This window comes from Taurulus bubalis (genome assembly GCF_910589615.1).
Source record: "Taurulus bubalis genome assembly, chromosome: 14".
Lineage (NCBI taxonomy): Eukaryota > Metazoa > Chordata > Actinopteri > Perciformes > Cottidae > Taurulus > Taurulus bubalis.
This window is the reverse complement of record NC_136602.1, coordinates 25790453-25909940: the sequence shown is the minus strand read 5'-3', so window position 1 is coordinate 25909940 and position 119488 is coordinate 25790453. Positions and strand designations below refer to the sequence as shown.

General features: G+C 42.7%; 8 protein-coding genes across 9 annotated transcripts; 7 read left to right on the top strand and 1 right to left on the bottom strand.

Moving 5' to 3' along the window:
* The first annotated feature begins 9032 nt into the window (after positions 1–9032).
* Positions 9033–15526, top strand: cep68 (centrosomal protein 68). 2 transcript variants are annotated; one of them, XM_079229575.1, is made up of 7 exons: positions 9033–9215; positions 10040–10978; positions 11216–11441; positions 13027–13220; positions 13307–13429; positions 14367–14463; positions 14551–15526. In XM_079229575.1, the coding sequence occupies exons 1-7, from the start codon at positions 9108–9110 to the stop codon at positions 14706–14708; spliced, it is 1845 nt and encodes a 614-aa protein (XP_079085701.1). In that variant the 5' UTR covers positions 9033–9107; the 3' UTR covers positions 14709–15526. The 2 variants fall into 2 exon arrangements, with proteins under 2 accessions (XP_079085701.1, XP_079085700.1); XM_079229574.1 differs by having other exon boundaries at positions 13024–13220.
* Positions 15527–18024: 2498 nt separating this feature from the next.
* Positions 18025–26279, top strand: LOC306747153 (ras-related protein ORAB-1-like). The gene is made up of 6 exons (XM_079230171.1): positions 18025–18341; positions 21931–22003; positions 22333–22428; positions 22945–23040; positions 23851–23982; positions 25098–26279. Exons 1-6 carry the CDS (start codon positions 18328–18330, stop codon positions 25296–25298), a joined length of 612 nt encoding a protein of 203 aa, XP_079086297.1. The 5' UTR covers positions 18025–18327; the 3' UTR covers positions 25299–26279.
* A 1147-nt stretch (positions 26280–27426) lies between these two features.
* On the bottom strand, positions 27427–38211 carry iqub (IQ motif and ubiquitin domain containing; the record flags this gene model as incomplete). Its single annotated transcript, XM_079229835.1, has 14 exons — positions 27427–27567; positions 28960–29145; positions 29254–29502; positions 29604–29780; positions 30226–30399; positions 31979–32154; positions 32249–32459; positions 32992–33150; positions 34108–34283; positions 34755–34922; positions 35941–36075; positions 36586–36696; positions 36781–36891; positions 38151–38211. The coding sequence occupies 14 exons, from the start codon at positions 38209–38211 to the stop codon at positions 27427–27429; spliced, it is 2235 nt and encodes a 744-aa protein (XP_079085961.1).
* Positions 38212–42626: 4415 nt separating this feature from the next.
* On the top strand, positions 42627–49008 carry LOC306746855 (ankyrin repeat and SOCS box protein 15-like; the record flags this gene model as incomplete). The annotated part of the gene is made up of 9 exons (XM_079229834.1): positions 42627–42730; positions 42844–42896; positions 43026–43157; positions 45072–45236; positions 45957–46206; positions 46329–46496; positions 46646–47171; positions 47896–48049; positions 48833–49008. The coding sequence occupies 9 exons, from the start codon at positions 42627–42629 to the stop codon at positions 49006–49008; spliced, it is 1728 nt and encodes a 575-aa protein (XP_079085960.1).
* A 2870-nt stretch (positions 49009–51878) lies between these two features.
* Positions 51879–63815, top strand: hells (helicase, lymphoid specific). Its single transcript, XM_079229292.1, has 22 exons — positions 51879–51944; positions 52570–52688; positions 53540–53662; positions 53860–53898; positions 53995–54022; positions 54135–54193; positions 54286–54327; positions 54716–54943; positions 55724–55906; positions 56032–56169; positions 57053–57249; positions 57450–57543; positions 58355–58516; positions 58777–58919; positions 59845–59989; positions 60084–60167; positions 61294–61413; positions 61498–61614; positions 61703–61862; positions 62380–62476; positions 62587–62663; positions 63211–63815. The coding sequence occupies exons 1-22, from the start codon at positions 51926–51928 to the stop codon at positions 63294–63296; spliced, it is 2460 nt and encodes an 819-aa protein (XP_079085418.1). The 5' UTR covers positions 51879–51925; the 3' UTR covers positions 63297–63815.
* A 1672-nt stretch (positions 63816–65487) lies between these two features.
* Positions 65488–68290, top strand: calhm3 (calcium homeostasis modulator 3; the record flags this gene model as incomplete). Its single annotated transcript, XM_079229317.1, has 4 exons — positions 65488–65774; positions 66211–66338; positions 66451–66578; positions 67829–68290. The coding sequence occupies 4 exons, from the start codon at positions 65488–65490 to the stop codon at positions 68288–68290; spliced, it is 1005 nt and encodes a 334-aa protein (XP_079085443.1).
* A 2330-nt stretch (positions 68291–70620) lies between these two features.
* Positions 70621–72379, top strand: LOC306746854 (calcium homeostasis modulator protein 2-like; the record flags this gene model as incomplete). The annotated part of the gene is made up of 2 exons (XM_079229833.1): positions 70621–71229; positions 71948–72379. Exons 1-2 carry the CDS (start codon positions 70678–70680, stop codon positions 72377–72379), a joined length of 984 nt encoding a protein of 327 aa, XP_079085959.1. The 5' UTR covers positions 70621–70677.
* Positions 72380–74704: 2325 nt separating this feature from the next.
* On the top strand, positions 74705–97993 carry ncapd3 (non-SMC condensin II complex, subunit D3; the record flags this gene model as incomplete). The annotated part of the gene is made up of 35 exons (XM_079230127.1): positions 74705–74756; positions 76435–76592; positions 76680–76842; positions 78123–78280; positions 79033–79203; positions 79309–79370; positions 79466–79553; positions 80174–80307; positions 81271–81343; positions 83190–83315; positions 84246–84498; positions 84833–84877; positions 85098–85190; positions 85300–85373; positions 85478–85612; positions 85692–85912; positions 87476–87667; positions 87751–87848; positions 87936–88045; positions 88588–88695; positions 89360–89474; positions 89785–89880; positions 90812–91050; positions 91441–91520; positions 92517–92654; positions 92783–92916; positions 93023–93231; positions 93520–93630; positions 93710–93877; positions 94870–94985; positions 95345–95409; positions 95905–95952; positions 96771–96833; positions 96927–96975; positions 97924–97993. 35 exons carry the CDS (start codon positions 74705–74707, stop codon positions 97991–97993), a joined length of 4215 nt encoding a protein of 1404 aa, XP_079086253.1.
* Between the last annotated feature and the right edge of the window lie 21495 nt (positions 97994–119488).

Below are 119488 nucleotides of genomic sequence, written 5' to 3'. Positions count from 1 at the left end.
TGCAAAACATTTAACGACAAACATGAAACAGCGTGCAATATAAAGGGAGAATGGATATTTATAAATGGGTGTATTGAATATTTACAGTTGGATCTACAGAGAATACAAATTAATTTTTTTTAATTTAAATCCTTTATTGATAGGTTACAGGTTGATGTGTTTTTGAAAGGTATTTGGTATTTTGTGTATATGTAGGGCCCTAGTTTCAGAAATTGTGTTGCTGTGTGAAATACAGTATATAGATAATAACAACTTTATTTATATAGCACCTTTAAAAACAAAGTGCTCTACAGAGAAGCAAAGAGGACAACTTAAATACCGGTAAACAAAAAGGACCATACCATAAAGGCAGTGAATACTACAATAACCACAAAAAACAAATAAATAAAATAAACAAACAAAACCAGGGGAACAAAAGAGCAGCATAATATATCATAAAATATGTAGATGCACTTGCTATTCTGTCCGCTAGGTGGCAGCAGAGCGCCACTCCGTTCTGCTACTGTTTCAAACTGAACTCGTGTTGCCTTCACGTACCCTCAGCAATATTGCAACTATGTTTATTTTAACCCCTCAAAGTTATACACGTTGCATGAATGGTGAGGAAAAGCACGGGTCTTGTCGTGCGGCCCCTGTCTCGTGTAACAGGGATGTAAATACATCTCAGGAATACAAAAGTAAAGACGTAAACTCCTAACAGTTACGGACACGACGCCGTTAGAGGGAAAGCACGTGAAGGCAGCACGGAGGACGAGGACGGGACGCAACAAGGCGGCTGTGAAGCTTCAACCACTGGACGCTCGTAGCTAAGCTAACGGTGTTAAATGTTGTAAGTAACCCGCCATTTGTATTGTTCTGACACAGAGGAGGGATGTAGCTGCTGCTTCAACGTTCATGTTGCATCTTTCTCATGGAGAGAGAAGGGTTTCACACTCGGAATTGTCAGACCAAGTCTGACAATTCCGAGTGTGAAACCCTTCTCTCCCCATGAGAGGCTTCATGAAAAGGATCAAAGGGCCGCCGAATTTAAGAGAAGCTTCCTAAGAATGTTGAAAGGTTTTACGTTTGATTCCAGCGGGTCTGAGCCTTCGTCAATCAGCAAAAAACGCTTCAATTTACAAGATGATTAAATGCGTTTTTTTTCCTCTTCATCTTTGCAAAATCATAAAGCAAAACAATATCATTGCTGCTGTTTATTTATTTCGTTTTGTTGTTGTTAGTTTTGCAGCAGAGTTGCGTTAGATACTGTTTCCATCCCCTGGGGACGTTTGTTTGTAGCAGCAAGCGAGTTACAGAGTAATCATAAACATATATAAGTATGCACATCCTCAATATAAACAATACAATAACAGAGCAGAACATATTACATTTAAGAACATTAAATAATAAAGAAAATGCAAAGTATATACAGTGTATATAAAATATATGTAAAGTATGCAGTGACTATCTAAACGAGAAAAGCGGTGCTAGGGTTGTTGATGATTGAATTGAAGGAGGGTCTGTCCAGAGGGGATTTATTATAGCGTCTTCTAGCAGTTGGCAGGAATGTCCTCCTCTCCACCAGATAGTCCTGTCAGCCAGTATCCAATGTGGAGAACAGTCCTGCTGTGTTTCAGGGGCATTATGGGTAATGTGGAGCACGTTGGTTGTTCTCTTCTGGTGATGGAGACGTTTGCTGTGGTGAGGATATCAGAGCTCTAATGTGGGGCGACAGCCACCAATGAGGACTAGGAGGACATGTCCTTTCTATCTTTCTCTGGCAACTATATATAACTATATATAACTATATATATAACTATATATAACTATATATAACTTAGTTCAGTTCAAAACACATAGATACGTAAGCAGGTTCCAGTACTTTTAGACCTTTTTAAAGGACACTATTTAGACCTTAATCTTGGGGAAATAAAACACTAGCATGTTTCAGGTCTGTAATAATGTAGTAGTGTTTTCCAACAAGACCGTTTGTAATCAGGTGCTAATTATTAATTGCTACAGTATGTAAGCCCCTGAAAGAAGACGATCTCAGCATCATCACTATTAAAGAGGCTACGCTCTTAAAGCTGCAGTTGGTAACTTTTATGACTTTTTGACTTTCATTTTTTGCGTAGGAAGGTTCTTAACCCAGAAGTATTGCAGTGGCCACTCTGATAAGAGCTGTTTAAGTTCTCTAAATGCTTAGGAAAGGAGCTTCAATGCTTCCTTTCTTAGCCCCGTTAGCATAGGAAACACTGGACCTTCCTTTACCAAAGGAAAGGAGATAATGCTGCCCCATAATTCCTTGCGGCAGCGACGTTTAAAGTGATGCGCCTTTTGGCCTTTTGGCCTTTTTTGGTTGCTTGAATAGTTTTTTTTCTGCTGCTCCCGTCCACAGCTGCTTTACCCCGCTGTCAAACCACCAGCCACCAGAACACATTAACAAAAACTTCAACAAAACACTTCCAAAAACCCAAACTAACCCTTTAAGTCATGTCCAAACTCAGCACCCAGCGTTGGTGTTCACCACCTTATCGATCCATTTCTTTCTCACGCCTGAGGAACCGTTTCCATTTGACTAAAGTGTAAAAGAAGGCTGTTGGAGTTGAATTTTAAATTGTTAGTAATTGTGTGTGTCTATTTATTTATAGATTAAATAATTAGCTAAATCTTCTCTTAAGTCCCGTTTCTGATATCCAGATGGATGTCATCAAAGTAATGTATGGTAAATAGAAACATTAATATTATATCAGCACCAAGTTGGACAGTTGTAGCAAACGACTGAGTTATTGCTGTCTTTTTTAATATTTATCGGCACAAAATGCAGCAGAGTCAGCACCTTTCTCTACAAAGCATCACTAAGCGGGAACATCAGTCTCCTGGTCCCTGGCGGGACGGACGCCAGAGAGCGGGCCGGTCTGAGCATGCAGTCTTAATGAGACGGTCAGGTGAGCGTATCGGTTCCCGGGACCCGGCTGCTTAGTGACCAGCAGCAGGTACACACATTCCACTCTGAGCAGCCGGGTGTGTGTGTGTGTGTGTGTGTGTGTGTGTGTGTGTGTGTGTGTGTTGTGTTCATATGTAACCGATGTTTACAAGGAGTGCGTTATGGATATGATGCACACTAAGCAGCGCCTCTTACAGTGTGAACACCAGTCTGTTCTCTGGTTCCTAAATGACTTGTTCAACGTTTCTACATCGACTTCTTTGGTTTCCTCGACGTTCAGCTCATTGTTTTGGTTTTGCAGCTCATTTACATGTTCATTTACATGCTCATTTACATGTTCATTTACATGCTCATTTACATGCTCATTTACATGTTCATTTACATGCTCATTTACATGTTCATTTACATGTCCTGTCTTAATGTTTTTATACATGTTTTTACTGACTGATGAGTCGCCAACTTCATTTCGTTTATAACGGACTCATACTTATATACTCATACTTATATACTCGTACTTATATACTCGTACTTATATACTCATACTTATATACTCATACTTATATACTCATACTTATATACTCATACTTATATACTCATACTTATAAACTCGTACTTATATACTCGTACTTATATACTCGTACTTATATACTCATACTTATATACTCATACTTATAAACTCGTACTTATATACTCATACTTATATACTCATACTTATAAACTCGTACTTATAAACTCGTACTTATATACTCATACTTATAAACTCGTACTTATATACTCATACTTATATACTCGTACTTATATACTCGTACTTATATACTCGTACTTATGTCCTCGTACTTATATACTCATACTTATAAACTCGTACTTATATACTCATACTTATATACTCGTACTTATAAACTCGTACTTATATACTCATACTTATAAACTCGTACTTATATACTCATACTTATAAACTCGTACTTATATACTCATACTTATAAACTCGTACTTATATACTCATACTTATATACTCATACTTATAAACTCGTACTTATAAACTCGTACTTATATACTCATACTTATAAACTCGTACTTATATACTCATACTTATATACTCGTACTTATATACTCGTACTTATATACTCGTACTTATGTCCTCGTACTTATATACTCATACTTATAAACTCGTACTTATATACTCATACTTATATACTCGTACTTATAAACTCGTACTTATATACTCATACTTATAAACTCGTACTTATATACTCATACTTATAAACTCGTACTTATATACTCATACTTATAAACTCGTACTTATATACTCATACTTATATACTCATACTTATAAACTCGTACTTATAAACTCGTACTTATATACTCATACTTATAAACTCGTACTTATATACTCATACTTATAAACTCGTGCTTATATACTCATACTTATATACTCGTACTTATATACTCATACTTATAAACTCGTACTTATATACTCGTACTTATGTCCTCGTACTTATATACTCATACTTATAAACTCGTACTTATATACTCATACTTATATACTCGTACTTATAAACTCGTACTTATATACTCATACTTATAAACTCGTACTTATATGCTCATACTTATAAACTCGTACTTATATACTCATACTTATAAACTCGTACTTATAAACTCGTACTTATATACTCATACTTATAAACTCGTACTTATATACTCATACTTATAAACTCGTACTTATAAACTCGTACTTATATACTCATACTTATAAACTCGTACTTATATACTCATACTTATAAACTCGTGCTTATATACTCATACTTATATACTCGTACTTATATACTCATACTTATAAACTCGTACTTATATACTCGTACTTATGTCCTCGTACTTATATACTCATACTTATAAACTCGTACTTATATACTCATACTTATATACTCGTACTTATAAACTCGTACTTATATACTCATACTTATAAACTCGTACTTATATACTCATACTTATAAACTCGTACTTATAAACTCGTACTTATATACTCATACTTATATACTCATACTTATATACTCGTACTTATATACTCATACTTATAAACTCGTACTTATATACTCATACTTATAAACTCGTACTTATATACTCATACTTATACTTATAAACTCGTACTTATATACTCATACTTATAAACTCGTACTTATATACTCATACTTATATACTCGTACTTATATACTCATACTTATAAACTCGTACTTATATACTCATACTTATATACTCGTACTTATATACTCATACTTATAAACTCGTACTTATATACTCATACTTATATACTCGTACTTATATACTCATACTTATATACTCGTGCTTATAAACTCGTACTTATATACTCATACTTATAAACTCGTACTTATATACTCATACTTATATACTCGTACTTATATACTCGTACTTATAAACTCGTACTTATATACTCATACTTATAAACTCGTACTTATATACTCATACTTATAAACTCGTACTTATATACTCATACTTATAAACTCGTAGTTATATACTCATACTTATAAACTCGTACTTATATACTCATACTTATATACTCGTACTTATAAACTCGTACTTATATACTCATACTTATAAACTCGTACTTATATACTCATACTTATATACTCGTACTTATATACTCGTACTTATATACTCATACTTATAAACTCGTACTTATATACTCATACTTATATACTCGTACTTATAAACTCGTACTTATATACTCATACTTATAAACTCGTACTTATAAACTCATACTTATAAACTCGTACTTATATACTCATACTTATATACTCGTACTTATAAACTCATACTTATATACTCATACTTATAAACTCGTACTTATATACTCATACTTACATACTCGTACTTATATACTCATACTTATAAACTCGTACTTATATACTCATACTTATAAACTCGTACTTATATACTCATACTTATAAACTCGTACTTATATACTCATACTTATAAACTCGTACTTATATACTCATACTTATATACTCATACTTATATACTCATACTTATAAACTCGTACTTATATACTCATACTTATACTTATAAACTCGTACTTATATACTCATACTTATATACTCGTACTTATATACTCATACTTATATACTCATACTTATATACTCGTACTTATATACTCATACTTATATACTCATACTTATAAACTCGTACTTATATACTCATACTTATATACTCATACTTATATACTCGTACTTATATACTCATACTTATATACTCATACTTATAAACTCGTACTTATATACTCATACTTATATACTCATACTTATAAACTCGTACTTATAAACTCGTACTTATATACTCATACTTATAAACTCGTACTTATATACTCATACTTATAAACTCGTACTTATAAACTCGTACTTATATACTCATACTTATAAACTCGTACTTATATACTCATACTTATAAACTCGTGCTTATATACTCATACTTATATACTCGTACTTATATACTCATACTTATAAACTCGTACTTATATACTCGTACTTATGTCCTCGTACTTATATACTCATACTTATAAACTCGTACTTATATACTCATACTTATATACTCGTACTTATAAACTCGTACTTATATACTCATACTTATAAACTCGTACTTATATACTCATACTTATAAACTCGTACTTATAAACTCGTACTTATATACTCATACTTATATACTCATACTTATATACTCGTACTTATATACTCATACTTATAAACTCGTACTTATATACTCATACTTATAAACTCGTACTTATATACTCATACTTATACTTATAAACTCGTACTTATATACTCATACTTATAAACTCGTACTTATATACTCATACTTATATACTCGTACTTATATACTCATACTTATAAACTCGTACTTATATACTCATACTTATATACTCGTACTTATATACTCATACTTATAAACTCGTACTTATATACTCATACTTATATACTCGTACTTATATACTCATACTTATATACTCGTACTTATAAACTCGTACTTATATACTCATACTTATATACTCGTACTTATATACTCGTACTTATAAACTCGTACTTATATACTCATACTTATAAACTCGTACTTATATACTCATACTTATAAACTCGTACTTATATACTCATACTTATAAACTCGTAGTTATATACTCATACTTATAAACTCGTGCTTATATACTCATACTTATATACTCGTACTTATAAACTCGTACTTATATACTCATACTTATAAACTCGTACTTATATACTCATACTTATATACTCGTACTTATATACTCGTACTTATATACTCATACTTATAAACTCGTACTTATATACTCATACTTATATACTCGTACTTATAAACTCGTACTTATATACTCATACTTATAAACTCGTACTTATAAACTCATACTTATAAACTCGTACTTATATACTCATACTTATATACTCGTACTTATAAACTCATACTTATATACTCATACTTATAAACTCGTACTTATATACTCATACTTACATACTCGTACTTATATACTCATACTTATAAACTCGTACTTATATACTCATACTTATAAACTCGTACTTATATACTCATACTTATAAACTCGTACTTATATACTCATACTTATAAACTCGTACTTATATACTCATACTTATATACTCATACTTATATACTCATACTTATAAACTCGTACTTATATACTCATACTTATACTTATAAACTCGTACTTATATACTCATACTTATATACTCGTACTTATATACTCATACTTATATACTCATACTTATATACTCGTACTTATATACTCATACTTATATACTCATACTTATAAACTCGTACTTATATACTCATACTTATATACTCATACTTATATACTCGTACTTATATACTCATACTTATATACTCATACTTATAAACTCGTACTTATATACTCATACTTATATACTCATACTTATATACTCGTACTTATATACTCGTACTTATAAACTCATACTTATATACTCATACTTATAAACTCGTACTTATATACTCATACTTATATACTCGTACTTATATACTCGTACTTATATACTCGTACTTATATACTCGTACTTATGTCCTCGTACTTATATACTCGTACTTATATACTCGTACTTATGTCCTCGTACTTATATACTCGTACTTATATACTCGTACTTATATACTCGTACTTATATACTCTTACTTATGTCCTCGTACTTATATACTCGTATATAAGTACCTATATAATAAGGGAGTTTATTGTCGTTTCTTCTTCTTATTATTACCTTTTAGCAATAGAGGATCATGGGGCGACTGCGGCTCAGTGGTGAACAGGGTCGTCCTTCAATCAGAGGATCGGAGGCTCGATCCCTGGCTCCACCAGGCGAATGTGTGTGAATGTTAGTTACTCCTGATGGGCAGGTGGCTCCTCCCATCAGTGTGTGAATGGGTGAATGATGTCATGTAGTGTTAAAGCGCTTTACAAGTTCAGGTCCATTTCCTATTCGGCTGCTTTAGAGCCAGGAGCTTGATAGCGTCCAGAAACGAGCTAAAAGAGAGTGAATACATCCGTATCCGTTGTACAGCTCATAACATGGGGTTGATCTTTTTAAAATGAAGTTCATTATGAATGTCCCCTCTTTTGATTATTTTCATTTGAGCAGCTGGAATCAAGAAGTTGTTCCCTAATAGGTGAATGAAACAATGAATTATACGAATCAGCAGGTCTTAAATTGGCAATCCTGAAGATTTCAGTACTTTCTATTTGACAAATAAAAGCTGTCTCGTCTTCATGTGCCACGTTCCTCCCCGTCTGGTCCCACTTCTCCTGTGGGCCTCGACTCCACGACATGACGGTTGTTCTTGAGCAGACGCCGGATGAAAAGCTGGCACTTCCTTCAAGGTGTGCGGGTGAAACCTAAACGTCTCAACGGTTGCACAGCAGCACATTTGTTACTCTTTCTTGTCCTGAAAGTGACTGAATTGTTCTGTTCCCTTCAGTTGACAGAACCGTCCTGCGTTTTGTCCGATGGAAGCCGAGGCGCGCGGCCCGAGGTGGAAGACGCTTCTCCCGGCGTTTAAACCGGGCGCGGGATGGAGTCCGACTCCCAAAGAAAGAGGCGAGGCGGAGAGAAGGCGGGACGGAGGAGAGCCGCACAAAGCTGTCACCATGGCGACCACGTCCAGGTACCTGACCGGCAGACAGTACGTCACCAGGAAGCCTCTGTTCTCTGCAGAACCACACGCCTCCATCTTAAAGAAGACGCCCACAGAGCAGGTGAGGGGGTTATTCACTCTTTTTGTTGAATACGTTTTTTTTATTTACCTCCTTGTTCTTTAAAAGCCACAGCAGTAATCTGACTAACTCTCGTATTTCAACACTGCTTCAGTCTGAACTGAATATTACACACACACACACACACACACACACACACATATTTCAAACTCGTCTTGTTTCGCCAACTTTATTGATCATTTATTTAGCAAAACAGGGGGGAAAAGTTCTTGAAATACCCCACGAACGATCTATGAAGGAACGGTATAAAATAAAGTCCTAATCTTACAATCATAGTCATAATTTTACACAACAAAGTTATTATACTCTGAGAAAACAAAACTTTTCTATTTAAGAGCAAAATGCGGATGTTATGATCACGTTGTATGTGCATGTTTTAGCATTTTCTGACTGACCTTTTGTAATATAAGCTGTACCGTGACTTTCATACCGACCGGACTGCTCTCACCTGTTTAGCACAAGGAGTATCAGAATATACATCCCATAATAATATGGCTTTTTCATATGAGAATAAAACTTTGTCTCATGATTTCAATTTGTTTTACTTTGTGTATCGGGGTCATTTCACACAGCAGGACAAGAAACTTTTCGATATAAAACTTGTATTTATTCTCTGGTACATTTCCCAAAGAGAACTCAGAAATGTAATAGAAACACGTGGATGTTCTGCAAGTTTAGTCATACATTAGATTCAGTGGAACGCTCTTCTTCTTCTTTCATGTCTGAGTAGAACCTTTACAGAACTGAGTCGTTAGCAGACGGCGGTGTTCCATGTCATGTTTTAATTGTCCGTTTCCGCCTCGTAGGAGAAACACTCGGGTGTTAGCAGAGGAGAAGACGACCAGCAACGCCTTGACGACAACATCTTGACCGGACCCAGATGGGATCGGACCCCAGAGAGCTTCAGCCTCTCTCACAGTGACGCCTCTAGAACCGACCCGGGCTCGCCCCTGGGTGTCTCTGATCTCGGGTCCAGGCTGAGCCGTGAGGAGCACGCTTTTGGATACAGATCCGCTCAGCGGAGCCTCTCCAGCTCCGTCCTGGAGGTCCAGAGGCTGAGCTCTCCTCGGAGGCCGCAGCTGAGCTCCACCGTCCTGTATCCCACCTACACCCCCCGCTCGGGCCGGTCCGGGCCAGACCCGACCCAGCTCAGACCCCAGGGCCGGGAGAGAGAGAGCAGCCTGCGCTCTTCTGGGCGAGACATAAAGGGACTCCCGATGTCTCCGCACCAGGCGAACTACTGGGCCTGTGCCATCCCCAAAGCCTCGCCCCCATCTCCAGACCGACAGTCTGCAGGCTGGGACCCAGACAGGGAGTACCAGGACCTGCTGGACTACACCTACCCTCTGAGACCGGGACGGCTGGCCCGGGAGGGAGACTCCCTCCTCCAAACAGGCCCCGACCTGCAGGACTCTGGGATCGAACTGGACCACCTCTGCAGCTCCACCAGCCTGTCGGGGTTGGACTTTTCTCTCAGCGCGGGTCACGGGTCCCCTGACATGCAGGGGTTCAACAAATCCTCAGAAGGTCCGGACCCCATGAGTCTGTCCCAGGACAGTTTGGACTGCTTTAGGGACGGAGGTGGAACGAGTCAGTTGGACGGCGCCGCCTCCTCCACCTCCGCTGCTCGCTGCCGACCCGCCAGCGTTGCTCTCCCGCGGTCCAGGAGTGTCTGCAGGGAAGTGGACGAGGAGTTCTGGGCCCTCCCGGATCAGCTGGAGGAGCTGCAGCTGCTGTCCAGACGGGTCAGTGCTGAAGGACGCTCTTCACTGAAGTGTGTGTGTGTGTGTGTGCCTCAGAAAGACCTTTCAGGTTGCTTAGTCCAATGTGTTTCAGCGATAAACATAAAGGACTCGTTACTTACTTTTAGCAATATATAGAAGATATTTAGATTAAAGAAACAGCATTGGCAGAGTTCTGTATTCTCATGCTTCTTGTTTGGTTTTAATATCTCAGATTAATGTCTTACGTATCTTGTGCAGGTGAAGGAGGTGACTGCCCAGCTGGGCCGGCCTGTCACAACCAGCTGGGAGTCTCTGGAGCCGGGCCACACCTCCATCCTGTCCTCCATCACCCTGCCGGAGAAACGGGAGGAAGAAGAGGAGGAGGAAGAGGAGGAGGAAGAGGAGGAGCTGGCGGCTCAGAATCAAGACTCAGATGAAGGGAAAGATGAGACGAGCAGAGAGGACAGGAGCGCTGCTCAGACCGGTATGACAGAGACTTTATTCCATTTTCAGTAATGAAAGGTGTCATTGGAATCTGGAAATATATAATATGGAACATTATTAGCAGTGAGATTGGGTGAATGGGTGAATGGGTGAATACATGTGCTGTTGGCTTCTGCCAACCTCTATTGGCTAAACACTGGTGCAAGATATTATGGTATGTGTGTGTGTGTGTGTGTGTGTGTGTGTGTGTGTGTGTGTGTGTGTGTGTGTGTGTGTGTGTGTGTGTGTGTATATACATATTTGTTTTGTATATGTACGTGTATGTATTTACACCACTGGCCAAAAGTTTTGAGAATGACAAATACATTTTCACAAAGTGTTCTGCTTCAGTGTTTTTCTGGTATACTGAAGTTTAATTACAAGCATTTCATAAGTGTCAAAGGCCTTTATTGACTATTACATTAAGTTTATGCAAAGAGTCAATATTTGCAGTGTCAATTAACTCCTGGGCCGCATCCTGACTGATGGCAGCTTGTTCTGACATCATCAATGCTTTCTGTTCGCCTCCAGCTGTGTCCTCGTCAACGAGAGAATCACTGACATGAAGTCAGCTGGTCCTTTTGGGGCAGGCGGAAATGCAGTGGAGATGCTTTTTGGGGGATTAATTTCATTTTTATGTCAAAGAGGAACTTAATTAATTGCAATTCATCTGATCGCTCTTCATAACATTCTGGATGCAAATTGCCGTCATAGAAACTGAGGCAGCAGACATATGTGTGTATATGTATTTATATATTTATTTTTTTCACTCAAATTCCCTTTGATTTTTAATTAGTTTTCCATTCCAGAAAGCGTATGTGACCCTCGATCAATATAAATACATTTAAATACTTTTTATACATTTTTTATATATAAAATATTGCTATTGTGTATTATTTTCTTTTTTACTGTTTATTTATATTACTTGATTTTTGTTGACTATGTGTCTCTGTGTGCACTGCTGCTGTAATTTCCCCACTGCAGGACTAATAAAGGATTATCTTATCATTATTGAACTAAATATTTAGTAATTTTGCTCCTTCTGCATCTTTGATTTAAAAGGTTGAAACTGTGATTTGTTCAGCTGTACATCCCAACACTACTAACCCACATCACCCTCTATGTCTATTGTTTCAGGATTATCTTTGTTTAAAGCAACAAACCGGTGATCATTTCAGCTGGTCGGCTTTATTGTGCACGTCAAACTGAAACAGGAACCTGTTGCTATTCATATCGGCTCACATTGTGATGCTGAGCTTCCTTATTCTTTAACCAGTGATTCCTTTTATTCTCATTCAGCTGTCAGATGGATCTTTGTCTCTTCACTCGTCAGTCCGGTTGGACCATGAACCGCTCTTTGTTCTCCGTGTACAAAACAAACCGCCAACCATTTGTAAACAGGACTTTCTACAAGATAAAAGCATGAAAGTAGATTCAAAAACATAGTCGTCCCCTCACATGTCTGACTGTAACGTAGCAAGCTTTTGTGGATACTTTTGATATTGTTTGTTCTGAGAAAATGTGTCTGCGGTTTCTGCCTCCTCCAACAATATAGTGATGTCTCTCTGTCTCTTCTCCATCAGCAGCTGATCTCAGGGACTCTGAGACCGTGAGGAGGACCTCTGCAGCCCACAGGGAGCCTGCAGGAGCAGGACGGAGTCCATCCAGCCTCAGGGAGGCGGAGGTTTCGGCGGAGCAGCTGTGCGGCCTCACGCTGCCCAGCGGCCGGACGAGCAGCCGGGACGACCAGCAGAGTGACTCCCTGGTGCAACGCATCCAGGTGGGGGCTCGGTGTGACCTTCCAGGCCATGGTGTGACTGCAGTCCTCCGTACAAACGACTCTGTGTGTGTGTGTGTGTGTGTCAGGTCTTCAGCTCTCACCTGGAGCAGCTCATCCAGCAGCTGTACGCGGTGTCGGAGAAGATGGAGCTGCTGGCGGCGCCCACGGTGGACATAGACGACGTGAAGTCGTCTCTGTCTGAGTATCAGGTGAGGACCAGAACGGATGCACAAGCGCTTCTGTTTCCACCGTGGTCTTTTTTTGTCTGTGTTGCATCGCGCTGACTCAACCCGCCCTGAGACAAAATAAGGTGCTTTTTACTAAAAGGACCAATAAGAAGTGGACGTGCTCATCCTGACTTCACCCGTTGGCTTGTGGACTGCCGCTTTGAAGCCTTGAGTTCAATGATTTTGCCGTTGCCATTTTGGATTACGCCATTTATATTTTTTGCAACCAATGAACTGAAGTTACCATATTTGGAGTGATGTAGAGACTCTGTATACGGTGCTGGTAGCGGAATTAACCTGTCAATCACAGTAAGCCCGCCCTAAAACATACTCTGCTTTATGGTCTGTTTGACTCTAAAAGAACCATCATTTACTAAATGACTTGAAACTAGAGATTAAGAAACTCATGTTTCCAATGTTTACTGAGGGAATGAATCAAGTATGAAGTAGGGTCATTTTCTCATCGACTTCCATACAATCAGACTTCTTTTTTGCTGGTCAGAAGAGAGAAGGCAGGTTTAAGACACTTCCGCATTGGCTTTACTTGGCAGAACCGGAGGTTTCCTCCAGGTTGAAACCCGGAACAAATGCCTCTGCAGTAGTCGTGGGTCTTGATCGGCTCCAGCTCCGATCGGCAGTGATAGAAAAACGACCCTTCTTTTAGGGGTTAAAAATAAACCCCTGATTCACCAAGTAAGAAACAGCCTTTATATGCACTCTTTAAAGCTACTAGACTCCTTTGACAGAAGCAGTCATTTTACTGATCATTGTAAAAAAGAAAAAAGCACACTTGACCGAAACAAAATACAAACTCAACTGTATAACTGAATAAGTAACGGATATAACAAAATCTGTGACGTTGAACGTGACAAAACCAAAACGGGAGTCTTAAGTGTGACGGGTCGCTTCTCCTCGTCAGGGCGTCCAGAGAGGAGTGAGCGGCCAGCAGCCGCTGACCTCCAGCGTCCTGCACAGCGGACGGCTTCTCCTCGGCTGCATGGACCGCACGTCTCCACGTCAGTCTGCTCGCTGCCTCAAAGTCATGATGAACCAACCCGTCGGCCATCTTTCTTTCCCTCACTGTGCTCTTTCTGCGTTTCCAGTCTTAAGAGAGACCCTGCAGCTGATCGAGAGGCGGCGCGGCGCTCTGGAGACCCACAGCGAACACTTCTTCTCCTCCATCCTGTCCGCCATGGACAGCCTCACGCAGCAGAGCGGGGCCCTGCGGGGCCCTGCGGGGCCCCGGGGGGCCACAGTGTGACCAGACCCGTCTGTGATGGGTCTTATTCCACTTAACTTCATGTCTTACGTTCATCCAAACTATTCTGTTTTCTAATACAAGGCTCTCACGTATGTGTGTTTTACTTTAAACATGCCTGTGTGCCGTCGCTGCGTGGAGCCTAACGCCTGCTCCATTACGACGAGAAGTCTGGAAACTGTTGAGTGTCTAAACTGAACCGATCACAGTGAATAATGATGGCAAAGGTTCTATCATGCTCTTTGTTCCTCATGATTACTGTCACCATTGTATTGATCTGATCACTGGTTCTGTCACTTTAATGTACACAGGAAGAACACTTTTTAACATGTCTTCTCTCCAACTAGTGAAAAGATGGGTGTTTATTTTACTACTTTGTCTCTTTGATATGAAGATTTCTCCTAAATTAACCAAAAGATACCGTTTGTAATTTGCATATTTAAATATAACATTCCAGAAAACTTGTAATACAAAAACCAAATGTCTTAATTGAAGCAATTCTCTGTGGAAGTTTCATGGTGATATTTATTAATACATTTTCACTTCTGGTGTCTTCAACATGTCTGTATTTTACATCCTCAAGTCTCCACACACACACGTTTCATTCCTGTCTATGATCTGAAGGTTTTGGTTCATACATCATGTGTAGCCGGATTTACAGAATATGTTCTTCCTATAAACATGGTGAGAATTGATTTTTATTTAATTTATTTCATGGCTGTTATCAATATGTTCTGATTTACAGGGTGATATAAACAGATATCCCAAATACTGACATGATAGTCAAAGGTTTTTACAAACTAGAACAGTATTTTTTTTAACCGATCTTTATCCAATTTTCAGATATCTGTTTTGGAAATAAACATACGTTTTCAGAAAACTTGTAATTCAGAAGATTAATTTGTCTTAATGTAAGTTATCAACTAAGGAGGTCATGGTGATATCTATTAGTGGTGAAGGAGAGAAGTCGCACCTCAAAGCCACGATGCACAAACTAACGATTTAATGGTTTACACACACATGATTTAATGGTTTACACACACATGATTTAATGGTTTACCATTAAATCATTTGTGCGTTGTGGTACGAGTGTGCGACTACACCTCTCCAACAGAATCACAAACTGAATCTATGTTTCATATTCCGCCTCTCGGTTCGTCTCCCGTGACCGTGACCCTTCAGAGAGGACTCTCCTTCCTCCACAGACGTGCACGCTTGTGCCACCTGGACCTGAAGTACAGAGAGTCCACAGAGCAGCAGCGTGGGACGGCTTGGCATTCGGTCTCAAAGCTCAACAGGAAGAAACCAAAAGTATCAAAGATTCCTTTTGCGATTCAATCATTACTTCATCATTTAAAGTTACTGCAAGGAACGTTTAACTAGTTATTAAACGGTCTGAATGTAATCCTCTGTGTGAGTAAACGAGACCAACAGCGAGAAGATTGGCCTTTCCTTTTCTAATCAAAATCAGCACAATATGAAAGTTCCCCGTAGCTTTAAAGTCAAAATAAGAACATGGAATTAATAATTAACTAATTGGATTCAACGTTCATCGATGTATCATTTATCACAACAGCTTTTTCAGACATGGATAACTATCATGGGGCCCATTTTTGTGAACTCAGACCATCAATATTTGAGGACCTGAAGAGCTCTGTGTCTTATCTCTGGTCTCTCTCAGGTATCGATGACTTTCTAGTGTTCTCTTATCAGCTGGTTTAACAGGACCTGTCCAACACAACACACATTCCTTTGATCCGTTTTCACTCATTCCAACGTAATGTGTTATAATGTTAACAAATATGTTGAAGGCTCAGCTGACCCTCCGGCTAAAACTGTCTCTGACCACAAAACAATGGAGACGGTTGGAAGTTAGTCTGTTGTTCCCACAGCATTGAAGAGGGAATCTTTACGGAAAAAAAATCTAAATAAAAGCCGTTAGAAAACCCCAAGTGTTCTAAGTTTTCACTATACTGTATTTCTATCAAAGTAATTGAATGAAGCAGTGTTTTTAAATCATGGTTTGTGCGTTTGCTGTATTGTGTGCTATCTGGCACAGACATTTAGAGGAAACCAGAAAGGTTGCTGAACTGACAGGCCAATCAGGTCAAACTAGCTTACGATTATTTCGAAGATCCAGTGACTTCTTTAGGCTCATCGTTCCAAAAGTCCGTACTGTGTTTGGTCATAACTCCTTTCATTCTGCCGCTGCAAATGACTGGAAGTCACTACAAAACACGCTCAAACTAACAGCTCTCACTTCTCTCTCTTCCATTTTTACAAAGAACATCCAGTAATCCGCCTTTTTTTGTACATAGTGTTTATTAATTTACCTATGTTGTTTTTAGCCATTTTCCGCATGTGTTTGTCATACTGTATTGTATCTGTGCTGTTTGTGTCAAGTAAGTAACTGTCAAGTAAGTATCAAGTCTGGGCACTCAAGTCCCAAGTCAAGTCCTAAACGTTAGTTTTGTTTTTACTCATGCTAAAAATGTTCTGTCACTGTTTTATGTTGTATGTCTGAAACTCTGTTTTAATGTGCTACTGCTGTCTTGGCCAGGACACTCTTGTAAAGGAGATGTTTAATCTTCATGAAGCTTTTCCTGGTTAAATAATTTTTAAATAAATACAAAAATAAGTCATAAACATTTGAGGTATTGCGCTCATCTGCAGATGTAATGCCCTTTTAACAACAAAGATTATTAAAAGTGGAAATGTACAAACAATCGCACTGAATTTAACTCAGTTATTACAATGACATTTTTGTGTTACTGACTCAGCCTGAGGTGTACAGGTGCTGACATGAGCTTACCTGTCTTCCTGTTCACGCCTCCGTCCTAAAACAACAAAACCTGTGACGTCACAACCATGACTCATGACACGCACGTGAATTTGGAACCGACGTTTCTGGAATGACTGGGAGCTCGTGTGTGTGTGTGATTACATGACATTGTGTTTTTTATTGTCACTAATAAATACTGTTGGCAATTAAAAAAAAGTCAGCCATGAGTGTTATCAACAGGGAACCAAAAGCGTACACGTGAACTGTGGTAAACTACAGAGAGTTGGTGCGTCAAGGTGGGATGTGACCGGAAATAATACGTGGGTTTTGGTTTTCCAGCATAAGAGAATTGTACAAAATGCACCTCATTGAGGTTTACGTTGAAGTATTTCACCGGAAGTTGTGCGTAATATGCAGTTTGACACGGGGCACTGACGCCTCTTTGCCACGTTTCACTAAATGACGTAATCCTTCCCAGGGCTTGACAGTTCGCTGTTGCGGTTACGACACAGTCAGAGAGAGAGAGAGATACGCGGGCCGGTTAGCTAGTAGATATTATAGTCTGTGTGTTTGCTGTCTGACTTGAAAAGACCGGTTAAACCAAGCTACATATTTGTTGTGCGTTATTCCTGACTTGGCTGCCTAAGCTGGCGAATGTTATCTTAGTTGTTTCCTGGTTGGAGTTGCAGCCATTTTGGATTTTTTTTTTACCGACAAACAAGTAGCCGGTCGTGTGAGCTAGCCAGCGCTTCCGTTTCCACATCTGAACACCGCTGCTCACCTGCTCACAGGGAACAGGAGACGTTTGACGAGAGGGGAGAGACTATAAACGAGTCAACCATGAATCCAGAATAGTAAGTATCGTACTCCAGAGCCGCTGCGTTACATTTTGGCTAGCTAAGCTAACGGGAGCTATGCGCTAACGCGTAAGTTAGCTCAAATAACTTGAAATTAGCAGAGGAACTAAGTTAGCGGCTAAGAGCAGCTGACATTTGCCCTCACGTCCACCTGTGCCTGCCTGCCTGAGACACCGTGACAATGTTCCTGTGATATCGGTGTAATTAATGTTGGAGTTAAACACTCGTCAGTCGACATACATTGCAAACAAATTGCTCCTTTGCTACATGCTTATTGTCATTTTCTGGCAGCTATTGGGCAAGCGGCCGTAGTGGTTGTGAAACGTTACAGGACAAAGGCGCCTTACTTTAACCGTAAGGCGAGACTTTATATTTGCCTTTTAATAGTCGTTTTCATTTAATTGTGTCATTGTCACCGTGTGATGTTTACGTTACACATGTATCAGCGACATTAGCTAGCTAGAAGTAGGCTAGCTAGCTAGCTAATTGAATCTTCACGAGAAAAAAATAGGGTTCCCTTGATAAACATTTTGTTTTGTCCTGCCCTCGATGGTTCAACTTTAGTCTGCGTATGTCCCCCCACTTGTTTCTTTGCTGGGAACATACCGCAGCAGTATTAATGTGTTTACGGTGCAGGTACAGCCGCTGTTAGCTACCTGGTGTGGCATGACTCAGTGGGTCATATGGTCTAACAGCCTCTCAGTCATGTGTAGGTCACATGCTGCAGGACAAGCCTCGGTTTCAACACCGCAGCATTGAGCAATTTCACCCGCCTTTGGTTTTGCATTCACAGACGTTGACATGGGAAGAAAAAAAATTTGGAGGACAGTTTGTCCTTGTTTTGACAAGCTGGTACTCTACTACACATCAATCTAAAAAACCCATAGCCCTTATTGTCTTGTACTGTCTCTCTAAATGGTGTTATTCAATCCCCATTCCCCATCTTGCATTAATGATTCACCTGCTTGGTGATGCAGAGATAGTCTTCGGCCAGGTCCATGATCTACTTTTTACTCGCTGTCAAAAGTAAAAGGAGGAGGATGTTTTAGGCAAATGATCAGCACGTCGAACACAACACTTCCAGTTCAAATGACAGACGAACAACCGTCGATCGTTTCTTTCTTTCTTTTGGTTCTTTCCGTTCAAGTGGATGTATTATCGTTCACTATCACAACATTGGATACAGTATAAACTCATAAACTGCCCTTTTTGAAGTGTTACAATAATAATGAGATGAATCAATATGACGAACATGTCTTTGTTTAGCTATTGAATTGTAAAAACATGTAATCCCAGTAGAACATCATAACTTGTATTGTCAAGCCTTTTCAATGTGTAATATAGTCGTTATGACGAATATGTGAATATCACTCAAAAACAAATCCCAACACCTGACGATCGCTCTGCCACTCAACATGTTTTTGTAACTTGAAGTCCACTGTTAACATGTTCATTTCACTCATAAATAAATCAACAACAACCCTCAACCCCTTTACTACTCTGCTACTTTTACTACACTAAGATAAACAATAAGATTTAGAACAATAACTTTATTGATCCCCAGAAGGCACATTTTCTTTTTACAGCAACAAAAAGACAAGATAGTAGTACAGATAATGAGAAAAAGTCAAATTATAAACAATATACAATAATACACAAAAATAAGAATATGATGAATAATGTAATGTCAAATAAATAAAACTACAGGAACACAGAGGCCAAATTGCAAGATTACGTGACAGTGGTATGCTCATTAATACTTTGACTGTTAGAAGTTTGGGGTTATTCTAAATATCACATATGCTGTGTTGTGTGAATGAGACGTAGCATGTGCTGGTCCCGTAATGTATTCGTAACCAGGACAACAGCGTCCTACTTAAACTGGGAGGTAGCACATTCTCGAGAAGAATTTAAGAAGATGTCTCTGCTCAGGGTTTCACACCTAGGGACGAAAAACATGCAGGAGAAGTCAAAGCGGGCACTAAACCTCTGCTTCGGCTTCTTAAAACCAAACTGCACCACGGCAGGGTGCACACAGCCAAAACCGCCCCTCAACAATTCACACCATTCCTATTATCCTATTTCCTGCTTCGCCGCCCTTAAAGAAAAACAAAAAAATCCCTCTCGCTTACTGCTATGACATCCCGGCTCCCGTACCAGCTCTTCTCTGTTCCCGTGCAGCTCGACTTCCTCGCGTCTTGCTGTCGTCGTCGTCTGAGTCAGGAGATGGATGAGGACACACCGAGTGAGGCTAGAGACGCACAAACCCGTCATTATGAAGATAAAGGCAAAAAGAAAACATTCCCTGGCGAACCATAGCTCAAGAGATTAGCTCTTTAGTTGAGAGATCAAGTTTAATCCGTCTGTGTCCACGCTTGATTTAAAGCGAATGCCGAGCTGAAAGAAGTACTCAGACATTTCATTTTGTAAAAGTAGTTTGATAACAATGTAAAAAAAAAAAAAGTAAAAGTCCTGCATTCTTCTGTTATCGTGCTGCAGAGCTTGAGTGCTGCGGTGTTAGCATGTTTTCAGCTTTAGGAGCTGCAGAGGATCAGGAGAAAAAGTAAGAAACAAAGAGGCTGGGAAAAAAAGCAGGTTGTCAACAAAGAGGTGTATAACCGCCTACTCCCAATATTTCTTTGTGTGTATTGGAGAAGTGAAAGATGATCATTATATTGCCTAATGTTATTTGGGTGTAATTAAAAGAGATGCATGATGTGGTTTAGACTTGTATTTTGGCTGCAGGCGGTCTAGACCCGCCTGGCTGCATGGCAGTGGTAAGGTGGGTCACTGGGCTTAAAGAAGTGGTGGAATGCCCTGCCCTTAGTATGCATGTTGCTGTCAGTCACATCCCACAGCCGACAGCATTCTAGGGACTAAAACCCCCTTCGCTCCAATCTTGAAACCAGTGAGGATTGGGGCTATTAGACAGGTAACTCATTACAAAGCAGCCGAGCTCGGCAGAGTCACCTTTGTGCATCTGATGACGATGATCATTGTCGGAAGGTTTTACTTGATAACAACCTTGAAATAATCGGCAAACTAAGGGTGTTTTCACACTTGGTCCCTTTCAGCCCAGCAAACGAGCTCAGAGCGATTGGTACGCTTCTTTTTTATTATTATATGTGAGCACCAAAGAAACTCAGACTTCCTATAAAACTAACAACACTCTTAGAATTCTTAGATTCTTATTTCCTCCACAGGCTGTCTTGGTACAGTTTGCTCCAGGTCCGCATTGCGGTTGGCTCAACCGGTGCATTGTAAACTCGTTTGCTTCGCCCGTTGCTGTTGTTTTATCCTCCTAGGCTTGCTGTTTAAGATGCCCCGTGTACATATATACAGAAGAAAGAAAAAATAGGCTTTGTAGTGAACAGCAAATCCTTGTTGTAAACGGCAGGACCAGCTGGTCGGCAGCACGGTCCTGCTTGGCTAAATACCGGCGCTAGCAGCTAACATTGCTAACGGAGGTTGCATTGAGTCACATTACGCTATCTGGAATAGCCAAAGCATGTACAACATGCACCTCGATAAGCGACAGTACTGTTTCTGGAGATCCCTAACTACATGTATTTTCTTTCCCTGACAGTGACTATTTATTCAAGCTGCTCCTGATTGGCGATTCTGGTGTTGGAAAGTCTTGCCTTCTTCTCCGATTTGCAGTAAGTTTCCCCAAACAATACGAACAGTATGTTTTGAACTGCATTTTCTCTTTTTTTAAGCTTTAACTTCGCCGTGATTTCATTCAGTCTTGTAAAGGCTGGACTAAAGTAAATCATAGCTATCTTCACTGGGTTTCTCATTAACTCAACAAGAAACTAAGTTATACCAAACAGCATGTGCAACTCGAGCAGTTAACCTGCCTGTAACCCATTCATTCACTGAGAGACATGTCCAGTGCCAGTAGTGGCTGATGGTGTCTGTGTGAAGTGAAGCAGGAAGGAAGCGAACAGGGTGTGTGAGCCAACTAACTGACTGTTTCTCTCCGCAGGATGACACGTACACAGAAAGTTACATTAGCACTATTGGCGTGGACTTCAAAATACGAACCATAGAACTAGATGGAAAGACCATTAAACTTCAAATTGTAAGTAACCAACTGCTTCAACTTCACATCGATGTGCTTCAGTAATCAAGGCTCACTCAGTCTGTTTTTCAGGACAGGAGTTTTCAGGAAATTGATATATTCTGCTATTATTCTAGATTTGTCTTGTTTTAAACAAATTCCTTTCAAGGTCAATGGTTCCTACTGAAGAGATACAAGAAAATGACCCTCAAATATATAGTTTCAATGTTATAAAGAGCTAATTTTCTTGAAACAGCTGATCACTGTAGTGTCTAACTAAGGACTGTTTTCAGCGATAGATTATTCCACATTTGGTACGTTAGTATTTGTGGACAAAAAGAAAAATATAGACTATCAACAGCCTTTTCTTGTGTTAAAGAATAAAAGCATTGCGTACTTGACTTTGTGTTTGTCCAATTAGTGGTTAAAAAAGAGTCAGTGCGAACATTTGTGTGACATAAAGGCTCTAGTGTTGTTTTTGTCACTGTCGACTGTCAAAGCCGGTCATCAGCAGCGCTCATCTTCTTCCTTTGACAGTGGGACACGGCGGGGCAGGAGAGGTTTCGTACAATCACATCCAGCTACTACAGAGGTGCTCATGGTATCATCGTAGTGTACGATGTCACAGACCAGGTCAGTGCAACGCCACACCGCTTTCTACCGATAAGAACTACTCGTCAATACCTCACCAGGACATGTAATGTTTGAACTTCCCACCTTCCACAAGTGGCGAGACAGAATCTTCTTCCTATGAACTGAAATTCCCTTGAACCCATTGTTGGATATGTTAACACTTCCCCAAAGGAGGAGTCTGCTTGTTGCTTGTACGTGCAGAGGTTGACTGGTATGAATGAGTTTAAAAGAGCAAGACAGTTTCCATTTGAGAAAGAAACAAGGATTCACTTTACTCGCTTCATTGTTCTGCTCTGGGATGAGGGCAAATAGTTCCTTCTTCCTCTATGGATTTCTCACTGTAAGACTTGTTTTTTGAGTGCTCGTCTAATTGGCTTCACATTGTGCAGGTGGGGAGGAAAAAAAATGACTCACGAACACACAGATTGAGATGGACCTGTTAAATGTCAAGAACACTGCTGCGACCAATGAAAAGGTTCAGTTGCATTTGACTGATTTGTGGTCGGCGCTGCAGGAAGTGTCTAGAACCTGTCTGACTTCCCTCCACTGGTTTCTCCCAGTGTTTGCTAAACATGGGGCACAAAGGCAGCCTTGTTACTCCCAAAGCTCACTCTGTCCACTAGTGCCAACGCTCCACTGATGCTCTGACGCAGCGGGAAGTCGTTGTGTTTTTTGTTTTACAATAAAGAGATGGTTTCATAAGTGGTGGTGGAACTAGAACATGTTGTTTTTAAGCCATTGCATAGAACAGTCTGACCTCTGGCTCTGTGGAAGTACAGCACTGACGGTGAACTCCTCCCCGTGTCGCAGGAGTCCTTCAACAACGTCAAACAGTGGCTACAGGAGATCGACCGCTATGCCAGTGAAAATGTCAACAAGCTTCTGGTTGGGAACAAGTGCGACCTGACGACAAAGAAGGTGGTGGATTACACAACGGCAAAGGTGAGGCCACCTGGGTGTTCACTGCGGTACCAAAAAGCTGCTGTACACAAACCTTTACCTGATCCTGACTGTTTTTGTTGTGCTGGTCAGAGTCGCTGTCATTGAGTTACAGTACGACACGGAGTAGTTGCCTCTAAAACCTCTTATTACTGCCGAAGTATGACTCAGTCACAGCAAGTCCGACTTTCATTGCTCCATAATATAAAAAAAGTTGAATGGAAAATATTTTAATTAGTTTTTTAGCAGTACATTCCCAAAATCAATTGTGGACCACCCAGAATATATGCTATATCATTAGTTTAAAAAAAAGAACCATTTATTCAAAAAGTTGATTTTCATCTGTTTGATATTTATAATTTGCGTTTTGATTTTGATGTTTACGATGCAGCAAAAACATTTTGTGTGGTTTTTTTTTATGACAATATAAATAACACTTTTCTGGTGTCTTTCTGTTACTGGATGTATATAATAAATAAAAGTGGTTAAGACGCACAGGGAGAGGTTTAGCTAACGTGAGCTGCTGCTAAACAAAGAGGAGCTCATATGACACGTTCTCTCTATGGCCAGCCGCCACAGCACACCTGCCTTCCCTGAGAGACAGACACACACACACACACACACACACACACACACACACACACACACACACTCACTATGCTCTTCTCAAAGCCACCAGACAACAGCCATTTTACCTTTTTGATCAACGTAAAAAAAAACAACACTTAATTAAAACTCTACAAACAAAAGATGTTCAACCAGGAAAAACATAAACACTAAAGGCCAGTGCAGCAGCACGGCATTCTGGGAAAATAGTCTATTGCCTGTATCTGGCAGGGTTTCCTGTGTATTAAAAAAGGCGATAACTGCTACTCTGCTGTTATGCGACAGGGTTCACATTTAACGTCCCTTTTTGCCCACAACGTGTTCACCGAAGCCAAAATGGCCGCTGAACGATACGATGTTTAGAATTTTAAAACGAGTCCACCATTTCATAGTATTTTTGCTTTTCACTAAAACAATAAGGCATTTTCCCCAAAAGAAGTAAAGAGCCTCACAACTGTAAAGTATATATTAAACATAGATGCCTGAACTTGCTCTGTCCTCATTGTCTCCAGGAGTTCGCAGACTCTCTGGCCATCCCCTTTTTGGAAACCAGCGCCAAGAACGCCACCAACGTGGAGCAGGCCTTCATGACCATGGCCGCCGAGATCAAGAAGAGGATGGGCCCCGGGGCCACGGCCGGAGGAGGGGAGAAGCCCAACGTGAAGCTGACCCCCGGCACCAGTGTGAAGCCCTCGTCAGGAGGATGCTGCTGAGAGATGAAGCCCCTCCCACTTTACCCCCCCCACCCACCCCAAACTCCACCCGCCACAACGTTGGACAGGACAGGGGGACAACGTGGCTCCCACATCTCCGCGAAGAACAAGATGAAGTTGCCCGCATTTGTACTGTACATAGTATAGCCGCACTACCAAAAACAAATAAAGCATCCTTCTTGTCATACTGTCCCATTTATCGATGGCTAATTCTGCAGATAGGCGATCATTCAACCCCGGCCCCTCCCCCGCCATCTCAGACCTCTCAGAGACTACTCTTTTATCTGGCCCTCTGAATGCAGGTTCGTGAGAACAGTTTGTGTGTGTGTGTGTGTGTGTGTGTGTGTGTGAGAGAGGAAACGTGTCTGTTTCTCTGCATTCCAACAGGTAAATGAATCGGTTTCATTAAGGTTTCTGTCCGCTTGGACCTTTTTTTTTTCTGTCGTTTCTTTTCTTTTCAGTGATTTACGTTGCGGTTCGTGTTGGCATGCGTCTGTCTGTCAGACTGTCCCCATTTGAAGGTGTGTGTTTTTTTGAATTCCTCACCAACCCCTGTGTGTGCATGTGCGTATATATATATTTATATATATATTTACACACACGATTTGCCAGTTCTGTAGTGTTCAATGCTTCATTGGGCTCGTCTTAACTCTTTCTCTCTGCATTACATTCGTGTCTGCAAGACAACTGTACGTTTGTTGCTCAACATGTAACACTTGAACTGAAAAATAAATATTGTACTACCAGACTGTATGAAATGGGCGGGGCCTATCTGAGATTCTTGGGTGTGATGTGTCGAGAGAGGGAGAGTGGGGGAAAAAAACAGTTTGAATTATTTATTCTACATTCATTTTGGCGTTTACTGCCAAGTTATAGGGTCTGTTTGTCATCTCCGTAAAGAATTGCATATATAAAAAAATAAAAATACAATGTGCTCTTGTTTTCACAATAAAGGCGACTGAATTCAGTTTGAAAGGAATTCACGGGGACTAGTGTTTGAATAAGAATGTCAGCACAGTGCACTATTGTACAGCCGTATGTGAAGGTCAGGTCACAACACAATAGCCGTAGATGTGTGTGTGTGTGTGTGTGTGTGTGTGTGTGTGTGTGTGTGTGTGTGTGGGGGGGGGGGGGGGGGGGTGCACTCATTAACCTAAACCCCGGATTCTACCAAAATCAAGTCGTAACCAACTGACTGAGCGGCCCTGGATCCCTGCAGCGTCAGGAAAGAGGAAACTTAGGAGCTGTCGCTTCTCTAAAAACCTCCCGTTGCATGATGGGACACGTCACTAAAGCCAAACACGCTGACACGCATGCGATCACACTTCCCAGTAACATTAGAAACTAGTGTGGGTCACCCAGCTTGCAAGAATTATTTCCTGCATTTGGAGAAGCTTTTAGTCATAAAGGGAAGTACAATTTCTGATGAATAGTGTATTTTCTAGAAGCAGATACTTCTTGCCAAACGGGACTAGGATGATAGTCCTGTTACAAGTACTTTAAGAAAGTATTCCATCCAACTTATTCTTTTTAAACGCATGAAAAACTAATGTTTCAGCATCTATTATATCTTGTAAGGCAAGGTCGGAAGAAGAGATAAAAGACGAGTGACAAAGGTCGAGAGGAGAAGAAATAAGGGTCAAAGGTCAAAGAAATAAGGGTAGGTAATATGACATAACTAAAAGTTTTCCTCTTCATGTATAAAATATTCATTGCACATCATAGAGATCTTTAGTGACCTCTTTTGGCAACTAGTGGAAACTGCAACTGCAGCATCCGGCTGCACTTATAGAAGTCCACTAATTTATAGAAATAAAACTGCACTATGGGAAAGAAAAATCGATGAGTCATATTTTAAAAGAAAAGGGAATAAATTGGAAAACAACTGTCTACTGTGTGTGTGTCTGTTATGTCTCAATGCAACACGAAAACAAGGATTCCCTCAGCTGTATCTTCCTGTCAGGAGCACCCTGCTCTCTCAGTGTCACTACAGCCTACTTTCAAAATAAAAGCATGTGAACATGAATTCATTTGATCAGTCAAAACCAGGAGTAAAACCACCGTGAGCTTTATTTTTTAAAAGGAAAGACAACATGAGCGAGGGAGGAAAAAACCTGCAGTGTGTTTCTTAACGAGCCGCGGCCGGCTGGCCTGTCGCCACGGGCGACCGAGGGTCCAGGTGCTCGGCCATGACGGGGATCTGGCTGAAGTGGCGCCGAGCCAGCGTGTGTTTGTGCTCGATCCTGCGGATGAAGGTGGCCTCGTACACCTGAACACACAGACGGCAGGATTTAGAGAACAGTCTGAACTTTACAGATGCTTTATTTAAGAATAAACAAAGAGATATCAACTATTTTAACAGATTATTTTCTTTTAAAGGACAAAAGTGAATACTTTAAAACAGTATTTCTCCAAATAAGGAAGACAGAAAGTTGATTCTGTTCTGTTCTTTTGTCATCAGGCGTTTCAGGTTAAAATAGTTCAAAACGTGAGAGCAGAATCTTTTCTTATGGCCCCTGAACCCGAGGTCCCGGGACAGAGGATGTCTATGTGTACAGACTGTAAAGCCAAAGAGGCTCATTTGTAATTTGTGTTTTTGGGCTATATAAAATAAACTGAATTGAATTGAACCATTTCAGAAACTTTTCCTGTGTTTCCATCTGAGGAATCGGAGCCTAGCGGCCGTCTTTCCAGCATTTATTCGCTAAACCCAGGAACTATATGAGGAACTAATGATGCTGTTGAGTTCAAGTTCAGCTCTGTGGCCACAAACTCCTTCCACAACAACAATAACCCATGTCAAAAAGTAATGCGTTTTGAAAAAATGAAAAAACATAGTCGTGTGGATGTAGCGTCAGATTCCTCATGTAAAAAAATAAATAAAAATGCAGGTAAAAGTTCATGGGTTCCTCAATGTGTTTTTTAAAATTGCTACCTGGGAATTCAGAGAGTTTGTCTTTGGAGACTAAATAAACTTATCTTAACTGAATTAAACCAAGCTAAGCTAAAATAAGATAAGATAAAATAAGTTTAGCTAAGCTAAGCTAACGTTGTTTGTCAGACATTCGTCTGTGTGTGTGTGTGTGTGTGCGTGTGTGTGTGTGTGTGTGTGCGTGTGTGTGTGTGTGTGTAAATTTGCGTGTGTGTATTTGCGTGTGTGTGTGTGTGTGCGTGCGTGTGTGCGTGTGCGTGTGTGCGTGTGCGTGTGTGCGTGTGTGTGCGTGTGTGTGTGCGTGTGTGTGCGCGTGTGTGTGTGCGTGTGTGTGTGTGCGTGTGTGTGTGCGTGTGTGTGTGTGTGCGTGTGTGCGTGTGTGTGCGTGTGTGCGTGTGTGTGCGTGCGTGTGTGTGTGTTTATGAGTGTGCGTGTGTGCGTGTGCGTGTGTTTGTGTGCGTGTGTGTGCGTGTGTGTGTGTGTGCGTGTGTGTGCGTGTGTGTGTGCGCGTGTGTGTGCGCGTGTGTGTGCGTGTGTGTGTGTGCGTGTGTGTGTGCGTGTGTGTGTGTGCGTGTGTGTGTGTGCGTGTGTGCGTGTGTGTGCGTGTGTGTGCGTGCGTGTTTATGAGTGTGTGTGTGTGTGCGCGCGTGTGCATGTGCGTGCGTGCGTGCGTGTGTGCGTGTGCGTGTGCGTGTGTGTGCGTGTGTGTGTGTGTGTGTGTGTGTTGACCTTGTGGACGTCTTCCACCTGCAGGTGACCTGAAGTCTCTTCTTTGGACAGCAGGATGCAGTTCCAGGGGCTCCAGTCCGTTTGACGCTCCCAGCGGACGAACTCCAGGTTGTAGAGGTCGCTGCTGGCTTGGAGGGCCGAGCGGGACGCCCAGACCACCTCAACCAGGTACCGCAGGTCCTCCACCTGAGAGGACAGACACACACACACACACACACACACACACACGTCAGGAACTAGAAGGAATCCCAGCAGGAACCAAACGGACAAGCACAGGAAGTGAAAGCGGTCCACCTGCAACAGGAAGGGGATCTTGGCCTCCCCGTTGAGCCGCTGCTCTGCGGCCCTCAGCCTCTTCAGGATGCTCTCGTAGAGGGACAAGTCGGCCCGGGATCTCGCGATGTTGTCCAGGCTGGTGCAGTCGCGGCACCGACCGCTCAGACGGGTGCTGGCGGACGGGCTGAAGTTGGAGGAGAGCAGGTAGCGACGACAGCCGCGGCAGAGGAACATGTCGTTCTTCAGCTGAGAGGGATTCTGGGGAACCTGGGGCGGGGTTTGAGATTACATGGAGATATTTAGGAGCATTTTATCGCTAAAAGGGTGTAAACCAAGTGTTTGTGATCCTAGCAGGGCTCTCGGCTCACCTTCAGCAGCTTGGCCACCTCAGGGTTAAACGCTGGTGTCTTGATGTACTGGAGGAACAGAGTGGAGATCCTCTTCCTTAGCCCCTCCAGGCTGGCGGCCTTAACCGCCCGAGTCATCAGGTCCACCTCCCTGTCAATCAAGTCCACGATGTCCCGGGTCAGCTGACACGCGTGCTCCTGTCCAGTGAGGATAAAAACAACTGTGGGTCCAACAGTAACAGATACACTTCACAAAGTGTAGTATTGTGACGTACAAACATGGTATTATACATCCAGTGTGTGCTAGGCAGAGACTTTTATTTTGAAGGGTACAGTCAACACTATCGGTGTCATATTTTCTATTTCTACCACGTTTTGTTTTGTAAAGTTTTGTGTGTGTGTGTGTGTGTGTGTGTTTGTGTGCATTAGTGTGTGTGTGTGTGTGTGTGTTTGTGCGCATTAGTGTGTGTGCGTGTATGAGTTTGTGTGCATTACTGTGTGTGTGTGTGCATTAGTGTGTGTGTGTGCATTAGTGTGTGTGTGTGTGTGTTTGTGCGCATTAGTGTGTGTGCATGTATGAGTTTGTGTGCATTACTGTATGTGTGTGTGTGTGTGTGTGTGTGTGTGTGTGTGTGTGTGGTACCTTGACGGTGTGTTTGACCGTCAGGAGTGTGTGGAGCCTCTCCTCCTGGTTGAGAGCTGTTGTTGTACAGATGTTGCTGTACAGATCTCTCAGATCTTTGGCTCTGATGGTGTGTTCACTGTCCATCTTGAACAGCCGACCGTCCGCCGCTCGCCACTGATGAGGAGCGGCAGACTGAAACACAGCGCACTGTTAGTACTACTGCTGATACTACTGCTAACAATACTGCTGTTGTTACCACTAATGTGTGTTACTGTCAACAATCCTATGACGACGACTACTAGTACTACTCCTACTCGGCTACTACTACTATTACTACCACTACCACTACTACTACTATTACTACCACTACCACTACTACTACTATTACTACCACTACCACTACCACTACTATTACTACCACTACCACTACTACTACTATTACTACCACTACCACTACTATTACTACCACTACCACTACTATTACTACCACTACCACTACTACTACTATTACTACCACTACCACTACCACTACTATTACTACCACTACTACTACTATTACTACCACTACCACTACTACTACTATTACTACCACTACCACTACTATTACTACCACTACCACTACTATTACTACCACTACCACTACTACTACTATTACTACCACTACCACTACCACTACTATTACTACCACTACTACTACACTACTACTATTACTACCACTACCACTACTACTACTATTACTACCACTACCACTACTATTACTACCACTACCACTACTACTACTGTTACTACCACTACCACTACTACTACTATTACTACCACTACCACTACTATTACTACCACTACCACTACTACTACTATTACTACCACTACCACTACTACTACTATTACTACCACTACCACTACTATTACTACCACTACCACTACTATTACTACCACTACCACTACTACTACTATTACTACCACTACCACTACTATTACTACCACTACCACTACTATTACTACCACTACCACTACTACTACTATTACTACCACTACCACTACTACTACTATTACTACCACTACCACTACTATTACTACCACTACCACTACTATTACTACCACTACCACTACTACTACTATTACTACCACTACCACTACTATTACTACCACTACCACTACTACTACTATTACTACCACTACCACTACTACTACTATTACTACCACTACCACTACTATTACTACCACTACCACTACTATTACTACCACTACCACTACTACTACTATTACTACCACTACCACTACCACTACTATTACTACCACTACTACTACTATTACTACCACTACCACTACTACTACTATTACTACCACTACCACTACCACTACTATTACTACCACTACTACTACTATTACTACCACTACCACTACTACTACTATTACTACCACTACCACTACTATTACTACCACTACCACTACTATTACTACCACTACCACTACTACTACTATTACTACCACTACCACTACTACTACTATTACTACCACTACCACTACTATTACTACCACTACCACTACTATTACTACCACTACTACTACTATTACTACCACTACCACTACTACTACTCCTACCCCTAAACTCCTCCTGCTACTACCACCAAAACATCCATTACTGCTACTCTTCGAACTACACCCACAACCCACAATCCACCACAGAGGCTATTTAAAAGTGCGTATCTCATCAACAGTTTTGGTGTGGGTTGAGAGAGCCGGGACCAGAGGTCGAGCGGTGACCTCTGACCTTGTCAAGGAAGCTCTTGACACTTTTGTCGTAGTTGTCTTTCTGGGCGGCGTTGCGATGGCGTCCGATGTCGGCGATGAGCTGCGTCTCCTGGTCCAGCAGCGCGCAGAGAGCGGCCTTCCTCTCAGCTCCTCGCAGGGACGAGTTGATCCGCTCCTCCTCCTCACACCTCCACTCTGAAAACACACTCGCAGTTAGCCGGCTCTACGACAGAGGGAGACCTCCTCACACACACACACACACACACACACACACACCGCCCCGGCCTACTCTCTAGAGCGTGGTACAGCAGGTTGAAGTCCTGCCTCCTCTGCGGGTTCATCCAGCGGCGGCGGCGCTCGCTCAGCTGCTCCTCCTTCTCCTCCGTCCTCCTCCTCTCCTGCAGCTCCAGCCAGGCCAGCCGCCGGTCCCGGTCCCGCCGCAGCCGGTTCACGTGCTGCCGGGCCAGCCAGCACCGGGCGAACGACTGCAGGCGGATCACCTGGGGGAAGGTCAAACTTGTATTTTATTATAATATTTCAGTTGTTTTATTCACTTTTTTCCTCTCGCTCCAGTAGGAAAGATTGGCAAGAAAGTCTGTCCATCTGTACAAAGCTTTGTTCCAGAGCAAGGTATTTCAAATCTACGGGGTTTAGAAACTAGCACTATTATTATTATATTATAGCACTATAAGTTTACAAAGTAAAAAACTAAGTTAGTTACAAAACTAACGTGAAGCTAAAGATGAACTACCACTAAAATAAAGGCGGACTCGTGTTTGTCATGTTCATTTTATTCATGTTTATTCAGCTTATTTTATGTCTTAGAATTCTTTCTAAAAATGTAATAAGCGTGTGTGAACCACAGACCTTATTTCAGGCATCTAAACAAAAACACATTGACTTTGAGACAAAGGAACCGGAGGTGCAATAATGTGGACTAAATCCTGGGGTTTGGGACAAACGTTCCACATACACTACATTAACGTATATTAATAAATAGACTTCATTCTCTATAACCACGCGTTCGCCCACCGCTCTCAGCCTCGTGTCGTGGTACTCGGCGGCGGTGATGTAGCCGCCTCTGGCAGCGAGCAGCTTGTCGTTCACACGGGAGACGTGGCAGCCGACCCCGGACATCTGGGTGGAGACGTCCACCGGACACTGCTGGACCTGAGACCTCCGGACTGCTGTCTGACAGAGAGAGAGAGAGAGAGAGAGACAGAGAGAGAGAGAGAGAGAGAGACAGAGAGAGAGACAGAGAGAGAGAGAGAGAGCTATAATGTCTCCTTTAACCCCAACATTAGAGTGAATATGCAGGTTTTTTAAATGCGGGAAAACCGGTTTAAAACACACGAGCGTGGCTTTCTGTTTGTTTTTTTTGTGCAGTGGGAAAGATGCGCTAATATTGATGTTTATATGTATCTAAAAACAAAATGATTTGAATGTATTAAAATGAACATTTCCTTATGTTTTAGGACTAAAGACAGGATCATTCTTTAAAAAGCATCATCAGCTCCAGCTGTTTGCTACAGGAACAAAGGGTCAGAGGTCACTGTGCTGTTGACAAAGAAAAGACACTTGAGTTTTACTCGTTTGTTTTGCCTTTTGCTTTGTGTGAATGCTGTTATTTTATATTTGTATTATTCCATCAGCTTCTGAAAAAGTGAGTAACTTGTACTGAGGCAGCGACAAACGTTCCAGACGTTCATTTCAACCGACAAAATGTGAGAAATGAAGGTGGAATAAGAACTCAATCTGAAAAGTGATGTAGAATGCATAGATGTTGATTTGAAGTCAACAAGGTGAGCGATGCAACCGCCCGTATGGTATTTATTTACTTGCATTGATGTGTTTCCTGTATATGGATAAATGGATGCAGAACACAGTCGGTATCAAGCTCATCGAACCAGAGACGTCTCCCGGCTCAAATGCACACACACACACACACACACACACACACACACACACACACACACACACACTTACACACAGCTGTGTGGTTTCATGCGTTTTTAATGAGCTTTTAAATCATAATTTTCCATTATTCTAATTCTGTATATAATTCTGCCCAAAAAAACACAAATGTATCGCCTCCTGAAAACAGACTCTTTGTAGTGAAGCTTCTTTCGTGTTTATGTGTGTGTTTACCTGCGTGTCGCGGCTGAAGACCACCGCCCCTGTGCGGGGCCTCCACTTGGGCCGGGTCTGGTTGGCGGCGTGGTGGTACTCCGCCCCCGTCAGCCGGTGCCTGTAGCCGCCCAGGAAGGCCTTCTGCTGGGGGGGGCGCTCAATCTCCACCACCACCTCCTGGGCCACGCCCTCCTCTGGAGGCAGAGGGAGGACTCACAGGAAGTAAGGATCGCGTGTGGGACCATGGTTTAAGTTCTTTTTTTTTTAACCAATTCATAAACAAATAACTTACTAGTTGATCCATTACATTTGCATTTGAATGGTGAATTCAATAATATAAAAGTGATACAAAATAATAATTCCCAACTGACAATGAATAAATGATGAATAATTAATAACGGAAGAATCCTTTTAACAAACAAATATATATATATTTTTATAGCTATATAGGTCAATTTATTATAGCTATTTTAATAAATTAATAAAAGTAATGTTGATTTTTAAATACATTTGTATATTGTCAAAGTATATCATTTTATTTTGAGCGCATTCAAGCCACAAATCTTATTAGAAATCAGAACTCACAATCTTTAAAATAATATTTACTCGGCATGAAGAAAGATGAGATAAGATAAGAGCTGATGTGAGGTGAAAAGTGTGCTCACCCGTCTGGACTCGGACAGTGATGACGTCCGGCATGCTGTCGTGCTGCGGGGGCCGCAGCGGGCGCAGCGGGTGGGAGGCCGGGTCGCTGGAGCTCATCTCCATCCGGGTGGAGCCTTGAGGCCGCACGCCGAGCGCCATCAGACTGCGCTGCTCCTCCACCACCCGGCCTGGAAAACACTCCATTCACTCAGGTTCTGCACTCAGTATGTGTTACTTCAGAGCTGATGTTACTTTGTACTTTTATATATGTAGCAGTAGTACTTGTAATAGTAATAGTAGTACTTGTACTGTTACTGGCTGTTTACTGTACTACATTTATTTGATGATTTTATTTACTTTGCAGATTATTAATACAAAATATAAATCAACTAATAAATTCTGATGTATTATCATAGTTTAAGTAATCCAGGAGTATATAAAGTCATTTAAATTAGCTCCACCTTTACCAGCTGCCACATTAAAGTGACCAACACATTAAATCATAGATAAACATAATACATTATACAATATATTTCTAATTCTGATTTGAGCTATTCTGCATTAAAAATGCTTTGACATTTTAAGTATATTTTGGTGATATTACTTTTGTACTTTTACTCAGAGCTAATACAAGAAACCTTCATTTAGTGCTGATTTTGGACTTGGAGTTTTACTTGGAAGAGAGTATTGTTAACACTGCGGTTGAAATAAGTACAACATTTGAATACTTCTTCCACTCATGGAAAAAAAATGAAGGAAAAACGTATTAATGTTTATTTCATCCTCAGTTCTTCCAGTGGTTTCTACATAAGTCAAGTTTCTGTTTTTCATTGCAGTATTTTTTTCTCAAACTCAATTAGTTTTTGTGCCACATCATCTATTTTTTATTTATTATATTTATTTTACCAACAACTCCTGTTTCTAACAATCTGTTTGTTCTTCACATATTTTAGATGCAGAAATCCGCACAAGATTGTCGTCAGATGTTTTTTCCTTGTGCGCTGAACGACTCCCTCCTCTTGTTTCATTAGCACCACCGTGTGAAACTTCAGCACAACTGTGTTTAAAGCAACAGCTCCATATTGTTACCGCAGGTCTAGAACTCCACAGAACCTTTAAGTCGCCCGTGAGGGAGGCAGGTGGGCCGCGATGGGAACCCCTGGTCTACAACACTGAGAATACAGTGCCGGTGGTTTGTCGACGTACCGTCCAGAGAGATCTGCAGCACCTCGGCGGGAACCCTGAGCTCGGCGGCGAGGTGGCGCTTGAGCTCCTGGATGCTGAGGCCGATGGCGAAGGCCACCGTCATCACATGACCGCCTGGCACCAGCACCACCTTCACTGCAACCACACACAATCTGTCACAGGCGGGGAGTTTACCGCTCAGAGCTGTCCAACTGTTTTACCTTCATCACTAAGTTAGAACTGAAATGTTACGAGTTTAGCTGTTTTTCCTTTTTCATTAAACATTTTAAAAAAGCATCAACTCTTTCCACATTCTGGATATTGATCGTGAGCATCCACTGCTTTGGAATGTGGTGCATTGAGGGGTCCAGGCTCTGATCCTGGTGTTGTGTGGTTACCTAGGAACAGCACAACTTTGGTACTTCACTTCATGCACACACTTTCTGATCATTCTTATTTCTGTGAAAATCCTCCTGTGGAGACTTGAAACTTCCACCCAAAGAGAAATTCTAACACTGTTAATGTTCACCCACCTTCTTGTATCTATTATGTTGTAAGCTTTTACATGTTTTCCTTTGGTGATGAGTGGTTGCAGATTCAAGACATCTGAGATTGCTCAGGGTCCAGTTCCCGAATATATATTTTATCTGTAAATCAGAGTCTCACCTGTCGCCGTAGAGTTTCCGATATTTTCTCTTCTCTGAGGCTCTCTGAGCCGCTCAGCGTCTTCGGGCAGATCGGCCTGAGTTCCAGCTTCCTCCGCCGTCTCCAGCACGTCTGTTCAGTCCAGAAGGTCCAGATCATGCCGTTAAAAACACATTGAAACCGCAGGTGAAAGCCACACTAGATTTTGAGTCTCACCTGTCGCCATTGAGTTTCCAGCATCAACAGTTTTCTGAGGCTCTCTCAGCGGCTCGGTGTCATCCTGCAGATCGGCCTGAGCTTCAGCTTCTTCTGCGGCCTCCGGCACATCTGAAAGATACACTGTAAAAAGTGTGATTTGTGTTTATTAATATCTACTAAATGTACAGTTGCAGTGAATTACATTGAGCTGAATCCAAGAAATGTTGTTTATTTATTCATTACATTTTACTTAATTTTGTTTGAATAAAATCAGCTGTGAACTACTGAGTAGACTTTAATTATATTTTATCAGGAAAGTCAAAGATGATTTTGAGGAAATTGATTAATTTGACTAATTTGTAGTCGGTCTATGTTATCTTTGAGCCGCTAAAAACATGGCAAGGACTGAAAAAGTGTTCAATTCAATGCCATGATTTTAATGACTTTCCTCATTTATAATGTTATAATATATAATGTATTTTATGCCATTTTGAAATACCATCTTATCTACTGTCTCAACTTTCCTGGCCTCAGACCGAGTTCGGTGGTTTCCACCCCTCTAACAGCGTAACAAGCTAACCTCGCTAGCTAGCGAAGAAGCAGTATAGTTTAGAGAGCGATGGTGACTATGACGAAGAAGTACTTGTTGTAAGTTGGAATTTTAACACAAAATATGTTTCAAATGGTATTTTAGGTTAACGACAGGTTATTCTGTAATGAATAACGATATTCTAAAGAAAAACATGTGATCTTCATCACTTTACTGGTGATATAACTCTTTCTGAATCCCCGGTTTATGTGTTGAATACATTAAGCGCATTGTAGGTGGGTGGACAAGCAGAGAGACAGTGTTAATAATATATTCATAATAATTAATGAATCCAATGCGGATGAATCCATAATGAAATGAGTTAATAGTTAAAAATGAGCTCCAGCTCAACCAACTACAACAGTGAAATCCCGCTTTTAAATGAATGCATAATTAATAATAATCTAATGACAGAATATATAATAGTAGAACAGTCACAGTCCTCTTTAAATACTTATTAAGTTAAACATACAAAACGATCACATGTGGATTGAAAGCACAAAGGCACATCTGACTATTCATACACAAATTACTTTTGTCATCAACAAACAATGGAAACTTAGATAGTAGACATCAACGTTTTAATACCCCAATAAATAATAAACAATTAAGATGTCTGCAACTGTACTGATGTTTGAGAATTAGTCTTTTGAGGAAGATTTTCTGCCTTATTTAAAAAAAAGTATTAAAAATTGAAAGAGATGTTAAACTGGAACATTTAAATATTAAAAAAAGTGTACGTTAATCTAATACAATTTCAAAGGAGTCCATGAGTCGTGTCAAGTCAAAGTGGACTCACCTGTGTTTGTCTCCTCGTCTTCTGTCCTCTCCGGCTCATCGTTTCCTCGTTGCTCCGACATAACGGCCGGCTAAAGTTAGGTTAGCTCGTTAGCTTGTTAGCTCGTTAGCTTTCTGACTAAAGTCAACAAACGAGCTGTAAATCCTCCAGAACGCGGAGTCACAGTGAAAACAGCAGGTGACCCGGTTCACCGGTGAGAACCAGTTCACCGTCACTCATTTAAACCTCTTACAAAATCCCGGTTCTGTTGTTATTGTCCTTTTTATTTATTTGTTTGTGGTTAGCAAAGCGGAGCTAACGCTGTCATTCTAATGGTTAGCTTGGTTACCAGGCAACGCCAGCCAGAGTTTACACGTTGCTGCAGCAACGAGGAATGTCACTCTCCGTTCAAGACTTGGCATTTTTTATTAATATTTTGTTCTTCTTTTAAGGCTTTTTTTGATAATAAGAAGGAAGATGGGCTGGGTTAATTTTAAGTGTTTAATTAACAAATAAAAACATACATTTAAGTTTTACATTAGGAACTTTAACATGACAATTGTTCTTTTTACCTTTATTAATGCTCGCCAAATATCTGAAAGGTTGTGAAATTGCTTTGTGGGTATATGATATAATATTGGAGCATGTAAGTGGAATTGCTGGGCAGGGATGTGTACAGCAAGAGTTAATCAGTGAATATGTTGTTGGCTGCCTGTGCATGAAGTGTGCAGCGCACATACAGAATGGGTGTGTGGTTATGCAGCCATGCTTGTATTGTAATGTGCAACTGAACAGTGTGTTTGTGAATGCCCACAGGACGGCCTACGACCACACCGACTGCCAGCCGAAGGACGAGCCGGTGGCAGAGAAGAGGAGGTCCAGCAAACTCACCGCCTTCATATTGCCCCTCAAGACGTTAGTCCAACCAAATAACCACCACTGGCCTACTGCAGCACCACTTTCTGCCAGAAAAGATAAGAGGCTAGCTGCATAGTGGAAGAGTTCACCATGTCGCTGCATAGCTGCAAACTGAATCCAGTACCCAAGATCATCTGTGACCTATTAGATATTAATATTCTACGTGTAGCTGTATTGTTTTCCCCCTCAGACGCCACACAGCATCAATGTGTGCTGGGAGGAGAGTCCTAAGTGGAAGTGCTTGTGGATTCTGTCTCTGTCTAAAAATCCAATAAATGCATGCAATTTGTCAAATATGAGTGACAATCAAAGGCCACGTACAGCGACTCTTGTAATGGCTGTAAAGTGATTTGAAGCAGCACTACTGTTGAAAGACATCAAAACAAAACACAAACACATTTATTGTTACAGATTCATAAAATATAAAAACATATGTATGTACATTCCTCATCATCATAAACTATGGATCATATACAATCCTTTTAAATGCATTAAGATCTACCAGCTCCCAAGATTCAGGGAATTTGGCATCTGATTCCAAGAATGGGGGAGCAACGTACTTAAATGCCCTTTTTCTAGTTCAGTCATGTCTGAATTAGGAACTTATTTTAATTTATTTTATTTATCATATATGCTTGACATAATAGTCTCATATGCAGTGTGTGTAAGATCATATAAACGTTTCACAACAGACATGTGGAGCATTTAAAGTTATTTTCAACAAAGTAGCCTTCCCCTCACCACACACACACACACACACACACACACACACACACACACACACACACACACACACACACACACACACACACACACACACACTGAACTGTGAACGGCTGCTGCTACTTGATATATTTGTAGCAATGCATAGTTTACTTTATACACTCAGCGAAACTGATTGTGCAATACTGTTGTCATATGTTGTGCCTTATTTTATATGTTTTCTTATACTATTAGTATTTATAGCAATGTTTTTTGTATTCTTAATTCTAATTTATTTTATTTTAAGTTTATTGTAATTCTGTGTGTAAGGAGGATCCAGCAAAATAAGCTGTTCATTGTACGGAGTAACTGTCCGTTATCTGTGCATATGACAATAAACATATCTTAAGTGATCCTGCAGAATGAATGGGATCACCAGTCGTGTAAATAGTAGTTGAGTATGTGCACTGTTTGAAGTTTGGTCAGAGGAAATCTTTCAAAGCCGGTTGTGTCACTGTTTGGATGGGAACCAGAGTCTTATTTTAGTGGTTTTACCACACAGTGACAGTATGGGACCTGTATGTTGAGCTGCACCGCTGCTATTTCAGTCCGCGAGCCAGAGGCGGGCGACTGCTGCTGAACCCCGTAAAGCTCCACTAATCTGCAGCTGGGCGTCAGCTGGCTCCCCGGAGACCTCTGAGCCTGCAGCGGCGGAGAGCCCAGAGGACCGGTATGAAGCTGTAGGGAGGGTCCTGGGGGGGGTCCTGGGGGGGTCCTGGATGTCCTGGATGTTCTGGATGTTCTGGATGTCCTGTTAGCACTCAGCACACTGTTTGGCACATGAGACCTGAACAACAGATTCAGACAGTATTTTGATCCGGGATCACGGGGAGGGATGTGCTGCAGTAAACTCACAAAACAACGTGATGAGATACAATATGACACATTATGAGTGTGTGAGGTTATAATTACCTGCCACCCGCTGATGAGCAATGATTAATGAGATGTATGCCTCAAGGCACGGTTGTTTATAAATAAAGATATATAAAAAAATCAATGATATATACAGTATATATAATAAAATAATCATGAACAGAATGCACGATAATAAGTGTGATATTTTTAAGTTTTAAACGTCATGCGAACCAAAGCTAAAGTCAACTCAAAATAATGAGTTGAAACTCCATTTCATCCAATTTGGCTACTACTACTTGAAAATCGAAAGCAATTGTTCTTAAGTTTAAAATTGTTATCACAGTGTACATTTACTCTAGTACTCTACTTAGTTATAGTTTTAAAATACTTTACTTGATTATATCATTATAGCAGTATAGAAATAAAGTACAGTAACAAAATGGGTCATTCTGTGTGAGTGATTTTACTTTTGGTACTTTTTAATGCAGGAATTTGACCTGAAATAGAATATTTCTTACACTGTATATTACTTTTAGTCAGTAAAATGTGAGTAAATCTTCCACTATTGCAAAGACTGTATGTTTCACTATTTAACAGCTAAATCCTTTTAATTTATATACTTTATTTATGTGCCCAGATTTGTCCTGTTATGTTCTTATCAATGGTTTACTGTTAGATGTTGATATTACTTGTATAATATCCATATTAAATTACAAATAAAAGAGATTTGTCATTTCAGCAAGGTTTTCTGCATTAAAAAAAACGTGAAAACATCTAAACTAAAAGGTGCTTACCTTAAACAGAAAAGAAGAGAGTAAAACAGATGTAATACGATCGGTGAAAAGCAGAGAACACAACTTGTGGGATGCAGAATGTTGGACTCAGTCCAAACGGGACCAAAGACCCGGCTTAGCTCGACACAATAGCACACGCAGCCCGGCTATATTTAAGAGCAGCGGGCCAGGTGTCGGCCCGCACACGCCCCTCACATATAATCAAACATAAACTGGCCGTTGGTGGAGAGCGAGCCGCGAACACGCCTCACAGGTGAGACCCCTCAGCGATAATCTGCAGCTATTTGACCTGAAGCAGACCTCCGTGGGTCAGAATAAGGTCGGTTTCTTTGTGTTGTTGAAGTGAGTCTGTTTGCATTTGCATGACGTTTGTTTGCATTTGCTTAACATTCTTTATGTTTGCGAAAGGGGGTGGACACAATAACGCGAACACCTGCAGGTCTGTAATGTATGCTTCGAGTTTTAATGTAATCTGTGGTGTTTGAGTAAAAATGTAACTGTCAGATATCAACATGATATCATGATATCAACATGATATCCCCAGTTGATTACTGACAGTAAGAGAATTATTTTTTGTGTTTCAAGTTTTCTGAAATTGTTTAAATGAAGGGATTGAAGCTTTATTTAATCGTAACTTTTTTGGTGAATTTCGAGGAACAAATAGACAAAGTAGTAAATTAAACACCTGAATGTGTTTTCTTTCCACTAGAAAGACATGTTATGGAAGCAAAATGGACAAAAAAATCTCAAAATGTATGTTTTTGCCTGTTGTGTCTCGCCTTGAATAATACAACAAAAGTTACCTTTTTAATATTTTACCTGTGCTGTAATTTTCAGAATAATCTCAGAGAGTAATAGTGTCTTGGAAAGAACGATTTGGTTCTAATTATTGGTAAACAATTTAGAAAACCATTCTTTACTGTTTTATAATTGGAAAGTTAAATCTTCGTGTTGAATAGTTTTTCTTGTCTATGGACACATTTCACATATTATTATTATTATTATACTCAGCTGACCTGCTGTGCTCCGCTCAGAGACAATACCACTTTAATCCACAGGGTGCGCCAGAATCAACGCACAATAAAAGTGTCCTAGTAGCTTTAAATATCGGTGATTTGTAGTTCCCACCATTTGAAATGCTGTTTGTGTGTCTCCTCCCTGCAGAGTGATGAACACTTATGAGGAATATGGTGACGAGCAGCTCAGTGACTACGTCATCCAGCTCGCTATTCAAGAGTCCTGCCAAGATGCCTTTCTGAAATCTGCAGCAAGGTATAAGACACATCCAAACCCAATTCCCCAAAATAATGATACAAATAAACAGAAACACATGTTGATGTGATGAAACCCAACTGCTTTGTGCTTCCTCCGCTCCTGGCTGATAGTTTAGAAACAGCGACGGATGAAAATCGGAGAGTCCTGGCGGCCATCGAGCAAGGTGGGCTGGACAGGAAACACCTTCACCGTGACACGGCGTTGTCTTCGTCAGAACAGAACATTTCCTCAGCTGTAGTGAGAACGTTCCCTCATTGTTTCTGCCATCTTGTCTCGCTGCCACGGTGACCAGGTGAGGTGCTGATGCTCAGAGGGACGCTGAGGCACATCTTCGCCTTCAGGGAGTCGGACAGTCGCGGATGGCTTCCCCTCCATCGCGCCGCGTCCCAGCCAGTCCTGGAGGTTCTGCAGACTGTCTTGAGACGTAAGAACAAGGACCACTTGTATTAAATAAGTATTATGATTACTTATTTATTATGATTCAAAATGTAAATCAACGTATTATTTTAGGACTGACGATCTGAAAAAGCTCAATAGGTAAATGCATAGCAACACTGTTTTGATTGATTAATCAATTAACAGCTTCAAAAACACTGAAGTAAATATATCAAAGGTTTAAAAAGTACACTGAAGTAGACTTAATACAGGTAAAAAGAGTACACTTAAGTAGATTTAATTAAAGTGTACTTAGTATACTCGTGATTAATGTACATTCTGGTGTACTCACAGTGTACATAGTATAATGACACATTTTGAATACTTTGGATATATATTATAAGTGTATTCATAGTTATCTGAAAAGTGGATTCAAATATGCTTTGAGTAAAAAAGGGCATTAAAAAGTACAATTTGTTAAAAAGATATTATTCCATATATATATATATATATATATATATATATATATATATATATATATATATATATATATATATATATATATATGGAATAATATTTAGGTGCATGTTTATGGTTTCTCAAAATAGTAATGTTAGTACATGAAAGAAAGCACTTTCAATACATTACTGATGTGCACATACTTAAATGAAGTGTACTTCAGTGTTTTAAAAGCAAATAAAAACTATGTATCTTGCGGCAGTAAAATGTTGGATATGTTTACAAAAATTAAATTGGAATGGAATCAATATAGTTTGATTCAATTTAGAAAGTCAAGAAGTGCGTTTAAATCATTTATTTGTCATTAAAGTTAGCTTGAATGACAGCTATCACGGTCACCTCACTGCAAGAGGCTCACAGGTTCGGTTCCCGGTCTGGGCCCTTTCCTCCGGTTTCCTCCGGTTTCCTCCAGTTTCTCCGGCTTCCTCCCACAGTCCAAAGACATACAGCTTGGGTTAAATGGAGGCTCTAAATTGGCCGTAGGTGTGAATGTGAGCGTGAATCATTGTCTGTCTACATAGGCGGCCTGTCCAGGGTGAACCCTGCCTTCGTTATAGTTCTTTGTTGGGCGGCTGTAGCTCAGGGGGATGACAACCACAAGGCAGCCGGCTCGATCCCCAGCCCCCCATAGCTCACATGTCGAAGTGTCCCTGAGCAAGACCCCAGGGCCGCCCACCGCCCCCCACCCAGGGATGGGCCAAATGCAGAGAAGAATTTCCCCAAGGGGATTAATAAAGGATACTTTCTTCTTCGCCAGCTGGGATCGGCTCCAAGTGGTTCGGAGAATGGAATGGAAAGTTAGCATAGGGCTAGCAGGAAGTTAGCCAGCTCGGAGGGCGAGAGTCTGATAGAGTTAACATTCTGCAAAAGTCATCAGCACAATCTATAACTGAATATACTTTAACTACACATTTTCTGTGGTGTGACCAACTCCAATATTGCACTTAGTATTTTAGACAAGTGTCCTAGGACAGCTGCCTGGACCCAAACTGTAAATGTGCTGTAAAACAGAAAGGAGCGAAAAGCGCTCATCAAGCTCAAGACTTAAGAGCGCAGCTTTAATTCACATGTTTTGAGTATAATGAAGGCTCAGTATTAATGCTAGAGGTAACCGTCAAATTTAGCGCACAGATTTGTTTTAAACACCCGAAAGTTTCTGTTATATAAGCTCCTCCCACTTTTCAACGGCTGGAGTCGACACCAATAAATACCAAAAGATACCAAGTGAAGATGAAGCGTCGGGTCACATCAGGTCGCAGAGACAGGACGGGTGGCATCGTGAGAATAACGGCTGCCTGAAATAATATTAACCCACGGAATACCTCACTGAGAACTGGAGCTGCCAGCTGATGACAACAGTCATCTCTTAAAAATAAGCGGTGAGCCTGGAGGTCAGCCACAGCTGAACTCCAGGAACGTTGACCTGTCTGTGTTTGCTTGCCAGTGGCAGCTCAGGGGCTCAGCCTGGAGGAGAGGACGGCCGTGGGCGGGGAGACGCCGCTGACGCTGGCGGTGAAGGCCGGACTGGCGCCGAACGTGAAGAGCCTGCTGGACCACGGCGCCTCGCCTCACAACACCAACAGCAGGAACGAGTCGGCGCTGCTGCTCGGTAACTACGAGGGCGGAGCTTAACGGAGGCCTGAGGCCCCAAGATGATGATGATCTTTTACACCTCAATGGATGGAGGGATCTCTCTTTGGCATTCAAACATCTTAACTATTGGATGCGTTAAAATATGCTAAAAAGCTCCAGTTGGTGACATTCTGCATTTGTTCGCAAAGAGCACCTTTTACATGGCCTGTAGTCAACAGATTAATTGGTCAAATACAAATATTGATGTTTAATAAAAGTGCAGCTTTAAAAGAAAGGGTTTCTATACAACTTGCAAATCCTGCATTTGTCTTTTTGGATAACAAGTTGTGTGAAATTGTGTGTTTAAATATGTATTTTCTGATGGTTAAGAATTGAGAGGAAAGACAAAGTAGTCAAATAAACACAGGAATGTGTATTTTGAATATTTTCTTTGCTGCCTGGTGACACCACATGGTTTCAGGATTTAGAAAATCGGACTCGCGACCGGCGACTTTGACCAATCACAGGTCAGTTCAGAGAGAGGACGTTCCTATTGGCTGGTCTACGAATGCACGTGCATTGTCAGTGATATCTGCCCATACAGATAATATAGTTATTTGTGTTTCTGAGTCTTTAATCTTAATTCACCAGACTGCAGAAACTATTCATGATGCATTAAAGGTGCATTATGAAACTATTCTTACACTAAAACAATAAGATACGAACACATATTGAACCTGTTCCATCTCATTTTCAGCGGTGAACGCCGGCTCGTACGAGATGACGTCCGTGCTGGTCGCTCACAACGCCTGGGTGGATCAGGTTTGCCAGAAGAAGAGGACGGCGATGCACGAGGCGGCCAAGGTCGGGGACGTGGACCTCCTGATGCTGCTGCTGAGGAACGGCGGCCGGGTTAACCAGAGGGACGAATCGGGGCTCACGCCGCTCGCCGTGGCTGCGGAGCACGGGCACGTCCACGTCGCTGAGATTCTCCTGAACTGTGGTCAGTCATGGCCTAGCGACTGGGGAGAAAGGATGAATGTGTGTGTGGTTGTTGCCCAACACCTGGACACCAGGGGTCTTTGTGCAAAGGTCCAATCTCCTCTCTTGCTACCTCCTGCTCAGGTAGCAGAGTGAACTCCCAGGCCTGTAACGGGGAAAGTGTCCTGCTGGACGCGGCCGGATCAGGAAACACCGCCTGCATCCAGCTGCTGCTGGACAACGGAGCCGACCCCAACCTGCCCAGCGCCACCGGACACCTGCCCATCCACAAGGCGGCGTACGGCGGACACTACGAGTGAGCTCGGGAGGCGTGCGTTTGTCGGATAGAAGTTCATACTCCATCAGAGGAGGCTAAATAAAAGTACAAGGGGACAGACAGCTCAAATTAGCCAGTCTGCGTTTGACTTGGTCAAACGATTGAAGCGTCGTTTTCTTTTCCCACAGTGCCCTGAAGATGCTGATACCGCCTTCCGCCAAGAAGGCCATCAGAGAGGCGGGTCAGAGCCCGGTCCACTCGGCGGTGGAGGGCGGCCATTGCCGCTGCCTGAAGCTCCTGTTGGCCCGCGGCTTCGACGTCAACTACCGCATGAACACCAGACACTCGGAACACTACCAGGACATGAGGAGGAGCGCCTTGTACTTCGCCGTCTCCAACGGGGACGCGGACTGCACCGCCATCCTGCTGGCGGCCGGGGCCAAGACAGATCTGGACCCTCTGCGCTGCCTCCTGGTGGCCGTCAGGTCGGGGCGCTACGAGATCGTGAAGCTGCTGCTGGCGGCCAAGGCGGACGTGAACCATTACTTCACGGTGGTGAGCGACACGGTGTTTCCCACGGCGCTGCAGTACTGCCTGAAGGACGAGGTGATGGCGAGGCTGCTGCTCAACAGCGGCTACAGGGCGGAGAGCTGCTTTCACTGTCACCATGACAACGCCTTCCACGCTCCGGACGAGGCGGGCGGGAAAATTCCAGTGAGCGAACGGCGTGACTTCCTGTTCTTCCTTTTCTTTCGAACTTGATAGTTTGTGAAATACTGTGATCTGCTTTCTGGCGGAGAGTTCGATGAGAAGATTAACATCACTCTGATACCTGTTCATTCAAAGGCTAGCTTAGCACAAACGCAGAACACAGCTAGCCTGGCCCTGTCCAATGGTAACGAAATCCATCAACCAACACTTCCATTCATTCTGTTTCACCATTTTATATACAGTTGGTTTCATTTGTACAAAAGCTGAAATAATTGTACACACTTTTTGTTGACTGGCTCTAAAATGGACGCATACTGTGTGGTGTTGGCGCGGCAACCTCCAGTTCTGCAGAGTGAAGCCAAAGCTTCTTAAAGCTGCATTCTCTCTCCTGACCACCAGGGGGCGACTCCTCGGGTTGTATAGAAGTCTATAAGAAAACTCCTTCTCTCTTGATCCATTCCATGAGTAAACGTTGTAAACATGAGTTTATGGTCTCAATCTCTAGTTTCAAGTCTTCTTCAATGTCTGTTCATCAGTCTTTATAAACTATACATTATATTTTAGGAGTAGATGCTTCCCCGTAAGCTCAGTGCTGTTAAATTGAACAACATGTTAACAGAGGTTTGGTTGCAGGTTTACGTGTTTTCACTATAAATGTGTTTATTTTCATGCACGTGAAGGTGTTAACGTTGTTAATGAACTGCTGAATTGTGCGTCCTCTCTCCAGTTCTGCGAGTTCATGAGCCTCTGCTGCGTCATGCATCTGTCCGGAAGCGTGGTCCGGACTCTGCTGGACTACGTCAGCCACGTCCACATCTGCTCCAGACTCAGACTCCTCCTGGAGAGGCAGAGAGAGTGGCCCGAAATATGCGACATCCTCAGTGAGTATTTATTCGGATTTTATGGAGAACCCAGAACTGTGAAGCTGCAGCCGGGCGAATAGAACAATGAGCTGAAAGTCTCTACAAAGCTCAGAGGGGAGCTAGCAGATGTTCAACATTAAACACATTGTTATTATAAAAATATTGATTACAGTTGCTGTGAAGTTGATATCAATGATAATTTCTTGCTGGTCAGTCCCATTGACTGGATCGGGACCCACAGGTGGGTCACAGGAGATGATGTTATTTTATGTACCTCTGAATGTTCGTATTGTTCTGATAATTGTAGCCTACTTATTGAATCCAATGTTAAATGGTGAGCATACATTTATTTGTTTATGACAGAGCTTGTTAACTTTTTTTATTTAATTTATCTGGTTGCAATATTTAATATTTGTATATATTTTCAATAACACGTGACGTGGAAATGGAAGTAAAAATGGACAGGAACGCGTAATCAACCCACGTGTAAGGGTTGAGAAATAACTAAATATATCGTTCTTTTTTTATTTATTGGAGCCCTCATCACGTTCATGCTCTCCAGATGATGAATCGTTTCGATTTTAATGACTCTAGTGGACAAACTTAACTTTTTAACTATGTGGCTGTAATGCACACTGCAGCCTTAAGGGGGCACTAGCAGCACCGTAGGCCTTTTAGTCTCCATCCTGCACAAGTCTGTCATATGTTTCCCCCTCTATATCTTTGTGTTTAATCATCTCCGACCTGTGTTTTTATTACAGTATAATATAGTAAAACATGTTTCTGGACCTTGCTCTCCAGACAGTCCTCGCTCCCTCAGGCACCTCTGCAGGCTGGAGATCCGGAGGCGTCTGACCCTGAAGAGACTCAACAACCCAGAAATCATGAACTCGCATGTTTTCCCCCCCCGACTGAAGGGCTTTCTGCTGTACCAGGAGCTCGACCTCTACAGCCAGGACCCTGAACGCATCATATGAACATAATGTGGATTTTCTCAGCAAGACTCCCGCTGGATTTTTTATCTGTTCATTGTTTTATTTTTATAAGTAGAATGCTTGACAAACTTTATTATTGTATTCATTTAGTATTTTTTCACATTTCGGCTCATTTACTGTAACTTAAATGTACTTTTCTTACTTTATTTTCACATGTTGGGGCCTAAGAGTGGTGTTAATGATCATTCTCTAAGATTTCTCTACTTGACACAGACCTAAAGGAAATTCATAACATGTTGGCCACACACTTGATTGTTTGTGCTGTTGTCAGGAGAAAGGAAGAAAAAACTGTTGAGGAAATCATTTCCAACATGTTTATGTTTTGTTTTCTGGAGGGAAAGGGACAGGAAGCAACAGGGCTGATGGGAAATGTAGTCTTAGAGGTAACCTTTAGGATTTTTCAACCTGGACTTTATATTTGCATGTTTTAGTCCGGTCCAGTAAATTGGCCCAGCATTATAGGAGAAGGCTGCAGGTTTTACAGTATTGCGTCAATGTACGTAAAGTGCTCGTTTCTGCCACCGATAGGCTGAGATTGTTCTTATAAGTGTTTGACAACATTATGGAAAGAACCCTCCAGATAAATAAAACCTTTTTCTTTCCCTTTTATTTTGTTATTGTGTCATGTGACAAAGATGGAAACGAGTGAGTGAGATTGGAGAGACGAGAGCTGGTGCTGTCAAAAGGTTTGTTGTGTTGGAAGACAGAAAGTGATCCTGGATATTGTTGAGCTGTCTTGGCTGACACGCCTCTTCAATGGCTCATGGGGGGGGGGACAGTGCCCATGGACTGGCAGACCGGGGTGGTGGTTCCCATCTTCAAGAAGGGGGAACGGAGAGTGTGCTGAACTATCGGGGAATCACACTACTCAGCCTCCCGGGGAAAGCTTATGCCAGGGTGCTGGAAAGGAGGCTCCGACCGCTTGTCGAACCTCAGATTCAAGACCAGCAGTGCGGATTCCGTCCCGGCCGTGGAACAGTGGACCAGCTCTTTACCCTTGCAAGACTACTGGAGGGGTCCTGGGAGTTTACCCAACCAGTCTACATGTGCTTTGTAGACCTGGAGAAGGCTTTCGACCGGGTCACTCTGAGGGTTTTGAGGGGGGTGCTGTGGGAGTATGGGATGCCGGACCCGCTGCAACGCCTGCAGTATCTGTGTTCATATTCTCGGTAATCAGTCAGAAACGTTCCCGGTGGGTGTTGGCCTCCGCCAGGGCTGCCCTTTATCAACGGTCCTAGACTGAGGATATCTAGGCGCAGCCGGGGGGCGGAGAATGTCAGGTTCCGGGTTCTAGGGGTCGCCTCTGCTGTTAGCAGTTGATGTGGTCCTGTTGTCCTGCTCGGACCGAGACCTCCAGCCTTCACTGGGGCATTTTGCAGCCGCGTGTGCAGGCCATGGTGCTCTGCCGGAAAACCAGTGGATTGCTCCCTCCAGGTGGGGATAGAATGCCTACCCAAGCGAAGGAGTACCTCGGGGTCTAAAGGACAAATCCTCATCAAAAATAACTTCAAGATTCATTATGATGGTGCTGGATGCCAGGACAATGCCATCTAGAGAAACTATATCATTAGATAATTGATTTTGGAGGTTCTCTGGGAGGAGTAAAACATCAGGAAGGTGCAGGTCACCCGGGTTTTGATGTCTTCAAGACATCAGAACCTCATTAAGGCAGACAATTTGATTTTAAATTGAAACTGGAAAAAAGCCATCATTCAGGATGAATTATTAATATGTTTTTCTTATACACAGTCTATGATCTCAACCCTCTTGACTACTGTACCTCCCTAAAATTCATTTAGTTTTATGAATGCATGCATTTGCTCATAAGCGTAGTTTGTCATTTATTGCTGCTTTAAAAAAATAAAAATGCACGTGATATATGATGACCTTTTTAACCCAATATAATGAAGTATTAATATAATTTTACAGGTAACCATCTCGCGGGAAATATCAGATTAGGTGTGGCACATATTTCCGCTCAGAGGGGGGGCTGTGTTATGAAATTATTTTATTTGTCCATTACATCTTCCATAGACTGATTTACATTATGTTTTTGAAACTAAAATTCATTAGTCCTTCAACTAATTTTCTTTATTCCCGTGTTTGTAGTAGCTTCTTAGATACGATTATATCTACTCTCCAACCACACAACCCTATTTAACTTGCAGTAGTTTCGTCCAGAGTGGCGCGAAATGTTATAGCTCCGCCCACAAGGACACCCCTAGCTGCGTCAAGCGAGCCGAACTCCTGTGTGAAGAAAGCGGAAGTGATGCTTGGAAAATAAAAGAGTCTTAAGGCAGCTCTCGCGTGACGGTTTTATTTTGAAAGGCATGGACCGGACACGTGCTCCTCGTTTGTGTTCGCTTATCGTGCCTCAGTACCACACGCTGTGCTTTCTGGAGAGCAGCAGAGTGGACGTGAAAGAGTCGAACTAACGTGTTATTATAGATTGTTGTGTAGTTTCAGATACGGCAATACTTGTGGAGTTCATTTTGAATATCCGCCGCCCTGCGCACCGAGAAAGGACGTTGAAAGTTAGAAGTTAGCGTTATTTCAGAGAGTTATCGTGATATTACTCCCCGAATCACCTGCTCGTGCAACGTTGCTTGCAAAAAATAATATATATATACAACCGTTATATATATTTTGTTTGTTTTCTGTCACCGAAAACGTTAACTAGCAGCCGCCTGCTCCGCTGTTGGCAACAATGAGCCGGTAAGTGAACTCGTTTTACTTCTGATGTTCATTGACGGACACAACAAACATGTCGGTTTAACGTCAACGTTAAATAATTGTCCCCCTGGGTTTGATTCCCGCTGACAGCGCGAAGGAAGAGAGCCGGAGTCGATCCCCTCACTGCCCGAAACCCGACGAGTCCGAGGAGCCGCTGGGCACCGCCATGGAGACCGGAGCCGACGGTCAGTCGCAAAGGACCCTGGGAAATCTCCCTTTTCACCATAAAACTTCAGTTTTTAGTTTTTTTTTATAGCATTGAGGCACTTTTTTTTTTTTTTATGTAAAAAGGTCAAAATGGTTATTTCCAGGCCTTTAAAAAAAAAACTTTTTAAATCCAAAAAGTTTAGTAAAAGTCATGTAAATGTGTTATATTCATGTGTTCATGTCGTTCATTTACGCTGATTTTTAACTAATTAATATGCTTTTCAAAGAAAGACGCTCAAAATATAAGCAGGCATACATACAGGCATCTATATAAATGTTTATTCTTTTAATCAAACTATTGTCTCATTCATTTGTGTCATTTAAGGTTTACTGTATGCTTTGTATTCTCATTGTTAGTTTAAATACTACATTTACTCACTTTTTACTGTTTACACCCAGATTTCACTAAATGCTTGGTCATGGAAATTTGGTTTAAAGTCATGGAAATCCATTGGTCAAAATGTGAAGACATTATTTTACCAAATATGTGCTCACATATGGCTATCACTATGAAACTTGAAGTGGGATTTTATTTTGTATTACAAGCTTTCTGAAATGTTATGTCAGCTTAACTCGCTGTTTTCTATGTTTTTTTCTTTGAAGACATCGGTGTAAAATGCGAGAACGAGACCGCCGAGGTGCTCATCACCAAGGAGATGGAGGATGAAGAGAAGAAGCTGATGGAGGAAGGAGAGAGGAAAGAGAAAGAGATGATGGAGAAGGTGTGTTGCTTATTAATTCAGGATGTGTGTTCTCCCTCTGGATTGTTTTATCCTTCATGTGTGTTAAGCTGCACATGAAGTATCAAAAGCTGTCGTATCAGACTGTATGTTAAAGAATTAAGTTATTTTATTAAAAAAGTACACATATGCACAGACTAACTTACCTCAGGGTAAACCGTCACACATTCTAATTGTTATCCCTTTATAATATCACATGGTAGTTATTTGCATAAAAAAGCCCAATCCGAATGAAGAGGACATAAATAATAAAGTTTATTTAAACGTTTGCTTTGATTATAAAAAAAAGGGAATCTTGCCATCAGTAGTTTTTAATCAAGTTTTATTAGCTACTCATGGCTAATGCTAGGAACAGCTCATAATTCCCGTTCTGATATCTATTATATATTGCGGTGAAAAACATCTTACAAATCTTTTTTTTTTTTTTTTACAAGATAACATTTGAACACATCATGAGTTATAATTAACTTTGTCCCACTACTTTAAATGAATCGAGCTTGAACGCATCACAATGATGCAACCTCCGTTAGCTGTTCGCTACGATATTTAGCCAAGCAAGACTGTGCTGCCCAAATGGCAGCTAACGCAAGCTAGCCTCCCCAATGAAAGTGCTAAGTATCCGTGTTTCCCAATGTAGCAGTATCAGGAATGTAGTATAATGCACAAGTGTTCAACCACAGGTACTACTTGTGCCTTTTTGTAGGAGAACCAAATCCTCACAAGTTAGGTACTGAAAGAAAGTCATTCTGGAATGGGTGCAAAGATTTCGCACGGCATCGGCACACGTGTCAAACATGTCGCTGATGTATGGTTACATTTTTTTTGCTCTCTAGGCTCGGCAAACACAGGACAAGGATTCTCACGACATGCGGTTCAAGAGGCTGCAGCACCTGCTCCAGAAGAGCAACATCTACTCCAAGTTCTTGCTGACTAAGATGGAGCAACAACAGACTGAGGTGTGTGTGTGTGTGTGTGTGTGTGTGTGTGTGTGTGTGTGTGTGTGTGTGTGTGTGTGTGTGTGTGTGTGTGTGTGTGTGTGTGTGTGTGTGTGTGTGTGTGTGTGTGTGTGTGTGTGTGTGTGTGTGTGTGTGTGTGTGTGGCCACCTGCTGGCTACGAGCTTAATCACACTTCTTTTATTTGTTCTGCCTGCAGGAGAACGTCAGGCAGGAGAGAGAAAGAAAGGCCAAGAAGGTGAAGAAAGCTTTGCTGCAAAAGAAGAATAGCTGAGCATTAAAGTGTTCTCACTGTATTCATAGATGTTTATTTGTCTTTTTTTTTTTAATGCAGAACACAAACGGTGCTGAGCCGGAGAAAGGTGAGCAGATTTTCTGATATTTGCTCTGATGCTAAATGTAGCATGAAATGCTCCAATAAAAAACACCAGCTTTTAGTAACGAATGTTTTTTATATTTTACTCTATTCCCTAGATAAAAAGAAGAGGAGGAGGGATGACGACTACAAAATTGCAGACGTCATGTCAAAAGAAGTAAGGCATCGTTCGACTTTTCTGTCCGTTTTCTTTAGATTTTATATTTCCTGGTCTCCTCTTATTGGTTCTGCTTGATTTTTGTCTTCTAGGAAATCTTGTCGCAAGCCAAGAAACCAAAAATGGAGCCAGTGGTAATGTTTCTCCTCTTGTGTTTTTGTTCCTTCCGGGTAGATGATATGTCGAGTAGAGATGGGCGATATGGCACATGTGTATTGTGTCACAATAATACAAAATAATAATTCAGACAAGACTCATCACGATTCTTATTCATACAACCAAACTCATGGTTTTTCTCTGTAGCCCAACAAGGTCACAAAACACCAAATTCTGTTCTCAAATGGGACGCGTTCTAGATGTAAAGGCAGCTTTTGGAGGCATTGTTATCGTACACAACCTAATATTGTTATATCGCACAGCCCTAATATGAAGCTATGTAAAGATCAGGAAGATGTAAACTGTGTTTAGAAAAGTACGGTCATTGAACCAACCGTACTTGTGTGCATCAAACCTTCCTTTCAGGACAAGGCGCCGGTCCGGAGGAAACTAGAAGCCGAGGACATCGAGAAGATGTGCGACTCCAACGAGGACATCAAGAACCGCCTGTCGGAGGCGGTGCGCGACAACGCCAATCACCTCCTGCACCCCCACCGCATGGTGAACGGCCAGCCGGTCGCCGCCCAGCAGCCGCAGCTCTTCTCTGGAGGGGTCATGAGGTCGTACCAGATTGAGGGCGCCGAGTGGCTGAGGGTGAGTAGTTGACTGCTCTTCATCGATCATTCATTCATTTGTTTGCTTATTTAATCGAAGATGATGTTTGTAGTCCAGTTACCGTAAAAGTCGTGTTACAAGCCGCTCCTGCCTCCGGTCAGTGTCCCGGCTGTAGCAAGCTAGGAGCAGCGCTAGCTAGCGCTGCTGCTGCTACCGGCCGCTGCTGCTGCTACTGCCCGCGTCCCCTCTGCCCAAGTCGGGTGTCGAGCCTGGTCCCGCTACCTTCGGTGGTTTTCGGGGAGCTAGTGGAAGTTAGCGGGGAAGTATCGGAACGCTAGCAGGAGCCCCAGCTGGCTACAGCAGGGAGCTAACGGGGACACTGACCAAAGGTAGTAGCGGCTCGTAACCCGACTTTCACGGTACTTAGTATGACACTACACAACTTTTTTTTTTTTTTTTTTTTTTTTTTTCACGGATTGAAATCAAGTGAAGTTCGATTGGGAACTTTTAACTGTCTCAATTTAATAGCGGTGCCTCGATGTGACCTCCATCAGTAAACAAGACTTTCTATGTAGCTATTCTTAATGCTTGTCATCGGTGCCACCAGGATGCCGAGCGAAACCGGATGAAATCGAGCAGTTTCACCAGGAGCTTTAGTTCGTTATCGAACTAAAGCTTCAGATACTTGATCGTGTCGCAGCGTTGTCCTGTAGCTTTCTCCACCAGAGTGGAAAAGTGTTTGTGACAAGATTTACAAAAGATTTATTTTGCCTCCTATAGTTTTATTTTGAAGGGAATGATAATAAACGCCGTTCTCAGATGCTGTGGGAGAACGGCATCAACGGCATCCTGGCCGACGAGATGGGACTGGGGAAGACCATCCAGTGCATCGCTCACATCGCCATGATGATAGAGAAGAAGGTGATGGGCCCCTTCCTGGTGGTGGCCCCGCTCTCCACTCTGCCCAACTGGATAAACGAATTCAAGCGCTTCACACCAGAGGTAGGAGCTGACTTCTTGCCTTTTGGCTCGTGGAACTGTGGACGGCTTTCTTTGTCGGACCGGTCCCTTAAACACACAGGAGTTGTAGATTTGCAGGTGTAAAATAGTCGTGTTGTAATTCCCAGGTGTCGGTGCTGATCTACCACGGCCCGCAGAGGGCCACGGTGCTGAAGCAGATCCGCAGACCTCAGGGGCCCCTCAGCATGTGCCCTGTGGTGATCACCTCCTTCGAGATTGCCATGATTGACAGGAAGTTCCTACAGGTAACTTCCTGCTCCTCCTTCACCAAACGGTTCTTCTACTGACTTGCATGCAGGTTCTTAAAGGGACCGCAACAGAATAATTGTAGTTTTGTATAGAGAGCTGCTTCAGCGTATGAACCGCCCCACAAACGTGTCCTAGACTCTGAGGGCAGCGAGTGGAAACCGATCTCTCCCTCACAAACTGGGGTCGGGTCTTCTTTGATGTAGGACGCCATGCCGACGCCTTCAAAATGGCGACACAACGACCGATCTTGAAAAGCCACGCCTGTGGGTGCCGTGTGTCCTCACGGTTTATGACTCGATTGCTCACTAGCGCACAAAACTGAAAAACAGGCATCAGCGTATACTTCCTGTAGTGTTCAGGGTAAACTATAGTAGTCAGGAATACATATTTTATGCATATTTGTCCATCTTCAGCTAAACCATTACCTCGTCAATCCGCCAGCTATATTTTGGGGGGCTTCTACACTCCTATGGACCGACATTTCATTCAAGATTATCAGCAGAATTTTGTTTTTATCCAAATAACCATCTTGGGTAATAATAACTAAGTAAAAAGATAACATTTAGAATTTGCGAGGGATATTATTATTTTAATTGTTTCCAGAACGGAGGTGAAAGAAGTGCTTTTCTTTTTCATATCTGATTATGAACTCACTATCTTTATGTGTTTTGACTGATCAAATAAAACAAATAATTTGGATGACAACAGCTCAGGACGGTTGGAAATACCAGCGGCACCCTTCACCGTTTTCTGACATTTTATAGATAAATTGATCAATCGTAAAGTCAGCTTTAATGCAGATGATTGAGTCTCCGCCTTATGTCACCGTTCTCGTGAGTGTCGTGTAAGAAGCCGGGTCGTTTCTCTGCTCCGCTCCAGCGCTTCCATTGGAAGTACCTGATAGTGGACGAGGGCCACAGGATCAAAAACCTCAACTGCCGGCTGGTGCGGGAGCTGAAGCTGCTGCCCACCGACAACAAGCTGCTGCTGACCGGCACGCCGCTGCAGAACAACCTGGCCGAGCTCTGGTCCCTCCTCAACTTCCTCCTGCCAGAGGTCTTCGACGACCTCAAGAGGTACAGAGCCGGTTTTCATGTTGTTCCCGAGTGCTGGTTCCAGTGACGCGCCAAGTTATCTCCCCAGTTCTGTGTCAGGCGAATATGTAGCAAATCAGTATCGAGTGTGTACTCTTCTTTTAACTTACTTCATGTCGCTGACTGTTCAGCTTCAAGTCGTCGCTCAGGGTTAACCCTTTCTCCGCCCGTCTGCTGCGCAGCTTCGAGTCGTGGTTCGACATCAGCACCATCAGTGAAGCGGAGACCGTGGTGGCGACTGAGCGAGAGCAGAACATCCTGAGCATGCTGCACCAGGTCAGTCCTCCTGAACATCACTGCACAGTGCAACCTATTGCAATTACCTCAACATGCTATCCTGTGTTTGAGTGATAGCATTAGCATTGGTGTGTGTGTGTGTGTGTGTGCATGTATCATGGATGTCTCATGTTTCTGTCCTCAAGACACAAACATGCTTTATTTTGTAACATATCACATTATAAACTGTATTATTAACATTCATATCAACATTTTTTGAATGGTGAATTTATCCCCTTTTGATGTGTCCACACCAAACGCATAGCAAACTTGTATTTCGTGTGGGATGATTTCATAACGGTCAACGCATGGCCGTTAATTTGCGATCGTCAGTATTTGCATAACATCCAGAGCAGATTCCCACAAGAACTGTATAACTCTGTTTAAATCATAAACTATCTATGGTATGAACAATAACATCGCTGGCGTATATGACCCTGGGTTACGCTATTCTGAGTGTTGATGGAGCAGCTCCAATGTTAGCGTAGCCTAGCGCTGACTGATCGAAACTCCATTAAATATAAACGAGCGTTATACAAGGTGTCTGCTCGTCCTCTTGCATTCATTATTATTATTTTTTAGCATCCGTTTATTATGCTTTTTGCACCTTGGGGGGGATTTCTTTGAAATTTGCCACAAACGTCCACCTGGACTCGGATGTGGAACCGATTTAGAATTTGGTTGGTCAAAGGTTTGATCCTCGCCTTTTGTTGTGAACACAGCGTTGGGGTTTTCTCTGCACACAGGAAGGGAGGAAGGGAGGAAGGGGGGAAAAGTTTCATTTTTCCTAAAGGTTTTCTCATCGTTTCAGATCCTGACTCCGTTCCTGCTGAGGAGGCTGAAGTGCGACGTGACGCTGGAGATTCCTCCGAAGAAGGAGATCATTGTGTACGCTCCTCTGACGGCCAAGCAGGAGGCCTTTTACACCGCCGCGGTCAACAAAACCCTCGCCAAGATGCTGGGCCAGGAAAAGGTCTGTGACAACTGAATTGGTCTCTGTGGGTTTATTCTCCATCAGCTCTGTTGATGAATACTCTTTCAGCCTTTTGTCAGGTCAGCACATTGCATTTTTGCAGATGTACAGTTAAAGTTCCATTCTGCAAATCTTCCTTTCTCAAGATAAAGTTTATTTTTACATCTCATGTAAAACACTGAGGTTAGCGACGGGCGTCTGAGCTCGGCCCTCCATCAGTGCAGTCCAGTAAAGAGCCCAAATGGTGTGGGTCCGTTCAGGCGGAGGCTCCCGTGGTGCTGATGGCGAACGGGCGGCCGAAGCGCGGCAGTCGAAAGGTGGTGGACTACGAGGAGCGAGACGGGGACACGCCGTACGACCTGGAGAAATACCTGGAGATTGTCCGCAAGGAGCATGAGCAGAGGTCAGCGCACGACAAATAAAATGAATAGATTACTCAACGTGGGTTTCATTGATCTACCTTAGTATCTTATCTACCACTTGCTTATTGATTTATTTTCATGGATCTTAATAGTCTGTTTTTCGTTCTCAGCTACGTAAACTGTATGTTTTTAAAAAATGGTTCTTCGACAACCCGTGCCATGTTTTGAAGGCCCGTCGTCTACAAAGACGAGACGCACAACCCGTGGCTGCGCATTAGTCTTAACTTCATATGTTGTGCGGTTGTTGTTGTTGTTTTTTGTGCCCTCAAATCCATTGTTGAAGCTCAGAAAGGTGAGAGACACTGTGGTGGTGTGTAAGCAGGCAGATATCTCTTCTTTCTTCCGTAAAGCATTTTAATGTAGGAGTACCCGGAGCTTTATTGTCATCCCACAGATGCATGGAATCAGGCAGAGAGTAGACACCTTCTGGGCGACAGAGGGAACTCAAACTAAACGTTGCGATATCTCTGTCTGTCTGATGCAGCTTTCTCTTACTTTTCCTCTTGCTTGCGAGGAAACTAAGCAGCGTTTGTAATGAAGTGGAGCTTCTAATGAGGACAAGACACGTCTGTATGAACGGACTCCCTCTACTGGTGAACTGCAGTATTACAACTGTTAAAGCATTGAGAACGCGCTCTAGCACCCGACATGTATATATTTTCCACGTAGCATCAATCATTGTTAGCGTCAACAAGCACGTATCCTACTACTTCCTGTCTTCAAAGTAAAAGCACTTCTTGTTTCCATGCTCAAGTATTAATTTGGACATCAATGCCGTCTACCGTTGGCCGTTGTTCTCTGCCGGCTTCGCCTACTTTCCCCGTCCTGCTCTCGTCCGCTTCTGTAATATCAGTTTTTCCGTCTCCCTGATTCCTTGGCGTAGCTTGACTCCTCTCGTGCCCTCAGCTCGTCTCCGGTGCTGGATGTCCAGACCCCGCTGGACGCCCAGATCAACCTGAAGCTGCGGAACATTTTCATGCTGCTAAAGAAAGCGTGTAACCACCCCTACCTGTTGGAGTACCCGCTGGACCCCGCCACACAGGAGTTCAAGGTAACGCAGACACGCTGGAGCTACAGGTGCCGTTTGAGCTTTGGAGTGTTAGATTTGATTTCCCTCTTCACACACCTGTGCGTACGTCCTGCAGATTGACGAGCAGCTGGTGCAGACCTCTGGCAAGTTTCTCATACTGGACAGACTGCTGCCTGCGCTGAAGGAACGGGGACACAAGGTGAAGTCAGACACGTGTAGTGAAGAATTGAGTCTTTCAACTGTAGTCATGCTCGGTTGCGGTGTAGGTACTTGCATGTAGCCCCTACTAGGTCTGGTAGGAACCTCTTTTTTTCCACCAAAATTAGCATGTATTACGGTATTTGTAAACGCCTGAAAAACGCTAAAATAGGCAGTGGACTTCTTTTCTACGGCGAGCATGACGTGCCATTGCACTCGCCTTTCTGCTTTTTTTCTTCTGCCGTTTAACGTTCGACGGCCGGCACCGGAGGTCTGGTTAGTAAACGGTGACGTGTTACTGGTTACTTATTCAATCTCTTCAAACTCAAACCACAGCTGGTGATTGTTGCAACAGCGGAAAGATACCAAAGGAACTTTTGACGAGTTCTATTTTGTGTCCGTCGAGTTTGATTGAAGCGTGTTTTACGTCCATCAGTGAATGAAGGTCTTGTGGTTTTGAGGAGAAAATATTCTAAATTTAGTGATTCTGATTTTCTTTGGTGGCGGGGACCTAAAGCCTTTATATCGCTCTCTTCAAAGCTAAAAAGGTCCATGAACAAAAAACTGTAATTCTATGACTCACAACACGGAGTACACATGCAACCCTACTTTAAAAAAAGTCTTTCAAAATCTTTCACATCACTGCGACCGGCCAGGATGGGAGTTTCCATTTGGAAAACCCCAGAAAAGAACCCAGATGGAGTTTACCTTCAGTCCAACAAGAGATGTACTTCTCTACCCGTTTAAATATACTTTAATGTTATTGTCACTCCTGGCGATCAACATGAATACGATCAAACCAATGATTTTCATCCAGATGTTGGGTAGACGACAAATATCGCTTTGCAGTTGGAACACAAAGCGTGCAAATCTGTTGAGAATCGAATAATTTTGGCATGAAAATAAGCCATTTTTTGCAAAGAAAACTAATATATACATTATAGTTATTGTAAAGGTTAAGCCTATCAAAGACTTGTGTGTATTACCATTATAATTCTGCAGTAAAGCACTGTCTGCACTGTAAGCCCTACTGCGGTGTCAACCATCATGTTTCCATGCTGTTTGTCGTCTAGAGTAGATTCCATCCTCTGACTTGTTTGTGTGATTGACTCGCCGTTGCGGTTCAGGTTCTGATCTTCAGTCAGATGACGTCCATCCTGGACATCCTGGTGGATTACTGCTATCTGCGGCGCTTCCAGTACAGCCGACTAGACGGCAGCATGTCCTACTCGGACCGAGACATAAACGTGAGTTTTGGACCGACGAGCTCGGCGGACGCCGGCGTGCCTCCGATCACTGTCTTCATGGAGTTGTTTGTCGTCCTCCTCCAGATGACCAAGTTCGCCAAAGATCCTGAGGTGTTCCTCTTCCTGCTGAGCACCAGGGCCGGAGGACTCGGCATCAACCTGACGTCCGCCGACACCGTCATCATCTTCGACAGTGACTGGGTGGGTGCAGAGCAACAAAGTGTGGCGAACCTGTTTCTGAAAGCGGGGTCCGCCGCTGTGTGCTGATTCCTCGCTCCGCCTTCCTCAGAACCCCCAGGCAGACCTGCAGGCTCAGGACCGCTGCCACCGCATCGGGCAGACCAAACCGGTGGTTGTGTACCGGCTGGTCACGGCCAACACCATCGACCAGAAGATCCTGGAGAGGGCCTCGGCCAAGAGGAAGCTGGAGCAGATGGTCATCCACAAGAGTGAGTGGCGGCACTTCAAAGAGGAACTGTTTTGGTTTTTAAGTGTCTTAAAACAAATATTTGTGATATTTGTACATTGAACAATGTATAAAACCTCAATTATTTATATCTTTTACAATTTATTTTCTATCGATTACGTCTCTGGTAGCGGCAGCAACCTGTCAATCACAGTAAGCCGGCCTTGAAGCTGTAATTTCACTCTAAATGAACATCATGCTGCATTGAAGAAGACTTGAAATTAGAGATTGAGACATAAACTCATGTTTACAATGTTTACTGAGGTAAAGGCCCGGTTTCAACCAGTAGAGGGCAGTCACTATGCATATTTGTAACGCGTAGAATCCAAATACTTTGCACTGAAATTTCAACAAACACTAGCATACATTGGTTTCAGCTGAACCACAGGAGAGTAGTAGTATTTGACATATACAGTTTGATCTCATCCAGCACGGTGGTCTGAAGTTTGTCCAAATGTGGACTTGCGATGACCGTTTCTCTTGTTGCTTGTCCTCCACAGATAAGTTCAAAGGCGGGAAGGCGGCCCTGAGCCTCAGCAAGAGCTGCATCGACCTGGATGAGCTGGTGCTGCTGCTCAAAGCCAGAAGCACGGAGAAGTGAGGATTAAAGGATTAAAGTGTTTCAAGAACATAAAGACGAACCAAAAGCTGTGCCTTTTTTAACCGGGAGCGAACAGAAGGTTGACGTTTGTCTTCGTCCCTCTCAGGGCGGTGAAAGCATCGAGGGGGAAGGTGATCAGCGACAAGGACCTGGAGCTTCTGCTGGATCGCAGCGACTTGCTGGGTGAGGAAACGCAGACACCCCATGATCTGTGGATCTATTTGATCAATGAGTGGTCCTCAACGGAAAAGGAAGTGGGAACCCTGGAGGAACCCGACTATACGCCTTACTGCTGCCACTCAGTGGTGTTTTTTGTTTTTTTTAAACAATGTCCTAGAAAAGCCTTTACACACTCAGGTTTATCGTTGTTGTAGTATTTTCACACAGACCCAAAAAAAGGACTTAATTTGTCGCACCACAAATGAAGGAATGAACTAATCCAGTTGTTTCACAATCCTCATAAAAAACAACAAGGAGGCTCCGTGGTCGAAACCAAGACGTAGGCGTCTAGATCTGCTCTTTCTGTTCTTACCTTTCACAATAAAAGCCCGGAGACATAAGACTCAAGTTTTGGTCATGAGGGTGAACTGACTTCAAACGTCACAGTACACGTTCTATCTACATTGATAACTCCTTGTGATTCCTCTCTCACTGTTCTGATGTTTGGGCGCTGAGCTTTTCACTGTTTTTGAACCCGTGAACTGATGTGAAGTACCACTTGTGTTTTCAGACCAAGCAAAGGAGAACGTGAAGAAAGAGAAGGCGGGAGTCTTCAGAGTGATCGATGCCAAAGAGTCGGAGATCACGTTGACCTGAGACCACTCGGTTATGAACGAGTGAGCACAGTTCTCTTCTGACGAAAAGAACGAACATGAAGCTGCACCAGACGGCTCACAACCGTACAAGAGAAGATATCCTGAAACTGCTGTTCTTTCCTGTCTTACTTTAACTTTCTTGATAGTACTAAAGTCTTTTTTTGTTTAACCACTGTACCCCGTTTTTATTAAGCTATCATTTAGGTTTTTAATGGCCACCATTTGATATTTCACCCATTTTCATGCTAAAAGATGAAGAGAGAGATTCCGTTTGCTGCAATCCAAATGTGTGACTGGCTGGATGCTTTCTTCCCTTTCAGGTAGTTCACTTAGAACATGATTATTTTTGTTGAGACTTTGTTCTCTCAAAGTGTTCTACGCACCTGTTTTACTAGAAGTAGTGACACATTGTAGTCTGGTTAGTCGGCCATTTCAAAACCGATGATTCATGTTGTAATCAAAGCACTTTCCTGCAGGTTAAGCATACATGTCTGTTTTTATATATGAATAAACTGTGATTCCATAACTTGTATGTTGTGGTTTTTCGCGGCTTAAAAGCACATTGGTGCTCCAAAGGTACGTTCCAAGGTGGTAATAAAATAGTTTCCTATCCAAACCGAGCTTCCATCCGCCGTACTCGTAAATCTACTCCAGTACAGGTTATTGCTGGCCATTCATAGCCAAGATATGGATTAAGGGAGAAATATTAATAAGTTTCATGTATTGAACATCTGTTGAATAAATCGTCAGCTATGGGCCGACTTTAAAAGTAGCTTACAACATTTTTGAATAAACAAGCCTACTTGCACATTAGCCTTTTCACATTTCCATTCTCATTTTTCTGTACATATATATCACTTCACTTTGAAGCTAGGAAGCTTTATGAATACGGCCCCTGGTCTTTTCAAGCTACATGCCATTTTAATGGCATTTTTCATTCAAAGCTTTATTGCAGTAACAAAATATGTTGTTGCCAAACAGTTTACAGAAGATTCCCATATGTTTACATATTACAGTTCATATTAAACACAAGCAAAACACATTTAATTATACTAGTCTATACTGGGATTGCTATTCAATACAATTTTAGGCCATTTAATACCAGAGATCCTCCCATCCATCCAGCCACCATCCATCGTCAAACAAACGATCATCACATGGTCAAATGAGAGCGACGGGGAGATCAGTCAGATGAGGTGGACGGAGATAAAGGCTGTAATGCTTAGCAAGCATATTAGACAATCTGGTGGAGAATGGAAATGAGCCGTATATGTACTGCACCACTAGGCTTTAGTGGGGGCAGAGGAGGTCAGGTGATGGGCTCAATGTAGGACATGAAGAACAAAGACAGTTGAGGACTCATGACTGAGTTGGTAAGTAGCACAGAGCAGATAGCTGTGGCGCTAGAATCATTTCACTGTCTGTCTGTCCACCAAATAAAGTGCAGGCATGTTTACAACACATTTGATCGTCTCTGACTGTTCATCTCGACCCAATGGATCATACCCAAAAGAAATGAGAGTGTAAACTATGAGCTATGCTTTAGTAATATGAAAAGAAGTGTGAACGTTAGATAGTCCTGATGAGCTGGTGGCACCTTGCATGGTAGCTCCTCCCATCAGTGTATGAATGGGTGAATGATGTCATGTAGGGTTAAAGCGCTTTGAGTGGTCAGAAGAATAGAAAAGAGAAGTACAAGTACAATCTATTCACTATTCACCATTGATCTTCTGCACAGTCCCACATGCTTTGAAGTTGAGTTTCAGGCCCCGTCATGAAAGCTCTACCAGGAACTGCTGCTGTCGCCTGTGATGCGAGGCAGGGTGTGGCCACAGCTCGCTCACCTGCTCACCCTATTCATGCATCTCAGACTCTCCCCGGATCACTGCAGGACTCACTTCCGCACATTCACACAAAAGCTCAGGTTGTTTTCTGAGACTGCTTAAATTGTGGATTTAAGACTTTTCTTCACTAAGGAGTAGTTTTTATTGTGCGGTAAAGAGAATTTACCTTCATGGGCAGATTTTCTTCTGAAAAGCATATTTTTGTAACATTGTTAATCACAACTGGGTCTATGTCTGTTTTCATCACTGGTTGAATTTGAAGAAGAAGAAGAAGAAGAAACAGCAGGAGTTGGATCACATTGCAGTTTTTACTTCCACCCGGAACTTTCTCTACAGTATATTTAAACTATGGATCGTATGAAATTAGCCCTGCAGTACTTTCAGTCCAACTCTCAGTCCATCTCCAATGTAATCTGCATCGTCCTGGCCATAGTCAGTGTCAAGCTGTACACCAGCTTTGACTTTAACTGCCCATGCCTTCCTCAGTTCAACAAGCTGTACTCCCTGGGCGTGATGATCGTCCCGCCCATCATCCTGTTCTTCCTGGGGCTCCTGATCAACCGGCACACGGACATCATGATGGACGAGTGGCTGAGACCCGTTGGAAACAGATCCAAAAATCCCGCTGTGGTTAAGTGAGTCAAAGATCCACTTCCTTATTTAGTAAAATCACCAATTAAAGGGAGTTTGGAGAATGGTCTGTAATAACTATATTTATCTATAATACATCCCTGTATATACTACCTTTAACACCTTTAACACGGTCAGATCCACCCTTTTTACTTTTGGATGCATATTAAATAAGCATTGTTGGACGAATTATATATATATATATATATTACAATCTGTAATTGTTATGCATATGACAATACATAACCTGAAGTTGAAACTTGGAACATTGAGCTAATCCTTTAAATCCAGTATTCATTATGCGCTGTAGATCACCCAAAAACAAATTTAGCAAAACAGGCCAGCAAACAGGGACTGTACTTTTCCTGCATATGCTGCTGACACCATGCTAAAGGTGATCTACAATGTGAGGATGAAGACTTGTCCGACGTCCTCTCCCAGGCACCTGTTCTCAGCCATGCTCCAGAGGGCCATGCTGGCACCTATGGTGTGGATGCTGGTCACTCTGCTGGATGGAAAGGTCTTCGTCTGTGCCTTCAGTGTTAGTGTGGACCCTTCACTCTTCTCGGGTATCGACAAACACATGCAACATGCTTCGTTAGAGGAATACATATTCAATGCAATCTATACCGTTATTGCGTAATTTGTCTGTATGCTGTAACACGTGGTATGTTTTCGCAGGTATGCCCAACAATACAGGTCTGGATGTGATCAGAATCATGGCCAAAGTGCCCTGCAAGGAGGAGGTTATCTTCAATAAAGGCTCTTTCCCCAAAGCGGTCTCTCGCTACGTTCGCTGCTATTCACAAGTAAGCTGTTCCCGCCTCACCATGCATCCACACAAACACATCTTTGTACTTCCCATGTCATGAAGGCCATCAATCAGCAGTTTGCTCTCTAAGAATCAGAATCAGAATCAGAAACCGTTTATTTGCCAGGAATGTTTACACAAACGAGGAATTTAAAGTGACATGTGTGTTTAAGTTAAAAAATGTATGTTAAGTGGGGTGTGACCGGTAAGAAGAAAGAAAAGAAAGATGAAAGAAAAAATAGTCCTGGGGGTGACAGAATCAGTCAGTGCTCTGTTGATGAGCTGTTAGTGAAAAAAAAAAACTGTTAGTGTGGCGTGAGGTCTTGGTCCTGATGGACCTCAGCCTCCTGCCAGAGGGAAGGGACTCAAACAGTTTGTGTCCAGGGTGAGAGGTCAGCTACGATCTTCCTAGCTCACTTCAGAGTCCTGCAAGCGAACAAGTCCTGGAGGGACGGCAAATTGCAGCCAATCACCTCTCAGCAGAGCGGATGATGCGCTGCAGCCTGGCCTTGTCCTTGGCAGTGGCTGCAGCGTGCCAGACGGAGATGGAGGAGCAGAGGATGGACTCAACGATGGCAGTGTAGAATTGCATCATCATTATTTTTGGCAGGTTAAGATCAGGGTCAAGGGTTTACTCCATGTATCCGTCCGATCTATGGGAAGCACAAAGGGATAAAACAACGTATGAGAAAACCTACGGTAAAAGTCGGGTTACAAGCCGCTCCTACCTCCGGTCGGTGTCCCCGCTGTAGCAAGCTGCTAGCTCCCCGTTGCTGCTGCTAGCTCCCCGTTGCTGCTGCCACTGCCCCTCTGCCCGCGTTGGATGTCGAGCCGAGGCTGGTCCCGCTACCAGCGGAGAGCTAGCGGAGCGCTAGCTGGAGCGCTAGCTGGAGCGCTAGCTGGAGCGCTAGCTGGCTACAGCGGGGAGCTAACGGGGACACTAACCAAAGTTAGTAGCGGCTTGTAACCCGACTTTACACAATGCAAGATATACCACCATAGTGCCATCATCAACCATTAAAAACAGACTTTCACATTAAATGCTGATTTCGCATTTGAGGCTGCAATGCTGAATTGTTGCCACGCTGGTCACATGATCAGACTTTTGTAACCTCCACATGTGGGGGTATCGTGAACAATTGGTGCAGCTGACTGACGGCTCTTTGTGGGCTCGTCCCAGTCACTGCAGCAGATGACTGACAGCTGTTGTTGGCTTTTATGTTGGCTAAATGTCCTCGCCCTGTCTAGGCAATCGGCTGGTCCATCCTCCTCTTCATGATCGTGCTGGGAGCCTTGGGACGCCTCATCAAGCCCTATTTCTCCAACCACGCCACCTCCCTGCAGACGAACTACTGGAGCAACTACCTGGACGTGGAGCAGAAGCTCTTCGACGAGACCTGCGTCCTGCACGCCCGCGAGTTCGCCCGCAAGTGCGTGGTGCAGTTCTTCGACGACATGCGGGAGGATGCCGTGCTCCGTCTTCCTTACCCGCTCTTCTTCGACAACCCCCTTGGGGAAAAGCAGAGGGAGTGGGAGGATGAGGAAGATGAGAAACTTCACGGGGTGTCAAGGCAGGAACAGATGGACCAGCTGCTCAACAAGTGGTACTGCAATAAACCGGAGCTGGACGTCACCAGGATAGCCCACAGGCCCAAAACGTGCGTTACCTGGGAGGACTTTAACGGGAAGGCTTTATACTCCGATGTGTAGGACCCACTGTGCTGTAAAGCTGCAGGGTTGATCATGTCACGACTTCCCTACCATGTTCCATGTAGGCTACCTCTGTGTAGCATGGCCAGACGCAGCGTATTGGAAATGCAGAGGTCCGAAATCTGAGCTAACTAGGGGGTTGAGCGGCAATTTTGATCTAAATGTGTGCATTTGAAGTAGTTTGGAGAGCCAAAATGTGGGATAACAGTTTCAAAACCAAGTCAGTTGGCAAAAGCATAAATGATCTGCGGGGAATGATCCACTCTACAATCTGTAAATACAAAAGGGGGTAAAAGGATCACGAAACGTCTGCAAATGAATGTTGGCTGTGTTTAAATAACGTGTGTAAAGTAAAAGCAACTACAGGTCTGTGCTATCTCCTCCTTTGTGTTAACTGTCTCTTTCTCCGTCACTCGGCTCAGTGTTGCTATAGTTTAGTAAAATCGTATACACCTTCTTTATTTCATCCTTATGTTTTGGATTTGATTCATAGAAATGTGTCTCAAACCGTAGAAAAGCTTAAGCAAAATGTGGGTTTTGCAATAATATGTTGATACAATAATACTATATTATTACACTATGATTATGCGAGGCGTTGACTTGTTAAATCGAGCTCATAGATTAAACTGTAAGAACCAAAGAACATATTTCTGTGGTACTAACATAGTTATGCTCATCCTATCATGCTCCAGTGGGCATGACTTGCTCTTCCTCGCTCATCTCCATCACCTTCTCTCTCTTTTCATCCCTCAGTCACCGCGTCGTGTCCCGAGCTTTGATTGACAGTCGTTTCCTTTTCAAGACACAGAAGCTATTGGTCAGAAGATGTCTGTCTGGGGATGAATGGCATCAATCTGAAAGCAGTAACTTTCTCGTTGCCTGTACTTCACTATGCATTGATTCACCGCCTGCCGGGTCTCCTCAAGTTCATGACGTAATCAGAGAACCACGATGTTGAGTAAGGATTTTGTCGTAACGACAAGATCATTGGCCATAAATAAGGTCAAAGGTTCACTTATGATTCAGACATTTCAACTTCATCTCGTGACCTTCATTCAGCCAATGGAGCTGGCACAGATGTACTGGACCGAATGCCAACCTTTCAGCCAGGTGAACATGTGGCTGTACGATGGTCACCACTGTCTCTGGTATCAGATGTGAAGGATCTTGCATTGATCTATGAAATTATTCTGTTTGTTTATATCATGATTGAGGTCTTTAGCTTGATTCCTTTGTGTTTTTGACTTCTAGAAATATAGTATCTCTGAGGTGCAAACCATGCTGCGAGGGTCATTTTGATTTGACTGTTTGGGAGCGAGGGCTGGCTGGGTTTGCATACAGGCTGTCGACATGCAGCTCGTCCACACAGATTGATGGAAACATGCAAATGTACGTTTGGAACCAAGAACCTCAACAGACTCTCACAAAGATACTATTTACTACTTTATTATATTTAGTTTGAGTTCTCAACTTAGCGCTATGGAGCATTTAGCAGCTAAAGACAAATACTACTTCAGAGGAATAATGATGATGCCCCGTAACCGCTGGATGTATAAATAGGTAATTGTTTGCTAATGTGACGGCCTGCAGGGGGAAAGGTGGAGTACACGTGGCAGAGAGCAGAGGTTCAGGTGGAAAAAAACATTTTTTTGGGGATTTCTTTCAAAAGAGAAAGAAGCCTAACCCTTTTTACTTCCTTATTCTTCAATGCCAGTCTAGCTGTTGGGTTAAGCCAGACTCAAACTCACAGTTCCTGGGCTGTCCCACTTTCTTCCTCCTTTTTTTTCGGTCATATGTGACACATGTTTTCAATAACAAACCACATTTTTTTTTTTTTTTTTTTTACACTGGTGAGGAAACTGGAGGGCAGTTCCTAACTGTGAGTCATTCGGTGCCCAGACTGCTCACACAGCCTCAGAGTTGCACGCAAAAGCCGGGACTTCTCATTTCAGACTTATGTATAAAGTTGATTTTTTGTTTTGGACTCCATTTTCCCGCAGTTTTTCCTGACACTGGATGTTGCAAATGGATTATAAGGTCTGAGTCACATGTCCCGCCTTAGGACACTGGCAGAGCGTGAGTTTGCATGACTTTGTTCTTTGTTTTCAATGAAGTGGCAGAATGTATTAAAAAACATCAATCGGAGTATGTTTTTCCGAGTTTTTTGATTGTTCTTTTTTGATTGAGTAACTATGACTTCAGTGTTAGACTTATCTTCCACAACTAAACTGAATCCATTCAGTCCAAAACAGTCATTCAGGCTACAGAAACAGAAACATTTATTTTGTATTCATTTCCTTTTCTTTCTCCGTCTGCAGCCCGACATTCCCGTAAACCAAACTCACAGCTGTGTCGTGTTATTCTCAGTAAAGACCCGACATCCCACCATGGCAGCTACAGCACTCGTCACCGAGAACTTTAAGTTCGTGTCTCTCTTCTTCAAGAGTAAAGATGTGATGATCTTCAACGGTCTGATAGCTCTGGGCACCGTGGCCAGCCAGACTGCTTACAACATTTTCGCCTTCGACTGTCCTTGTTCGTCCGGGAGGAACTACGTCTACGGCCTGGTTGCCATCGGTGTTCCGGCGTTGGCATTGTTGCTTGTGGCAATAATGATGAACAGGACCACGTGGGACCTGGTGTCTGAGTGTCGGCTCAGAAGGTGCCGGAAGCTGTCAGGAGCCTCTGCCTTCGCGCTGCTGGGAGCCGTGGCCGAGCGAGCTGTGGTGGCTCCGATAACGTGGGTAGTCTTCTCTCTGCTGCAGGGCCAGGCGTACATGTGTGCCTTCAGCGAGTTCGTCGACCCCGGCATGCTGGATGGCTTTCCCTCAGGTCAAGGGCCCAAGGTCATGGCGAAATTCCCGTGTCAAGACAGTCTTCCAACAGAGCTGCAAAGCTTCTGGGCCGAAGTTGAGCGACGACTGAAATATGAATCTCAGGTAGGGTAATACTTTATTTTATTTTTTTGCAAGACGGGCTCAGACATTGGTTCAGTGTAGCTATTACAGCTGCTAAATGTTGAATATCGATCAAAAATAAATGTACCTGGAGTCAGGACAAAGTTAGCCTAGTTTAGCATAAAGACTGGAGGCAGATGGGAACAGCGGCTCTGTGCAAAATTCAAAAATACACCTACAGCTGGAACTATTTCTTCATAAACAACTGCTGTATCCATCTGCCGAGTGCTTCTGTGCAGCATCTCTGTCTATAGTTTCCAGATACAATGAGGTCACAGGTTTTGGGCGCAATAGTACCAAACCTGGCACCTCACTGAAGACAAGACTTCAGGAGGCGCTGCACACTGGGACGAGACATAGTTTCATCATGTCGCTTGTTCCTGAAGCTTCACAGTGGAACTTTGATAGCATCTTTGTTTGAAAGTGTGGAACTATTCCCATATTAATGAACTGTACTTTTTTGTCTACTTATTTTAGTATGCAGTCACGATAACATGTTTAGCTTCGTGGCTAAAATGAAAGACATCTCATTCCCAATGTAAGTCTATGGGGGTAAAAGGTCTCTTTGGGCCCAGTGCCATCACAGAGTTCTTCCTGCTGGGTCCTGCTAGAGTAGAAAACCAGCAAACACAAATGTAACTGATCCATTGCCTCAGAACCTTCAGATGGTGTTGACCTCAATGCCCTCCGTTCTTTCCAGGTGATCGGCTGGCTGCTGGTGGCAGCGATGTCGCTGACGGTGTTCCTGATGCTGTGCTTGAAGCGCTGCTCCTCTCCACTTGGCTACCAGCAGGAGAACTACTGGTCCCAGTACCGCTCTAACGAACACACCCTCTTCCAGCGCACTGCGGGTGTCCACGCCCGCCTGCTGGCCGCGGAGAACGTTAAGAGCTTCTTTGGCTTTGTGGCCTTGGAGAACGAGGAGAAGGAGCAGCTGGCTGAGCACCAGAGTGCCGGTCCCATCTGCACCACCAACTGGAACAGGGTGACTGGTGTTTACCTCTACAGGGAGAATAAAGGACTGCCTCTGTACAGCAGGCTCAACAAATGGGCCACGTACAGCTTGGAGAACAATGTGGAGGCCATGGAGAACGAGATGGATATCCGCTTAACGGATCTTTCTGGAAAGTAGTCCGGTGACTGCAGGCTTCAAACTGAGTCGGTCATCAAATAGCAACTACAGTGCAATCCCCTCCATCTTCTCCTTTCCTAAAGTCCCACACACTGTTTCTGCCACATTGCCTTTAGATGGGTTTCGATGAGACCCATTTATTTGGAAGCATGCTGAACCCTTTAGTTCATTATCAATACAACTTGTTAATCCTCGGTTATCCTCCCAGACGGACTCATGGACAGCTGTGGACAGTGTCTGGAAGACTAGTTTGCTAAGCTACCACGCACACGTCTGCTTGGTCACATATCGATGGCCGAGAGCAAAACCTCCTGTCTGAAAAATGCACTTTTTTGAGAATACTCAAAAAGAACTTGTCGTTTTCTTGCAGAATGCTATTTGTTCAGCATTTCCAATACATAATACAAAAAAAGTGCAAATAGGAGGTTTTTCCTGCACTTTTCCTGGATCATTTTGCAGATAGGAGGTTTTGCACTTTGGTCATCGATATGCACATGTGTATTTATATATGTTTGTTTTTGCCATTCAAAGTCTCTGAAAAGTATCCTTTTGATTCACAGAGTTTCAGTGTGATCCAAAAATATGAAATAAAATGTAAAAAATCTAAACATACAGCGCACTGAGGCTCGTTTACCCCTGGTATTAACATGTGGTCTGTGTCTTCATATGTTCACCCTGTGTGTTGACAAGCCCGCCTGCTCGACCTAATTTGCAAATCAAATTTGATCCCAACAGGCTGAGACTAGTCGAGGAGAAAGCGTATTACTACCAGGTATAAATGGGGTCCTAGATAAAGGACTGGGATCAAGCCGGATTCCTCATTGAAAGGTTCAGAGGAAAGTTCCATTTGCAATGTTCCTTTTAAAAGTTAAGTTCCATTAATAAACTAAAAAACAATAAGCGTGGCAGTATAATGTCTCTGTAAATATATTCTCCAGTCCAGCCATCCCGATAGATGTGACATTGAATGTGATCCTAGTTAAGTCACATTGTCCTCTTTGTTATGTGAAGTTCATGACTCAAACATCCTTTTTTAGACTTTTTCATTTCTTTGATGAGGCTGATTACAATCAAGCGTGGTCTCTTGTCATGCAGTCCCCAACATGTGACTTGGGATGGTACCTGTGTTTCTCTACTGATGCTTCATTTAACAGCAAGAATCTGGCAGGACTCCCTATAGACCTTTTTACTAGATTTGAAAATGCTCACAAAGTTTCTGTGCTCAAGACTTTAAGTAGTGTTGGGATAATGTGTTTTAGTGAGGGGGAAAACTCGCTAAATATGATATAGTATATAAAGATATTAAGAAATACGTAATGACCTATAAACACCAGCTGGTTGACGTTAAGTACAGGTGATGTTCATCTTAGCCCTATTGTAGCAGCTATTGACTAATATTATAAGTTATTTTTATTCACAAGTAGTACTGTTTAATTATAGTTGTTTACGTGGTCTTTAGATTTGCTTGTTAATGGGGTAATGTTGTGGGCACCTGGGGTACTTAAACGAGTAGGCGGGTACAGGGCCGGGATGCACCTATAGGCTTATGGCGATTCACGAGGACACCCATCCCGTGATTCAGCCTGATTCCGTCAGAATGTATTTGTGATGTTGGGCTATACAAAATGAACTGAATTGAAACTGAATTATGATTTTCTACCAGCGCGTCACCAGCGTCAGATCAGGTCACGAGGGAGAGGCAGCGTTTGTTTGTTCTTTTGTTTGTTTGATTGTTTTAAGTTACAATAAATAGCAGTAAAACCGGACTCCCGCATGGACCCTGTATTCTTTTGGTTGCGTCATTTACTAAACCTATGGTGCACCAGGGGCTTTTTGGTATTGGTTTATTTTCTTTGATTTATATCTATTTTATTTTACTCACGGGACAAATGGCCACTACACCGGATTGTAATTTAATATATCTTCTGGAATCAAAATAAAAACATAAACCTCTCTTTTTTTCCTGTCAGTGTTTAATTTGAGTGTATTATCTGTGCCTCAAGTTATTATTTTGAGTTATTAGAAAAGAACCTTTAGCTATTTTGTTGTATTATTTTTAGTTTTGTCTTCTATTAGGTTGTAGTTGTTTCCATTGTGTGCTCTGTTTTCTAAAAAGCTGCAGATTATGCATCTTGTCATACTGTATATATTCTTGTTGTAGCTCCATTCTCTCCTCGACAGGCTTTCCTCCTGACCACAAGATGGCGCTAATGACGCTGAAAGAGGTTAACCGGTCAAATGAACCAGCGACGAAGAAAGCTCCACTGCGCATGTGTGAAAGTCTGTAGTTAAGTTTCGGGCGGGCTGATTCAAAATATAAACAAGATGTCTCTGATATCTGCGCTGCAGTTTCTGAGGTTGAATGAAATCCCCAAAGGTAAAATTACATATTTGTGCATATTGTAAACAACCTTTGTCACTATATTGTTTATAGAAAGCTCGCTTCAGTGAGTTTTAGTCCGGTTGTTTGACAGATGACGTAACTATTTCCCGGGTTAATCCAACAGCGCTACGAACTCACTTCACATATCTTGCAATTTAGACAATGGCGTCTGCTTTGGAAGCAAAACGGTTAAAATTAAACTCCACACCTTGTGTCAAGTCGCTAAAGAGCCGCTGGTGTTTTCGGCTAAACTGTCTATCGTGGACTTACTGTAATGATGTGCAGCTGTCATGACTCGTTAAACACTGGATAGGGCTTTAGTAACGTTTAGTAAACCCGGTTTAGTTCAGCATTAACTATTTATCTGTTTGCCGAATTAAATAACGCAGATTTATAGTTAGTGCTAAACGTGTTGAAGCAGATCTTTATTGTGTTGGTTTGATTAAAAATGCACAAACGTCATGAAAGATGTAATCAAATCTAACGTTTTGTTTAAAATGAATCGTTAGATTTGATTAACTCTTTCATAAATTTCGTTTTCACCCTAAAACATTTACCAGTTTTTACACAGAACTCTCCCAAGTTCCCTAAATACTGGGCTGGTCACGGAAAACATGGAAAAGTCATGACATTTTAAAATGGTTGTTTCCAGGGCTGGAAAAAGTCCTTGGAAAAAGTCCCAAAAGTGTAGTAAAAGTCATGTAAATGTGTTATATTCATGTGTTCATGTCGTTCATTTACGCTGAGTTTGAAATAATGAATATGCTTTTAAAAGAAAGACTCAAAATATAAGCAGGCATACATACAGGCATCTATATAAATGTTTATTCTTTTAATCAAACTATTGTCTCATTCATTTGTGTCATTTAAGGTTTACTGTATGCTTTGTGTTCTCATTGTTAGTTTAAATACTACATTTACTCACTTTTTACTGTTTACACCCAGACTTCACTAAATGTTTGTCATGGACATTTGGTTTAAAGTCATGAACCCACTGGTCAGAATGTGTATGAACCCTGGGAGCTTTTTGACTTTTTGATTTCACAACAAACCCCACGTTTTGTAGAAAATTCTTACTTTTCTGTGTAGTTGAGACTAGATTGTTGGCTATTAGTCTCATGTTGAATCTAAAAAAAACATATCGTGTGTGTTTTGTTAGTTCCTTTCCACTATCCACAGCCAATCCCAGCTTCCATTGGGCGAAGCCAGAGTTCACCTTGGACAGTTTATCACAGGGCACATGTAGAGACAGACAACCATTTACAACTAAGGGCAATTTAGAGCCTCCAATGAACCTAATCCTATTATTATAAAGCTCATATAACGCATTTTAAAGCAAGTAGCAAAGTGTTTCACAGGAGGACCTAAAAAACAAAGGACAGCATACAATGCAGATGCATGCACATTTATACAAAAATATATATTTCCAAAAATGTATGAATGAATCCGAACGAGGTCTGTAGTCTACAGATTTGATCTAACAGGAATTAACTGTTGATTTGACTTCCTGTGTATTCTTTAAAGGAAGCTAAAAGCTGTTTTCTCGCCTCCCCTGTTGCTGCTGCTCTCGTCTGCTTTGCAGGCGAGACGCAGTTCATCTCCAACGAGCCTAACGTCTGTCGTGTTATTGCGTCGCGTGGGTTGGTAATGTGATAACTGTTGTGATTTCCAGCCTGGGTGGACGCCGTGTGGGACTTGGAGTTCACAGAGACAAAATCACTGGACGACAGCATAGAGGACGAACTGGCAGCCAGTGGAGACAAAGCCTTCAGAACGTTGTACCAGTGTTTACTGGTCTATGCTGCAGACCCACAAGATGAAGCTTCACAGGTAAAAACCTGATCCAGCACTGAAACACCTTCTTCCTTCCTGGTAGCAGCAGTATATCATTGTCTTGCCTCCCTCGTTGCACTGCAGAGCATCTGGGCGATTCTGGGGGAGAACGAGGTGCCGATCAAGTCCCTGGTGGCCGTGCTGTCCTTCTTTGTGCTTGCGGGAAAAGCTCAAACGGCCAACGCCCAGCAGAGGGTGAGCGGTCTGCACGCAGCCTCAATCTACCTGCTGCTGCTGGGAATCCCAGGTGAGATCTGAGAAAAACACACATGTAGGAAATTTGTAAAACCCGAAGCAGTACGTTTTTTCTTTTTCTTCTGTTGAACAATCAATAGTACATACTGTCCAGCAAGTCTTTTCACTTCACTGCTTGTGTGTGAAATAGTACCCATCGAATCGTGTACTAACAGTTGAGTAATGAAGAACATTACGGTGACATCACTGCAACACGGTCCGACAGGTGGACAGAAACCAGAACCGTCACACAATCCAGAGTTTCTAGTATGAAACCATAGGGAGGAATCTGTACTGCGCTACTGCACCACGCAAACAAACTATGGATGTCATGAGAACCAAAACTTCAACACCAAATCAATGCCAAAATTCTGAAAGCGTGATGGTACTCTGAATTAGGGCTCCAGACTAACGCTAATCTCTGGAGTTACATTATGATGCGTTCAAGCGCTATTCAGTAAAAAGGACTTGACATAAATACTTGATGACCTCGTTAAAGGTCAGGACAGGTCATGGTAGTTTGTTGGAGAAGCTAACGTTTGTGTTCGACGTATAGAACTTTGATGAATGGATCGTCATATCCTCTGAAAACATGAGCCGCTCTTGTGTCACTATATCATTTTGGTGGATTGTGTGTCTGAACTCGTACTGTTTCAATAGGTATCCATAAAATATATAAAACAAAAAAACATCATTTTCAAGTAACTTTTTGGGGGATCTATTTGTAGAAATGGAACAAAATATCAGGGTTCTTACTGTCATGGAAAACCTGGAAAAGTCATGGAACTTTAACATTTCCAGGCCTGGAAAAGTACTTTTAAAAAAAAATAAAATCCGAAAAGTCAATTAAATGTGTTATATTCATGTGTTCATGTCGTTCATTTACGCTGAGTTTGAAATAATGAATATGCTTTTAAAAGAAAGACGCTCAAAATAAAAGCAGGCATACATACAGGCATCTATATAAATGTTTATTTATTTTGTTGTGTGTGTGTGTGTGTGTGTGTGTGTGTGTGTGTGTGTGTGCGCGTGTTTAAAACCCTGCTGAACATTGGTGCATTAGAGATATTACAAGTAGACCCTTTAGCTATTTATTTTGTATTATTTTTTGTTTTGACATTTATTTGGTCATAGTTCTGTTTTCTAATAGCTTCCTACTTGAAACATGATCATGTTGTGTTCAAATGTGATCTTGAAATATTTTGATTTTGGCAAGAAACTTGAGGCGGATCATCCAGGATTAACGATAAATTATGGTGTAAAGACGGTGAGTAACGTGTGTGTTGCTTCCAGGCAGCATCGCCACCAAGGTTTTCCACGAGGTTTTGTTGGACACGTGTTCAGACCTGACCGCTCACTGCTGGCCTCAGGACTCCGGGAAGAAGCGCAAGAAGGACATGATGAAGGCCGACGGCAAACGCTCCAAACCACAGCGGAGGGAACCTTCGGAGGTATCGTCCTCTCTCTGAAGTTTAGAGCACTTTGTGTGACACAAAAAAAGGGGATTGTATTTTTCTATTTTGAGACTATCTTAGATTACACATACATCAGCCCAGGAGAAATATTCTTTCTCCTACCACCCACAATATCTTTAGCTTGCTAAGCTAAAGCTACGTAATCGGGTCATTCAGTCAATATCTTCACAAAATCTGTCCATAAGGGTTTTACATATCTCACACACTTTTACCCACACAGTTACATGAACACACTTTTCTTAAGATTCTAATCCTTTCCATAACATAAATGTAATTCCCTATATCTATTCACTCCTTGTGAGTTGTTTTTTTTACAAACGGTTATTAAAAAGCGTGTATTCATCTGGACGCCTTGCTTGGAATTACATCTTTCCTCAAAAATCACTGTGGACAATTGCTGCTGTGTTAAGAATGCTTTTTATGTTGTCGTGACGCTCTGGCCAAAATGTTTTATCACTGGAAACTCCCAAAATAAATATATGCTGTTTTTTTTTGCTGAATATAAATTGATTTTTGAAGGACTTAAAACATTTTTTTGCAATGTTGTGGTACAACAAATGGATATTCATTAAAGAAATGATATCTTCTTGTGGAATTCACATTTCATCCATGCACCACATGATAAGACCTTTTCTGATGATAGAATGTGCTTAAATCATAAAATACTAAATCAGAAGTATTAAACCAAAAACAAATACATATTAATAAATGTAATCTGTTATCCTCAGATGGAAGTAGATGATGCGGAGGAAGAGGATGAGGAAGAGGAGCATAATTTCTCTGCGAGGGACTTGATGAAGATCAGAGACGCTGTGGTTCTCCTGGTTCAAAGCCTCCTCAGACTCCTGCAGACGTTTCCGCTGAAGGACCGACCGCAGAGCGCCGCTCACGGCACGCAGGTAGCTGCTCCCTCGTGATCCTCGTGATCCCGTGATCCTCGTGATCCCGGCCTCTCGCTCCCCACCACACTGCAGCGTTTTCACGTGTTTCCGTTTTCTCCGCAGATCTTCAGCAAGCTCCTTTACTTTGAGCCGGCCATTGGAGAGATGACCTTTGCGGCTCCGTTGTGAGTCGTCCCTTTCACTTCTCTCTCTCTCTCTCTCTCTCTCTCTCGATAAAAGATCGAGTGCTGGAGCTGACCATTGTGTTATTCCTGTGCAGGGATATCAGCGAGCTGAGGAGCGTCCCTGAGATGGCTTTCTACGGCCTGAAGCTGCTCTGCTCGCCAAAGCACGGAGACCAGAAAGAAGTAAGATCCGGTCATCTTGGTCCACAGCATGCACACCTGTTGGTTTACTATGTTAACTTCTCCACTAAATGTGCAGCTATTCTAAACACTCTGACATAAAGAGTCCCAGCTAGGATTTCTGATTGTTATTTCCAAGCAAACCAATTACATATCTTTGACCTTTGCACATGATAAATGGACAGGAATTACTGTGGGAACATTTGTGCTGCTAATTGTTTTTTTTCTGTAGTGACGCACGGGAGCGGGGTCAGGTCACAAGAAGTAAAAGTCTGATTAATAGTGGATTATCTGTCTTATAGCATGGAGCCCTTTGGTTATATATGAATATCGATCAATATAAATTTAGTTTATTACTATTTCAATCGTTTTGGGAGATTCGTGATGTTTATAACATGGCTATAAGGAAATATATAGTGTTTTGAAGTCAAACACTCAACATGTAATCATGGAGACCACCTGAGTTTAACTTGATAAATTGTATGATAAATATTGTGTTGTGGTGCATTTTCATCAAATTTAGATGCAAGAAATATGGTCGAGGAGCTCTTCCTGATTCATCTGGTGACTTGAGGTGTTTTTAACAGAGGTGTTTCTGGTATTAACCGACGTGTCTTGTCCAGTCCCTGCGGAGGGTCTTCCACCGGCTGCTCTACGTGATCCTGATGATGAACAAAGACACCCGAGGGAAACCCTCCCTCCTCGTGCCCAACCAGGCCGTCCAGGCCACCCGCAAACAGGCCCTCCGCTTTGTCTGGTAAACAGCCGGGTTTTAGAATTGCTTTCTAAATCTTAATATGCAGTTATGTTGAGATATGAAAGTGAAGAAGTTTAAAAAAAAAAGTGGAAATCGGACACGGACAATACTTATATTTACTTTAATGTTGATTAAATGTGGATCTGACATATTTAAATAACACCTGAACTAATGTATTGATCCAAATACTGAAGATCCTGGTAAAAAAAATTAAAATATATTAGCTTAAATTATTGATATGATATGAACACTTGACGGAAGAATTGACGTGAAAAGACGTGTCACCCTTTTGATGGTCAATACATACTGATTAAAATAGTCCTGATGTCTCTTCTATAATGGTGAAAGAAGTCAAACTGACTCAAGGTCAGAAGCAACAAAAGTCCAGGACATCAAGGGGAAGGGCTGAGAATGTGGCACGAGTCAAGATGATGAACAAAGAAACCGTTACTGGTCGTAAAACTAATGTCAAAATGAAACTAATTAGGGGAATTGATATTTTTGTTTAGTTTTTTATGACAATTGTTGCACTTGCTTAGAAAGTCTTGACTGCCATCTGCTGGACATAAAGAGAAGTTCAGCTGGATTTGATTATTATCTCTTCCATTTAAAAAAAAAAAAAATTATGTTACAAATCTACTGAAATGTATCATTGCTTGTTATTATCAAAGCCACCAAAATATCAACATGATTTTGTTTTTTTATGGTACTTGTCTACTACGTGTCTTAATAAGTGTGACAGTTGGATCCGACATTGCAACAGCCATAAGCATAATGTAAATATGTACGACATCAACAACACTCCTTTATTTCTGTTGAAGGAACGCTTCACATCCAGATCTTTTGATCACTTTCTACCCATTTAACTGCGACGTGTTAAGAGTCATATATATATATATATATATATATATATATATATATATATATATTGAGACATACTGATTTGTGTGTTTGTGATTGCAGTCATCTTGTGCAGGAGCTGAAAGAGACGGCGCTGCCTGTGCTGCAGATCCTCCTGCAGCATGTCTGCTTCCAGGTGAATCCTCCAGCAACTCTCTGCAGTGATGCACGTCCCATTTGTGTCAAGTCTGTGTCAACTGTCTATCTCTTAAAGGGGAAAAACTCACTTTGCAGTGCTTGTGCACCAGAGTTAATTACATTTTTTTAAATTCACTAACAACCTTTTTTCATGACGAGACGACAACAACGTCATTCAACACTACTGATGTCAATATGGAATATGCAGTATTGTTGGCGGAAAAAGACGTGACTGACATGTAGTTTAGAATACCAGAATCTCTTTTTCATTTTCTTCACCTTCCATCTGCTCTCTCTCTCTCTCTCTCTCTCGCGCTCTCTCTGTCTGTTTGAAACACACAGAGACGGCAGCGGCGCTCAGTCCGTCCATGTCCTCTTGTCTCCGTCCTGACTATAGTGCTACTATAATGTGTGATGTTTGCAAGTCGTGGGTCGGGTGGTTGACGCAGATGTTGCTCTCTCGTCTCATTCTAGGCCACAGGCAAGAGGACGGCGGAGTTCTTGGCATTCAACCTGTTTTTCATCAGATAATGATGAGATAAAAATGACAATTATAGTTTTTTGGGCTAAATTGACTGACTTGAAACATTCAATATAATCTGATGAGTGAAAAAGATTAAAAAAATAGGAGCGAGAACATTTGACCAAAAGTAATATTGAAAAGTAACTAGACGGAAACATGAAAGATGAAAATGTGACAAAAACTAATGAGCATTTTTATTTGACGAAATACTAAATCTAAAATATCTGCCAAAATGAACTGTTGTCCACATCCATTTGGGTCTTGAGTTCCTACCAACACACAAACTGAAGTAGTTTAGTTTGTCAGTTGTTTTCGGATCAGAAAACCTGTGATTGAACAAGCCAATCAGATCTGGCTCCCCTTCCATCATGAGAATATACCGACCCGCTCTATATGCACCTCCACCCACGGCTTGAGAAGAAGGTGCATCAGACTGGGCTTTTTTTCACGAGGGAGGATAAAACCGGAGTGTTTCAAACAGAGAGGGGAATACAGATGTATCAAACATTACCGCCTGTAAACATGTTTTAGTAGAAACCAAAAATACAAGCGTGAACCAGGCGGCAGCGTCCGGTTCTGCAGAGTGAAGTCAGTGTCTTAAAACTTGCATTCTCTCTCCTGACCACCAGGGGGCGACTCCTCTGGTTGTATAGAAGTCTATGCTTCATGTGTTAAAGCTGCATTCTCTCTCCTGGCCACCAGGGGGTGACTCCTCTGGTTGTATAGAAGTCTATGCTTCATGTGTTAAAGCTGCATTCTCTCTCATGACCACCAGGGGGCGACTCCTCTGGTTGTATAGAAGTCTATGCTTCATGTGTTAAAGCAGCATTCTCTCTCCTGACCACCAGGGGGCGACTCCTCTGGTTGTATAGAAGTCTATGCTTCATGTGTTAAAGCTGCATTCTCTCTCCTGGCCACCAGGGGACGACTCCTCTGGTTGTATAGAAGTCTATGCTTCATGTGTTAAATCTGCATTCTCTCTCCTGGCCACCAGGGGGTGACTCCTCTGGTTGTATAGAAGTCTATGCTTCATGTGTTAAAGCTGCATTCTCTCTCCTGACCACCAGGGGGCGACTCCTCTGGTTGTATAGAAGTCTATGCTTCATGTGTTAGAGCTGCATTCTCTCTCCTGACCACCAGGGGGCGACTCCTCTGGTTGTATAGAAGTCTATATAAATGACTCTACTTCTCTTGATGTATTCCCTCAGTAAACATTGTAAACATGAGTTTATGTCTCAATCTCTAGTTTCAAGTCTTCTTCAATACAGCATGATGTTCATTTCATAAACGGGTCCATAATGGTTCTGCTGTGGATGTTTAGATGGTGGAGAGGAGCGAGTTTCGAAGCCACGGAGCCCAGGCTGTGGGTATGTTGACGTCCCAGATGGAAAGTACCGACTATGCCGGCTTCATCAAGTGGCTGCACAAGTTCTCCAAAAGCTCAAAGGTAACACATCACCATAATTAACACCTCAGACATGTTGGTAATAGTCTTTGATTGTGACTCACTCTCCCAGTGCATGAGAAAGCAATGGAGCTTTAAAAAAACTGTTGCTGACTTTGAAATATTGGGGGACAGTTTAGCAAAAATGAAAGCCTGTAGGGAAATGCATCAACAATAGGCTACTGTGACATAAAAGATGAACCTGAAACACTACTTCCCTTACTTATCACCATCATCATCATCATCATCATCATCATTGAAGGATTCCTAGAAGATAAAGTCTAGAGCTGCTCCATAGACACATTTTGTGGACCCACATAATATTAATTTTCTTTTTTAATGCCAAAATTAGTTTTATTCTGTTGTCAGTTAACATTTCTTTTGACTTTTCTCAGACCATCGGGAACACAAGTATGCATTTTAAAATGTGCGTAGTTCCCCTTTAACCCTTTAAACACCCTGGAACCAATTTTGGCTTTAGATTTGTTTTCTTAATTTCCCCTGTGTTTTGAGTCGTCGTAGGAACCCCCAAATTAATTCCAATACTTGTGTTTATTGTATGTATTTGTTCAGCAAAGTCTTGTGAAAAAAATGTATATCTGCAAAAGAATCACAAAAATGCCTCCTCGAGCGGTCACCCGAGTTTTCCAAACTGTATTATGGTGCCCTAAGAACAGCCCACATACTAATAACACACCTTTTTGGAAAGAGTCGCACCCTGTTTTTAAAGGGTTTAAAGTCCTTTGACTAGATTGGTAAAGTACAATTTAACCGGCCTGCTTAGTAAGTAAGCAAGTTAAAAGACAGAGAGAAAAATACATATTCCAGCCTTCAGCCCATTGGGTGTTAGCGCTCAGTAGATGAAGCCTAGTCAGTCGGGCTCCCTGCATCCCACCAGTGGGCGTGAACAGTGTGCTGTGCCGGCTCCTGTAGATGGTGTGCCGGCTGTTTTCTGTGGACGTGGCGATGGTTCTGCTGGAGCAGCCAGAGAGGAGTCCGGAGGAGGTTCAGGACCCGGAGCTCTCCTGCTTCCTGCCGCACAAGTTCCTGATCCAGGACCTGATGTTCGACCGGCGGATGGACGACTCGCCCACGGTGCAAAGCCACGCCCTGGCCTGCCTCGCCCAGTGTCTGGAGCTGCCCTCGCTCAACGTCACCCGGGCCGTCCACAACCTCTTCTATGCCAGTGAGAGCGCACACACACACACACACACACACACACACACACACACACACGCACACACGCACACACGCACGCACGCACGCACACACACATTTGTTTCGTACATGTAGACGTGAGGAATTTAGGTTCATTCTGGATCTGAAACCGGGACCCGTTTAGGTAGACAAAGCACTTTTTAGAGCTAAAGTATGAAAACACACAACTCTTTTTTCTTTTTTTTGTTTTTATTAGAGAATGTAAGGTGATGTTTATATTTTAAGAGCTGCTGCGTTTGTATCAGAAACTGTTTTTGTGGACTCATTTCCACTGAAGTAACTTGTCTACTCTCTCTGTTTAGCCGGAACCCAGACAGTGTTGGAGAGCGAAATTACAGAACACACAGGTACACTCTTGTTTCATTATTACAGATTTGTTGTTTGATTTGTTTTGAGACCTGCCGCATCTGGGAAAGATGAATCCTCCCAGACAGATCTGATTCACTCTTTATTTCTGTCAATTATACCTCTGGTTTATTACAATGTAATTTTAAATGTAGTGACGTTTGTTTCCAGGCCTTCACTGCCTTGCCTGTTGTTTGAAGTGTTTTTATAAATGTGTTTCAGGAAGCCTTAGTGCCCAACAGACTCAGAAAACCTACCGCACCCTGCCGTTCAGGACCGTGGAGATCAGCACCACAGACGTCTCCGACTGTGACGGTGAGACGAGCCCATCAGATTTGTTGAAGAATTGTTTCCCCGTTTGTCTGGGTGTGAATCCACTCAGAGTCTGACATTGACTCGGAGAGGTTATGTTACATATTTGCAGCAAGAGAGAACCTGGCTCTCCTCCTGCGGCGGGTCAAAGACTCAAAGATAAACGTGAGGAAATCGGCGCTGCAGGTATCCGAAAAAACTTCATGTTACAAATTTAAAATAAGGATCGGCCACCCTGGCGTTCTGTGCACATGACCCTTTGACCTCTGTCCTCTGCCGCCCCGGCACAGACCCTGGTGGGTCTCCTGAAGCACAACGTGATCCCCCTGAGTGGAGAGAACCTGGACACGCTGTCGGAGCGCTGCCGGGACCCGGCCGTGTCCGTGAAGAAGAAGGCGCTGCAGTGCGTGGGAGAGCTGCTCGGCGTGAGTCTCGACCCGCAGTACAACGTTTTTGAAGTTCGAATAAAATGTTTGCGGTACACGTATCTGCTGTGACCGCCAGGCTAAACCCGAGTGCAGCGCGGTGCAGAAGGCGTGGCTGCAGGGGGTGGTGCCGGCCGTGTTGGACCCGGAGAACTCGGTGCAGGACAGGGCCCTGGAGGCTCTGGACCAGGTGCTGCTCAGCCAGGTCAAGCCGTACTCCGCCAGCCGCCACCTGGATCCCGGTCAGAGGCTGACCTGGGAGCTGCTGGACCTGCTCTGCAACGAGTGCTGGAACCTCAGGTCAGAAGCAGCTACACTCAGGACGCATGCATGCTAAAAGAAACGAAACTATCTCCGTCTACGCCAGCGGTTTAGAAATGATTCTGTCCACGCCTGACAAAGCACATGACCATTCACGTACACTGGGCATGCGGGTGCTGATGTAAACGGGAAGTGAATTGGTTGCTTAGTTACAGAAAATACAGCAGAGTATTATATTACTCTGGTTGATACACAAGATCTTCTTCTCTACTTCACACTCATTCAGTCAATTTTAGTGGGATAACAAGTTAAATGTTTCTAACTTAGTTTAAAAGCTGCAGTTCTTGCATCAAATTGACTTTAAAATCACCTTCAAATCAAGTTTACTAGGTTACGGGTCAATGCATGTGGTCAATGCACGTCTCTCACTCGTTTCCTCTCGGTTTCGTTGTCCCCGTCGTACTGGAGAGAATTTATGCTTTTGTTCGATTAAAGTTTCTTTGTGGACTTCACCATTGTAATTTTCATAATTTGTATTTTGCAGAGCAAAACAATCATTAATTAGATAAATAAAGTCCTCCGTTTTGTGTTCATTGCCCTCCTCAGATCTGCAAACCGTGACTTCAAACGTCGGCTCCGTAGGGCTGATCACGCCTCTGCATGTCTGCAGGAGTAGAATTTTAAAATGCAGAATTTAGCTCCACAACAGCTGCTAGTATAGAAAAAAAGGTCAGCTATGCCTGTAATCCGTTATCCATGTTGACTTAACGGCTGGTAGTCGATTGGTAATCAAGGCTGATGTTTCTTTTCTTCCGACCACGTGATGAATCAACAACACGTCATGGCCGCTAAGACCCAATGAAGTAACGAACGCGTCCTCGTTATCAAAGGTCTATGTTGCTGCCCGTCCCCAGAAAACGGTGTCAGTAGGATTTACAAACGTCTTTGTTTTAGGGGCCTCTAAACGTAAACGTAGCAGTGTGGATGTAGCAGGGTTCTTATGTCATGGAAAACCTGGAGGAGTCATGGAATTTTAAAATGTTTATTTCCAGGCCTGCAAAAGTCCTTGAAAAAAAATAAAATCCCACAGGTTTAGTAAAAGTCATGTAAATGTGTTATATTCATGTGTTCATGACGTTCATTTACGTGAGTTTGAAATAATTAATATGCTTTTAACTCAAAATATAAGCAGGCATACATACAGGCATCTATATAAATGTTTATTCTTTTAATCAAACTATTGTCTCATTCATTTGAGTCATTTAAGGTTTACTGTATGCTTTGTATTCTCATTGTTAGTTTAAATACTACATTTACTCACTTTTTACTGTTTACACCCAGATTTCACTAAATGTTTGTCATGGAAATCTGGTTTAAAGTCATGGAACCCACTGGTCAGAGTGTGTATGAACCCTGCTGTAGCTCATACAAAATAAGAAAATGTCAAATAGTCAAAACCTGAATGAGTATTAACACAAAATGTAAGTGTTTTTTATCAGGACTCATTTCAAAGCGATCTTTACTGACCTTCTGATGCTCCGCTGCTTGGAGACTGAGCACATCATCGCCGCGCTGACGTTGTTTCTCGCCCCGGGCCTCCAGCCGGTATTTCAGCAGGGCCTTCACCATCTGGTCCAAACAGAACAAGTTCACGCAGACGCTCGTCACCAACCTGATGTCGCACACGGAGGCCGACCACGCCGCCGGGGCCTGGCTGCTGCTCTCCAAGGTCGTGCCCTCGTCCCCCAGGCCGGCCTACGGGAAGATCCTGGACGCCTGGGACAGCGTGGTCAGGTGAGCGGGACGCACAATGTCTCCTGACGACATTAACGGCCGAGAGCCCGGCGCCAGTTTCCTACTTTTAATCTTGCTTTCAGCTCAAAGGACGTAACTGGGACGACCTGCTGTCACATCCTGTGTGTGATGGGAGACATCGCCATGCATTTAAACGAAGACACCAAGGACAGAGTCATTGGTTCGTAACGCGGTGTGGGATGATGGAACATTCACAGGAGGAGTTTGGAGTTGGCGTCATGTCTCTTTCTATCTCTCCCCTCTCTAGTTGATCTGATGTCTTGGTTGAAGACTTTTACTTTGTCTCTTGAGGTGATCTCTGCTGCCGTTGAGGCGCTTTATCAACTCGGCCGCAGCGAAGACATCAAAGACACTCAGGTTGGAGATCTCGCCTTTTCTCCTATGGATGGTTTCATATCTAGAATTGTTAGGGTGCAAAATGTATAGTTGCTCAAGTTCAGAAGACGCTCTCTTAGCTTGATGTGTTTCACGTTGAGGCCTTGATGTTCATGTATAAGGTGTGAAGTACACAGAAGCTCAATATAGACAACCATGGACACATTGATTCTTAGATGCATTGCAATTTTATAGATAGAAAACTCAATAATCAGACATTTTGAACGCTTGTAATAATTCTGTGACACCGAGCCGACTGTTCCTTTCTTCTGACCATGAACGCAACAGACGTAAAACACGCGCGTCTTGTTTACCTTCGAAACTCGACTAAATACTAGCAGAGTTTTGGTGAGCAGAGCTTAAAGACTTAATTTGGATCTTGGACAGAACCTAAACGGCTCATCATCCAGCGTGGGACGGGTTCTCCCGATATGATGTCTCGCATCAGTTGAATCAAAAACATCACTCATTCCCAGTTCCCCGCTTCCTGTCATGTCATGTGTGATTTCTTTTGTTTTCTTCAGGCTTTTCTGAACCAGCGCTGCGGTGAGCTGGTGTCTGTGTGCGAGGCTTATCTAGCCGACATCATCCTGAGAGAAAAGGGAGCGCAGAACCTCAACGAGGAGCTGATGGTGAGACGGACCCCGTAGGAAGGAAAAGCAAGCAGGACTTTTCTTGTGCCAATCGTAGGGATGTTGCATATCTATAGTTTATTAAAGAGCCAGTGTGCAAAATGCAACCGTAATCCTGTCTTTGACACTTGCACTACTGTCTGTTCAAAATGTTCCCGCACTCGCATCGAACCTTGACTCCTAAACCAAGATGTGACCCGAACCATCACTTCTGGATGCGGTCACAGCCTTGCCTTTGATGTATAGACGTCAGAAATCACAGAGATGGTCAGAGAAGATGGAAAGTTGTCTTCTTAACGCTGCACAGTCATCTGGGACTGGATAGACACACACACACACACACACACACACTATTGCCATATATTAACTTGTCATGCTCCGTTCAGTCTCCTGAACTGTGATTTAATGCGGCAGAATTGACCATGTCGTCATTCTCAGTTACACATTTTTCCGTTTCCTTTTGCTGCTGCTGCACAGTGGTGTTCAACTCTTCATTTTAGATATGAATACAAGTCCAGCCCACTGACAACAGCGTTGCCGTTTGCAAAATAATGTGGACGCCGTGTCATGTCGCTTTTTATAAAAAAAATTCAAAGGCCCAGGGTGCAGCACCACCCAAGGTCAGTGCGTATGTAAATGTACCTGAAGATTCTCTCTCTTCCAGGTGAAACACCTCCACACTCTGGGTGTGGCGTCACTCCACTGTCCCGCCAAGGTCGGCAAAAGGACAGTGCTGCTGGTGGAGTCCGTCTTGACCACGCATTCTGACACACTGGCGGGTGAGAAGCGTGGACGTACTTGCTGATTGTGGCGAGTGTACACACAAAATATGTATTTATTGAATCTATGAAACTATAATTTATATATTTATTTCATAGCCATATTTATCTATCGCTCATACCGAGTACAGCCTGACTCGATACTGATATCCAAGAGTAAAAATACAAATCTAAACCTACATTTATGGGCTTTAAAATGTAGCATCACCTGTATTGTGTGGTAACGTGTGTGTATTGTGTGGTAACGTGTGTGTATTGTGTGGTAACGTGTGTGTATTGTGTGGTAACGTGTGTGTATTGTTGGTGACAGAGTGCCAGGAAGAGCTGCCAGCATCGCTGCCGCTCTCCCAGTTCCAAGCAAACTCTCTGCCCACCAGAGTCAGAGCCCACGGAGTCATCACTCTAGGTAAGCCGTGCTTCCCTCACTCTACAGCCCCTCTGTCTCTGTCAGTGGTGTCTGGTGCTGCGTGTCCAGAAGAAGTTCTTTTGGACGCGAGGGGTCATGCCGCTTCCCAGCATTGCACACCTGATGGTGTAGCACAAGGCACCGGATCCTGAAATGTGTCTGAAATCCTTTTAGAGGGGGAATAAGCCAAGTAGTTGCTGAATCTGTCTTCATTTTAGATCAACAACGGCTAGTTCGTTTAAAAGTCTTTGGACGCTGCTGATTTGCATAAAGTATGCTAGGTTTTATGCAAATGAGGAGGGGACCAACTTGATGCCCCTGTCTCTCGAAACGCAGCGCTGTGCTACCACAATGCATTGCATGGCGTTGGTTTGTAGGCTGTGCTTTTGAACTGTCGAGTTCTGCAATTTGGCCGTCGCCATCTTTCTTTGTTTTTTTTTTTGCAACCAGTGAACGTAAATGACCATATTTGGACTGAGTAGAAGTGACGTAGAGACGCCGTATACGGCTCTGGTAGCGACCTGTCAATCACCTGGTAGCCCCGCCCTAACGCATACTCTGCTTTATGGTCTATTTGACTCTAAAATTACCATAATTTACTCAATGAACGTCATGCTGTATTGAAGAAGACTTGAAACTAGAGATTGAGACATAAACTCATGTTTATGAGATAATAAATTAAGTGAGCAATCGAGACATTTTCTCATAGACTGACTTATTTTTTGCAACGAGAGGAGTCGCCCCCTGCTGGCCATTTGGATGAATGCAAGTTTAATGCACAACCAGAGGTTGCCGCCTGCTGCTTACATCGACAATGACTGGCCAGCGTGGAAATGATGGATCTGTGTACTCGCACCATCAGAAACATTGTTCACAACCGCCATGCATTTCCGCTGTCTCTTCACACATCTAACATTTTTCTCTCCTTCAGGCAAGCTTTGTCTGCAGCACGAGGAACTGGTCCAGAAGTACCTGCCGGTGTTTGCCAGGGAGCTGGAGCTCGGCACGGAGGTTGCCGTGCGCAACAATGTGGTTGTGATCATGTGTGATCTGTGTGTTCGCTACACCAACACCGTGGAGCACTACATCCCCAACATCTCCGCTTGTCTGCGAGACAGTGAGGCGGTCATCAGGGAGCAGACGCTCATCATGCTGACCAGCCTGCTGCAGGTGGGGACGGCGCTACGCTTCCTTCACTCGCCAGTTAGACAAAGGCTTTTACGTTATTTACTGCAGTTGCCCTGTGAAATAGCAACAGGTGTATTAATACTTCAGTTGACCTGATATCACAACAAATAAACAAAAGCTATTTGAAAATTTTGGAATATTGACTAACTTTATACCTAACAATAAAATATGACTGTACTCCAAAAACACAATTTAAAAACCACTGTTTTTCATCAACAGCCAAGAAAGTGAGCTTTTCTTTCAATTCTTGAGCTTGAAAATAATGGCTTACGAAACATCCGATTGGAGATTCACGGTGCACCGTGTAAGAGCTGGTGAATCTTTTGGCGAGGCGTGTTTTCAGTGTCTAATTGCCTCTTCTTATTTTTCCAGGAGGAATTTGTCAAATGGAAGGGCTCCCTCTTCTTTCGCTTCATGGTGGCGCTGGTTGACCCGGTGCCTGCCATCGCCAGGTAAACCCCAGAAGACGTTTTGCTGAAACGTGCGCACATTTGATCCATGTTGCACAGCAGTTCCAAATAAAGTTAGACAGATACTGTATATATGATCGCTACTGCGAGACATCTTTTTCTATAATAAACTAGATAAAACGTTAACGCCCTGGCAGTGGCAAATAACTTTGGTTTATATTTGATTTGATTACATTAATGTTTAAGTTGAGATTTACAATAAATATGTAACTGTTACTAAGTAAAAGGAATACTTCAATTCAGTGTATTTTGTATAGCCCAAAATCACAAATTACAAATTTACAGTCTGCACACATACGACATCCCTGTCCCGGGATCTCACATCGGATCAGGAATATATATATATATATATATATATATATATATATATATAAAATAATATATATATATATATAAAATAATATATATATATAAAATAATATATATATATATAAAATAATATATATATATATATATATAAAAAAAATATATATATATATTTATTTATTTATTTTTTTTCATATAATGTGCTGTAACTCAGCAGTATTTTTTATATATATTTATAAAATACTGCTGTTAAAAAGCACCTTATTGGTTCAAAGTGTTTGCAAACCAAATGTTATTGCACGTTTGTTCATATAGCAGTACTTTTAAATGAAGACACTACTTATTAATTCATTATAAATGTTGCGCATAACAATTTAATTTAATCGTTGCTAAAAAGTGATGTTAAAACTGTTTACCTGAAGGTCAAGGCACCACATTGTGTCGGAACAATTTGAAGCAACGTCCTGTTCTGTAGATCTTTTGTGGCGTGATGTATTTTAGGGTTTTCCAAAACAAACATTGGCAATTTTTTGGGGTATCCATGAAATTATAATAAGGAATATTTAAGTGCACAATAACACTTTATACTTAAATCTTTGTTTCAGTCTTGTTACTATCTAAAATCTCTCGGACACAATATCAAAACCTGAGCCTCTTGTTTTCTTGTCCCAGTCTGTGTGAATACTGCCTGCTGCACCTGCTACTGAAAAAGAACCCAGAAATGTTCAGCCAGCACTTCATTGAGTGCATCTTCCACTTCAACTCCTACAACAAACACAACTCCTACAACAAGTTCCCTGAGAGTGAGAGGTAGGAAGCTGTGTGGATATTAGTCCCGTCCTCCAGGTCACACTGGCTCCATGGATCCTGTAACGATACAGGCCAGGATTGTTTTTGTGTCTATTCATTGGCCTGTTTCTTTATTTAAATCCATGCAGAGAAAAGGTTCGGTTCTCACTGAAAGGAGCTCAGCACCGCGAGAAGCGTTTTCGGATCTACCGCTTCCTGCTGGAGCATTTCACCGACGCCCAGCGCTTCAACATCACCGTCAAGATCAACCACACCATCTTAGGTGAACACGGGTGTTGATTGAGAAGTAAACAAAATAAAAATGTTAGAAAGCGCTCGTGCAAAAAAAAAAAAAATCCCTTGTAACCGCTCACCTTTTCCTATCCCAGCATGCTTTGCGGACGAGGAGCTGCCGTTGGATGCGGATGGTGCCGAAGTTCTGTCCGAGACGTTCAACATCCTGAGTCTGAAAGAGATGAAGCTGCAGGCCATCACTACTCCAGCAGGAGGCGCCGCAGGGGAGGAAGCCGAGGAGGAGAACATGGCCGCCATGGCGAAGGTTGTCCTGCAGGTGGCGCAGAAGAAGGTGGTGTCTCAGGTGAGCACTGCCGGCCAAGTTAGTCTCAGTTAGTTTCATTTCCCTTCCGTTTCTGACAACCAACTTCCGGTTTTGCACCTTCAGAATAAGAGCGCAACCGGAAACGCACCGGCTGCAGTAATAAAACGGACTAAAATAAAAGACATAAAAAAGGAACAAACTATTAAAATACTTTACACTCTCAGAGGTCCTTTACACTGAGCACAGCCACATCAAAGGCACATATAATGTAATAAGCAGCCAACCACGGACCGGTTGTATTACCGATGTGTCACGTTTGATGCACAGGTCCAGAAGAAGGCCTTCATAGAGAACACGGTTCCTCTCATCATCAGCCTGAAGAGCCTGCTGGAGCAGAAGCGCTCTCCCGTCCTCAGAGACCTCATGGCCTACCTTCAGGTGAGACAGCAACGCTCTGCGTATTTATTTGAAGAGGAAGTGCCTCTTGTGAGCATACCTGTGTGTGGCCCCGCTCCAGGTGACCATGCAGGACTACCGCACCGAGGTGAAGGAGTTCTTCTCTGGAGACGAGCAGCTGGCGGCCGAGCTGGAGTTTGCTCTGAAGACGGCGGAGAAGGAGCGAGAGATGGAGGAGCAGATGGTCGACTGCAGTCTGACGGGAGCGGCGAGGACTTCCAGGGTACAGGTCAGGAACGTACACAGAGGTTTAGATACTTTAAGATAAGCTTGTGGATAAAATAGTAATAATTATATTACATAGTATATGTAACATGTATCTTTATTTTTTTGTATTCAATCTTTCAATTGCCAGTATTTAATAACAATACTTATGTAGTATAATATATAAATACTAAATTTTACATTTTGTAGTCTCATACACAATTTGTCTTCAATTATTCCACAGCATTTTGTATTTTGACTTTTGAACAATGGTGTCAATTTAATTAGTTTAAAACATCAAAATCCAACTTTTTTGTGATTGACAGAAAATTATAAAATATAAAAATGTAATTTAATGTTTATGCACTGTGCTAGGATAAATAGTAGTTGTAAACACTGATGTTTATGTATGTTATAGTATTCTAATTTATTTAATTAAGCAATATTAGGTTTTTGTCTATTTTACAGTATTTAAATACATTCTACTAAAATAAAATTCTTAGATCTGAAAAGATCAGTCAAGTGATTGATGAGTCAATCTGCAGAAAAAAATGGAATCCTTATGCAATAAAGGAACATTTGATCACATCCCCGTGGACTCTGGAAGAATGACCAAAGATTAATTGACACTATAAGCGGCAATTTTCTGTAATCAAAATAATAATTATAGTTGTGAGCCCACAGAGTTTCTGCAAGGCCTGGAAAATAATCAACTTCATTGAGAAATAATCATCTAACTGTAATGCAAATGGTCTTGAGGTGGAATATTGTGTTCATACTGTGACTCTAAAAGTCTTTATTTTGAAACTATTAATATATTTTTCTAATTTATTTTAAAAAGAGAAATACAATGCGTGACAATATTACCATTACTACTGTGAGGTTCATATTTTTTTTGCTAATGTTTAAGAAATGATTGATTCTTTTATGTTTTTACATTGATAACAAATGCAGGCCAGAGTCTCTGAGTTCCCGATGGTCAGTGAACGTGTCCTGGTGGTTCTGTTCTCTCCTCAGGGTTCAATCCAGGGTTCTCCCGTCAGGTGCAGGCCCCTCCCCCTCCCGTTCACCTTCGCCACGCCACAGCCGCCACGCCCAAACCCAGTGTCTGCCCGGCTGGCGTTCACTGACCGGTAGGTTCCTCCCACCACAGCAGCTCTGTGAGGGCGTCGTCTACAATATTAGTTTTTATGTTCAGGACCGTCGCCGTCCATCAGAAAGGAAACCGCTTTTCTTTTGCTTCATCCGATAAAATAAAACCTGCAACAGGTCGACTTTCAGATACAGACAGGGAACACATGCTGGTATTGAATCGGGAACATTGCACTTCTATTGTACATTTTAATTGTTTTTTTGTAGGATTCCCTTGATTTCTCTTTATGACGATGGCCTCAGTGAGGAAAAAAGACGTGTGTGTGTGTGTGTGTGTGTGTGTGTGTGTGTGTGTGTGTGTGTGTGTGTGTGTGTGTGTGTGTGTGTTTGTGTTTATCAGGCGTGTGCACAGTTCCGGGCGGAGGGATCATGTCCGGTCTAAATCAATCGCTCTGGAAGGAACAGGTACGGCATGCTGGAGGTTAAAACTACAATTTACATGCTGAACGAAACGCTGCTGCATGCATTTTCTTAAGGGTTAGAGTCAGAGGCACGGCATGAATACAATTCATCAAATAACATCAAAGGAGCGCGTTTTCATCTGGATTAGTATTTAACAGATTATCTCGTTCTAATTCAGATGATTTTTTTTTTTTTGTTGTTTTTTAATAAGGTATTGTTTGCTAACAATTTTTCAATATCAAACGTGATGATGTATACTTTTTTTTTAATTAATAGATTTGTTTCTGCTCTGGGAAAAAATCAGTTACCACAGATTTAACTTCCATTCAACGGGTTCAGACCGCTTCTTACGGAGTTACATCCGTTTTTTAATCCATGTGTTTTCTTTAGTCGTTCAAAACCACGGCACAATTATAGTAAATAAATAATTTTACATCATTCCCAATCTGATTATCATAGTTCTCCTACTGTACTTGACTGTTCTCTTTGACTTTCCAGTGATGCCGAAAGGAGCCGTGGACTACAGAGCCATCAGCACTCCAAAAGGTACGAGTCCACATCGCTCACCAGCGTTACTGCAGGGTTCTCACGCTCATGGGAAACCTGGAACAGTCATGGAACTTTAAAATGGTTATTTCCAGGCCTGGGAAAGTCCTTGAAAAAAAATAAAACCCCAAAGGTTTAGTAAAAGTCATGTAAATGTGTTATATTCATGTGTTCATGTCGTTCATTCACGCTGAGTTTGAAATAATTAATATGCTTTAAAAGAAAGACTCAGAATATAAGCAGGCATACATACAGACATCTATATAAATGTTTATTCTTTTAATCAAACTATTGTCTCATTCATTTGAGTCATTTAAGGTTTACTGTATGCTTTGTATTCTCATTGTTAGTTTAAATACTACATTTACTCACTTTTTACTGTTTACACCCAGATTTCACTAAATGTTTGTCATGGACATTTGGTTTAAAGTCATGGACCCACTGGTCAGAATGTGTATGAACCCTGTTGCTGGGTAGAAATCCCTGACTCCAGACCGTATTTCCTCTTTTACACACGGTCGTGTTCTCGCAGTCCGAATGCACGTTTCCTTTTAAGTGTATTCTTGAAAATCTTAAAAAGAATTACACAAATAAAGATTCTTTCCAAGAGTCCGATGTTCAGATGTTTCTAAGTTTGGAAACGGGAGCGGTTGCTAGCCTGGATGTGCCCAACGTTAAAAAATACACCAACTCAGTGAGGAAAATGTCCCATATCTTTGTTTTCTAAAAGCAACACTTGCTGGAGCCATTTCTGAAATAAATTTGAGATGTACCTTTTTAATTGATTAAACATGTCATCCGTCCTCCCTGTAATCTAGGAGTCGACATCAATTTGACGTTTGGTGAAGGAGTCAGCGCCATCTTCAGTGACCGAGGAACAAGTAAGTCTCACTTGGTCCCACTCATCGGGCAGCAGTGTGATTATGAGCATATGTTATGAACATGATAACTTTAATCTGCCGTGTCTCCCACAGGCGTTGTCGGGGATACCAGTGTCCTTCATGTGCGGCCAAATGAGCAGCAGTGAGTGCACTACTTCCGCCATAGCGTCCATGGTTTCTGTCAGCTCTGCTTCCTGCGGGCACTCTAGTGTGTAGTTTGAGTAAAGTAACAATAGTTTTATCTAATGGTCAAATATGTAGTTTTAGCCACCTAATCCAGCATTTGTGAATGAAAATCAATCCATTACCATAGCAACATGTCGTCTAAATCAATCGCTCTGGAAGGAGCAGGTACGACATGCTGGAGGTTAAAACTACAACTTGCATGCTTAAGAAAACTCATCTGAGTGCAGCAGTGTTAACGTTTAGTTGAGGGTCAGAGGGTCCGAGTGCACAGCATGAATACAATTCAACAAATAAAATCAAAGGAAAACAAAATCAACCTTTCTCCTATGTGGTATATTTTAGGCTGTAAAACAATGGATAAACCCGTTTCACTTCCTGTAAATTATTCACAATAAAAGCGGCCGTTATTGTTGCTGCTTACTCTTCCTCCCTGCAGTATTAGTAGACTTGCTTTAAACTTCTCCTCTGAAGGGGATGAAGTGGTCGATAAAGTGTCCACACCTCCCTGAGATCAGAGGGAGGAGCCATGTCACCTTTGCTTTGTCTGGCTGATCCAATCCTAAATGCGAGGAAGATCCGATCTCGGTCACAGACCTGACCCTTCATGTGTCCTAGATTCTGCCTCCGCACACTAAAAGGGAGGCACATGGAATTTAGTTTTTGGCGCTCGCAGAATTTTCATTTGGAATCCCTTTCATGGATAACAACCTCAGTTACTAGTCTTAAACATTTCAATTTCCATTTAAATGGTGGTGTCCAATATTGCATTGAATTGATATTTAGTCGTCTTATATTTCATGTGTTTAGGAGGCCTTTCTGGAGAGAAGATATTTATAACTGTGTGTGTGTGTGTGTGTGTGTGTGTGTGTGTGTGTGTGTGTGTGTGTGTGTGTGTGTGTTTCAGAGCTCCTGGACTGAGGCAGTGGAACGTGCAGTCTCCTCTCCGCCAGAGGAAAAAGTCCTTTCAAGTTTAGTCGACGTACCGCTTCACGTCACCTTTTTGTCTTTCCTACAGCTTCCCTTACGCCTCGTTACGTCTTTCCATCTACAGGATTTCTCCTCCTGTTTTTGTCCTATCTTTTTGTTAATAAAGGTAATAGAATATATTTTTTTGTGTACACAATGTTAAAATTGTTCATTTCGTTTAATAATGTTCTCCCCATGTAAATGATGCTCATGCCAATGCAGAGATAAGTGTTTTATCCTGAGATCCTGTGTGGTAGAAAGAAAGGAATGTTTGGATGCCTGTGTTAACAATCAGGTGACGGAGGCTAAGAGTCCAGATGTTCCTGAAACGTTTGCAAACACTCAAACGGCTGGAATCCAGTTTAATAAATATAAATTCCAGCGTGTGACAGCTGAACATGACGATGAGAGTTGAACTTAAAATGACATCTTGCTCATTTTGTACAACAAAAGAAAATAATTAATAAATATGCAATGGAAAGTAACATTAATAAAAAAAACTATCTACAACAATGTGCCTTTGTGGTATCACTTTACAGCTCTGTAATAACATGGTAATAGCTTGATTATTAAATAATGCCATTGAGTTACCAAATTAATAACCAGGTAAAAGGTTGGTATCAATGGTTAGAACTGTAATGTGTATATAACTTATAAGGGGGAAATATTTTTTTTGCAATAGTATATGAATCTTATGGCAACACTGGTAATAAAAAACAATATGTGGTAACAACCTAATGATGTGTTAATATCGGGTTTGTGCCAATATTAAAGGCTACTATCATCATGATGCCTTGAAAATCACATCACATTACATTATTTGGAAGTCAAAATTGGTAATTACCATAAATCATAATGCTGAGATTCATCCCCTACTGTCAGGGTAGGAAATGTACATATTTTTGAGGGGGCAATTTTTGGCCCCACTGACTGAAATCCACTTTTTGAAACTTGTGAAAAAACATTTAGCCGTTGTTCAAAATAATAATAAATACTTATTTAGGCAAACAGTATATGAGCAATTGTCATCAGATGGCAATACTAATACTACTAGGTAATAGTCTATAGATTTTTTTTAACAAAAAACAAACAAAACATAAATCAGACAATCATTCAATTTTATTCTTATTTCTTTCTGGTTATTTATTGTTATTACATGTTTTAAACAACTATTAACAATAAATTCTCTTTTATAATTCTAAATTACATTTATTGATTTTGTTGTTACCTTAATCACATTGTACCTACATAGTACAGGAAATACAGATAGGACAGACAAAACAAAACACAGTAAATGCCCATTAGCCATGGCGCGTCCTTCTTTAGCTTTGTGTAGATGCCCTGCCTGCTTCCAAAGTTAACGCTGGCTCCATCTGCTCCAGCACCAAGATGACCGGTCCAGTTCGGGACGCCCTTGGAGATCAGCAGTGACCGGATGCAACGCTACCGTCGGTGGTTTTCAGGTAGCTAGCGGAAGTTAGCGGAGAGCTAGCTGGGACGTAACGGAGCGCTAGCAGGAGCCCCAGCTGGCTGCTAACTGGGACACTGACCGAAGGTAGTAGCGGCTCGTAACCCGACTTTTACGGTAGTTTGCTCAATGCTCAGAAGAGAAAGTACTGAAAAATAAATAAAAAATAGTAACTTCATTTTCACACCGATTAAATTGTTTTGCTGTCAAAATGACTGCACTGGTTTCAAATTGGCAAGTTATTGAGTGTAGGAAAATAAAAATGTGCAGGTAGAAGATCCACGGCCCGCCACTGAAAGCCAGTGATATATATTCTTATTTACAGTCTTCTATGATGCAAACACATAGCAGGGTAACATTAGAAGAACATTAATTAACCAATATAAATAAATAAACCTGGATATGTTAGCAACAGCAGTGACTACAGCAGTTTAATCTGCATGTATATATGTACACAGCAAGAATCAACCTTTCAATTAATCGTTGCATTGTTTAATGCAACACAGTTCGTAATATAGTTTAATCAAAGTAATTTGTGTGTGTAGATTTGTTGCTGTTAGCATCATATTTATTGTTCCATCTACCTGATTACTCGACACTCGCATCGAAGCCTCGACACGAAAGGACACATCACTAGTAACACCCTGTTTCCCCTCTCATATATATATATAGTCCCCCGCTTTCCCTTGTCCCCTGCCAGATTGTCTTTGTTTACCGTTATGTTCATTGTTGTGACCCATGTTGTACACCACCTTTTGAGCTCTAGACAAGTTCCTAGTTAGGGCCCGAGCACTGACGTAGTCAGAGTCGAGGACCTATTGTTATTCAAATGTTTATTTATTATTCTTCACCAATGCCAGGGAAAAGAGGTGCTTGGGATGAACCTAAATTCAGAAAATGTCTCTATAGCGCCCCCTTTAGTTGTGAAAGCCCACCCATTTTGCAAACTTTGACCGATTGACTTGATATTTTGCACACATGTCCGGGTGGGACTGCTCTACAAAAAACTCATCCGTGAAATTAAAATGCGCCTAATTAGATTTTCCATTTTTGCCCATTCCTCCTAAACGCTGGGTCCATTTCTTACGAAATTTTCAGTGGATAATCATTGGCTCAATGTGATCAAAGGATATCTCCCATTTTGTTGATATCTCATTGCGTTCAGAAGTTATTAACCAATTAACCTCTTAGGGGCGTGGCTCAATATGTCAATACACATAACTTCCAAATTACTTGGCCTATCTTCACAAACTTTGTAGCATATGTCAACATCGTGTCCCTTAACGTACCCAAATTGTTTCATAATATTCAGACACTAGAGGGCGCTGCAGTGAACCGCTCAATTTTGGCATTTTCCTTGTTTTCAGGCGTTGTATTCTGACGAACTCCTCCTAGAGATTACACACGACTGATTTCACATTCAGGCAATATGATGTTGAGACCTTTGCAGGGAAAAGTTATCAAAGGATTTTCAAAATATCGAACTATGTGAGCGCAGAGCAGCGGCAAAGAGACACCATTTTCCATGAAAATGGAAGTTGTTTTAACTCGGCCGTACATGATGGAATCTACTCCATATTTATCATATGCCATGACCTCTTGACCCTGAAGACATCCATATGATCATTTTTAATCCTAGTCATAGCGCCACCTAGAGGCAACAGGAAGTTACATGTTTTCTACTTGTACACCGTGCTCGTCACAGATTATTCAGATCCCTCTCAAAATGCGTCGGAAGAGACTTAAGACATTGATGATGCATCACCTTGAAGATTGTAAGGATCCGTTGAACGGCGTCGCGGAAGTTTGATCCTTCGCCATGACCGAATAAACCGATGTAACTCGACTCACATGTAACTCACATGTCTGATCAGCCTCCAGGCCTGAACACATGTGCAGTCTAATTTTTAATTAGAGTCATAGCGCCACCTAATGGTAACAGGAAGTAAATATTTCTATACTTTGGCTTGCTTCTTAGTCGGTCAATCAGATCAACTTCCAATTACTTCTAGACAAACATAAGACTTTCATGACTACAGCCCACAAAGTTTTTGATGTTTCGTGAAACGCTGTTGCCGTGGCGACCCATCCTTCGCCCTCAACAACAAAGTCACTTTTGAGGGACTAGGCATGCTCGACACGTAACTAAACTTGGCACACACAATTAAAGGCAAAGATGGCCAGATAGCGTCTGCCAAGATGGGCATCCCTTCGTTGTCACTCAAATGGACCTGAAATCCAATAATAGAGAAATTACTTTACACATACACTACCTGAGAATACATATGAATCTGACATTACTGTATTGCTGTAGTCGACTAACATGTTTTCATCACACTTTTGCACATAACATCAGCATATTTTACTCTCGCCATCTCTGCACCACAGCTCACGATTGCGGAATGGAAACCGGTCAGCAACTCAGCAGTACCGGACGCCTTCAAACGACAAGGAAAAATCATGAATTACTGACATGATTGACTAACGTCTTTGACACAAAGCAATGATGCTATTTTCAGAATGACTACACTACAAGACATGTATATCTATTTTACAACATATGTATATATAAACATGCTGTTAATTACATAAACATACATTACATTATGGAAACATCATATGCATACAACTGGTACACCTGCAACTCTTCAGAAATCACATCTCTTTAAACATACCTTCACACGCAGCCACACGACGGAACTCCTGTCGCAAGTGCTCCTGCAGATCCACTTCTTCGTTGCGCCTAGGTGGAAAATCCACCACCACCACCTATAAATAAATAAACAAACAATAGATGTTCAGTAAGTCATTTTCGCCACATGCCAAACCTAAAAACATAAACACAGACATCATGTATAGGACATATAATGTGGTAGCTCTTGTCATCGCTCGCAAAGAGTCTGCAGGAGCCTTCCACAGTCCTTTCCAGCCTGGGTCACTGTTGTTGCAGTCAGATTGTTGCTTGGCGCCAACAGGACCACAACATCTGGATCACGCGGCACGACAGCATTCAGCACCTCGATCCGCAACAGCTTGGCACAGGCCCAGGAGTAGACATCACACCAACGGAGAGGTCTGCTGGCACCTCCGCAAAGCCATGGGCAAAGCTTCACAGGTGGGAGGCTCCTACAAGCAGAACAAACTAACAAAAAGGGAATTCTTAGTCTTGGCAAACAAATACTCCTAGAAATCCACTACTTGCATGATAACTTGTCAAAGCTAATGTACCTTCTTGTTTGGAGACTCCTCAGGAATGACCAACTTGTGTTGCTTTCCAGTGAAGCTGGAAATTGGCCATGGAACCACTCGATGACGACGTCCTGTTCCAAGCGCTATTATGAGTAGAATGAATGAATAAATATATACTTTATTAATCCCCAAGGGGAATTTTTTGTCGTCGTCATCAGTAGCGCCTTACCACTTGAAATACAAACACACACACAAGCAAACACAAGATAAAAGATCAAATATATAAAGAAGCAACAGGGATGAGATATATATATATATATATATATATATATATATATATATATATATATATATATATATATACACACATATACACACACATACATACACACAATACAACTAACTGGAATGAAATATATTTATATTTACAGCTGAAGAGTGTATTCATTAATTAAGTAAATAAGTAAATTAGATAAACAGATGTCTCAAAATGCAAAGTACGTATGGTACAGTGAACTAATCCACAGAGGAACTAGCAAGCGGTGACTTGTTATGAAGCCGTATTGCTGTAGGCAGGAATGTTCTCCTGTAACGGTCCTTGGTGCAGCGGAGCGTGAGGAATCTCGTGAGGGAAAAGTTCGTTCAGGATTTTCAAAATATCGAACTATGTGATCGCAGAGCAGCGGCAAAGAGACACCATTTTCCATGAAAATGGAAGTTGTTTTAACTCGGCCGTACATGATGGAATCTGCTACATATTTCTCATATGTCATGACCTCTTGAGACCCTGAAGACATCCATATGATCAATTTTCATCCTAGTCATAGCGCCACCTAGAGGCAACAGGAAGTTACATGTTGCCGTGGCGACCCATCCTTCGCGGTCAACAACAAAGTCCATATGATCAATTTTCATCCTAGTCATAGCGCCACCTAGAGGCAACAGGAAGTTACATGTTTTCTACTTGTACACCGTGCTCATCACAGATTATTCAGATCCCTCTCAAAATGCGTCGGAAGAGACTTAAGACATTGGTAATGCATCACCTTGAAGATTGTAAGGATCCGTTGAACGGCGTAGCGTCGGTCCATCGCAGAAGTTCGATCCTTCGCCATGACCGAATAAACCGATGTAACTCGACTCCACATGATAAGATCCTTTCCAGGTTTCACATATTTGATCAGCCTCCAGGCCTGAAGACATGTGCAGTCTAATTTTTAATTAGAGTCATAGCGCCACCTAATGGTAACAGGAAGTAAATATTTCTATACTTTGGCTTGCTTCTCTTAGTAGGTCAGTCAGATCGACATCAAATTACTTCTAGACAAACATAAGACTTTCATGACGCCAGCCCCCAAAGATTTTGATGTTTCGTGAAACGCTGTTGCCGTGGCGACCCATCCTTCGCGGTCAACAACAAAGTCACTAATGAGGGACAAGGCATGCTCGACACGTAACTAAACTTGGCACACACAATTAAAAGGTAAAGATGTAGTTACCTGATGTGATTTGAATGACTCAAAATGGCACTTTGGCTCGATAGCGCCCCCTACAAATATTCAATTAAGCAGCCCCAGCGCTACGGTTGACCTACATGTATGAAACTTGCTAGGAATATGTAACACATGTAAACTTAGAAATAACTCTCTTGGGGCCATGCTCTAAACCGTACAGGAAGTCAGATAGCGCCCCCTAAAAAACATGTTTTTTTTTGACAACCTGCGAGTTGTGAAAGCCCACAGTTTTTTCCCCCTATCACCAATTGACCTGAAATTTGGCACACATGTCCGGTTGTGTCTGCTCTACAAAAAGTAGGTGGTCGCACTGAAGTCCACCGACTTAGAATTGCCGCCATTTTGAATTTTGTGAAAAACCATTTTGTCCTCAGATCTTCCTAAACGCTGGCTTCGATTTTTACGAAATTCTCTGTGGATCATTAAAGGTTCAATTTCATCACAATATATCAAAAGCTTGTTTGTATCTCTTTGTGTTCAAAAGAAAATGACCAATTAACTTCTTAGGGGTAAATTCAACTAAATTCAACAAAGCAGCCCTTGCAGTACGTTCAACATAGATATACAATATTTGATAGGCGTATGTGCCACATGTAAACTTAAAAATAACTCTTTGGGCCATGCTCTAAACCGTACCAGAAGTCGGCCAATTTCGTTTTCGTCCTTCTTTTCTAGTTCAAATTGCCATAGTTTCCCAGTAGGTGGCGCTCTGACTATGAGTTCATATTGGCATGCAGAAGTCTTCAAGCCATGCCTCTCATAAAGCATGTAACTTTGGAACAGTTTTGACAAAGTATAGTTGAGTTACAACAGCTTGCTTTTTTCCCTTCTTCTTCTTCTTCGGGAGCCTCTGTGCATCCTCGCCTCAAGTTTCCATGGATTGTGGCTGTGCCTAGAGCCAGTCCTGCCTCCTGCAATGGCGGCCCTGCTGATGCCCGTCCTCTCTACCTCTTTCTGCTTCATGGATCGTGGACCATGCCTACTACTCATGATATTAATACTTTCTGTCATATTCATGTAACGTGCTGGAACTCCGTTAAGTTATTCATTCTGGTCACATGACATCTATTGCTTCTGTTCATCTGGGAAGAGGAATCCTCCTCTGTTGCTCTCCCTCAAGTTTCTTCCCTTTGTTCACTGTGAAAGGGTTTTTACTATCTTTATTTAGGGGAGTTTTTCCTGATCCGATGTGAGGTCCCTGGACAGGGATGTTATGTGTACAGATTGTAAAGCCCTTCGAGGCAAATTTGTATTTGTGATGTTGGGCTATATTAAATGAACTGACTTTAATTGTATGATCAAGAACCATATGAAATAGTCACCACACCACTTCCACGGCGTTCCATGAAACATCAAGCTTTTCATCACTTTTAATACATATTTGTATCTGTATATACATATTTACAAATATATACATATAACATCTATATACACACACATATATACACATACATACATACATACATACATACCTCCCTCTAAATTAAAGCTGCTCACAGCTGTGACTGGGCCCTCGCTTCAAGCACGTCGGGGTAAGCCGAAGGGTCGCCGGCTCGTCCGTCCGAGAACGTTCGCCTACCATGCGGATGTTCGAGGCCGGGAGAGCCGGCGACCCGCCGCCGTCCCCGACCCGCCGCCGTCCCCGACGTGCTTGAAGCGAGGGCCCAGTCACAGCTGCTCGCAGCTTTAATTGAAGTTGTACTTTGATATATATACGTAGTGTGATTTCAACAGAAACTGAGATCAAAAACCATTCTATAAATTTAAATTGTTATTAATTATATTTGCTTACCTAATATTCCTATGTTACAGGACAGTGACACGGACTTCAACATCGCAACAGAAAGCTGTACGTCAGAGGACAAGTTATTTATGTGTATTTTGCCACAGCAGCCAAATTTCTTTTTCATTCTACAAAATGAATGGAAAGACTTGAGACAGTCCCAGAAAGGCCGACTTTTCCAAGGACTTCAGTGGACAAATATTATTGCCAACGGTCTCAAGGAAACAAATTCATACTGCAGCTTTGGTTTTAGGAGACACTGCGTGAAAAAAAATGCATTCAAAGACAGCGGCACCAATTTTACTGTCGTTTTGATGATTGCCCTGTTGACGTAGAGGTCAAGGTTACAGATGAAAGCACCTTGAAGGCTGCAGTGTTTTTCTCAGGCGGTGATGTTTCCCACAACACAAAATAATTGAAAAGAAGGCCTATACGTGCAGATTCACGTCGGACATTGGGGAAACTTCTAGAAGCAACATTACCGCGAAGTGTCTTCCTGGAGTCCATGCAAACAATACCAGAGAAGGTCATAGAATCGGGGTGCAGGGATGCAGCGCCAACGAAAGGTGTTAAAGAACATTACATGGATACAAAGGCAACTACAAAGACCTGATTGTAAAGAGCACGTCAGTCTGCAAAACATTGACAAAAAAACAAGGCACAGACAATGAGGTCTTATAGAAAGCACTGATGAAAAGGCATCATGCTGTGGTCGAAAAAGACGGTCTTTTCTTCAAAGATGCAAAAAGGATATCGTGCATCTGGATGCAACAGGGAGCATAGTTAGAAAAGAAAGGGCAGTAAGTCGACCGTACTATGTTTATGAATTGGTTGTGCGAAATCCAACCAAGGGGGCATCACCTCTTCCCGTTGCAACGTATGTGACATGCGACCACACTACAGAATCAGTGAACTACTTCCTGCAGGCTTTTCACACTGATCTAACCAGGATGTTTGGAAAGAAATCAAACAAGAGGCCAGTGATGATCATTAGTGATGGTTCCCTGGTTATCTTGTAATCCTTTTCTAATACATTTTGCAAATCAAGTCTTGAGGATTGGCTGCAGAAGTACTACCTACTGATCACAGGCCAACACCCCACGGAAAAATGTGACATTCCGATCCGTCAAAGATGTTTAAGCCACATCATGAAAAATGCAAAGGATCTCTGCAAAACACAGGTATTTTAGTATTTTTAGCACTTGAGAAAAAATACAAATTACTACTAATTATTGTTTTGCTTTTGATTGCTGTCTTTCTAGGGTTCCTAAACACTACACCCTGGGATGCATGTATTTGGGCTCCTCACATGTTGCTCAACGCTGAAAGCGATGGAGGTGGTGATGAGTGCAACAGTCCTGTTCTGTAGTCCTTGCACTGGAGCCAACGTCAGGACACTTCAACAACCTCCAAGTCCTGATGCAGAGGGGCACAGTCCATGTGGACGAAAACCTCATTGCAGAAGACTACAAGGTAGTTTTGAAATTACATAACCAATGCTCGAAATATTTACAGTCGTTTGTCAGCACATAGCTTTATAGCAATAACTTATTAAAAAAAAAACTACAGTTTTGCGGTAAGTATAGCCGTTTGATATATAATATATATGCAGAATAAACAAACTGTTACAAAGTGATAAACTCAATACTTATAAATGTGTCTGAGCCAGAATAGTTTTAAGCGTAGCGTTACAATTAATTGATGAATGCGTTACTCTAAGAATTTTTGGTACAATAATTACAACACTAAACTGATCAAATAATTACTTTAATGTCATGATAGTATTAAATATTGCATACAATTCAACAAAATATTCTTTTTGGGTATAAAGATATACATTTAAATTGACCACATTTCTAATATTATTTTCCAGCATGATCTTGAGAACACACCTCTCGAAAAACATTTCCAGCAGATAGTTGACAGGTCAACCCTCGACAGTCAAGGTGAAGCTAATATTTATCATGCGCCAAAACCCGTGGTAACTTTGGCTAAGTACTTCCTCCCACATGCCCTCCTGTGGTCTGGCGTGATGCTAGGTAAGTTTTAACAAGTTTAGTTACAATATTCAAGTGATCTGAGGTAGCAAAATATTAATAAATACATGATAACATACAAATTTCACGTTTCAATGTTGTTTAGGACGTCATGGTACAGGCCCAGCATACAGGGATCTGACATTATACAATGAAGTGTGTCAATCCAAACAGGTAAAGTCTTGCATGCCAAAACTCAAATCCATTTATATTTTGACCATATATTGGAAATGGCCTTGCTCTAAAATGAAAATAAAAAAAACGTGATGCACTTTGAAATTTCAGAACTTTACAAAAGACAATCGGACGCAAGGAATCATGGAGAAAAATCACTTGGACCTTAAGCAAATTCGAGTCAAGAGAAAGCAAGTGACAAGACTGGACGACTTTGTTCTGATTTATCAGAAAATGCATGATGCACTTCTCCTAGAATATGGAGACATGGAAAGAACAAGAAACAAAGTAAGGATAACCTATAGTTAAATTGAATTACATTTAAACACAAAAATAAGATCACTTTACTCAAATACTTTCATAAACAGTTTAGATGTTATGCAATAAAATTGTCTTTTCTTTTAAAGTCCTATCGAGTCGAAACGGAGAAATGGAAGAAGAAGAAGAAAAGTCAGAAGCGCAAGGTCTCACCACTCGTGACAGGGCTCCCTTTCAAACAACTGAAAAGCAAGGTATTTATTAAAAGGCCCGATGAGATAAGAGATATTTAAGGATAAACACAAACAAATATATATGTCGAGTTGGTGATTGTTGCTCCATCCCAATTTTTCTTCTTCAGTTATTTGTATATTTCTAGGAAAATATAAGATGTTTTTACTGTCTATATTTTGCAGTTATTTTATTTAAAAATCTTTTCTTTTTTTTTTTTTAGACAAGACAGGAAATGTCTTAAAATCTACTCGGATATGTGACAGAGGAAGACCCAGAAAACATCCCACAAATGCATGATCACAAGTTGGTGGACCCGGAATACAAGCAGTGAGCGACACATACGTCGCAAACGATGGGCCATTGGAAACGAGAAGCTGTTGTGACCGGTGCTCGAAAATTACCATGCAAGATCATAATTCATGCAGTGAGCCTATGTTTAAGCAATCCAAAAAAACAACTGTTTCAATAGCAAAACCAATCCTGAGGAACACTATTTTAAACAACCATTTGAAATTTTACTTGTAAATAATGATGAACCTTTAGTGAGGGAAATGGAAAGGGCCTTTGGTGGTTCCATGCCGACTGTCTGCAGATAGATAAATCACAGCTAGAAAACATGAAAAACTGTGATTGGAAATGCAGTTTGTGCAAATAAATCCACATACAGTGTTTATTTGTCTCTTTTTAGATGCCCACTTGTTATATCGGTCTGTGTATGTATGTATATATATATATATATATATATATATATATATATATATATATATATATATATATGTATATATATATATATATATATCTCCTGTCCCTTTGGGGGTTTTCCATGTGTCCCCCGTTTGTCTCTCTCCAATTGCCAGATTACTTCACCATTTCAAGTAATATTTGGCCTCTCTTAGTCCTCTCAAAGATTTACCCTACTCTTGTGCTTTACATTGTTTTTTTTACCGTTACTAATTCCTGTTCCCTGTGCCCAGGATTTAGTGCCTGCATTCCTGCCCATCCACCGCCGCTCACGTCACTTCACTCAACTTGCATTCACCTTCTTGCCATACCAAAATCACCCGTGTTCAGTAAATAAAGTCCATTCCTTCAACCTACCTTGTCGTCCCTGTGTCTGTGCTTGGGCCAAAGCCTAACAATATAACTATCTTTATCCAAAATGACTAAAAAGACAAACACTTAATGTCTAGATTCTCAATTTAGGTAATCATTTCGATAATGTCCAAGTCAAATTACATGGCATTTTAATGGACATCGCAGAGGTCTTCATGATGAAGAATCCATTTGAATTTAGACCTTTAAGGATCTGCTTTTATAGATTCTGAAATTATGAATATCATTGTCTTTTGATCAGACTTTGCATTCACTTTTCTCAAACCGTATAGTCATATCTCATGGCAACACACATAGCAGGGGTCAGCCTGAACAAGAATCCATTGGAATTTCTATTTAGACCTGTAAGGATCTGCTTTTATTTTTTTATTATTTTATTTCTTCAGGGTACAAGGTGATGGGGGGGCACAGGTATGTATGTATGTATGTATGTATGTATGTATGTGGGAGGGCTGTGGGAGATGTATAAAATACCACGCAACGTCTGAGATCATCCTTTTTCTTCCACGCTGACCTTTGATACAGAGTGGACCTGCGGCCTAATACTGGTACTACAAACAGCTATTTTTTATCATCATTATTTGATATTGTGTTGGTGATATGCCTTCATTAACTGGTGAGTGTATGAGAATGTGATTATTTGTTGTATTTTTAAAAGGGGCTATGCATAAGGGAATGTATGTAGAAATGGAGGTATTAATAACCCAAACACAGGATGTAAGAACTTGATTTGTAATATACTATACATATTCAATGATATAGTATGCAGAATCCCAGGCAAGGGTTTAAAGAGAAGGGGCCGCGCAATAGATTTTTCAGACCGGTCAATTTTTTTCAGGGGTTAAAAATATTTTTTGCGCCAGTGTTTCTGAGATAGGAGTGAGCCATCTCCGCAATAATAAGATCTTTGATGTGACGTATCGAGTCTTCTTGGCCAATCAGCGTCCCGTTTCTCGACATGCGCTCTCTGTACCTCTGCTAGCGCTCTGCCTCCGTTAGCACCCCCCAGCCCCGCTGTCCTCCTCCGGGCGCCAGGAGTGAAGCTCGCCCAGAGCGCCACATGAGCTCGGGCCGGCGCCGTTTAGGCTCCTCTTGGCGGGCCCTGCTCCAGCAGCTATAGGCCTCCATGGCGAAAAGAAAGGCAGAGCAGGTGCCCCAGAAAAAGGTCTGCCTAACGTTCAAACATGAGTGGCTAGATGAAATAGTCCAAACTGACACAGGCAGGATGACACTTTTTTCTTTCAATGAAGTTCAACTAAACTGACTGGTAAAACACCATCATTAAAATGTTCCCAAAGTCCAGCCATTATAAAAGGATATTGAATAATATCAACCTTGTATACATATTGATGCATTTGCTGTCCTCTACCTCTCCAGGATCCACATCCCCCTCCTGTTGCGTCGTATGTCACCGGAGTCATTGATGATACATTCAGCGACACGCCGCGAACATCCGCTTTAAACAGTGCCATCAATCCAATCAGAGAATGCGTATTCAATGAGCCCTGGATCATAGAAACGAGTGTAAACACACTCAACGGATACATACGCCAATGAGAGTGAAACATTAGCGGCGGTGGCAGGTCAGGGGGGATATAGGAAGGGGAGACAAACCAGGGTATATTTAGAAGAATAATAAGAGGGAGAAGATCTCTGTGCACACCAGGAGAGCCCTGTCGTAGTAGAGGCCAACCGTATTAAAAGAGGAGGAAAAGGTAGGTGTTAATACACTCACACATATGCATTATTATGTATTTATTTTGCACAATTTCTACTGATGGTGTCATAGGGGATCCAAAAAGACGCCACAAACCCCTTCTGCAGAGAGTCAGGAATCTGAGGATACAAATGAGGTCCACAGTACACGTGGTAAAAAGGTATGTACCGAAAGATTATTGGTATTTATAGGGTAGTATGGTTTAGTATGGATTATTTATTTAATGTTATTTTCGTTGTCATTAGGGGATCCAAAAAGACGCCACAAACACCTGTTGCAGAGAGCCAGGAATCTGATGTGACAGAGGTAGACCCCAGTAAACGTGGCAAAAGGTATGTACCGAAAGATTATTGTTATAATAACTATTATTACTATTCTTTATAGATGTTTTATTATGGGTTAGTCATATACTTTGTGTTTTTGTCTTAGGGTGCCTAGAACGCATGTGGAGACCACGTCATATGAAGAAGAATATGAAGCACTATCATGCAAAGTACGAGCCCGTGAAAGAGCCAAAGCAGAGGAACGTATGCGGCGAGAAGAAGCAGAAAAAGAGACATTTGAAACAATTTACGCACCACCAGAACAGCTGCCAGGTAACATAAATACGCTGGTGGTTCCACAGAGCATCACTCCTATAGCCCAGGATGTGGCTGGACATCAGTCTGGGGGGGTATGACATGTATGGTTAAATGATTTAGAGGCTTTAGACGATACTTCGGATGGTTTGAACCTTACTAATCTGTTGAATGAGGTGCAGATGCTTGAATTGTTACCAGGGCCGGAGACAGTTTGGGTCGAGTGTCAGAGCTGTGTGGCAAACACTAGGTATGATGAGCAGTGTGCCACCAATAACATATTAATGGAGTTAGTCACAGGGCTCTGCACGGCGCAGGCCAATACAGATAAATACATACGGATGCAAATGGAGACACAGACAGTGCTCAACAGTATCATACTAGCACGACTCAGGTGTGGGATAACTTGTCATATATTAGTAGTGGGTCGAGGTATTTTCTCTTTTTATTTTTGGTATCGTTGTTTTGTTTTCTCACATTACCCGGGACTGATCCAACATGGCTCCCCCCAACAAAGTATCACGACACAGTACAAAGCATGAATTTAGCAGTAGGACACCTGATCATAGCACTGATACTACCGATGACGACCGGGGTTTCAGACCACTGGTGCAGAGGTGGCGCAATCAATTACTAATGGCACAGGCCATGGTCTTTAGGGGGGATGAGAGGGCGGCTCCAGATGCTAATATTACTGATCCCGATACGGTTACTAATGCCACTGGTGCTAATGATATTGCTACACTGATGCAGAGGTTGCGCAATCAATTACTAATGGCACAGGCCATGGTCTTTAGGGGGGATGAGAGGGGGGCTCCAGCTGTTACTGTTGATGCACCTACTAATGTAGCTGATGCTACATCTGAGACATGCTCAGGGGTGCTCTGTACATGAAGGGTCTATGGTGACAGATGAGGGGCCTACGGCTGTTCATGCTGCTATTTGGGATGTTCATATGGGTGCTATGGATAATAATCGTCACGTAACGGAGCTACTCCAAATAATGACACTGAAGACACTGAAGGGGTGCATCAGGTGGGTGGAGGTTTTATAAGGGGGGCCAATGATCATGATGAGTTTGAGTGGGTTGACAGTCACCCCCTGTGGTGACCCCTGTGGTGACCCCTGCAGTAGTACATAGTGCCCCAGCATCAATGAGTGAGCATCAAGAGGGAGGGGCCCCTGTAAGGATGACCCCTAGGGCCGGCATTCGTAGACGGAATATCTCCACTTTTAATTCATTTGAGCTGAGCCAGGATGTAGATTTCAGTGATATTAATTTCGAGGATGTGGTGCAAATCCCTAATATGATCAGAGAGAGGGTGTCTGGTATAATCGAGCAAGCAGTGGAGGACTCGGCTCCCAACAGTATTTTAAATGTTGTGTTGCGAGGGGCATCTCTGGCCAGTGATGTTCTACAGTCCAATGACTCATACAATGTTGACCGATTTATGGAGCGGATATCAAATGTGCTTCAGAGCAATGAGGATACAATAGCTGATGGCACTTTGGAAATGGTTGTGACGGCTGCTCAGAATATTAGTGGGGGGGCAGGGAATCGCCACAGGTTAGATACTGTCCCCTATGAAGAGATACTGCAAAAGAAAGGACGCCATCTACACATACCCAACAATATAGGAAAATGAAATATGTTTCACAATGTGCCTCGCCATCAAATAAGTTTTCATAAAATCCATGACTGAACCCATTTAAATCAATGAACTTCCTTTTCTCCTCCAATGAATCGCCACCTTAACGTGGTGGAGGAGTTTGAATGGCTCAGTGATCCTGGGAGCTATGTTGTCCGGGGCGTCAGCCCCTGGTAGGGTCTCCCAAGGCAAACAGGTCTCGGGGGAGAGCCCAGACTAAGAGCGGTTCAAAAAACCCTGATGAATAGCAGCCCACGGTCTGAAGTTACCTCGCCCGGACAAGGGAAACCGGGGCACCCTCCCGGAGCCAGACCCAGGAGGGGAGCTCGTCGGCGAGCGTCTGGTGGCCGGGCTTTCACCCATGGGGCCCGGTCGGGCTCAGCCCGAAGAAACAACATGGAGCAGTAGTCACCCCGTGGACCCACCACCCGCGGGGAGAATTATCGGGGTCGGGTGCTATGCAGACCGGGCGGCGGGCCAGGCAGGAGACAAGGGCGAGCCGATCGCCGGCAGCATAGACTGGCTCTAGGGACGTGGAACGTCACCTCGCTAGCGGGGAAAGAGCCGGAGCTGGTGCAGGAGGTGGAGCGGTACCAGCTAGATTTAGTTAGGCTCACCTCCACGCACAGCATGGGCTCTGGAACCAAGCTCCTGGAGAAGGGTTGGACTTTGTCCTTTTCTGGAGTTGCCCAGGGTGAGAGGCGCCGGGCGGGAGTGGGGATACTCACGAGCCCCCGGCTGAGCGCCGCTATGTTGGAGTTTTCCCCGGAGAACGAGAGGGTCGCCTCCCTGCGCCTACGGGTTGCAGGGAGTAAAGCTCTGACTGTTGTTTGTGCTTATGCACCGAACAGCAGTTCGGAGTATCCGGCCTTCTTGGAGTCGGTGGGAGGGGTCCTGGAAAGGGCGCCGCCTGCCGACTCCATAGTTCTCCTGGGAGACTTCAACGCTCACGTGGGCAATGACAGAGAAACCTGGCGGGGCGTGATTGGGAGGAACGGCTTGCCCGATCTGAACCCGAATGGTGTTTTGTTGTTGGACTTCTGTGCTAGCCACAGTTTGTCCATAACGAACACCATGTTCGAGCATAAGGTGGCTCATAAGTGTACCTGGTACCAGAACACCTTAGGCCGGAGATCAATGATCGACTTTGTAGTCGTATCATCTGATCTGCGGCCGTATGTCTTGGACACTCGGGTGAAGAGAGGAGCAGAGCTGTCAACTGACCACCACCTGGTGGTGAGTTGGATCAGATGGCGGGGGAGTCGGCTAGAAAGACCTGGCAAGCCCAAACGTGTAGTGAGGGTGAACTGGGAACGTCTGGCGGAGGATCCTGTCCTGGAGGTCTTCAACTCCCACCTCCGGAGGAACTTCTCACAAATCCCGAGGGAGGCTGGGGACATGGAACCCGAGTGGACCATGTTCAAAGCCTCTATTGTGGACGCGGCTGCTCGGAGCTGTGGCCGGAAGGTCATCGGTGCCTGTCGTGGCGGCAACCCGAGAACCCGGTGGTGGACACCGGGGGTGAGGGAAGCCGTCAAACTGAAGAAGGAGGCCTTTCGGGCCTGGCTGGTCCAGGGGTCTCCTGAAGCAGCTGACGGGTACCGGCAGGCCAGAAGGGCTGCAGCTGCGATGGTCGTGGATGCTAAAACTCTGGCATGGGAGGAGTTCGGGGAGGCCATGGAGAAGGACTTTCGGTTGGCCTCAAGGAAGTTCTGGCAAACCATCCGACGGCTCAGGAAGGGAAAGCAGGGGCTACCCCAGGCTGTTCTCAGCAGGGGGGGGGAACTGCTGACCCGGACTGGGGACATCGTCGGGCGGTGGAAAGAGCACTTTGAGGAACTCCTAAACCCGGCCAACATGTCCCCCGGAGGGGCAGCGCCGGAAGACTTTGGGGTGGTTTCTCCCATATCCCTGGCAGAGGTCGCTAAGGTAGTCAAAAAGCTCCTTGGTGGCAAGGCGCCAGGGGTGGACGAGATCCGCCCTGAGATGCTGAAAGCGCTGGACATTGTTGGGCTGTCTTGGTTGACACGCTTTTTCAGTGTCGCATGGGGGTCGGGAACAGTGCCCATGGACTGGCAGACCGGGGTGGTGGTTCCCATCTTCAAGAAGGGGGACCGGAGAGTGTGCTCAAACTATCGTGGCATCACACTGCTCAGCCTCCCGGGAAAAGCTTATGCCAGGGTGCTGGAAAGGAGGCTCCGACCGCTTGTCGAACCTCAGATTCAAGACGAGCAGTGCGGATTCCGTCCCGGTCGTGGGAACAGTGGACCAGCTTTTTACCCTTGCAAGACTACTGGAGGGGTCCTGGGAGTTTGCCCAATCAGTCTACATGTGCTTTGTGGACTTGGAGAAGGCTTTCGACCGGGTCCCTCGGGGGTTTTTGTGGGGGGTGCTGCGGGAGTATGGGGTGCCGGACCCGTTGGCACGGGCTATCCGGTCTCTGTACGCCTGCAGTAGGAGCTGTGTCCGTATCCTCGGTAGTAAGTCAGACACGTTCCCGGTGGGTGTTGGCCTCCGCCAGGGCTGCCCTTTATCACCGGTCCTGTTCGTGACCTTCATGGACAGGATATCTAGGCGCAGCCAGGGGGCGGAGAGGATCTGGTTCGGGAGTCTCGGGATCGCCTCTCTGCTGTTCGCGGATGATGTGGTCCTGTTTGCCTCCTCGGATTGTGACCTCCAGCATTCACTGGGGCGTTTTGCAGCCGAGTGTGAAGAGGCAGGGATGAGAGTTAGCACCTCCAAATCTGAGGCCATGGTGCTCTGCCGGAAACCGGTGGATTGCTCCCTCCAGGTGGGGACAAACTGCCTACCCCAAGCGAAGGAGTTCAAGTATCTCGGGGTCTTGTTCACGAGTGAGGGCAGGGTGGAGCGAGAGGTCGACAGACGGATCGGTGCGGCTGCAGCAGTAAAACAGGCGCTGTACCGGTCCGTCCTGGTGAAGAGGGAGTTGAGCCGGAAGGCGAAGCTCTCCATTTACTGGTCGGTCTATGTTCCAACCCTCACCTATGGTCACGAACTCTGGGTCGTGACCGAAAGAACGAGATCTCGGATACAAGCGGCCGAAATGAGCTTCCTCCGCAGGGTGTCCGGGCTCACCCTTAGAGATAGGGTAAGGAGCTCGGACATCAGAGGGGGAGCGTGGAGTCGAGTCGCTGCTCCTTCGTGTCGAAAGGAGTCAGCTGAGGTGGTTCGGGCATCTAGTCAGGATGCCTCGTGGACGCCTCCCATTAGAGGTTTTCCAGGCACGCCCAACTGGTAGGAGACCCCGGGGAAGACCGAGGACACGCTGGAGGGATTATATCTCCCGGCTGGCCTTGGAACGCCTCGGGATCCCCCAGAATGAGCTGGAAAATGTTGCGGGTGAGAGGGAAGCCTGGGTCGGCCTGCTGAACCTGCTGCCACCGCGACCCGACCCCGGATAAGCGGCTGATAATGGATGGAACTTCCTTTCAAATCAGTTTTATTCCTAAAAAGAAACCAAGGATAATATTTGTGTAGACCTAAAGTATACTTAATGAATAACTATAGTAGCATAAACTAACAAACCATGAACATGCTTATTGACTAGAGTAGTCTTTTTTTTTAATTATTGTAATTGAATGAGATACATATGTAAGGAACTCCAAGTATTTAAAGTTGAGACTTCGGAGGTGGACAAAGGGTCTGAAAGAGAACAGCAATAGTGCACAGAACCTTGTAAGGTATACAAAAGTTCCCCAGGACTTGAACTGAGACTATAGTGTTTATGGTCTTATAAGTACACAGGGGGCTGACATTAATTAAAAACAAAACTATGGGGCTGTAAGTTAGCCAGTGTACTGATATCGTACAAACTATAGAGCTGTATGTTAGACAGCGTTAAACTGAGAATATGGTTAGCTGGTGTTCTGATATTCATACAAACCGATGGTATAAGTAACAGCAGGCCTGTTAGTCGCAGTTAATTTTATACAACAATCCATCTCTAAGTTAAACAGTCCTCTGACGTTTAATACAATCCATGGCTATACATTTGCAGGTGTTCTGATATTAACACAGACCATAGCTACATGTTAGCCGGTGTTCTGATATGTATACTGACTATTGAGCTATAAATTAGCTAGTGTTCTGACATTCACACAAACCATGGATACAAGTTAGATCAGACCTGGGCATCTTAGGGCCCGTGGGCCACATCAAGCCTCCTTTATTTTTTCCCAATCTGTAATGTTTTATATTTGACTCTTGGCCTTCGGCCGTTCCATATAAACCTTGAAATAATTTTATCCGAGTAAAATGTAAAACATGGGTATGTAGCTTGTATGAAAGTGCCTTTAAAAAGTGAAGTTAAGAAATGTCAAATCGAGAAAATCGACGTTGAGAGTTAAATCAACGTTATGGTTCTGGATATCTTTTAGGAAACGTCACTTGACTTATGTTCCTCTTTTCTTGTCCGATAATGGGCGCCGCAGGGTTAAATTGAAAATACATATGTTCTCTTATCTGTAATCATGTTTATAAATCTATTGTTTTTGGTGTGAGTAGCAGAGTGTTGGAGATATTCACAGACGTGTGCCTTCTCGCTAATAAAATGAAAAGGTGTCAAAACACACAAAAAACAACCACCCCACACACTGCTAATTTGAGGCCCTGACCTTTCACCAAAAAAGGGAGCCATGTCACTTTCGGTGCACTCAATCCTGTTTCTTGCAGATATGAGAAGAAGTGTACAAAAAAAAAACAATCACACAGATACAGCACACTACTGGACACCGGGTACCAAAGATAGTATTAGTAATATTTCTTTAACCCCCCACTGGATGTATGAATAAATGCGAAATTGCCCACTGTGTTTCTCCTGTCTTTTTGGCCCACCTACTGGAGAGACAGTGGCACACTTTCTCCAACAACAATCAAATGAATGTACTTTTCCTGAAATACTATGGTAAGTGTATATTTTAGCATGTGAAAGAAATTATTTGAATGCCAAATCTAGTGACAGCAACCTCAAGTATATTCCTATTATATTAAGGCATATATTCAAAAGAATCCAGTTACTTGACTTATTACAGTATTTGAAGGTTGAAACAAAGCACTTCAATCCACTGATATAAATACGTTGATCAGGTCTATACACTCCAATGAATCGCCTCCAATGAATCGCCACCTTAACGTGGTGGAGGAGTTTGAGTGGCTCAGTGATCCTGGGAGCTATGTTGTCCGGGGCGTCAGCCCCTGGTAGGGTCTCCCAAGGCAAACAGGTCTCGGGGGAGAGCCCAGACTAAGAGCGATTCAAAAAACCCTGATGAATTGCAGCCCACGGACTAAAGTTACCTCGCCCGGACAAGGGAAACCGGGGCACCCTCCCGGAGCCAGACCCAGGAGGGGAGCTCGTCGGCGAGCGTCTGGTGGCCGGGCTTTCGCCCATGGGGCCCGGTCGGGCTCAGCCCGAAGAAACAACATGGAGCAGCAGTCACCCCGTGGACCCACCACCCGCGGGGAGAATTATCGGGGTCGGGTGCTATGCAGACCGGGCGGCGGGCCAGGCAGGAGACCTGGGCGAGCCGATCGCCGGCAGCATAGACTAGCTCTAGGGACGTGGAACGTCACCTCGCTAGCAGGGAAAGAGCCGGAGCTGGTGCAGGAGGTGGAGCGGTACCAGCTAGATTTAGTTGGGCTCACCTCCACGCACAGCATGGGCTCTGGAACCAAGCTCCTGGAGAAGGGTTGGACTTTGTCCTTTTCTGGAGTTGCCCAGGGTGAGAGGCGCCGGGCGGGAGTGGGGATACTCACGAGCCCCCGGCTGAGCGC

Bases quoted from the DNA above. Each gene is read 5' to 3' on its own strand.
- cep68 (XM_079229574.1), top strand. From the start codon at position 9,108: ATGGCGACCACGTCCAGGTACCTGACCGGCAGACAGTACGTCACCAGG. The intron at 9,216-10,039 runs GTGAGGGGGTTA...TCCGCCTCGTAG, and splicing joins AGAAGACGCCCACAGAGCAG to GAGAAACACTCGGGTGTTAG. The intron at 10,979-11,215 runs GTCAGTGCTGAA...TATCTTGTGCAG, and splicing joins TGCAGCTGCTGTCCAGACGG to GTGAAGGAGGTGACTGCCCA.
- LOC306747153 (XM_079230171.1), top strand. The intron at 23,041-23,850 runs GTCAGTGCAACG...CCCGTGTCGCAG, and splicing joins TGTACGATGTCACAGACCAG to GAGTCCTTCAACAACGTCAA. The intron at 23,983-25,097 runs GTGAGGCCACCT...CATTGTCTCCAG, and splicing joins TGGATTACACAACGGCAAAG to GAGTTCGCAGACTCTCTGGC.
- hells (XM_079229292.1), top strand. The intron at 54,023-54,134 runs GTGAGCAGATTT...TCTATTCCCTAG, and splicing joins CGGTGCTGAGCCGGAGAAAG to ATAAAAAGAAGAGGAGGAGG. The intron at 54,944-55,723 runs GTGAGTAGTTGA...CGCCGTTCTCAG, and splicing joins AGGGCGCCGAGTGGCTGAGG to ATGCTGTGGGAGAACGGCAT.